Genomic DNA, 121,896 nt, shown 5'->3' on the forward strand with positions numbered 1-121,896 from the left:
GGAACTGAAGGTAGTTGTGAGCTGGTGTTCATCCTCCTGGCCCTTTCTACACTGTTCATTGATTGCAGCTCCACTCATGCTCTCAAAGGAAGCTGTCTTACCTCTGCAGCTCAGATGGAACCAAACTGAGCACTGAGAGGCACAAGTGCAAGCTCTCTCTTTCTGAATATTAATGACAGTGTTAGTTACAGAAATGCGTAGTGAATTTTAGCAACATCACGGCAATGAAAACCATTCCTTCAATAGGCAGTGCAGATCTAGATGGGGGCTGTTGATCTAGTTCTGTGGCTGCAGCTGAAAATGTGACCAAGACAAGTAAATTCAAAGATCAAAGTTCAAAGTAAATTTATTACCTAAGTACGTATATGTCACTATATACAACCCTGAGATAGTTCCTTGCAGGCATTCACAGTAGAACAAAGGAATACAATAGAATCGATGAAAAATTACACACAAAGACTGACAAATACCCTATGTGCAAAAGAAGACAAACTGGGTAGATCCAAGGAAACTCAAGATTCAAGATTGTTTAATGTCATTTCCAGTAGACAGAACTGAATAATTGTTACTCTGCATCCTATGCAACACAAAAAACACAATAACATAAAGAACACAATAACAATAAAAAACATACATATACATAGATTGATTGTATGTCCATAAAGTGATGCAATGTTGATAAGAGTGTGTCCATAAATTGTATGTCCATAAAAGTGTCTGTACAAAAGGTGACTCTGATAGGAAATGATAGAGTAGTGGTGGTTGGGGGTGTGGAAGTGTGGGTTAGTGGGGAGAGGTGTTGATCAGCCTCACTGCTTGGGGAAAGTAACTGGTTTTGAGTCTGGTGTTCCTGGTGTGGATGCTACATAACCTCCTCTCTGATGGGAGTGGAACAAGTAATACAGAAAACATGAGTTGTAGAGTCCTTGAAAACTGGAACAAAATCTCAGTGGCAATGCAGGGAGAAACAGAGTGAAGGACCCTTCACCAGAGTTGGGGGCTGTAAAACAACGAAGTCAGTCCAAGTGTTTCTGTTTCTGCTTCTCCCAACCTTCTTTCAGTAACTTAAGAGAGAAGCAATAACTAATTTCCTTGCACCAGTCCTTAAAAAGAGAAGCATGTTTGCAATGAGGTAACTTGGTATCATATCATCCAGGACGTGCTTCCTTCCCGATGAAGGGTCTCGGCCTGAAGTGTCAACTGTTTATTCATTTCCATAGATGCTGTCTGATCGGCTGAGTTCCTCCAGCATTTTGCGTGTGTTGCTTTGAATCTCCAGCATCTGCAGAATTTCTCATGGCCGCCAGGCTCTCTTCTCACTGCTGCCAACAGGTAGAAGGTACAGGAGCCTCAGGACCCACACCAGCAGGTTCCCGAACAGTTATTACTTCTCAGCTATCTGGCTCTTAAACCAGAGGAGATAACTTCACTCACCCCAACACTAAACTGTTCTTGCAAACTATGGACTCAATTTCAAGGACCCTTCATCTAATGTTCTCAATATTTATTGCTTATTTATTTTTCTTTCTGTACTTGCACAGTTTGTTGTCTTTTGCACTCAGGTTGAACACCCTGGTCAGCGCGGTCATTCATTGATTCTATAATGGTTATTCTTCTTCTATGGATTTATTTAGTATGCCTGCAAGAAAATTATTCTCAGGGTTGTATATGGTGATATATATGTACTTTTCTAATAAATTTACTTTGAATTTTTGTACTTTGAACAGTTGCTTTTCTCTGTTACATCTATAAAGTCGAAGTGGAGTTTATTGTCAGCACAATGACATGTCTGCACAGGTGCAATGAAAATTTGTATTTATTTATTGAGATACAGCGTGGAACCACGCCTCCAGCAGCCCACTGACTTAACCCTGGCTAATCACAGGACTTTTTATCATGACCAATAAACCTACCAACCAGTACGTCTTTGGACTGTGGGAGGACACCAGAGCACCCAAGGGAAACCCAAGCGGTCCCGGGGAGAATGTACAAACTCCTGACAGGCAGTGCTGGGAACTGAACCCAGGTTGTTGGCAACTGTAAAGCTTTGTGCTAACTGCTACGTTACTGTGTCTCTTACCTGCACATATAGTGTCAAATAAGCAGAATGCACAGACAAAACATGATTAAATATAAACAATACACCATTTTTACAAGAAGTCACATTTAGAAGAAAAAAGAGTGTTGATATTAGTGCAAAGATGTCTGGTTATAGTGTTACTAAACCCTAGTGAATATGGAGTTGATTCAGGATCAGATTGGCTGGAGGGAAATAGCTGCTGTTAGACCATAAGACATAGGAGCAGAATTAGGCCATTCAACCTATCAAGTCTGTTCCACCATTCCATCATGGCTGATCCCGGATCTCATCCAACCCCATACACCTGCCTTCTTGCCATACCCTTTGATGCACTGACCGATCAGGAAGCGATCAACTTCCACCTTATTTATACCCACGGACTTGGCCTCCACCGCAGCCTGTGGCAGAGCATTCCACAGAGTCACTACGCTCTGGTTAAAAAATTTCCCACTTACCTCCATTCTAAAGGGTTGCCCCTCAACTTTGAGGCTGTGCCCTCTAGTTCTGGATACCCCCACCATAGGAGACATCCTCTCCACAATCTACCCTATCTGTTCTGATGTTTGAGGAGGAGCTTCGACATGGGAAATATCACAATTTCCCAGAATCGTAAAGTAAAGCAGGGAAACAGGCCCTTTGGCCCATCTAGTCCATGCCAAACCATTTAAACTGCCTACTCCCATCGACCTGCACCAGGACCATAGCCCTCCATAGGGACCATAGCCCTCCATACCCCTACCGTCCATGTACCTATTCAAACTTCACTTAAATGTTGAAATTGAGCTTGTGTGCACCACCCGTGTTGGCACCTCATTCCACACTCCTACCACCCTCCGAATGAAGAAGTTTCCCCTCATCTTCTCTAAACATTTCCCCTTTCAACAATCACTGGAGACTCTCCCTAACCGTGCCTGACTCAGCCACTCCTGAACTGCATGAAATTGCCCTGAGAGCTAGTGAGACTGTCTGATGCAGGGACTAGACGTGAAATGTCAACTTCCCCTCTGCCTCCTCAGAAGCTGCCTGACCCACTGAGTTCCTGTAGCAGCTTGTGTGGTTTTTTTACACCGGATTTCAGCAACTGTGTTCTCCTGTGTCTCTCACCGGTTATGGCTTTGGAAGCACAGGAATTCCAAACACTCCCAACCCATGGACTCCACAGGAGGAAGGTTTGCATTCCTGTGGCTTTTAGCTTCCTCCTTTTTAGGGCATCTCACAGTGCCTGACATGTACGCAACAGTAATGTGACAACGATCCAAGAATTCATTCATTTACTGACATTGACAGCATAGAGGTTTCAGCCTGGACATTCACTTGGCGACCAACCTCACTTCAAAGCTGTGCCATGAATTATTAAATCTTCAGCCCAAAGGCATCACGTGCATCAGAGAGAAGAGAGGGGTTGGGCAGTTGATGTTACCAGGGCGAAGCAGGATGAAGTCCAGGGGGTAAGTAGTGGCTAGGGGACTTACTGTGGTGAGGGTAAATTTAGTTGTGGAAACATAATGATCTGGGAAATCCAAACAATAGCCACTTCCTGGACAATGTTCCTCAGTCTAAGAGGATCTCGATACAGATGTGACTGCAGAGAGCACACTTCCTGAACTTCACGCCTGAAGTTCTCCTGAAGTCACACAACTGAAACAGCCCAACACAGGTCACAGCTGAGTTCTCAGCTCCACAGTTCCCTTCCTTGGCTGATAGAAAATCTCCTGTCATCCTCAATGTCTATGTCCTGCACTGCCCATCACCCCCATCTCCTCCACTCATCAGCTCTCTTCACACCCTCTTCCCACCTCTTTACATCTCTTCCCCATCCTACTCTCCATCTCCTTTCATTCACTGATCCATTCCTCGCCTCTCCCTCCTTTCAGTGCCCATTCCACACTCCCTTCTATCCCTCATCCCCTCCCACACACCCAACATCTCACTCCATCCTCTCATTCCAAACTCTCCCCCTCCCTGTCCACACCCTCCCCTCCATCCTCTGTCCGCTCTTCCCCTCCATCCTCCCTGTCCACACCCTCCCCTCCATCCTCCCTGTCCACTCTCTGACCACAGCCTCCCCTGTACCCTCACCTCCATCCTCCCTGTCCACACCTTCCCCTCCATCCTCCATCCACACCCTCCCCTCCATCCTCCCTGTCCACATCCTCCCCTCCATTCTCCCTGTCCACACCCTCCCCTGTACCCTCACCTCCATCCTCCCTGTCCACACCCTCCCCTCCATCCTCCCTGTCCTCACCATTCTCTGTCCACACCCTCCCCTGTACCCTCACCTCTATCCTCCCTGTCCACACCCTCCCCTGTACCCTCACCTCCATCCGCCCTGTCCACACCCTCCCCTCCATTCTCTCTGTCCACACCCTCCCCTCCATTCTCTGTCCACACCCTCCCCTGTACCCTCACCTCTATCCTCCCTGTCCACATCTTCCCCTCCATCCTCCATCCACACCCTCCCCTCCATTCTCCCTTTCCACACCCTCCCCTCTATTCTCCCTGTCCACACCTTCCACTCTCTGTCCACACCCTCCCCTCTACCCTCACCTCCATTCTCCCTTTCCACACCCTCCCCTCTATTCTCCCTGTCCACACCTTCCACTCTCTGTCCACATCTTCCACTCTCTGTCTACACCCTCCCCTGTACCCTCACCTCCATCCTCCCTGTCCACACCCTCCCCTCCATTCTCCCTTTCCACACCCTCCCCTCTATTCTCCCTGTCCACACCTTCCACTCTCTGTCCACACCTTCCACTCCCTGTCCACACCCTTCCCTCTATTCTCCCTTTCCACACCCTCCCCTCTATTCTCCCTTTCCACACCCTCCCCTCTATTCTCTCTGTCCACACCCTCCCCTGTACCCTCACCTCCATCCGCCCTGTCCACACCCTCCCCTCCATTCTCCCTTTCCACACCCTCCCCTCTATTCTCCCTGTCCACACCTTCCACTCTCTGTCCACACCTTCCACTCCCTGTCCACACCCTTCCCTCTATTCTCCCTTTCCACACCCTCCCCTCTATTCTCCCTTTCCACACCCTCCCCTCTATTCTCTCTGTCCACACCCTCCCCTGTACCCTCACCTCCATCCGCCCTGTCCACACCCTCCCCTCCATTCTCCCTTTCCACACCCTCCCCTCTATTCTCCCTGTCCACACTTTCCACTCTCTGTCCACACCCTCCCCTCTACACTCACCTCCATCCTCCCTGTCCACATCTTCCACTCTCTGTCTACACCCTCCCCTCTACCCTCACCTCCATCCTCCCTGTCCACACCTTCCACTCTCTGTCCACACCCTCCCCTCTACACTCACCTCCATCCTCTTTCCTGCCCAACCCCTCAATTCTCCACTTCCCTTCTCTCACCCCACACACCCTCACCTTCACCTTGATGCTACACCCTCCTTCTCACACCCCCTCCCTGCCCTCCCCACAGTCCTGCCTTGTTGCCCTCGCACAGTGCCTCTGATCCACACCTCTGGCCCTCGAGAATCCTGGCATCTCCCTCTGCCCCTTGAGAATCCTGGTGCCTCCCTCTGTAAGCTCGCCCTGATGCCAGTCCCCAGGTCAATGCCTGGCTCACACATGGCTGTCTAGTCTTGTAGATCTGGCAATATCATTGTGTCTGCTGTGGGTGCGTTAACCTGTTGTACATGACCTTCAAACTTGTCCTGCTACCTTCAATGGAATGCAGCTGTGAATTTACCCTGTCAGCTTACTGCACTTACCACTTATCCCTCACACTTGGTCAGCTTCAAGTGGCACTTTACCACACACTCAGCTCTGAACAGTTTATCAAATACGTTGTCATCTGAATGCCTTAACCACCACTCAGTTATCCACGTGTGAATGATGTATCAGCGTTCTCTCTGTGTGGTTGGTGGGCCGCACAAAATTTTTCATCCCCTCACAGTCCTACTTACTTCTTACCTGGTGTAAATTTTCCTCAAAAGTCAAGAAACTATAGGAGTTTGATATGTGAACTAAGAACAGAAAACATTGAAAACACTCAGCAAGTCAGTCAGTATCTGTGGAAAGAGAACGAACAGCTTTTCAGTTTGGTGACCCTTCATCAGAAACACAAGAGATTCTGCAGGTGCTGGAAATCCAGAGTAATACACACACACACACACACACACACACACACACACACACACACACACACACACACACACACACACACACACACACACACACACACACACACACACACACACACACACACACACACACACACACACACACACACACACACACACACACACACACACAAAATGAGGAAGGAACTACAAAAAAGATTAAAATAAGGTTGAAAGAGTACCGAGAAAATTTACAAGGATGTTGCCGGGCCTGGAGAACCTGAGTTATAAGGAAAGATGGAATAGGTTAGGACTTTATTTCTTGGAACGTAGAAGATTGAGAGGAGATTTGATAGAGGTATACAAAATGATGCGGGTTACAGATAGGATAAATGCAAACAGGCTTTTTCCGCTGAAGTTGGATGGAACAACAACCAGAGGCCATGGTTAAGGGTGAAAGGTTAAAAAGTCTAATGGGAACATGAGGGGAACTTCTTTACTCGAGGCTGGTGAGAATGTGAAACAAGCTGCCAGCACATGTGGTGCATATGAGCTTGATTTTAACACTTAAGTGAAGTTTAGATAGGTACAAGGATAGTAGGGGTGTGGAGGGCTATGGTCCCGTTGCAGGTTGATGGGAATTTAAATGGTTTGGCATGGACTAGATTCTCAAAGGGCCTGTTTCTGTGCTATACTTTTCTATGACTCTGACTAAGTCAGCAGGTCAGGCAGCATCTATGGAGGGGAATAATCAGTCAATGTTTTGGGTTGAGACCCTTTCATCAAGACACATGAAGGGTGCTGAAGAAAGGTCTCGGCCCGAAATGTTGACTATTTATTCCCCTCCATAGACACTGCTTGACCTGCTGAATTCCTCCAGCATGTTGTGTGTGTTACTCCTTCTCAGAAGCTGCCCTACCCGCTGAGTCTCCTCTGCATGTCTTTTTTCCAATATTTTATAATGTTTTAGATCTTTAACTTGTTCTAACCCTCATTTCGCCTGACTATGTTGTCCAAACACACCTGCAGTAGACAAACAGGCAGGACATGAAATCCCCTCCTTCCGCAGAATTTGCATCCCATCAGAACACCGAGGGTTTTCTAACATTAACGCATCAGAGGAAATTCCACACCAAACCTGACGAAGTGATGTTAGCTGGGGCAGATAAAATGAAGACTTGGTTAAAGAGTGAGGTGTGTCAGGGAACAAAACCAGGCAGACCAGTTTTCTATCATAGAGGACCTACTGAGGCATAGACAGGAAGAAACAGGTCCTTCAGAATAACTTGTTCCTCTAAGTTAGTCCCACTTACCCATGTTTGGTCCATATCTCAGGGACCAGCCTCCCTCTATGGTCTCTGTACACTTCTCACTGGTTCAGTAAAGCACTCAAAGTCTTCACCCACCCCAGACACTCTGTCTTCTCTCTCCCACTGGACAGAAGATACAAAAGCCTGAAAGCACGTCCCATCAGGCTCAAGGACAGCTTCTACCTCACTTATCAGACTACTGAATGGACCTCTTGTATGACAAGATGGACTTGACCTCACAATCTACCTCGTTATGATCTTGCACTTCATCGTTTCCCTGCACTGCAGATTTTCTGTAGCTTTAGTATTGTACTTTTGTATTTGGTAAATTTTGTACTTTATTCTGCATTCTGTTCTTGTTTTACCTTGTACTTTCTCGATGCACTGTGTAAGGATTTGATCTGTATGAACAGGAAAGATGTAAATAATGTTGAAAGAGTACAGAGAAAATTTACAGGGATGTTACTGGGTCTGGAGGACCTGAGTTATAAGGAAAGATTGAATAGGTTAGGGCTTTATTCCTTGGAACATACAAGATTGAGAGGAAGATTGATAGAAGTATACAAATTTATGAGGGGTATAGATAGGTAAATGCAAGCAGGCTTTTTTCACTGAGGTTGGGTGGGACTACAACCAGAAGTTGTGGGTTAATGGTGAAAGACAAGAAGTTTAAGGGGAATGTAAGGGGAAACTTTCAGTGGGTGGTGAGCTGCCAGCACCAGTAGTGGATGCAAGCTCAATTTCCATGTTTAAGATAAATGTGGATAGGTGCATGAATGGTAGGGGTATGAAAGGCTATGGTCCCAGTGCAGGTCGATGGAAGTAGGCATTTAAATGGTTCAGCATGGACTAGATAGGCCAAAGGGCCTGTTTCTGTGCTGTACTTTTCCATGACTCCTTAACAGTATACAAGACAAGCTTTTCGTTGTATCCTGGTACATGTGACAATAATAAACCAATGTCAGTAAATCTTGCCTACTGGGATCAACTTTACTGAAAATGTTTCTTTAACACAGGACATTGCAACAGAGTACAGAACTTTCAGCCCACAATGTTGTGCCGAGCTTTTAACCTACTCCAAGATAAATCTAACCCTTCCCTCCCACATAGCCCTCCATTTTACAACGCACTCATAGATGTACAGAAAATCAAAACCCTGCAAATGATGGAGATCGAAACTATAAAAAGACATTGGAGGAAATATTCAGCTGTCAGCTGGAATAATGTGGGGACAAAGAGGGTTAATGTTTCAACAGCTCATTCTGGCCTTTCCCAGCTTTGCAGGCAGCAGAGCTTCCTGGAAGCTCTCTTTGTTTTCCCCTACCTGCAGCTGTCCGGGACACATCTCTCTACAGCTGGCTTACAACGCTGGTATAAATTACTTCGAGAAAATGTGTGAAATTGAAGTCGCTCAGAACCACAGAGAACGTGCCCTTCCTGTATGTTCACCACCACTGACAGAGCCTGGTGTTTGCTGGCTGGTTCCGGTGTTTCGCCTATGGTCTTCCACACCCTACAGCACTGAACTCGCACAGAGTAGCTCTCATGTCCAGTCCAGCCAAGGCAACTGACACACATTGCCTCCTTATCTCAGCCCATCAGCATTAGCTTTAAAAACATTGAACCAACCTGCCTGCTTTCAGAGAAGTGTCTGTAGACTTTTAACCGGCAAGAAACATCTCTCTCTCTCTCTCTCTCACACACACACACACACACACACACACACACACACACACACACACACACACACACACACACACACACACACACACACACACACACACACACACACACACACACACACACACACACACACACACACACACACACACACACACACACACACACACACTCCTTGACTTCCCCTTGCTGGAGACTGTTGTGGCTTCACCTGCCAGAATTGTGGGATCTCATTGAAAAGCCTAAATAAAACGGACGTGGAGAGGATGTTTCCAATAACGGGGGAGTCCAGGACAAGAGGGTGCAATCCTATGGAAGGACGTCCCTTTAGAAAAGAGACGAGGAGGAATTTCATTAGCTAGAAGGTGGTTAATCTGTAGAATTCGTTGCTACAGATGGCTGTGGGTATTTTTAAAGCAGAGGTTGACAGGTTCTTGATTAGACAGGGTGTCAAAGTTTACGGGGAGAAAGCAGAAGATGGGGTTGAGAGGGAAAATAAATCTGCCATGACGGAATGGCAGAGCAGAAATGATGGGCAGAATGGCCTAATTCAGCTCTTAGCTCCTATGGTCACATGCCGTGGTTATCCTCTCCACTAACCATCTGCTTCCTGGGGGATCTGTACAGCTGTTTACTTACAGGTAGGAGTACCTAGTCCAGAAACCCTTCCTCTTCTGGGATCTCCTGGTCATCCTCATTGGACCTGTCCTAGTGTCTCCTGGTGGAGTTGTCAGGAATTTCTTTGCAAGGACCAGGCATGGTGGATGCTACACCTCCAGCTGGTTGGTAGACATCAGGTTGCATGTGGAGTGCTAACTGAGTTACCCACACAGGATCTTTGACCATTTAACACCGACTCTGCAGCTGTTGCTGTGGGGCCTGATTGAAGGCGATAACAAAAGTCACAGGATCGGTCACCATGGTGGTGCTGTGGACATCCACCTGATGTCTTATCAGGATTACGACTTAAATAGGTTCTGGTGTCCAACTGGAAGATGGCAGCATGTGGTCTTTTGCACGCAGTGTTCCTACGATAAGATGATGTCTGAAGAATTTCGCTGAGACACCTTTCAGGGACAAATCACTGACACAGGAGATTCTGTAGATGCTGGAAATCCAGAGCATTGCACACAAAATGCTGGAGGAATCAACAGGTCAGGCAGCATCTATGGTGATGAATAAACAGTCGACATTTTGGGCTGAGACCCTTCTTCAGGACTGGAAATGAAGGAGGAAGATGCCAGAACAAGAAGGTGGGGCAGGTTGGGCAGGAGTACAAACTGGAAGGTGATAGGTGAAGCCAAGTGCGTGAGGGAGGGGGATGAAGCAAGAAGGTGGGAGGTGATTGGTGGAAAAGGTAAAGGACTGGAAACAAAGGAATCTTTGCCACAAAGTAATAGACAATAGACAATAGGTGCAGAAGTAGACCATTCGGCCCTTCGAGCCTGCACCGCCATTTTGAGATCATGGCTGATCAATTACTATCAATACCCGGTTCCTGCCTTGTCCCCATATCCCTTGATTCCCCTATCCATAAGATACCTATCTAGCTCCTTCTTGAAAGCATCCAGAAAATTGGCCTCCACTACCTTCCGAGGCAGTGCATTCCAGACCCCCACAACTCTCTGGGAGAAGTTTTTCCTTAACTCTGTCCTAAATGACCTACCCCTTATTCTCAAACCATGCCCTCTGGTACTGGACTCTCCCAGCATCTGGAACATATTTCCTGCCTCTATCTTGTCCAATCCCTTAATAATCTTATATGTTTCAATCAGATCCCCTCTCAATCTCCTTAATTCCAGCGTGTACAAGCCCAGTCTCTCTAACCTCTCTGCGTAAGACAGTCCAGACATCCCAGGAATTAACCTCGTGAATCTACGCTGCACTTCCTCTATAGCCAGGATGTCCTTCCTTAACCTTGGAGACCAAAACTGTACACAATACTCCAGGTATGGTCTCACCAGGGCTCTGTACAAATGCAAGAGGATTTCCTTGCTCTTGTACTCAATTCCCTTTGTAATAAAGGCCAACATTCCATTAGCCTTCTTCACTGCCTGCTGCACTTGCTCATTCACCTTCAGTGACTGATGAACAAGGACTCCGAGATCTCTTTGTATTACTCCCTTACCCAACTCTATACCGTTCAGATAATAATCTGCCTTCCTGTTCTTACTCCCAAAGTGGATAACCTCACACTTATTCACATTAAACGCCATCTGCCAAGTATCTGCCCACTCACCCAGCCTATCCAAGTCACCCTGAATTTTCCTAACATCCTCATCACATGTCACACTGCCACCCAGCTTAGTATCATCAGCAAATTTGCTGATGTTATTTTCTATGCCTTCATCCAAATCGTTAACGTAAATGGTAAACAGCTGTGGTCCCAATACTGAGCCCTGTGGCACCCCACTAGTCACCACCTGCCATTCCGAGAAACACCCATTCACCGCTACCCTTTGCTTTCTATCTGCCAACCAGTTTTCTATCCATGTCAATGCCTTCCCCCCGATGCCCTGAGCTTTGATTTTACCCACCAATCTTCTATGTGGGACCTTATCAAATGCCTTCTGAAAATCGAGGTACACTACATCCACTGGATCTCCCCCGTCTAACTTCCTGGTTACATCCTTGAAAAACTCCAACAGATTAGTCAAGCATGATTTACCCTTGGTAAATCCATGCTGGCTCGGCCCAATCCTATCACTGCTATCTAGATATGCCATTATTTCATCCTTAATAATGGACTCTAGCATCTTTCCCACCACCAATGTCAGGCTGACAGGTCGATAGTTCTCTGTTTTCTCCCTCCCTCCTTTCTTAAAAAGTGGGATAACATTAGCCATTCTCCAATCCTCAGGGACTGATCCTGAATCTAAGAAACATTGGAAAATGATTACCAATGCATCCGCAATTTCCAGGGCCACCTCCTTTAGTACCCTAGGGTGCAGACCATCTGGACCTGGGGATTTGTCAGCCTTCAGTCCCATCAGTCTTCTCATCACCGTTTCCTTCCGAATGTCAATCTGTTTCATTTCCTCTGTTACCCTATGTCCTTGGCCCATCCATACATCTGGGAGACTGCTTGTGTCTTCCTTAGTGAAAACAGATCTAAAGTACTCATTAAATTCTTCTGCCATTTCTCTGTTTCCCATAACAATTTCACCCAATTCATTCTTCAAGGGCCCAACGTTGTCCTTAACTATCTTCTTTCTCTTCACATACCTAAAAAAGCTTTTGCTATCTTCCTTTATATTCCTGGCTAGCTTGCGTTCGTACCTCATTTTTTCTCCCCGTATTGTCTTTTTAGTTAAGTTCTGTTGTTCCTTAAACACTTCCCAATCATCTGTCCTCCCACTCACCTTAGCTCTGTCATATTTCCTTTTTTTTTAATGCTATGCAATCTGACTTCCTTTGTCAACCACTGTGGCCCCTTTCCCCCCTTTGAATCCTTCCTTCTCTGGGGGATGAACTGATTTTGCACCTTGTGCATTATTCCCAAGAATACCTGCCATTGCTGTTCCACTGTCTTTTCTGCTAGGCTATCTGTCCAGTCAACTTTGGCCAGATCCTCCCTCATGGCTCCATAGTTTCCCCTGTTCATCTGCAACACTGACACCTCCGAGCTGCCCTTATCCTTCTCAAATTGCAGATAAAAGCTTATCATATTGTGATCACTACTTCCTAATGGCTCCTTTACTGCTAGGTCGCTTATCAAATCCTGTTCATTACATAACACTAAATCCAGAATAGTCTTGTCCCTGGTCGGCTCTCGTACAAGCTGTTCCAAGAATGCATCCCATAGGCACTCTACAAACTCCCTATCCCGTGGTCCAGCACCAACCTGATTCTCCCAGTTCACCTGCATGTTGAAATCCCCCATAACTACTGCGACATTACCTTTGCCACATGCCACTGTTAACTCCCTATTCAACTTGCACCCAATATCCATGCTACTGTTTGGTGGCCTGTAGACAACACCCATTTGGGTCCTTTTGCCCTTACTGTTCCTCAGTTCTATCCACACAGACTCTACTTCTCCTGACCCTATGTCCCCCCTTGCAAAGGACTGAATCTCATTCCTCACCAACAGGGCCACCCCACCCCCTCTGCCCACATTTCTGTCCCTACGTTAGCACGTATACCCTTGTACATTCATTTCCCAGGTCTGATCTCCCTGCAGCCATGTCTCCGTTATCCCAACAACATCATAGTTACCCATTTGCACCTGGGCTTCAAGCTCATCCGCCTTATTTCTGAGACTTTGTGCACTCAGATATAGAATTTTTAACCCATTTCTCCTCTCTCTGTTTGAATCGCTGCCTATTGTGCTTAACCCAGCTCCCCGAACTGCCATTGGGCTATACGCCCCTAGAATTTTGTTGTCCTTCCTAAATTTACTTATTCTTTCAACACATTTAACTCCATGTTCCGTCAGACCATCCTTCTATTCATGAGTCCTCCTTATCACTTGTTCCGCCCCACCTTCCTCTACTACACACTTAATATTCCGGAACCGTGTAGTCCCCACCTGTCCTTTATTCTTCCTCCCGCTATCCTCTCTCACATTCTGGATCCCTGCCCCCTGCAAATTTAGTTTAAACCCCCCCCAAGAAGCACTAACAAACTTCCCTACAAGAATGTTAGTACCGCTCCAGTTCAGGTGTAAACCGTCCCTTCAGAACAGATCCACCTTCCCTGGAACAAAGCCCAATTATCTACAAACCTGAAGCCCTCCCTCCTGCACCATCCTCTCAGCCACGTATTAATCTGTATAATCCTCCTGTTCCTTGCCTCACTCGCACGTGGCACAGGTAGCAATCCTGAGATTGTTACCCTGGAGGTCCTGCTCTTCAGCTTCACACCTAACTCCCTGAACTCCCTACGCAGGACCCCCTCACTCATCCTACCCACGTCATTGGTCCCTACATGGACCACAACATCTGGATTCTTGCCCTCCCTCTCGAGAATAACCTGCACCCGATCTGTGATGTCTCGGACCCCGGCACCAGGGAAGCAACATACCATCCGAGACTCCCGATCTTCCCCACAAAATCTCCTATCCACCCCCCTGACTATAGAATCCCCTATCAATACCGCTCTCTTCTCTTCCCTCCTCCCCTTCCTAGTCAAGGGTCCAACCTCAGTGCCAGAGACAGGACCACTGCAGCTTGTTCCTGGTAGATCATCCCCACCAACAGTATCCAAAACGGTATACTTATTTTTGATGGGAACGGCCACAGGGGTGCTCTTCTCTCTCTGTCTGTTCCCCCTGCCTCTCTTGACTGTCACCCATTTGCCTACCTCCTGTCTTTTCGGTGTGACTACCTCCCGATAACTCTTATCTATCTCTGCCTCTGCCTCCCGAATGATCCGTAGTTCATCCAGCTCCTGCTCCAATTCCCTAACTCGGTCTGATAGGAGCTGCAGCTGGATGCACCTATTGCAGGTGTGGTCATCAGGAACAACTGTGTTGACCCTGACCTCCCACATACTGCATACAGAGCACACCACTGCTCTAACCATCTCCCCCATTACCTGATCCCAGATTAGTCAGAATAAATGAAAAGCAGTCTACTTGCCGAAGTCCTCTTGCGCCGAAGCCCGCTGAGCCAAAGCCCAGCACTCTGCTCCTGTGCACTCCGCTGCCCGCACCGACACTGCCCGCTCCTGAAAGTGGGACGCTTTTTAAAGCCCGCGCTCGCCGCTGACGTCACCCACGCTTGCGCAGCTTTACCTTCCTCCTCAGGTACTCTCCAGGTAGATCCGAGGGTCTCGGCCTACCTACAACGGCTGATCCTCCAATCTCCAGTCGTATGTCGATCACGAGCACTCCTTACTCCCGCTCCGCTGCCCGCACCGACGCCACATTTCTGCCACACCAGGAGGGAGATACAGGAGCCTCAGGACTCACACTACCAGGTTCAGGAACAGTAACTACCCCTCAACCATCAGGAAGGAGGTACAGGAGCCTCCTGCGCATCAAGAGCTTGATGATTGAGGGGTAGTAACTGTTCCTGAACCTGGTAGTTACTGCCCCTCAACCATCAAGCTCTTGAACTAAAGGGGAAAATTTCACTCAATTTCACTTGCCCCATCATTGAAATGTTTCCACAACCTATGTATTCAATTTCAAAGACTCTTCATCTCATGTTCTTGATATTTATTGGTTATTTCTTATTTATGAGAGGTGACCTTATAGATGTGTACAAGATGATGAGAGGCATTGATCATGTGGATAGTCAAAGGCTTTTTCCCAGGGCTGAAATGGTTGCCACAAGAGGACACAGGCTTAAGGTGCTTGGAAGTACAGAGGAGATGTCAGGGTAAGCTTTTTACTCAGAGAGTAGTGAGTGCGTGGAATGGGCTGCCGGCAACGGTGGTGGAGGCGGATACGATAGGGTCTTTTAAGAGACTTTTGGATAGGTACGTGGAGCTCAGTAAAATAGAAGGCTATAGGTAAACCTAGTAATTTCTAAGGTAGGGACATGTTTGGCACAACTTTGTGGGCCGAAGGGCCTGTATTGTGCTGTAGATTTTCTATGTTTCTATTGTTATTATTATTATTATTTTTGTATTTGTACAGTTTGTTGTCTTCTGCACTCTGGCTGAATGCCCAAGATGGTGTTTCATAGATTCTATTATAGTTACGATTCTATTATGAATATGTTGAGTATGCCCACAAGAAAATGAACAAAATGAATTTCAGGGCTGTATATGGTGATGTATATGTACTTTGATAATAAATTTACTTTGAACTTTGATAGGAGGGGAGAGGGGAGAAAGGTATCAGGGAGAGTGATAGGCAGGTGAGGAGGAGGGAAGAGGTAGGAGGCAGCCAGAGTGAGGAAGCCGCCCAGCTGGTCTCACCGATCCCCTCTGCTCACCTTCTTCCCCCTTCCTTTCTATTCCCGATGGAGGGTCTCGGCCTGAAACGTCGACCGTTCATTCATTTCCATAGATGTTGCCTGACTTGCTGCTGAGTTCCTCCAGCACGTTGTGTGCGTGTTACCTTTGAGATACCATTCCCTTCTCCTGACCAATGTCACCTGCCGAGTTATGTGCAAGCATCTCCTCCCTGTTGTCCAGGAAATTCAAACCCCCTCCCTCTGGGATTGTTCAGGGAGGAGGTGGAGTTCCTCAGCTCCCAGTGTCAAAGTGTTCACACTGATGTGAAGACTAATTAATCAGTCTCAGATATGATATCACTCACTTATAGCTCATGAACTTTGTTGTTGTGCAACAGCACTACAGCATAATATATAAAGTACAAAAATGAACTTGAGGGTCGACCATGGACGTTGCGTTTTAGCTGTCCGGATACACAAGCCTAAGCAGTACAATATGGAGAGCAAGTCTTTGCCCATGTAGCAAGCTCGCCTTCTCCATGAATCTGATGAATCCAAAGGAATGGCAGAGACCGATAAGAGTTTGGCACCAGCGGCATTACAGGAGATGCCAGTCAGTGTTGAACTCAATGTAGGACTGCTTATGAGGACTCAGGCTCCAGATTTTCTCCCTCAGTGTTTACGCACAAAGGCTTCCCCATGAGTGGGCATGGCCACAAGGCAGCGGAGGTTTGAGATCAGAGTTTTCTAGACGGCCAACCATGGCTGATAAGCCCCATCTGCCCGAAGTGACTGGTTTTAACGGGCCAGTAACACACCTTTGTCCCTTCTCCTGTCAGTTGAAATGCTTCCTCTGGGCTTGATAGCTTAGCCACATCTGAAGGTCTGGAACTGGATTTGGTTGTCAGAAGATCTTTGGTGGCACACGCTATTGGGAGCATGTAATAGGTAGTGGGAGCTTATCCCCACTACCAGCCCCGGCTATGACAACTTTAAGGAACTAAAAATGAATAAATTGTGCAAAAACAAGGATTATTGAGGTAGCGTTCCTGAGTTCACGACCATTCAGAAATCTGATGGTGGAAAGGAAGAAGCTGTTCCTGAATCACTGACTGTGTGTCTTCAGGCTCCTGTACCTCCTCCCTGATGGTAGTAATGAAAAGAGGGGTCTTCAGGCTCCTGTACCTCCTCCCTGATGGTAGTAATGAAAAGAGGGGTTTTCAGGCTCCTGTACCTCCTCCCTGATGGTAGTAATGAGAAGAGGGGTTTTCAGGCTCCTGTACCTCCTCCCTGATGGTAGTAATGAGAAAAGGGGTCTTCAGGCTCCTGTACCACCTCCCTGATGGTAGTAATGAGGAGGGGTCTTCAGGCTCCTGTACCTACTCCCTGATGGTAGTAATGAGAAAAGGGGTCTTCAGGCTCCTGTACCACCTCCCTGATGGTAGTAATGAAAAGAGGGGTCTTCAGGCTCCTGTACCTCCTCCCTGATGGTAGTAATGAAAAGAGGGGTTTTCAGGCTCCTGTACCTCCTCCCTGATGGTAGTAATGAGAAGAGGGGTTTTCAGGCTCCTGTTCCTCCTCCCTGATGGTAGTAATGAGAAAAGGGGTCTTCAGGCTCCTGTACCACCTCCCTGATGGTAGTAATGAGGAGGGGTCTTCAGGCTCCTGTACCTCCTCCCTGATGGTAGTAATGAGAAGAGGGGTCTTCAGGCTCCTGTACCTCCTCCCTGATGGTAGTGATGAGAAGAGGGGTCTTCAGGCTCCTGTACCTCCTCCCTGATGGTAGTAATGAGAAGAGGGGTCTTCAGGCTCTTGTACCTCCTCCCTGATGGTAGTAATGAAAAGAGGGGTTTTCAGGCTCCTGTACCTCCTCCCTGATGGTAGTAATGAGAAGAGGGGTCTTCAGGCTCTTGTACCTCCTCCCTGATGGTAGTAATGAGAAGAGGGGTCTTCAGGCTCCTGTACCTCCTCCCTGATGGTAGTAATGAGAAGAGGGGTCTTCAGGCTCCTGTTCCTCCTCCCTGATGGTAGTAATGAGAAAAGGGGTCTTCAGGCTCCTGTACCACCTCCCTGATGGTAGTAATGAGGAGGGGTCTTCAGGCTCCTGTACCTCCTCCCTGATGGTATTAATGAGAAAAGGGGTCTTCAGGCTCCTGTACCTCCTCCCTGATGGTAGTGATGAGAAGAGGGGTCTTCAGGCTCCTGTACCTCCTCCCTGATGGTAGTAATGAGAAGAGGGGTCTTCAGGCTCCTGTACCTCCTCCCTGATGGTAGTAATGAGAAGAGGGGTCTTCAGGCTCCTGTTCTTCCTCCCTGATGGTAGTAATGAGAAAAGGGGTCTTCAGGCTCCTGTACCACCTCCCTGATGGTAGTAATGAGGAGGGGTCTTCAGGCTCCTGTACCTCCTCCCTGATGGTATTAATGAGAAGAGGGGTCTTCAGGCTCCTGTACCTCCTCCCTGATGGTAGTGATGAGAAGAGGGGTCTTCAGGCTCTTGTACCTCCTCCCTGATGGTAGTAATGAGAAGAGGGGTCTTCAGGCTCCTGTACCTCCTCCCTGATGGTAGTAATGAGAAGAGGGGTCTTCAGGCTCCTGTACCTCCTCCCTGATGGTAGTAATGAGAAGAGGGCATGCCTCGGATAGTAATGGATGCTGCCTTTCTGAGACATTGCCAGCCGCTGTTAGGAATCTTTGATTCACTCTGCCCCGCACGTAACCCAGGGGTTTAGTTCTATTGCTTTCTCTCCTCCCAATAGCTTTTCTCTTCCTCTTCTCCCCCTCACCAGGATAATACGTGTCCAACATGCCGACGCTCACAGCCGCTGATTTATGGTTTTCTCAGAAAAATACATGAATTGTGGAAGTCAGTCCCCCATTGCAGAGAGAGAGAGAGAGCTGGAATGTGAATTGTTCAGCCATAAACCGGTGACCCCATGCATTGTGAAGTTACACTGCATTCTTTCAGCATTGATTTGCTGAAGGCGGCTGTGATTCAGTGGCTCGGCATCCACTGCCCTCTCGGTCCCTGACATTACTGACACAATCTGGTGGGGGTGGGGGGGGAGGGGGCACAACCCTTCTCAGCTGCTTTGACACTCACGTGTGTACGTCTACATGAGGTCACTGGCTAATGCTCAGCAGCAGGGGCCAGGCAAGGATTTCCCTTTCCTTCCCAAAAAAAGGATGCGCAATGATTTTGTACCTTCCACATCCTCAGGACATCCTTAACATCCTCATCAGGAGACTAGTCAGTGTGGATCAGCGATAATGTCTTCTCCTCGCTGACAATCAAAACTAGGATGTGTGCTTAGCCCACTGCTCTACTCTCTCTGCACCCATGACTGTGTGGCTACGCACAGCTCAGGCTCCATACAGTCATAGGAAAGCACAGCACAGAAGCAGCCCCCCGGCCCATCTAGTCTGTGATGAAACCATTTAAACTGCCTACTCCCATTGACCTGCACCGGGACCACAGCCCTCCATACTCCTACCAGAATCAGAATCAGGATTAATGTCACCAGCACATGTCGTGGCATTTGTTAACTTTGTGGCAGCAGCACAATGAAATACCGGTACATGATAAATATGGGAGAAAAGCTGAATTATAGAAAATATGTGTGTGTGTGTGTGTGTGTGTATTAAATAGTTAAATTAGAATAAGCCTTGCAAAAACGGAAATTTTAAAAAAGTAGTGAGGTAATGTTCATGGGTTCAATGTTGGATGACAGAGGGGAAGAAACTGTTACTGAATCACTGAGTGTGTGTCTTCAGGCTTCTGTACGTCCTCCTTGATGTTAACAATGAGAAGAGGGCATGTCCATCTGCGGACCTATCCAAATTCCTCTTAAACTTTGAAAGTGAGCTCGCATGCACCACTGGTGCTGGCAGCTCGTTCCACACTCTCACCACCCTCTGAGTGAAGAAGTTTCCCCTCATGTTCCCCTTAAACTTTTCACCTTTCACCCTTAACCCATGACCTCTGGTTGCAGTCCCATCCAACCTCAGTGGAAAAAGCCTGCTTCCATTTACCCTATCTATACCTCTCATAATTTTGTATACCGCGATCAAATCTCCCCTCCATCTATAAATTTGCAGATGACATAACTGTTGGCAGGATCCCAGCTGGTGCTGATGAGACATACAGGAGCAAGATAGGTCAGCTGATTGAGTCACAACAGCCTCACAACATCAATGTGAGCAAGTCCAAGGAACTTATTCAGGAAGAGGAAGTTGGGAGAGCACACACCAGTCCTCACAGAGAGGTTAGCAGTGGAAAAGGTGAACAGCGTCAAGTTCCTGCACAGCAGCATCTATCCTGATGCAATTATGAAGAAGTCACATCAGCAGCTCTAGCTTGTTAGAAGTTTGGGAGATTTGGTATGTCTTGCAAGATTCTGTACGGCCATTGGGGAGGAGGTAGCAGAGTCTGAAAACCCACACTCGATTCAGGAATGACTATTTCTCCGACATCATTAGATTTCCCAATGGTCCATGAACCCATGAGCACTACCTTATTATTCCTGTTTCTTACACTATTTGTTCATTTTTGTAATTTATGGTAATCAATACGTATTGCTGTGTACTGCTGCCACAAAACAACAGATTTTATGTCACATTACAGTGAGAATAAACCTGTTTCTGATCCATCCTGTTAGACTACGCAGTAGTACTGGCAGTGCGATCACTCAGGTCGAGTATAACGTTCTCCTCAGGGGTTATTCCCTCAATGGAGAATGTCTGTGTGTGACTTTGTTGAACTTGGGGAGGCTGATGCATGGATAGTCACCACACAGTCCTGGACAGATGGAATGCAAGGTGACTGGGGACTCTTCACTGCTGCAGCCTTCTTCCACCTTCACTGCCGTTGTGTTGGAATCATCTTCCAGCAGCTCCACCGCTGAGGTCTCGACTGGATTGTTCCTTGTCTGGAACCTGCCCCTTGGGTTACCCTACCAGGAGCTAAGCTCAAGACAGCATCGCGCTTGGGATCTCAAGAACTCACAAGCCTCTCCAACCCAACGAGGTGACGATCCTCAGAGAAGAGGAGGTGTGCAGGAATTGCAACATTCTGGTCACTGTCCAACTGAAGACAGACAGACAGACATACTTTATTGATTCCGAGGGAAACTGGGTTTTGTTACAGTCGCACCAACCAAGAATAGTGTAGAAATATAGCAATAAAAAACCATAAATAATTAAATAATAATCAGTAAATTATGCCAAGTGGAAATAAGTCCAGGACCAGCCTATTGGCTCAGGGTGTCTGACACTCCGAGGGAGGAGTTGTAAAGTTTGATGGCCACAGGCAGGAATGACTTCCTATGACGCTCAGTATTACATCTCGGTGGAATGAGTCTCTGGCTGAATGTACTCCTGTGCCTAACCAGTACATTATGGAGTGGATGGGAGACATTGTCCAAGATGGCATGCAACTTGGACAGCATCCTCTTTTCAGACACCACCGTCAGAGAGTCCAGTTCCACCCCCACAACATCACTGGTCTTACGAATGAGTTTGTTGATTCTGTTGGTGTCTGCTAACCTCAGCCTGCTGCCCCAGCACACAACAGCAAACATGATAGCACTGGCCACCACAGACTCGTAGAACATCCTCAACATTGTCCGGCAGATGTTAAAGGACCTCAGTCTCCTCAGGAAGTAGAGATGGCTCTGACCCTTCTTGTAGACAGCCTCAGTGTTCTTTGACCAGTCCTGTTTATTGTCAATTCGTATCCCCAGGTATTTGTAATCCTCCACCATGTCCACACTGACCCCTTGGATGGAAACAGGGGTCACCGGTGCCTTAGCCCTCCTCAGGTCCACCACCAGCTCCTTAATCTTTTTCACATTAAGCTGCAGATGATTCTGCTCGCACCATGTGACAAAGTTTCCCACCGTAGTCCTGTACTCAGCCTAATCTCCCTTGCTGATGCATCCAACTATGGCCGAGTCATCAGAAAACTTCTGAAGATGGCAAGACTCTGGCTTACTCGGGTAAGCCCAAGGTGTAGACGGGTAAGAGAAAGGGAGACAGGACAGTCCCCTGTGGAGCTCCAGTGCTGCTGACCACTGTCTGACACACAGTGTTGCAAGCACTGGAAGTGCAGTTTCAGTTAGCCACAGAAAGCTTCAGCAATGATGGTAGTTGATGCATTCAGTCACAGAGAGCCAGGTCTATCTAGTCCACAGCAGCCTTTTACAGTGACATCTCAATCCATCTGGGGACTGGGGACTGCTTTGACATGTTTCTCTGGTGATACCCAGTGAATATTTATTGACGGCAAACAAAACAAGAAAAACTACTAAATACCTAACTAATAGCACTTTATTAATAACGACCACTGCTAACAATGCATGCAGAGGTGAGGCGAGTGGAGACGAGGCATGGTTGAGGCAAATGAAAACGGAGGCAAGGCATGGTTGAGGCAAATGAAAACGGAGGCAAGGCATGGTTGAGGCAAATGAAAACGGAGGCATGGCATGCAGTAGCGAGGCGAGCAGAGACGAGGTATGGTTGAGGCAAGTGGAAACAGAGGCATCCCCGAGAGTGAGGGAAGACCCATTGTTAGATCAATTTAAGTGCTGGGCTGAATTTGCAAGATCAGGTACGGGGCAAATCGTGGCGGTGGGGTCTGGGCCCCAGAGCATTTCAAGAGTGAGGAACAACTCAATAAACTGCATATGATACTCCAAATTAGGCTTCACCAATGCCATATACAACTTCAACATAACATCCCATCTCCTGTACTCAGTACTTTGATTTATAAAGGCCGATGTACCAAAAGCTTTCTTTATTCCGTTTCCAGCATCTACAAAATTTCATGTTTTTTTGTTCTCTGGAGTAACGTAAGATGAGAGGGAGACCTGAGAGAGGTTTATAAAATGTTGAGATTCACAGATAGAGTGAACAGCCAGTATTACATTTCCACGTGATATAGCGAGGAAGGTACTTCCATGAGATATCTCGAGCCATGCCACCAGCAACTCACTGATTTAACCCCAGCAATGACTAACTAACCTGCTAACTGGTACGTACATCTTTAGACTGTGGGAGGAAACCGGAGCACGCGGGTAAAACCCATGCATTCCACAGGGAGGACAAACGGAGACTCCTTACAGACCGCACTGAAATTGAATTCCAGAACCCCCCGAGCTGCAATTCCACTACGACACTATTGCACCTTAGGTTACGTAGCTGTTAGCGGGAGGCTATTTACTTAGTTTCTATGTAGGAATATCAAATACTAAAGAGTGTAACTTTAAGGTGAGAGGGGTATACTTTAACGGAGACACTGGGAGTAAATATTTTACACAGTGAGTGGAGGGAGCCTGGAATGGTCCCTCCATTCCCTACATATTCATGTACCTAATTCAAAGCCTCTTGAGTTCCATTATCAAATCTACCTGCACCACCTCCCAGGCTGGAAATGGCTAATACAAGGGGCATCATTTTAAGGTGATTGTATAGAGGGGTTGTCTGAGGTAGGCTTTCTACACAGAGTGGTGGGTGTGTGGAACGCGTTGCTGGGGGTGGTGGGAAAGGAAGATACATTAGAGGCATTTAGCAGGTTGTTAGATAGGCACATGGATGATAGAAAAATGCAGGGTTCTGTGGGAGGGACAGATGAGAATGGTCTCGGAGTAGATTAAAAGGTTGGCACAATGTCATGGGCTGAAGGGCCTGTATTGTTCTATGTTTATTGCCTCAAAATTCTGGCTCCTCATTGGACTGGGTTCAAGTGTAGGAAATATATTTAGATGGCACACATCTAAACAGCAGAAATAGTTGGCATTTTGTCAATACTTGGCTGTTGTTACAATTGCAAGAATGTTAGAAATTTGATAACAGAAGATCCATAGCGAATGAATGAAGTGAATCCCTGCTACGCAGATCCTTCAGATGAACCAAACTTGCCATAAACAGAATGGCTATTTAACCCTTTCCAACCTAGCAGTGAAATCACTGGACGAAAACAGAAAGGGAAAAGAGAAGGGTGTGGCAGGAACAGGAGATTCTTCAACCCAGATCAAGGGAAGGGAGAACAGGGAAAAGGAAAGACGCAGGGGTATAGAGAATCAATATCCCTTGGAACTTCACTCTGTTACCCATCTGCACTGCTCAAATCTCAGTCCCTTCCCTCCTCTAGGTCTCCATGATCTAACCACTCAGACTGAATAACAACAGAACACTGGTGAGTGAAATCTGCACAGGGGACACAGCTGTGATGGGACCAAAACTTCCATATCAGATTTATTATGCGGCTGGGAATTATAAATCTGGGAAAGCATATCCGGAAAAGTGCAGATGCTAGATTTCAGCCAGCTGAATCCAGCTGTCCCTCTGAGTAATCTGACCTCACCCAGCCAACAAGATCTGGATGATATCTCAACCCGATTACATGCAGGTTCACCAAGGTGCTCAAACACAAGAGATTTTGCAGTTATTGGAAATCCAGAGCAACACACACAAAATGCTGGAGAAAGTCAAAACATCAGGCTGCATCTCTGGAGTTGACATTTCAGGCTGAGACCCTCCAAAGTTAAAAATAAATTTATTATCAAACGGCATATAAGTCACCATATACAACCCCAAGATTCTTTTTCTTAGGGTAGTATATTCAAAAGATTCGAAGGCTCATTTATACTCAAAGTATACAACTCTGAAATTCTTCTTCTCCAGATAGCCACGAAACCAAGGAAAAAAGAGGACAGCAACATGATCATCAACCCCCGAACCCTCCTGCCCACATGGAAAACAACAAGAACATTGACCCCCAAACCCTCCTGCCCACATGGAACACAACAAGAACACTGACCCCCAAACCCTCCTGCCCACATGGAACACAACAAGAACACTGACCCCCAAACCCTCCTGCCCACATGGAACACAACAAGAACACTGACCCCCAAACCCTCCTGCCCACACGGAACACAACAAGAACACTGACCCCCAAACTATCCTGCCCACACGGAACACAACAAGAACATTGACCCCCAAACCATCCTGCCCACATGGAACACGACAAGAACATTGACCCCCAAACTATCCTGCCCACACGGAACACAACAAGAACATTGACCCCCAAACCCTCCTGCCCACATGGAACACAACAAGAACACTGACCCCCAAACCCTCCTGCCCACACAGAACACAACAAGAACATTGACCCCCAAACCATCCTGCCCACATGGAACACAACAAGAACACTGACCCCCAAACCCTCCTGCCCACACAGAACACAACAAGAACACTGACCTCCAAACCCTCCTGCCCACACGGAACACAACAAGAACACTGACCCCCAAACTACCCTGCCCACACAGAACACAACAAGAACATTGACCCCCAAACCATCCTGCCCACATGGAACACAACAAGAACACTGACCCCCAAACCCTCCTGCCCACACAGAACACAACAAGAACACTGACCTCCAAACCCTCCTGCCCACATGGAACACAACAAGAACACTGACCCCCAAACCCTCCTGCCCACATGGAACACAACAAGAACACTGACCCCCAAACCCTCCTGCCCACACGGAACACAACAAGAACACTGACCCCCAAACTACCCTGCCCACACAGAACACAACAAGAACACTGACCCCCAAACCCTCCTGCCCACACGGAACAGAACAAGAACACTGACCCCCAAACCCTCCTGCCCACACGGAACACAACAAGAACATTGACCCCCAAACCCTCCTGCCCACACGGAACACAACAAGAACACTGACCCCCAAACCCTCCTGCCCACACGGAACACAACAAGAACACTGACCCCCAAACCCTCCTGCCCACATGGAACACAACAAGAACACTGACCCCCAAACTACCCTGCCCACACAGAACACAACAAGAACACTGACCCCCAAACCCTCCTGCCCACACAGAACACAACAAGAACATTGACCCCCAAACCCTCCTGCCCACACGGAACACAACAAGAACTCTGACCCCCAAACTATCCTGCCCACACAGAACACAACAAGAACACTGACCCCCAAACCCTCCTGCCCACATGGAACACAACAAGAACACTGACCCCCAAACTACCCTGCCCACACAGAACACAACAAGAACACTGACCCCCAAACCCTCCTGCCCACACAGAACACAACAAGAACATTGACCCCCAAACCCTCCTGCCCACATGGAACACAACAAGAACACTGACCCCCAAACTACCCTGCCCACACAGAACACAACAAGAACACTGACCCCCAAACCCTCCTGCCCACACAGAACACAACAAGAACATTGACCCCCAAACCCTCCTGCCCACACGGAACACAACAAGAACTCTGACCCCCAAACTATCCTGCCCACACGGAACACAACAAGAACACTGACCTCCAAACCCTCCTGCCCACATGGAACACAACAAGAACACTGACCCCCAAACCCTCCTGCCCACATGGAACACAACAAGAACACTGACCCCCAAACCCTCCTGCCCACATGGAACACAACAAGAACACTGACCCCCAAACTACCCTGCCCACACAGAACACAACAAGAACACTGACCCCCAAACCCTCCTGCCCACACAGAACACAACAAGAACATTGACCCCCAAACCCTCCTGCCCACACGGAACACAACAAGAACACTGACCCCCAAACCCTCCTGCCCACATGGAACACAACAAGAACACTGACCCCCAAACCCTCCTGCCCACATGGAACACAACAAGAACATTGACCCCCAAACCCTCCTGCCCACATGGAACACAACAAGAACATTGACCCCCAAACCCTCCTGCCCACACAGAACACAACAAGAACATTGACCCCCAAACTATCCTGCCCACACGGAACACAACAAGAACACTGAGCCCCAAACCCTCCTGCCCACATGGAACACAACAAGAACACTGACCCCCAAACCCTCCTGCCCACACGGAACACAACAAGAACACTGACCCCCAAACCCTCCTGCCCACATGGAACACAACAAGAACATTGACCCCCAAACCCTCCTGCCCACACAGAACACAACAAGAACACTGACCCCCAAACCTTCCTGCCCACACAGAACACAAGAACACTGACCCCCAAACCCTCCTGCCCACACAGAACACAACAAGAACACTGACCCCCAAACCCTCCTGCCCACATGGAACACAACAAGAACACTGACCCCCAAACCCTCCTGCCCACACGGAACACAACAAGAACACTGACCCCCAAACTATCCTGCCCACATGGAACACAACAAGAACACTGACCCCCAAACTATCCTGCCCACACGGAACACAACAAGAACACTGACCCCCAAACTATCCTGCCCACACGGAACACAACAAGAACACTGACCCCCAAACTATCCTGCCCACACAGAACACAACAAGAACACTGACCCCCAAACCCTCCTGCCCACACGGAACACAACAAGAACATTGACCCCCAAACCTTCCTGCCCACACAGAACACAATGAGAACACTGACCCCCAAACCCTCTAGCCCACACAGAACCCAACAAGAACATTGACCCCCAAACCCTCCTGCCTACACGGAACACAACAAGAACACTGACCCCCAAACCCTCCTGCCCACACAGAACACAACAAGAACACTGACCCCCAAACCCTCCTGCCTACACGGAACACAACAAGAACACTGACCCCCAAACCCTCCTGCCTACACGGAACACAACAAGAACATTGACCCCCAAACCCTCTGCCCCACATGAAACAGAACAAGAACATCGGCCCCCAAATACCCCTCCCCCCACAAAAAAATGAACAAAAATGCACCAAGAACGTTGACACCCCCAACCCCTCCCCCACACAAAAATAAGAAAGAATGGGTGAAAACACAGAATATAAAAAAAGTACAAGACTGAAAAAAAGTCCATAGACCATAGTCCAAATCCAGATCCATAAATGCAGAAAAAACTCGGGATCAAACTCCAGGCACAACAGCACAGGCCACACCGTACAATGATATCTACGACCCTGACTTAAGCAGGGCCAGTCAGTGCAGAAGCCTGAAATGTCACAGGTTATTCCCCTCCATAGATCAGAGTTCAAAAGTTCGAAGTAAAATTTATTATCGAAGTACATATACATCACCATATACAACCCTGAGATTCTTTTTGTTCATTTTCTTGTGGGCATACTCAATGAATCCATAATAGGATAATAACCATAATAGAATCAATGAAAGACCACACCAACTTGGGTGTTCAACCAATGTGTAAAAGACAACACATGTGCAAATACAAAAAAGGGAAATATTAACAAATAAATAAATAATATTAAGAACATGAGTTGGAGGGTCCTTGAAAGTGAGTCCATTGGTTGTGGGGACATTTCACTGATGGGACAAGTGAAGTTGAGTGAAGTTATCACCTTTGGTTCAAGAGTCTGATGGTTGAGGGGTAGTAACTGTTCCTGAACCTGGTGGTGTGGGTCCTGAGTCTTCAGTACATTCTTCCTATTGGCAACAGTGAGGACAAAGCATGTCCTGGGTGGTGGGGTCCCTGATGGTGGATGCTGCTTTCCTGTGATGTGCTCAATGGTGGGGAGGGCTTTACCCATGATGGACTGAGTCATATCCATTACTTTTTGTAGGATTTCCAGTTCAAGAGCATTGGTGATTCCATACCAGGCTGTGATGCAACTTGTCAATATACTCTCCTCCACATCTATAGAAGTTCACCAGAGTTTTAGATGTTATGCCAAACCTTCACAAATTTGTAAGGAAGTAGGAGATACTGCTGTGCTTTCTTCATAATTGCATTTAACTGCTAGGCCCAGGACAGGTCCTCTGGAGTAATAACACCAGAGAATTTAAAGTTGCTGACCCTCTCCTTTCTGATCCTCCAATGAGGACTGGCTCATGGACCTCTTGTTTCAATAGACAATAGACAGTAGGTGCAGGAGTAGGCCATTCAGCCCTTCTAGCCAGCACCGCCATTCACTGTGATCATGGCTGATCATACACAATCAGTACCCCGTTCCTGCCCTCTCCCCATAACCCTTGACCCCGCTATCTATAAGAGTTCTATCTAACTCTCTCTTGAATGCATCCAGAGACTTGGCCTCCACTGCCCTCTGGGGCAGAGCATTCCACATATCCATCACTCTCTGGGTGAAAAAGTTTTTCTGCATCTCTGTTCTAAATGGCTTACCCTTTATTCTTAAACTGTGGCCTCTAGTTCTGGACTCACCCATCAGCGGGAACATGCTTCCTGCCTCCAGTGTGTCCAATCCCTTAATAATCTTATATGTTTCAATCAGATCCCCTCTCATCCTTCTAAATTCCAGTGTATACAAGCCAATCTTTCAACGCTCCAATCTTTCAACATATGACAGTCACGCCATTCTGGGAATTAACCTTGTGAACCTACGCTGCACTCTCTCAATAGCAAGAATGTCCTTCCTCAAATTTGGAGACCAAAACTGCACACAATACTCCAGGTGGGGTCTCACCAGGGCCCTGTACAGTTGCAGAAGGACCTCTTTACTCCTATACTCAATTCCTCTTGTTATAAAAGCCAGCATGCCATTAGCTTTCTTCACTGCCTGCTGTACCTGCATGCTTGCTTTCATTGACTGATGTACAAGAACACCTAGATCTCGTTGTACTTCCCCTTTTCCTAACTTGACTCCATTTAGATAGTAATCTGCCTTCCTGTTCTTGCCACCAAAGTGGATAACCTCACATTTATCCACATTAAACTGCATCTGCTATACATTTGCCCACTCACCCAACCTGTCCAAGTCACCCTGCATTCTCATAACATCCTCCTGACATTTCACACTGCCACCCAGCTTTGTGTCATCAGCAAATTTGCTAATGTTACTTTTAATCCCTTCATCTAAATCATTAATGTATATTGTAAACAGCTGCAGTCCCAGCACCGAACCTTGCGGTACCCCACTGGTCACAGCCTGCCCTTCCGAAAGGGACCCGTTAATCACTACTCTTTGTTTCCTGTCAGCCAGCCAATTTTCAATCCATGTCAGTACTCTGCCCCCAATACCATGTGCCCTAATTTTGCCCACTAATCTCCTATGTGGGACTTTATCAAAAGCTTTCTGGAAGTCCAGGTACACTACATCCACTGGCTCTCCCTTGTCCATTTTCATAGTTACATCCTCAAAAAACTCCAGATTAGTCAAGCATGATTTTCCCTTCATAAATCCATGCTGACTTGGACTGATCCTTCTACTGCTATCCAAATGTGTCGTAATTTCCTCTTTTATAATTGACTCCAGCATCTTTCCCACCACTGACGTCAGGCTAACCGGTCTATAATTCCGTTTTCTCTCTTCCTCCTTTCTTGAAAAGTGGGACAACATTAGCCACCCTCCAATCAGCAGGAACTGTTCCTGAATCTATAGAACATTGGAAAATGATTACCAATGCATCCATGATTTCTAGAGCCACCTCTTTAAGTACCCTGGGATGCAGACCATCAGGTCCCGGGGACTTATCAGCCTTCAGAAGACAATAATCAGCTCCTTGGTCTTGCTGACATTGAGTGAGAGGTTGTTATCGTGGCACCACTGAGCTAGATTTTCAATCTCCTTCTGAAATGCTGCCTGACCTGCCGAGTTCCTCTAGCATTTTGTATATGTTGCCAAGGTGTGAATATAGGAGACAGTCCGGTTCTGCTCCTGGTCACTCAGGTTCCATGCATGAACCTTGAGATCAGGAGCATCTCCTCTACCTTCTGGTGAGAACTTCAGAGAGATGATCTCAGATATACAGCAGCTTGTACTGAATTACTGTCACGATTTTAAGAATACACCACCTTTTGAACCAAGGATGCGAAATGCTATATATTCCCAATATTCAACCTGGGTGGGTGAGGAGAAAAGAATTTGCTGAACCAAAGATGTTGCTGGAGGAGAAACCTAAAGGGAAGGTGGTGTTTCAACAACTACCCAACCCACGCCCAACTGCCTCCAGTCATGTCCTGAATCAGTCCCTCTGAGCATGCTCCACAGGGAAGTAATGCCTAGCGCCAGGGAGGGGTGCCACTGAGGAGCAAGCTGAATCAGGAGAAAGAAGATGAGAACAGAGAGGATGTGTGGGCTGCCCCCAGCACAGCTTCATGTTGTACTGGCTGTTAACACAAATGATGCATTTCACTGTATGTTTTGTGAATCATGTGAACATAAATGAATGTAAATCTGAAATATTTACCAGCACAACATCCATCACAACACAGACACTAAACCCTGGAGGAACTCAGCAGGTCAGGCAGTGTCTATGGAAATGAATAAACTGTCAACATTTTGGGCTGAGATGCTTCTTCCAGGACTGGGAAGGAGGGGGAAGACGCCAGAATAAAAAGGTGGAAGGAGGGTAGCTGGAAGCTGACAGGTGGGTAGGAAAGGTAAAGGGCTGGAAAGGAAGAATTCTCATAGGAGAGGAGACTGGACCATAGGAGGAAGGGAAGGAGAAGAGCCGGGGGAGTTGAGAAGAGGTAAAAGGTCAGAGTGGGGAATAGAGGAAGGGAGGGGGGAATTCTTTTCCTATTTATTCATCAGTACAAGGCCAGACTTCACCAGCCACAATGTTAGAAAGAGATTGGTCCATATCCACACTGTTTCCATAGGGAATTGTCTTTCAATACAAGACTGGCTGTGGCTTGTTGTTATTTCTTATTTCATTAAATGATTGAATCAAATAACAAATATTCACTGGCCTCAGCCAGAGACCCCAAGAGTGAGTGAGTGAGTGTGTGTGTGTGTGTGTGTGTGTGTGTGTCTAAGACCATACAGTTCCCCCAACAACTATACCCTTCCAGTAGTCCGATTGCCCAGACTTCTGAAAACAAACAATTTACCTTAGCCTGGAGTCTGCTGAACGACTAATTAGAAAGGAATTCATGGCCGTGTGTGCAAGGAGAGGAACCCTCCTGTCAGACCAGAATGGCTGAACATACATACGTATTTACATTTTTCTGATGTTTGATTGATTGATTGAGATATAGCCTTCCAGCCCTTTGAGATACACCGCCCAGAAATTCCCCGATTTAACCCGAGCCTAATCATGAGACAATTTACAATGAACATTTAACCTACCGACCGGTATGTCTTTGGACTGTAGGAGGAAATCGGAGCACCCAGAGAAAACCCACGCAGTCACGGGGGAGGGAGGTGGGGAATTTAAATTCCAACAGGCAGCAGCGGGAAATTCCCTGGGTCACCTGTACTGTAAAGCATTGTGTTAACCACTACATTACAGTGCTGACTATTTATTCTGAGACTGTCCCCGCCAGGAATCTGCCCAGCCTGAGGAAATGGACGCAGGCATTAAAGTACAACCATCTTGTGTCTCGCCAAGCTCAGCTCACCCTTCCTAACTCAGTGAGTGTCAGCCAGTCCAACTCAACCTCCCCAAGGGTAGCCTGACACTGCTACAGCTTGAGGTATAGGAGTTCAGAGTTCAATTCCTATGTCGTCTATGAGGAGTTCCTATGCTCTCCCTGTGAAGAGCCTGGATTTCCTCTGGATGATCAGGTTTCCTCACACAGTCCAAAGACGAAAATGGTCAGTAGGTTAATTGGTCATTGTAAATTGTCCTATTGGGTTAAATCGGTGGGTTGATGGGCAGCGTGGCTCGGTGGGCCGGAAGGGCCTGTTCTATGCTGTATTTCTAAATAAATAAAAATAATGTAAAGCAGATGTCAGTCCAGTGAATCTACACTGTTCAGACTCCACAGCGGGTGGGTATACAGAATTATGGGGTAAATGAAAGCAGGCTTTTTCCCCTGAGGTTGGATGAGACTAGAGCTAGAGGTCATAGGTTAAAGGTGAAAGGGGAGCATGAGGGGAGCTTCATCACCCAGAGGGTGGTGGATGCAGGTGCAAATGCCACATTAATGAGGGGTTTGAATAACTATGGATGGGACGGATATGGAGAGCTAACGTCCAGGTGTGGGTCAAAGGGACTAGCCAGAATAACAGTTCAGCACAGACTAGATGGGCCAAAGGGCCTTTTTCTGTGCCGCAATGCTCTATGACCAGAGCTATGGCATGTGCCCCAGATGTGGTCTCATTCAGCTCCGTACAATCTCAATCGGATTCCTTCCTTACTGGTTGTCGGACGTCGCACTGATCCAGTAGCACCACATGATCGCTTCCCTACATTCCTGGAAGCATTTTAATCATTTTTGTAAAGCTGAACTTTGAAAACATACAGCAAGTTATTGTTTCAGAAAATATTTACAACTTCAAAGCTGAACAGGCCAAGGCCGGTGATAAATGTAACTGGGCCAGTAATGCTCAGGCCCCAAAAAAATGTTTTACACAATTAAAAGGAGGAGTTAGAGTTAGGATGGAGTTGAAGTCCATAGCAGTGAAGGGTTAGGGTGACACTTGCACAAAGAGGCGTTTGTGATCCTGGAGCTCAGTTACCCCAGCCCCAGAATATCACTGCAAGAGTTGCAGAAGCCAGCTTTGCACCATTTTCTCCGAGCTCACCTACACCCCGGGAAGAACAAGAAATACATTTGGTTTACAAAGCATGTCGCAGGTTCAGAGAGGCTCTGGTGATGACTGGAGCACTGTGAGCAGAAACCACTATTCAAAGAGCTCGTTGGGCTGGTGGGAATTCAGAAACAAGGAGGCCCCCATCATGGTGGGACTTGGAAGACGTGAGGAGGAATTCCTTTGGCCAGAGAGTGTGCATCTGTGTAACTCATTGCCACAGGCAGCTGTGGAGGCCAAGTCATTAGGTATATTTAAAGCGGAAGGTGATGGGATTTTGATTAGTCAGGGTGCCAAAGGTTACAGGGAGAAGACAGGAAAATGGGGTTGAGAGGGATAATAAATCAGCCATGATGGAGTGGTGGGGCAGACCAATAAGCTAAATGACCTAATTCTGCATTAATCTCTTATATTTTTATAGAAAACAAAGAAGAGAATAGCTGCATGATAGCCTTGAGGTTAGCACAACGCTTCACAGTACCTGCGACGCAGGTTCAATTCCCACAGCTGCCTGCAAGGAGGTTGTACCTTCTCCCCGTGACCCTGTGGGTTTCCTCCAGGTGCTCTGGTTTCCTCCCACAGTCCAGAGACGTGCCAGTTGGTAGATCAAGTTGTCATTGTAAATTGTCTTGTGAGTAGGCTAGGATTGTCTGGGGATTGCTGGGAGGTGTGACTCAAAGGGTTGGAGGGCTCTATTCACACAGACACGGATGTATGAGAAATAATCAACAAACAAAGAATTAAACAAATATATAGAGGATAGACACACACACACACACACTATATATGAGAGAGAGAGAGAGAGAGAGAGACTTTTCTTCTTCTTTGGTTGTCCATCGGAATCTGATGCTGACGTCCTTTAACGGTGAGATCTTTGATGACTATACAGTCGTATCCTGGACCCACAAGCTCTATTGCAGGTGGGACATGTATATGTGGTAGTGGTGGTGGTAGTGATGGCAACCATGGCTGCATTTCTCCTGGCTCTCTTCTGCTGTCTTCTGGTTGTTCTTTCCATCTCCAGAATACGAACCCCGTCCCTACACAGCTGTCGCCAAGTGTTACGGTCAGCAGCAACATCCTCCAGGTCCTCGGGTCTGATCTTGCACTTCCTTAAAGCATTCTTCATCTGATCCTTATAGCGCGTCTTCAGCCCTCCAGCTGCGCATTGACCATGATGTAGCTGGCCGTATAACACTCTGCGGGGTAGCCGACATGGGAGCATCCTTATCATGTGCCCCAGCCACTGCAGCCGACGCTGGGTGATCATGGCCGCAATACTTCTGCAGTTAGTCTCTAAAATATTTCAGTGTGAGGCACCTGCTCGTGTCAGGTAATTCCCAGGATGCGCTGGAGGCAGCTTATGTGGAAGCGCTCCAAGGATTTGATGTGACGGCTGTAGGTTACCCAAGCTTCACAGCTATAAAGGAGGGTGGTGACACAGACCGCTTGGTATACAACGGCCTTTGTGGAGGGACGAAGGCTCCTGTTCTGAAAGACTCTATACCGAAGTCTCCCAAAGGCAGCTGATGCCTGTTTAATGCGGCTCTGGATGTCGTTGTCAATGCCGCTATCCTCAGAGAGAATGCTCCCCAGATATTTGAAAGATGGCACTACTGACAGCTTTTCATCACCAACAGTGAAGGCAGGTAGGGTGGGTGGGACAGTGGTACTCCACTGGCAAACCACTTCTGTCTTGATGGTATTGACGGTCAGCCCCATCCTGCTGTACGCTCTCACTGCCACAGCAAGGACAGTCTGAAGATCCTCCGGAGTATGGGCCACAAGACACAGTCGTCTGCATACTGCAGCTCCAGGACCCGTTCTCTACGGAGTTTGGTGGTTGCGTGGAGCCTCCTGATGTCAAAGAGGTTGCCATCTAATCTGGCGTCCTCTGCCACACTGCTGCGATCCTCAGTCTCGTTGTGGAGGAGCTTGGTAACACACAAGAGGAAGATGTTAAAGAGCACTGGTGCTAGCACACACCCCTGCCTCACCCCTGTGCGTACAAGGAAGGGCTCGGACTCTTGTCCTCCTATGGTCACTCGAGCAGTCATCACATCGTGGAACTGGCAAATCACGTTAACGAATTTATTGGGACAGCCAAACCTGAGGAGGACATCCCATAAGAGCTCTCTTTGCACAGTGTTGAATGCTTTGGGTAAATAGCCCCACTGCCTTGTGGTAAGTCTGTTGAGACAAGGCTAAGGGAGCACACCCTGACAGAAAAGCAATACGCTGGCAGCGTGCAATAGGCGGACCTTAACAGACCCAGGAGCCGGCAGCCTCTTGCAGCCAAGATGTGGGACCAGTTGTCCTGGGATCACCCTTGCCACCGGGATTTACCTCATCATGGTGAAGATAGTGCTACTGGGGAAGGCGCACCCCCTGTGGCACTTTACTATCTTCCTTGCACAGGTCTCCACCTCTGACCATGGTGAGATACACACACACACACACACACACACACACACACACACACACACACACACACACACACACACACACACACACACACACACACACACACACACACACACACACACACACACACTTGTCCACTTTGCAATTTATTTTTACATTGAGATCATTGGGGACCCATGTCACCCCAACCACAAACTGTTCAAGCTGCTACCACATGGTAAACGGTACCACAGCATAAAAGCCAGAACCTACAGGCTCCAGGGACAGCTTCTTCCACCAGTCCATCAGACTGATTAACACATGCTGATCTGAGTGTATTTCTGTTACATTGAGTGCTCTATTTATTATAAATGACTATGATTGCACGAGAGAGAGAGAGAGAGAGAGAGAGAGAGAGAGAGAGAGAGAGAGAGAGAGAGAGAGAGAGGAGAGAGAGAGGGATGAGAGAGGGAGAGAGAGAGAGGGAGAGAGAGAGAGGGGGAGGGGAGAGAGAGAGAGAGGGAGAGAGAGAGAGGGAGGGAGAGAGAGAGGGAGAGAGAGGGAGAGAGAGAGGGAGGGAGAGAGAGAGGGAGGGAGAGAGAGAGGGAGAGAGAGAGAGGGAGGGAGAGAGGGAGAGAGAGAGAGGGAGAGAGAGAGAGAGGGAGAGAGAGAGAGACAGAGAGAGAGAGAGAGAGAGAGAGAGAGAGAGAGAGAGAGAGAGACAGAGAGAGAGAGAGAGAGAGAGAGAGAGAGAGAGAGAGAGAGAGAGAATGAGAACCCAGATGGAGGGGCCTTCCCTCGGGAGCAGTGAGCAAGAGTCTGTCGTGTGCTGACACCTTCCTCTGGCAACAGTGAGGGAGAGGCTGAACACTCACTCGCCTTCTGCACTCACCTTGACATATCGGGACAAGACCCTCCATCAGAATGCTGGACCTGGACTTGATATGGACTGATGACGAATCCTGATGAAGGGTCTCGGCCTGAAACATCGACTGTATATTCCTCTCCATAAATGCCACCTGACCTGCTGAGTTCCTGCAATATATCACTTGCCTTGCATACTGTTCATACAGATCAATTCATTACTGTTCCATTACAGGCATAGCCCTCCCTGCCGTCAGGAACATCTTTAAAGGGCAATGCCTCAAGAAGGTAGAGAAGTATCTCCACTCCACCACCCAATCGTCACATGTACCAAGATGAAAGACTTGTGTCGCATACTGTTTATGCAGGTCAAATCATTCCACAGCCAGAACAAGGTAAAACAATAACAATGCAGAATAAAGTGTAAAAGCTACCGAAAATACGCAGTGCAAGTAAGCAATAAAGTGCAAGATCACATTCCTTGGTGTGAACACCACTGATAGTCTGTCCTGGTTCAACCTCGCTGACCAAGAAAACTCACCAAATCCTCTGCTTCTTCAGGAAGCTAAAGAAACTCAGCATGTCCCTGTCCACTCTTTCCAATTTTTATTGATGTACCATAGAAAGCATTCCGACCGGATGTATCTTCTCCACGGTGCCCCAGGTTCCTGTCAAATATGACCTGTCCAGTTAATTGTCCACCAATCCCAAACACTGACGCCCCACCCACACTCCCCTCCTTCGCTGTCACATCTTCAGTTACTTACTGTGCATATGAATGCACCTCTACTTCCTTTGGGGTCTGCAAAGATTCGGCATGACATCTAAAACTTTGACAAACTTCTACAGACATGTAGTGGAGTGTATATTGGCTGTGCAAAATGGCCTGGTATGGAAACATCAATACCCTCGAACAGAAATTTCTGCAAAAAGTAGTGGATTCAACCCAGTCCATCACAGGTAAAGCCCTCCCGACTATTGAGCACATCTACATGAAACACTGTTGTAGGAAAGCAACACCACCCAGACCATGCTGTCTTCTTGCTGCTGCCATCAGGTAGAAGGTACAGGTGTCTCAGGACTCATACTGCCAGGTTCAAGAACAGTTACTACCCCTCAACCATCAGGCTCTTTTTTAAAAATAAATTTTATTTAATTGCGTTTTTAAGTAATTACAAGTGTGGAAAAAAATGTATATATCCCTTCCCCCCTCCCCTTAACCCCTCCCCCCTAACTTCCCTATATAAAAAAAAGAGAAAGTAAGAAAGAAAAGAAAGAGAGAGTGCCTGGTTGTTGGAAGATCTCCACATGCTCCATGGAGTTCTTAATAACTTTAGTATATATATTTCTTTCTTTCCCCAAGTAACCAATTGTTTCATCTTCAGAGCACCTATATATTTAGTCCTGTCTTTTGTAAATAAGGGCACCAAATTTTCAAAAATATTTCATATTTATCTCTTAAATTATAAGTAATTTTCTCTAATGGAATACAGCCATAGATTTCTTTCTTCCAACAATCTGTACTTAAATATGTATCCGATTTCCAAGTAACTGCAATAGCCTTTTTGGCTACTGCCAGTGCAATTTTTATGAATTCTTTCTGATATTTATTTAGTTTGAGTTTCGGTTTTATCCCTTCAATATCACCTAGTAAAAGTAATATTGGATTATGAGGAAGTTGTATTCCCGTATTGGATTATGAGGAAGTTGTATTCCCGTAACCATCAGGCTCTTGAACAAAAGGGGATAACTTCACTCACTTGCCCCATCATTGAGATGTTCCCATAACCAATGATCTCACTTTAAGGAGTCTTTATCTCATTATTTCTTGTTCTCGTTATTTATTGCTATTTATTTATATTTGCATTTGCACAGTTTGTTGTCTTCTGCACTCTGGTTGATCTTTCATTGACCCTGTTATAGTTACTATCCCATAGATTTGCTGAGATTGACAACAAGAAAATGAACATCATGTTTCGATATGGTGACATACTGTGTATGACAATAAATGACTATGAACTTTTTTTGAACGCTGAGAAGCCATGCTTCCCAGGTGGACTTTATGACCCTGCAATGGGATAGGGAAAGCTTGGGTGAGTGGGTGAAACTTGGCAGATGGAGTTTGAGTGGAGAATGTGTGAGGGTGAGGTCATGCATTCAGTGAGGGGTGGGGAACCAGTAATATTATCTACAAGGAGAAGCTGTAGATAAGAGGGGTCAAAGAGCTCTTGTGCATGAATCATAATCAGTTAGCAGACAGGGGCAGCAGGTAACTAAAACAGTAAATTTGTTTATTATTGTCCCAAGTATCGCAATATAGTGAAAAATTTCCCTTGCATACAGGACTTTTCATTACACAGTGCATTGAGGCACTACAAGGTAAAGCGACAACACAATGCAGAATAAAGTGTGACAGTTACAGAGAAAGTGCAGTGCAGCAGACAATAAGGTGAAAATTCATTATGAGGTAGACAGTAAGATCAGGAGTTCACCTTATTGTACTGGGGGACCATTCAATTGTCTGATTACAGCAAGGTAGAAGCTGCTGGCACATGCTTTCAGACTTCTGTTTCTTCTGCCCGATGGGATGGTGTGGGAGACGAGAGAACAACTTGCGTGAGTGCGGTCCTGGATTATGTTTACTGAGGCAGCAATATGTGTAGGCAGAGTCCACAGAAGGGAGGCTGGCTTCTGTGATGTGCTGAGCTCCGTCCACACCTCTCTGTGGTTTCTTGTGGTCACACGCAGAGCCGTCACCATACCAAACAGTGATGCATCCAGACAGAATGCGTTCTATGGTGCATCAATTAAAAACTGATAAGTCAATGGAGACATGCTGAATTTATTTAGCTTCCTGAAGAAGGAAATAGCGACGCTGGTGACCTTTCCTGGCTATGAAATCTATGTGGTTGGATCTTGACAGGCTACTGATGATGTTCCCTCTTAGAAACTTGAAGTTCACAGCCTTCTGGTTGTATTGGTGTTGCCATGCCAAGCTGTTATACATCCAGAAACGATCCCTTCTAGGGTGTTTTGGTAAAAATTGGTGAAGGTCAAAGGGGACAGAGGTGAAATTTCCTTAGCCTCCTGGAGAGTAAAGGTCCTTTCTTGGCTACAACATCAAGGAGGTTGGACCAGGAAAGCCTATTGATGATGTTCACTTCTAGGTCCTTGAATATCCCAAATCATCTTGACCTCAGCAATGTTGACGCCCCTCTTCCTGAAGCCAATGATAAGGACCTTTGTGAAGTTTGATAGAGAAAGACAGAGTATTGTTTCTTTTGCATCTTTTACCATCTGAAGATGCCCAAAGGGCTTCCCAGTCACTGAAAAAGGACCTGAAATGTAATCACGTCAATGTAGAAAATGTGCATGGTGGTCTACAAGCAGCAATACCATCATACCCAGATCCACCTTACAGTGATACCAGCTGAAGGGGAAACTCGAAATTGCAGACTTGCGGCTGAACTCACCCACTTTGCTCTAAGAGATGGTTTCCATGACATCTCCTACAGAGCCCCATTCCCTCGTGTATTTCTGGCCTTAGGGCTGGAGTTGGTCTGGTGGGGAGAAATTTGGGGATATTTAAAGCAGAGGTTGATAGGTACTTAATTCGTAAGGGTGTCAAAGGTTACAGTGAGAACTCAGGAGAATGGGGTTGAGAGGGAAAATAAATCAACCATGATGGAATGGCAGAGCAGACTCGATGGGCTCAATGGCTAAACTGTTATCCTATGTCCTATGGTCTACACCCAAACAACGGAAAATCTGTTGATGCTGGAAAGCCTCAGATTCACCCAGACTAGACCACAAGTCCCTGTCTTCAATACATTCATTCATCATTTCACATTCAGCCCAGATATTCTTTTCACTGGGGATTGTCCTCACTGACTTTTAACATGTCCCCAGACTGAGCGTGTGTTTGTCCATGTGGAAGAAATAGTTGGGCACAGTCAGCAATCTGGAAGCTGCAGAGTGAAAACACAGGGAAATTCTCAGAACTAAATAGAAGACAGTCTTTTCTGAAGCGCCCTGGTACATTGTTATAGACATTGGCCCAAACATAGCACTGTAGCCTGGCATAGAGCATAGGAACCAGAATGGGCAGAATGAGGAATGGAAGACCACAATCTGTGCAGATTGGTGACAATATCTCTTCCTCGCTGACAATCAACACTGGTGCACCTGGTGCACTTCGCCCACTGCTCTACTCTCTGTATACCCATGACTGTGTGGCTAGGCATAGCTCAAATACAATCTATAAATTTGCTGATGATACAACCATTGTTGGTGTTATCTTAGATGGAGAAGAGATGGCATACAGGAGCGAGATATACCAACTAGTGGAGTGGTGTCACAGCAACAATCTTGCACTCAACGTCAGTAACTCAAAAGAGCTGATTGTGAACTTCAGGAAGCGTAAGACGAAGGAACACATACCAATCCTCAAAGCGGGATTAGAAGTGGAGAGAGTGAGCAGCTTCAAGTTCCTGGGTGCCAAGATCGTTGAGGACCTAACCTGGTCCCAACATATCGATGCAGCTATAAAGAAGGCAAGACAATGGTTATACTTCATTAGTTTGAAGAGATTTGGCATGCCAACAAATACACTCAAAAATTTCTATAGTTGTACCATGGAGAGCATTCTGACAGGGTGCATCACTGTCTGGTATGGAGGGACCACTGCACAGGACAAAAGAAGCTGCAGAAGGTTGTAAATCTAGTCAGCTCCATCTTGAGCACTAGCCTACAAAGTACCCAGAACATCTTTAGGGAGCGCTGTCTCAGAAAGGCAGCGTCCATTATTAAAGACTTCCAGCTCCCAGGGCATGTCCTTTTCTCACTGTTACCATCAGGTAGGAGGTACAGAAGCCTGAAGGCACACACTCAGCAATTCAGGAACAGCTTCTTCCCCTCTGCCATCCGATTTCTAAATGGACATTGAACCTGTGAACACTACCTCAGTTTTTTAATATACAATTATTTCTGCTTTGCACGATTTTTAATCTATTCAATATACGTATACTGTAATTGAATTATTTATTTATTATTATTTTCTCTTTTTCTAGATTATGTATTGATTGAACTGCTGCTGTTAAGTTAACAAATTTCGACACATGCCGATGATAATAAACCTGATTCTGATTCTGATTCTGAATCAGGTTGAATATCATGGGCCTATGTCGTGAAATGTGCCGTATAGCGGCACCAGTACAGTGTAATACATATAATTTTAAAAACTACAAAACAATAAATAAATACATTTATTAGTGCAAAAACAGAGAAAATAGAAAAATAGTGAGGTGATTTCAGCGCCTATTCTGCAACCTGATGGTGGAGGGGAAGAAGCTATTCCTAAAATATTGAATGTAAGCTTAAATTTGTAAATCAGTAAATTTAGTCACATTCTACCAGTTGCTCGTCCCAGCATCTTGAAGCCATGCTATTGCTAGTGTCGTTTCTAAACATTCACCATGACACTGTGAGTGGCGATCGCATTGGAGACAAGACGAAAGCAGACTCAGCGAATGCCATGACAGAGGAGCTGCCCCCGTCGGGCCCCCTTCGCCAGGGGCGCTACCCCTCCCTGGCAGAAAGACGGGTATAAATCAGCAGAACTCAAAGAGTTCATTCTGTGTGATAATTACTTTCACCAGTATCAAAATGGAAGAAAGAGAAAAGATATCCGTTTCAGGTTTTCTATTTTAGGGAATGCTGCATCACTTAAGGATATAGACGTGAACACGTTAAACATAATCAGTGTCGAGCCTACTCCGCTTTTCCTTGTTTGGATCTGATCTGGAGCGTGTTTCTATGGTAATCATCGCATCGAATAAAGCAGGGACTGCTCTTGCAAAATATCGAACTCGTATCATTATCGTGGATCTCGACTCTTCACAAAAGGGGTCACTTGAGGCTTAAAATGGGGCTGTGGTTTCGAGATAAGCACAATGCAGTTGTTCCGAGCGACACCCAAATCCTGACCCCAGGAGAACGCAAAGTAGAAATCAGCGAGCGGGGAATGTCTTTCAACCCTGTGAAGCATTTCAGTTACCATGGAAACAGCAGGCGCAAATACCAGAAAAGCAAGAGAAGTAGGGTGTTACATCCACAAAATCTCTTCCCGGACTCCATGTTGTGGCTGACTTTTATAAGAAACAAGACCATGCCTTGTTTTGAATGACAATTATTATAGGGAAGCATTTTTATTCAGAACTAGCGGTAACATCCTGCGCGCTACTCCATAGAATCAGGGACGTGTAATCGAGGTGGTATGAATCTCCGGTACATGGGATACATTTCTGTCTTTGCTTTGATTCTGCGCACACCATGACACTGTGGCAATCAAGTCAATGATAAGCATTTAGAGATCAGATGAACAAAATATCAGAAATCTGATCGCCCTCGATGGGCTTGTTTCAGCTATCGACTTTGTTGCCAAACAAAAAGTGAGGATATTTAACAACTAAACCTAAGCCTGTTCTCACCCGATATATTTTGCATGTGACCCTTTCAGATAACGATCAGTAAATTCCTCACCTATGCCTGTAGGCAATTAGGAATTTGTTTTAGGAAACGACATAGCGTCATTTCAAAACGCAACTGCCTCTTTGATACGGCACAGACATGCCCAGATTTCTAGGCAATCTTTGCACTTATTCCAGGAAAATAATGCTGTGAAAATTTACCCCAACTCATGTATGCCCTCGTGTCGAATTATAAATCTTGTTTAGCCGACACTCGAGCCTTTATCCAGCAGGATGCAACTTGTTCCTTGCATTATTTCAAATCATTCTATCAAATAGTCCCAAACAATACCCTCCTGATGGAAAAGGATAACGTTTCAGGTCGTGATAATGAGGGGCCTTTACTTGTGTATTAAACCAGTGGGTTTGGCATGTCGGCAAAAGCCCAGCAGGAAACCAGAATGGAGGCGGTGTTCGTCTCTCCGTCCGCCACACGAGGGTCTGTCCCTAGTCTCCTCTACGCCACGATGAGGGCCAGTTCAGAGGCTCTTTACCTCTCCACCTCTCCCCTCCCAGCTTCTTACTTCACTCCCCCTCCCCTACCCAGGCGCCTCCCTCCTCACCCGCTCTCACCCCTCACTTCCACATCCACAAAGTGCTGGAGGAACTCAGCAGGCCAGGCAGCATCCACAGAAAAGAGTACAGTGGAGTTTCCTCCGGGACACTTCATCAGGACTGGAGAAACAGATGGGGAGACAGAGAAAGAAGTTGGGATGGGGGGGGTGGGGGACACAAGGTGAAAGTGGGAGGGGGAGGGGTGAAGTAAGGAGCTGGGAGGTTGATTGGTGAAAGAGATACAGGGCTGGAGAAGGGGGAGTCTGACAGGAGAGAACAGAAGGCCATAGAAGAAAGAGAAGGGGGAAGAGCACCAGAGGGAGGTGATGGGCAGGAATGGAGAAAAGGTGAGAGAGAGAAATGGGAACGAGGAATGGTGAAAGAGGGAGGGTGGGAGCATTACCAGAACTTCCAGAAATTGATGTTCATGCCGTCAGGTTGGAGGCTACCCAGAAGGAATATAAAACATTGGCCCTCCAACCTGAGTGTGGCCTCATCATGACAGTAGAGGAGGCCTTGGACTGGCATGTTGGAATGGGAATGGGAAGTGGAATTAAAATGCATGGCCACTGGGAGATCCTGTTTTTTCTGGCGGACAGAGTGTAGGTGCTCGGCGAAGCAGTCTCCCAAGTTGCATTGGGTCTCACTGATACACAAGAGATCACACTGGGAGCACTAGATATAATAGATGACCCCAACACACTCACAGGTGAAGTGTTGCCTCACCTGGAAAGACTGTTCGGGGCCCTGAATGGTAGTGAGGGAGGAGGTGTAGGGGCAGGTGTACCACTTGTTCCACTTGCAGAGATAAGTACCAGGAAAGAGATCAGTGGGGAAGGACGAATGGACAAGGGAGTCATACTGGGAGCGATCCCTGCGGAAAGCTCCTGGGGGAGAGGGAAAGAGGTGCTTGGTAATGGGGAAACCGCTGGAGATGGCAGAAGTTCCGGAGAATTATGTGCTGGATGCGGTGGCTGGTGGGGTGGTAGGTGAGGACAAGAGGAACCCTGTCCCTAGTAGGGTGGCGGGAGGATGGGGTGAGGTAGACGTGCGCGAAGTGGAAGAGATGTGATTGAGGTGGAGGTGGATGTGATTGAGGTGATTGTGATTGAGGTTGATGGTGGAGGAAGGGAAGCCCCTTTCTTTGAAGGAGGAGAACATTTGCTTTGTTCTGGAAGGAAATGCCACATCCTGAGAGCAGATGCGGCAGAGATGGAGGAATTGAGAGAAGGGGATGACGTTTTTACAAGTAACAGGGTCAGGATTACTGCGGAGCGAGTGGAGAGTAGTGTGTTTGGAAAGAGTGAGATTGGAATTGGAGAGAGAGGTGGTGAAGTCGAGATGGTTGATGGTTCATTGGCAGTTAGCAATGAAAAGATCCAGAGCAGGCAGAAGACCAGACTGGGGTGTCCAGGAAGTAGAGGAGGATTGAAGACCGGAGAAGGGGTCAACGGTGCGGGGTGGTGAGTCCTCGCCAAAGAAGAATGCCTGGAGATGGAGGCGGCCGAAGAAGAACTCAGTGTCACGGTGGGCACAGAACTCACTGAGGTGAGGGAACAGGGGACAAAGGTGAGGCCGTTACTGAGGACAGAGCATTCTGCCTCAGAGAGGGGAAGGTCGGAAGGGAGGGTGAAGACCCGGCACTGATGAGAGCTAGGATTGGAGGGGAGAAGGGGATTGGGAGTGTTGAAGGGGCTTGGTAGTATAACTTCCTGGCTTGTACTTCTTCCTCTCTCCCTACCTTCTTATTCTGGCCTTCCTTTCCAGTCCTGATGAAGGGTCTTGACCCGAAATGTTGAATATTTATTCCCCTCTGTGGATACTGCCTGACATGCTGAGTTCCTCCAGGATTTTGTGTGTGAGTTACTCAACACTACCTTGTTTTTTTGCACTATTTACTCATTTTTGTAATTTATAATAATTTTTATATCTTGCACTGTGCTGCTGTCACAGAACACCAAGTTTCATGTTATGTGTCAGTGGTAATGAATCTGATTTATTATCACGGACGCAGGAAACTTAATGAAGGCAAGGTGGTGGACGTTGTCTACGTGGACTTTAGCAAGGCCTTCATAAATCAATGTATTGAGTACAGGAGTTGGGATGTTATGTTGAAGTTGTATAAAACTTTGGTGAGACCTAGTTTGGAGTATTGTGTGCAGTTTTGGTTACCTACCTACAGGAAAGATGTAAATAAGGTTGAAAGACTACAGAGAAAATTTACAAGAATATTGCTGAGAATTGACCTGAATTATTGGGAAAGGTTGAATAGGTTAGGACTTAGAGTCTAGGAGAATGAGAATCAGAATCAAGTGTAATGTCACTGGCGTTTGTTATGAAATTTGTTGTCTTTATGGCAGCAGTGAAATGCAATACATGATAAATATAGAAAAAACTAAATTATAGTATATACAGTATGTACATTAAATAGTTAAATTAAGTAAGTAGCGCAAAAACAATTAAAAAAAAAGTAGTGAGGTAGTGTTCATGGGTTCAATGTCCATTCAGAAATCGGATGGCAGAGGGGAGAAGCTGTTTCTGAATTGTTGAGTGTGCCTTCAGGCTTCTACTTCCTTCCTGACGGTAACAATGAGAAGAGGGCTTGTTCTGGGTAGTGGAGGTCTTTAATGATTTGTGCTGCCTTCCTGAGGCACCGCTCCTTGAAAATGAGGATACTATGGAGGCTGGTACCCATGATGGAGCTGGATAAGTTAACAACTTTCTGCAACTTACTTTGATCTTGCTCCCCCCACCCCCCACCATACCCGTCATAATGTTCTGCCCAATGAAGCAATGGAGGCTACCTCAGTAAATATATTTAAGACAAGGTTGGTTAGATTTTTGCACGGTGGGGGAATTAAGGGTTATGGGGAAAAGGCAGGTAGGTGGAGATGAGTCCATGGCCAGATCAGCCATGATCTTATTGAATAGTGGAGCAGACTCGAAAGGCCAGATGGCCGACTCCTGCTCCTATTTCTTATATTCCACAGTACATCTGTAGAGGTTTTCAAATGCTTTAAGTGACAATCTAAATCTCCTCAAACTCCTAATGAAATATAGCTGCTGTCTTGCCTTCTTTATAGCTGCATCATGTTAGGAACTCAGAGATATTGACATGCAAGAACTTGAAATTGCTCACTCTCCACTTCTGATCCCTCTATGAGGATTGGTTTGCGTTCCCTTGTCTTACCCTTTCTGAATGATGGGAGATTTGTTAGAAGTATACAAAATTATGAGGAGTATAGATAGGGTAAATGCAAGCAGGCTTTTTCTATTGAGGCTGGGTGGGACTACAACTGGAGGTCATGGGTTAAGGGTGAAAGGTGAAATGTTTAAGGGGAACATTAGTGGGAACTTCACCCAGAGGGTGGTGAGATTGTAGAGCGAATTGCCTGTGGAAGTGGAATTGGTGGATGTGGGTTCGATTGAAAGATTTAAGAGAAGTTTGGATAGGTACATGGATGGGAGGGGTATGGACAGCTATGGTCCAGGGGCAGGTCAATTGGGCTAGGCAGATTAATAGTTTGTCATGGATTTAGATGGACTGAAGGGCCTGTTTCTGTGCTGTAGTGTTCTATGACTCTATGATCTGAATCAGAACCGGGTTTAATATCATTGGCATATGTTGTGAAATCAGTTGTTATGCAGTATCCGTACATAGCAATACATAATAATTTAAAAACTATAAATTATGATAAGTATAAAAAGGAAAATTATATTAAATAAGTGGTGCAAAAAGAAAAGAAAAATACTGAGGTAGTGTTCTTGGGTTCAATGTCCATTCAGATATTGGATGGAGCGGGGAAGACTCCAACCTTGTATCGTTGTCTTCAGGCTCCTGTACCTCCTCCCTGATGGTAGTAATGAGAAGAGGGGTCTTCAGGCTCCTGTACCTCCTCCCTGATGGTAGTGATGAGAAGAGGGGTCTTTAGGCTCCTGTACCTCCTCCCTGATGGTAGTGATGAGAAGAGGGGTCTTCAGGCTCCTGTACCTCCTCCCTGATGGTAGGGATGAGAAGAGGAGTCTTCAGACTCCTGTACCTCCTCCCTGATGGTAGTAATGAGAAGAGGGGTGTTCAGGCTCTTGTACCTCCTCCCTGATGGTAGTAATGAGAAGAGGGGTCTTCAGGCTCCTGTACCTCCTCCCTGATGGTAGTAATGAGAAGAGGGGTCTTCAGGCTCCTGTACCTCCTCCCTGATGGTAGTAATGAGAAGAGGGGTCTTCAGGCTCCTGTACCTCCTCCCTGATGGTAGTAATGAGAAGAGGGGTCTCAGGCTCCTGTACCTCCTCCCTGATGGTAGTAATGAGAAGAGGGGTCTTCAGGCTCCTGTACCTCCTCCCTGATGGTAGTAATGAGAAGAGGGCATGCCCTGGGTGATGGTGTCCTTAATGATGGATGCTACCTTATTGAGGCATTGCTCCTTGAAGATGTCCTTGATGTTTGGGAGGCTAGTTCCCACGATGGAGCTGACTAAGTTACAATTTTTACAGCTTTTTCCAATCCTGTGCAGTGGTCCCTCCGTACCAGACAGTCGTGCAACCAGTCCGAATATTTATAGAATAACTGCACAAGAAGAATTTCCAGACTTGCAAAACATGATCTGCTGGAGGAACTCAGCAGGTTAGGCAGCTTCTGTCAACGTTTTGGATTGAGACCTTTCAACAGGGCTGACAGTAGAGAGGGGAGATAGCTGGTATAGAGAGGTGAGGAGGAGGAGGGTGACAGGTGACAGGTGGAACCAGGTGAGGAGGTTCATGATAAGCAGGTAGAACCAGGTGGAGGTGGGAGCAGAGGGTGAATGTTGATATCAAGACAACAAGAGGGCTCTGTTTTATATCTGAATATTTAGAAACCTAGAGTGGTGGGGTGGAGATACGTCTCTACCAAAGGAGATGTTAGGGTGAGGTGTAGCACCTGCTTAGCCCCTGATCAGGGTCACGTGAAGCCATGGAAGCAGGTGGTGGATGGTTGTATGAGCAGTTGGTGCAGATCACAAGTCCTGGTTCTGTGACCACTGACGCCAGGCAGACAATCTCTGAAGAGTATTGATAATGGCTGGGGTCACCCATCTGGTGAAGACTCTGCCCAGAGGAAGGCAATAGCAAATCACTTCTGTAGAAAAATTTGCAAAGAATACTCATGGTCATGGAATGACCATGATTGCGCACGTCATATGACACGACACAAAATAAACAAATGAATGATATTAATTTAGAAATCTACAGACTGTTATTATCTGAGTTAACACTGCAAACTCCCCACTCATCCATAACCGGTCGGGAGATGTAGAGATGGACTCCATGATTTCTTCATGTGGTTCTTTCCAAATTTAACATGCAAATGAATAATCAGAAATGGACTCAACATAAACAGAGCTGTTCAGTATAGATGGTACGGTGTCCTCCTCAAACCTCCCTCCCTCCCTCCCTCACGTGAGGCTGGTCAGCTGCTCTGGCTACAGGAATTGCTGATTTATTAATGTACTGAGGTACAGTGGAAGTTCGTCTTGCCCGCTGTCCATACAGATCATTTCATTACACAGTGCAAGGAGGCAGAACCAGGTAAGATGATAACAGAGTGCAGAATGAAGGGTAGGTTACTGAGAAAGGGTGCCATGGTAGGTAGCGGTTAGTGTGATGTTTTACAGCTCCGTGCGTCGGAGTTCAGAGTTCAATTCTGGCGACCTTCGTAAGAAAATTCAAACATGACTGTGTGGGTTTCCTCTGGATGCTCTGGTTTTCTCCCACAGTTCAGAGATGTACTAGTTGGTAGGTTAATTGGACATTGTAAATTGCCCTGGGATTAGGCTCGGGTCAAATGAGGGATTGCTGGGCGGCATCGTTCAGGGGTCTGGAAGGGTCTGTTCCACGCTTTATCTCAATGCGTATAAAATAAAGAGCGGTTCAGGTAGACAGTAAGGTGCAAGTTTAAAACCAGATGAGCCCATCTCATCGTACTAGGGAATAATTCAGGTCTGATAAGAGTCGGGTAGAAGCTGTCCTTGAGCCCGGGGGAAAGTGCTTTCAGACTTTTGTATCTTCTGCCCGATAGGAAGAAGAGAGATTGTCCAGGGTGGTTGGGGTCCTTGATTGTGTTTCCTCCTTTGCCAGAGAGGGCTTACAATGTAGCAGCAATTAGTGGACAGCTAGAGGATCGGGAAGATCTTATAAACCAACAGAAGACAACTATACAAGCAATAACGAGAGAAGAGATGAAATATGAAGCTAGCTAATGACATAAAAGAGGACATGAAAAGTTTTTTCAGATATCTAAAGAGTAAAAGGAAGGCAAGAGTGGATAACAGACTGCTGGAAAGGTAGTCATGCAGGACAAAAAAATGACTGATGAACTCAATAAGTATTTTCTGTCAGTCTTCACTGTGGAAGACACTAGCAGCATGCCAGAAATTTGAAAGTGTCAGGGGGCAGAAGTGAGTGTAGTTGCTATTACTAAGGAGAAAGTGCTTGGGAATCTGAAAACTCTGAGGGTAGATTAGTCACCTGGACTGGATGGACTACACCCCAGGGTTCTGAAGGAGATAGCTCAAGAGATTGTTGAAGCATTCAAGTTCAAGTTTATTGTCATCTGTCTGTACTTATAAACAACCAAAGAAAACAACATTCCTCTGGACCACAGAGCACCCACAAAACATATATCACACACAGCAAAGTATTACCATAAATAAGTTAGTGGAATATAATTCAAAAATGAACGTAGTGCAGAGCACAGATAAACAGTAAGCAGCTCGCTGTCTCAGTGACGAGGCCTCGGTGGTGGCAGGATAGTCATTGGTCTCACAGCCTGAGGGAAGAAGTTGTTACCCAGTCTGGCACTCCTAGTCCTGATGCTCCTGTACCTCCTTCCTGATGGTAGTGGGTCAAAGAGATTGTGGGATGGGTGGTAGGGATCCTTTAACAATACTTTGGGCCCTTCATCTACAATGGTCCCAGCAAATGTCACAAAAAGGGGGGAAGGGAGATTCCAATAATCCTCTTGGCAGTTTTTACTGTAATGATATTTCAAGAACCACTAGATTTTGGAATGATTCTGGAGGACTGGAATATTGCAAATGTTACTCCACTCTTTAAGAAAGGAGGGAGGCAAAAGACAGGATGATTTTTGCCTGATAAATCTGTGGAATTCTTTGAGGAAATAACAAGCAGGATAGACAAAGGAGAGTCAGTGGATGTTATTTACTTGGATATTCAGAAGGCCTCTGACAACGTGTCACAGATAAGACTGCTAAATGAGATAAGAGCCCATGGTATTACAGGAAGATACTAGCATGGATGGAAGATTGGCTGACTTGTAGGAGGCAAAGAATGGGAATAAAGGAAGCCCTCTCTGATTGGCTGCTGATGACTAGTGATGTGCCGCAGGTATCGGTGTTGAGACTACTTCGTTTTATGTTGTATGTCAATGATTTGAATGTCAGAATTGATGGCTTTGTGGACTATATCAAGATAGGTGGTGGGGCAGGTAGTGTTGAGAAAACAGTCTGTAAAAGGACTTAAACAGATTGGGAGAATGGGCAAAGAAATGGCAGATGGAATGTAGTGTAGGGAAGTGTCTGGTCATGCACTTTGGTAGAAGGAATAAAAAGCATAGACTATTTCCTAGATGGGATGAAAATTCAGATACTCGTCAGAATTAGGTTTAATATCACTGGCATATGTCATGAAATTTGTTAATTTAATGCAGCAGTACAATGCAATACATGATAATATAGAAATAAATAAATAACTGAATTACAGTAAGTAAATAAATGCATATTACATAGTTAAATTAAAATAGTGCAAAACAGAAATAATAAAAAAAGTGAGGTAGTGTTCATGGGTTCATTGTCCTTCTAGAAATCGGATGGCAGATGTTTCTGAGTCGCTGAATGTGTTTCTTCCGGCTTCTGTACCTCCTTCCTGATGATAACAGTGAGAAGAGGGCATGTTTTGGGTGATGGGGGTCCTTAATAATGGTCACCACCTTTAAGAGGCACTGCTCCTTGAAGATGTCTTGGATACTATGGGGGCTAGTACCCATGATGGAGCTGACTAATTTTACATCTTTCTGTAGCTTCTTTCAACCCTGTGCAGTAGCACCCTCCATACCAGACAGTGATGCAGCCTGTCAGAAGCTCTCCACAGTACATCTGTAGATGTTTTTGTGTGTTTTAGGTGACAAAGCAGATCTCCTCAAACTCTTAATGAAATATAGCCACTGTTTTGTCTTCTTTATAGCTGCATTGATATGTTGAGACCAGGTTACATCCTCAAAGATCTTGACACACAGGAACTTGAAATAGTTCAGTCACTCCACTTCTGATCCCTCTATGAGGATTGGTTTGTGTTCCCTTATCTTTCCTGAAGTCCACAATCAGCTGTTTGGTCTTACTGACATTGAGTGCAAGGTTGTTGCTGCAATATCAGTCAACTATCTCACTCCAGTACACCCTCTCTTCTCCATCTGAGATTCTGCCGACAATGGTTGTATCAAGAACACACATTTGAGCTATGCCTAACCACACCTTCATGGGTATAGAGAAAGCAGAGCAGTGGGCTAAGTACACATCCCTGAGGTGTTGATCGCCAGCAAGTAGGAGATATTACTTTCAATCTGCACATATTGTGGTCTTCCAGTTAGGATGTCGAGGATCCGATTGTAGAGGGTGGCACAGAGGCCCAGGTTCTGTAACTTATCAATCAGGATTGTGAGAATGATGGTGTTAAATGCTGAGCTATAGTCAACAAACAGTATCCTAACTGTTTGTATTGTCCAGGCAATCTAAGGTTATATGAAGAGCCATTGAGATTCCATTTGCCTTAGACTTATTGTGGCAACATGCAAATTGCCATGGGTCCAAGTCCTTGATGAGGCAGGAGTTGATTCTAGCCATGACCAATCTCTCAAAGCATTACATCACTAGGTTTGAGTGCCACTGGATGATATTCGTTAAGGCAGCTCACACAGCTCTTCTTAGGCACTGGAATAATCGTTGCCCTTTTGAAGTAGGTGGGAACTTCTGATTGCAGCAATGCGAGATTGAAAATATCTTTGAATACACCCGCCAGTTGGAGGATGCCGTAAAGGTTAATCTGCAGTGGTAAGAAAAGTAAATGCAATGTTGGCATTCAGTTCGAGAGGACTAGAATATAAAAGCAAGGTTGTCATGTCGAGGCTTTATAAGGCATTGGTCAGACCACACTTGGAGTATTGTGAGCAGCTTTTATCTGCTTATCTAGGAAAAGATGTCCTGGCATTCTGAGAAAGTCCAGAGGAGGTTCACAGGAATAAAAGGGTTAATGTATGAGTAGCATTTGATGGTTCTGGACCTGTACTCACTGGAGTTTAGAAAAATGAGAGGGTTACCTCATTGAAACCTATCGAATATTAAAAGGCTTTCAGAGAGCATGTTGGATAGGATGTCACCTATAGTGGGGGAGCCTAGGACCAGAGAGCATAGCCTCAGAACAGAGGAACGTACATTTAAAATGGAGATAGGAAGGAATTTCTTCAGCTGGGGTGGAATTTCTTACTGCCTCAGATGGCTGTGGAGGCCAGGTCATTGGGTATATTTAAATAGGTTCCTGATTAGTCAGGATGTCAAAGGTTATGTGGAGGAGGCAGGAGAGGGATGATAAATCAGTCACGATGTAATGACGGAGAAGACTCAATGGGACAAATGGCCTATTTCTGCTCCTGTGTTATTACTGGGGAGAAACATGGACAGAATCCATAGGAGGCTGGTTTCCAAGATGGGCTAGCACGTGTTTGCAACTCTCTGCATTTTCTTGGTGTTGCAGGAAGAACTTGATCAGATTGGGAAGTGGACTGAGGAATGACAAATGGATTTCAGTACAGACACAGTGAGCTGATGCATTCTGGAAAGTTAAACCAGCATATACAGAGACTGTATAGGAACAGAGAGCTCCAATACTACGTTGAAAGTGGCATCAGAGCTGGACAGGTGCAGGCCAGCCCTCAGGAGTCAGGGCACGGAGCATTGGAGTTGGGACATTATGTTGCAGTAGTAAAAGTCATTAGAGAGGCCACAATTGGATTATTGTACACAGCTATGACGGGAAAGGGCGCAGTTAAACTGGAAAGACGGCAGAGAAGATTTACCAGGATTGGAGGGCCTGAGGTATCGGGAGAGGTTGGACGGGAAGAGTAGTTGTTCGCAGAATAACCCGACAGAATGCCGGGTTGTTCAGAAAAAGCCCAGTCTGATTCACTGGGCATTTCTGATGTGAAAATCCCCCTACACTAACCGCAGAGTTACTGGCCAAACCGAAAGCACCATGCCCCCACCCTCCCTCCGCGCTCAGTTCTCAATTCCCTTGGGAATTCCCCCTCCCTCTTTTCCTACCCTCCTCTCCCTACCCCCTTTCTCGCAACCCCCTCATCCCCCCCACGCCCGAGCCCATCACTGTCTCAGCCGGGACACCACGCCTTCTCCTGGGTCGCTGGGTGCAGAGGACGGGGTTCGGACACGGTGGCTGGGCTCTGGGATCGGACAATGCGTTCCCCTGCCCACGGTTTTAGGCTGTTCATCGGTCAATCCCAGCCTAACCCCAGATGTGGTGAGAGGTTGGGTTGAATGTTGTATCCGTAACCCGGGTTTATGAGTCTGTAACCCGGTGGATTGAACCCGCCTGAACAAGGGGTCCGGCCCATTGTTCGCCGCTGGTCCCGCCCCCACGGTGCCGATTGGCCGCGTTCGCTCCGCCCGCTGCCACTTATGAGGCGGACGTGCGGGCGCGGCTAGAGCTTAGTGCGGTGCGGAGCTGCCGAGGCAAGGTGCGGCCGCTCGCTCAGCCCGCTGTTCAGTGTCCGGAGCCCGGCCAGCCGCCACCATGGGAAGCACACTCGCTAAACCCAAAGCCCAGGAGCCTGGCAAGTCCAGCGGACAGGTATGTACCCCGTTAACAGCCTGCAAACCCTGCGCTCCAACCCGGCGGGGGAACGGGACCGCTATTCGCCCGCAACCCCAGCTTTACTCCCACAGGGTCCCAGCTCCGTCCGCCGAAGGTGGAGAGAGGGGGCAATACATTGTGAGTTAAACCCACGATGTCGGACGGTTTGTAGGGTTTCGGTAATACAAGCCCCTGAAGATGCGATGTGAGCGGGTTTTGGGGAGCTTGGTCCCTGCTCCCTTGTTGTCTGGGATGGAACTGATTTGCTTCCACCCCACCCCCGTACCATCCCTCGTCTCGGCTTCGGGTCTCTGGGGTCGCTTTGTGCGACTGGCCGTGGTTTTTGCGGAATCGCGACCGTGTGCTCAAACAATGCACTCCCCACCACCCATCCCACTGCCGGATTTTACACCGGTTAACCAATTCGATGACCCATCGTTCAGTCCCCTACACCCCTGCCCGCCCTCATCTCCCCCCCCCCCCCAAAGCTCCCTGCTGCGGGACCCGCTTCTGCCCGATTTTTTTTTACTTTTGTTCTGCCGGAGAGCCGCTCATTCGAAGCGCGAGAGCGCCGCCTGGCCGCAGAGAGCGGGGCCGCCCCCACCCCTCCTCGGGTTTCGGGGGCTCCATACCCACACCTTGGGCAGCCACCGCAAATTCTTGCCTCCCCTCCAGCGCGCTTTACCGGGATTTGGGGGGAGGTATAGGGAACCGCATCCCCAAACCCTCCGATTTGCCGCCCCTTGGGCTTTTGCAGGCGGCCGCCTGCTGCACCTGTTGCCCGGGCTGTGCGGGCGGGGAGCGGGCGGGCGGTGGGGTGGTGGGGAGCTGCGCTCCGCTAATGTGCTGCCGCATGCCGTTGCAGGAGAACGGGCACGTTAAAACGAACGGGGATGTATCTCCGACGAAGGCGGATGGCGAGGTAGCCTCGGCTACTCCCGGAGAAAGCAGTGCCGCCGCCGAGCCGGTGAACGAAGCGGCTGAGGGTTCGGGCGATGCCATCGAGCCGGCGCCCCCCGCCGAAGGGGAGGCCGCCAAGTCGGAGCACACGGAAACTCCCAAGAAGAAGAAGAAAAAGACGCTGTCGTTCAAGTCGTTTAAACTGGGTAAAATGACCTTTAAGAAAACAAAGAAAGGCGAGGCAACTGAGGGCAGCCCGAGCGAGGAAAAGACTGACGCCAAACCGGCAGAGGATGCTAACGCGGCGGCCAGCGGGGAGGTGAAGGAGCAGGTCGCCGGCGAAGTTCAGGACGAGGGGCAAGCGAGCCAGGACACCAAAACTAACAGCGAGGCTCCGAGTACAGAGGCGGCCCCGGCCAAGGAGGAACAGACCGAGAGGTCAGGGGAAGGCGACAAGCAGGAGGCAACGGAGGAGACCACGAAAGCGGCAGCGGCGGAGAGCGAGGCGGCCAGTAGCTCCACGGCTGAGCAAAAGGAAGAGTGAAGCAGAATTGTTTACAAACTGTGATCTGCCACGTTGTCCACTCCCTAAACCAATTGCCCCTTAATGCTGTGGGCTACCCCGCCACCCACACCTCCTGTTGATAGATCTGTTCGTATTGTCTCAGTATTACTTTATGTTTTGCCTTTTCCAACACTGGCTTGTCTAACACGCATCTTCCTGGGAACAGCTTGGGTGCAATAAATATCCCCTTTTCCCTCCGTTTTTGGGATTTTAGTATCACATCTAATGAAGAAAGTGAGGAGGAGTTGCGTCTATTCCTTCCACTCTACACGTGGCATCGTCCTGTGATCTGTGAACTCTGGCATCTAACTGGACCTGCATTTGACTGACGCCCTACAATGTGCCCTCCTGCCAGGTCATTCCTCCCCGTTACTGATTTCAGACATTTCGTGCTTTTTTTTTAGGGGGGAAAACCTGCAGTTTTTTTGATTGAAGCTCCTAGTTTGTAGTTTTAAGTCTGGACTACAACACTATCAGAAATTAAGCATTCAGTGTACCTGTTGGTTTTTATTCTGAGGGGAGGAGGTGCAAAAACTTTAAATGTGATGGTTTTTTTTTTGCTGTTTCGTCCTGTAAATAAAACTTTGGCCAAATTGATTTGCAATTTTTTATTGCTAACTTTTAAGGTGGTTTGACTATTGTAACATTTTAAAAGGGAAAATAAACTTTGCCTGTGGACTGTTGTCAAGTGTATTTCTGCCCTGGAGCTCAGTCTGCCCCAGGTTGCACTTGCAGAAATCTTACAGGAAATGTATGAACATCATGTAGTCAATTTTTACTGAATTTTTGTTAAATAGATTTCCTCTGTTTCATTGTCTCTTTCAACAGTGTAGTAATTGTACAGTTTTAGTCTTATTATCAATAAACTAGATGGAAATTATTGACAATGATTGGATTCTCTTCATAGCTGAAAGGGCACTTGCTAAACTGTGTTTAGTGAACATTTGGTGGCACGGATCAGTAAGCCCTGTAGCATTCCGTTGTGCTGCTGGTGGTTTGATGGGTTCTCATACGAATGGAATATGCTTCCAGGAATGAAGAGCTTCCAGATGATGACCTGGAGCTGTGCAGATAGTCTCTCGTACTTTTGCTACATTTCCTTGTGGCAAAATTGCTGGATAAAGCCTTGGGAAGTATGCTGGTAACCACAGAGAGAGGACGCATTCCATCAGCAATTACACATCGACCTGCCTGTGATGTAATTCCCAGACCAAGAACTGAACCAAAGGCTCCTCTGCATTGGGAATGAGTTGTATAGAACCTTGGAGATAATTCTTCCCTCATCAGCTTGGTGACATCCTAGTGTCTGAGATTGATTCTGACCTCCTCTGAAGAGGGGCACCCTTTTTTTTCTTGTCCAGAGAAGTGAATTTAAAGAGTGAAAGATTCCTACACCATGCCTATTTCATCTCCGGCTGATGCAATGTCAGCAAGTACTCGATTCACTTTGGAGTGACTGCTTTCTGGTCACTAGTCAAGTAGAGGTGGCAAGGGGCCATTTCAGGATGGATGTGGACAGTGTTGATGTCTGCCAGAGGACTGCAGTAGATCAAGTGATGTGACACATGCTGGATGCGCTTGGTCCTTTCTGCCACAGTGTCCTGCAACTAATGACCATTGGATTGGCTAGTTACAACTGGCAAGGTGGAAGAAATGTTTAATGGATGTTGGTGTTTAAAGTGAATTTGTTTTCAAAGTACATATACTACCTAGAGATGAATTTTCTTGTGGGCATTTACAGGAAAATAAATACGATGGAATCTATGAAAACCATACATAAAGGCAAACAATTGTAAGAAAAACAAAATTTTTTTAAAAATTACTGAGAACCTGAGTGGTGGAGTTTGGAGGCTGTGGAATCAATTCCGGGTTAAGGTAAGTGAGGTACCCAGGAGCCTGATGGCTTGGTCAGTAAAACAGCTTCCCCACGGAAATGGCTTTGATACTGTAGGTGTCAGCTGTTCGATGGCCCTTGATGTAATTCAGTAAGTGGACATGGGGTGGGGAGGAGAGAATAAGCTGAGGGTCAGTGGACATTTCACCCAGCGTGGCTGGGTTTAGGACCCTCGCCCTCCAATACTGAGCTGCCCAAGTATACCACCTAAGTATTTTCTCCGGAGCCACTGACTCCTGTTTTTAATTCCGAGAATTAAATCCCAATTGACAAGAACAATGTCCATTACCGTCAACGTTAACGCCACACAGCATCTGCAGACCCCGTTTCGCCCTGCACTGGGACGGATTCCAGCTGGTTAGTAGTGAGACCGGGGCCCCCTCAGATCGCTGGAGCCTCCTGCGTTGGAACAGTGGAAAACTGCCTTTCACATGGGATTTGTTTGAACAGCAAAATATAGCTGAATTGCAGTGGGGGTGGAGGGAGGAACACGGGGTAATCCGTTCACAGCAAGACCCCTACAGGTGATGTCCAGTGATGGTGATTGACGAGAACGGCCCAAGTGGCCAGGGAATATTCCAATAGGGACAGGTTCTCCGTACTCGCTCATTACTGCCCCTCCCTCAGTCACACATGGAAGTGTAATCTGACCCAGCTGCTCCCCTCTGCAAGCTGTCATGTCCCCCTGGGCATCTTTTCCAGGTTTTGTAAATGCATTCCGAGCTAACAGCTGGGGAAATTGCTGCATCTCACCCAGCCACTGTCTGAGCCTGTCGCGCCGTCTGGGGCTGCCACAGACTCGGGGAAGGACACCACCGACTTGCCTGGAGTGAAGGAGGGGAAGGATAAATAACTGCGTCCACGCAAAAAAAAAGTTCCCCACAAATTAAACGATTCGGCCGTGAACAGATTTTCAATGACTGGTGATGAGTTTTTCCCCCTGGAGGCAGAGCCTGACGTACTGAGGGGAGGTGGGGGTTCCACCTCGAGTCGCAGATCCTTGGAATATTTTGGCAATTGGATGAGAGTTTCCACAGAATCGTTATTTACACTTACCTGAGGAAGTCGATTTTTCACCTGTGTACTGACAGCCTGGTACGTCATCACAAGTCACCTTTTCACTGAGGTGTTGATCCGTATAAAATACACTTTTGGAAGGAAGAGGAGTCACAAACTCCAAACTCACCGCCCACCAACCGGTTGTGTTTACCGACAACTGCCCTTCACAACGCAGCTCCTTGGCGCTGAGTGTCTTCGCTGCCAGGTAATTCAGATCCTTAATCAGTTCCTAGAATTGGTTTCTTTTTGTCACACGCACCGAGATACAGTCTTGCACACTGTTCATGTAGATCAGATAATTCGCCGTGTATTGAGGTGGAACAAGGTAAAAGAATGCGGAATAAAGTGTAACAGCTACAGAGAGTGTGCGATACAGGTAAACGATAAGGTGCGTGGTCATAACGAGGTAGAGGCAGAATAGATTGTAAACTAAATACTGTCACATTAGCGACATAACAAAGAACGTTAGCTCGCTCACTTCTCGCCTTCTATAGACACTTCGTGTTAATGTTTCCGCCAAACTATTTAACCTGCATTTAATTGTTTCATTCTGGGACAATGGACAGTTTGGGAAGCAAATCTAATATTAAACACGAGAATATCTGCAGATACAGGATATCCAAAGAAACAGACTCAAAATTCTGGAGGAATTCTAATAGAGGTCTGCAGCGCCCTCACGCGTTCAGAAGCAGCACTTCAACGTCATTTTCGGGAGGGAACGTGAGTTGCAGACACTAACCGCACGACCTTTATTGTACATCTCACACAAGTATTGTCTAATAAAATTATTTTTGCAGTGTGCTTGGGCATTGAGTTTAGGCAGCTGAGTACGAATGTTAAAAAAACTTATATATAAAAAGTTTAAGAAGGAAATCGGGAGAGCAAAGAGGGGACTAGATGGATTTGGAATGCAAGGTTAAAGATAATTCCAAGAGGTTATATTAACAGTAAAAGGGAGAGCTGCCTATATGTGGATCCACAGGAGAAGGCTGCAATTTTCAATGTCTGTTTCTTGGTGGTGTGTAGAAGTTAAACGAGGGTAGGAAGTAGTGAGGTCTTGGAACGAGGTGGGACTCCAGCTGCAGCAAGACAGATCACAGACAACTCCACCCAGTGCTTAGGATGGCTCAGCACATCATTAGGACTCAACTACCATACCTGGGGACAATCTACAACTCTCAATCGCTGCATCACTAAAGACCCATCCCATCCCAGACACTGTTCAATCTCCTGCCATCTGGTAGGAGATACAGAAACATCTTGGCCAAGACAGTAAGACTGAAAAACAGCTTCTTCCTGAGGACTGTTGTGTAGCTGAATAATGCTACACCCCGGCTTACCAATGGCCTTTGAGTGGTATTGACTATCGAAGACACTTGTATGGAAAAATGAGATTTAAAAAAAAATTGCTGCATGTGCCAGATGCATTGTAAATATCTGCTTTATTCCAGACTAGGATAGCACTACAATCTCATCTCAAGCATTCTGATGGATAAGGTCCACTATCACTTGAATAGTCAGCATGGTTTTGTGGGTTGGAGATATGTCTGACGAATATCTTGGGAGTTTTTTTTTGAAAAGTAACTAAGAGGGTAGATGAAGGTAGAGTAGTAGATGTTGTCTATATAGACTTTATTAAGGTCCTGCATAGCACACTCATTTGGAAGATTGTCACATGGGATTCAGCGGGGAGCAGTGAGGTGAATTAAGAACTGGCTCAATAATTGGAAGCAGATGGTGATTGCTGAAGGTTGATTCTCCAACTGGAGGCCTGTTTCTTAGTGGGGTGCCCCACGGGTCAGTATTTGGACCTCTCTTATTCATTATTTATGTAGATCATTTAGATGAGAATGTAAATGGAGCAATTAGTAAGTTTGCGGATGATGCTAGTGAAGGAGGTACACAAAATGCTGGAGGAACTCAGCAGGTCAGGCAGCATCTATGGAGAGGAATGAGCCCATTGACATTTTGGGCTGAGTCCCTTCATCAGGACTGGAAAGGAAGGGGAAAGAAGGCCCCTGTCCTGCTGAGTTCCTAATTTTTTGCATTACTCTTGATTTCCAAAATCTCTTATGTTTACACTTCATTAGGAGTTTGAGAACATTTGGTATGTCACAAAAGACTGTGGCAAAGTTTTACAGATGTACAGTGGACATTTATTATTGAGGCTCCAATGGATAGAATTGCAAGAGGCTGCAGAGGGTTTCAGATTCAGCCAGCTCCATTGCATGCACAACCCTCTCACCATCAATAGCAGTGAGTGGTCCATTCATCAGCTGTCAGCCTCTGGTGATGATCTTTGCATCATCAATGAGGACGGGAGAGGTTCTCGGGGATTGGAGGGTTGCAGATGCTGTTCCCTTATTGAAGAAAGGGAATAGAGATAGCTCAGGAAATTATAGACCAGTGAGTCTTACTTCAGTGGTTGGCAAGTTGATGGAGAAGATCCTGAGAGGCAGGATTTAAATAGTCAGCATGGCTTTGTCAAAAGCAGGTCATGCCTCATGAGCCTGATTGAATTTTTTTGAGGATGTGTCTAAACACATCAATGAAGGTAGAGCAGTAGATGTAGTGTATACGGATTTCAGCAAGGTATTTGATAAGGTACCCCATGCAAGACATTGAGAAAGTAAGGATCCAAGGGGACATTGCTTTGTGGACCCAGAACCGGCTTTCACACAGAATGCAAAGAGTTGTTGTAGATGGGTCATATTCTGCATGGAGATTGGTAACCAGTTGTGTGCCTCGGATCTGTTCTGGGACCCCTACTCTTCAGGATCTTTATAAATGACCTGGATGAGGAAGTGGAGGGATGGGTTAGTAAATTTGCTGATGACACAAAGGTTGGGAGGTTGTGGATAGTGTGGAGGGCTGTCAGAGGTTACAGCGGGACATTGATAGGATGCAAAACTGGGCTGAGAAGTGGCAGATGGAGTTCAACCCAGATAAGTGTGAGGCGGTTCTTTTTGGTAGGTCAAATATGATGGCAGAATGTAGTATTAAAAGTAAGACTCTTGGCAGTGTGGGGGATCAGAGGGATCTTGGTGTCCGAGTCCATAGGACACTCAAAGCTGCTATGCAGGTTGACTCTGGTTAAGAAGGCATATGGTGCATTGGCCTTCACCAATCATGGGATTGAATTTAGGAGCCGGGAGGTAATGTTACAGCTATATAGGACCCTGGTCAGTCTGTGAGTACTGTGCTCAATTCTGGTCACCTCACTACAGGAAGGATGTGGAAGCCATAGAAAGGGTACAGAGGAGATTTACAAGGATGTTGCCTGGATTGGGGAGTATGCCTTATGAGAATAGGTTGAGTGAATAGACAATAGGTGCAGAAGTAGACCATTCGGCCCTTCGAGCCTGCACCGCCATTCTGAGATCATGACTGATCATCTACAATCAATACCCGGTTCCTGCCTTGTCCCCATATCCTTTGATTCCCTTATCCATAAAATACCTATCTAGCTCCTTCTTGAAAGCATCCAGAGAATTGGCCTCCACTGCCTTCTGAGGCAGTGCATTCCACACCCCCACAACTCTCTGGGAGAAGAAGTTTTTCCTTAACTCTGTCCTAAATGACCTACCCCTTATCCTTAAACCATGCCCTCTGGTACTGGTCTCTCCTAGCATCTGGAACATATTTCCTGCCTCTATCTTGTCCAATCCCTTTATAATCTTATATGTTGCAATCAGATCCCCTCTCAATCTCCATAATTCCAGCATGTACAAGCCCAGTCTCTCTAACCTCTCTGCGTAAGACAGTCCAGACATCCCAGGAATTAACCTCGTGAATCTACGCTGCACTTCCTCTACAGCCAGGATGTCCTTCCTTAACCCTGGAGACCAAAACTGTACACAATACTCCAGGTGAGGTCTCACCAGGGCCCTGTACAAATGCAAAAGGATTTCCTTGCTTTTGTAATCAATTCCCTTTGTAATAAAGGCCAACATTCCATTAGCCTTCTTCACTGCCTGCTACACTTGCTCATTCACCTTCAGTGACTGATGAACAAGGACTCCTAGACCTCTTTGTATTCCTCCCTTACCCAACTCTACACCATTCAGATAATAATCTGCCTTCCTGTTCTTACTCCCAAAGTGGATAACCTCACACTTACTCACATTAAATGTCATCTGCCAAGTATCTGCCCACTCACCCAGCCTATCCAAGTCACCCTGAATTTTCCTAACATCCTCATCACATGTCACACTGCCACCTAGCTTAGTATCATCTTGCTGATGTTGTTCTCAATGCCTTCATCTAAATCGTTGATGTAAATTGTAAACAGCTGTGGTTCCAATACCGAGCCCTGTGGCACCCCACTAGTTACCACCTGCCATTCTGAGAAACACCCATTCACCGCTACCCTTTGCTTTCTATCTGCCAACCAGTTTTCTATCCATGTCAATATCTTCCCCCCAATGCCATGAGCTCTGATTTTACCCACCAATCTTCTATGTGGGACCTTATCAAATGCCTTCTGAAAATCGAGGTACACTACATCCACTGGATCTCCCTTGTCTAACTTCCTGGTTACATCCTCGAAAAACTCCAATAGATTAGTCAAGCATGATTTGCCCTTGGTAAATCCATGCTGGCTTGGTCCAATCCTATCACTGCTATCTAGATATGAACTCAGCCTTTTCTCCTTGGAGCGACGGAGGATGAAAGGTGACCTGATAGAGGTGTACAAGATAATAAGAGGCATTGATTGTGTTGGTAGTCAGAGGCTTTTTCCCAGGGCTGAAATAGATAGCACGAGAGGGCATAGATTTAAGGTGCTTGGAAGTAGCTACAGAGGAGATGTCGGGTAAGTTTTTTTTACCCAGAGTGGTGAGTGCGTGGAATGGGCTGCTGGCAACGGTGGTGGAGGTGGAAAGATAGGGTCTTTGTGGGCCAAAGGGCCTGTATTGTGCTGTAGGTTTTCCACGTTCTATGTTCTGACATTAAAAGGCTTGTTCATCGCCAGAGTAGCTGGAAAAATGACTGCTGACTCCACCAACCCTAGCACCAAATTGCTATCAGGGAGACACTGCAGGACTGTTACCACTAGGACTCCACACCTTCTCAACAAAACTCACTCAGGTGTGATACCCTGACCGCCCTTGCACAGCATCCGTGAACTGACCTTTCCTGTTCTCCGTGTTCTGTTGGTAATTATTGAGTCTGTTCATACATTCACATTTCATTTTGATTATTGACATTTGCACACATGGCCATTCTGCTGATTGATCGTGGCTGTTTGCACTATTGTCTTGTAAATTGTTGGTTTGCTGTTGTGTTGCCTGTTGTGGTATTGTCCTGTGTTTTATACTTTGCGCCAAACCACAATCAATTCTGGTATGTTTCACATACTGGTAATAAAGTGATTCTTTCGGCCTGAAACATCGACTGCATATATCCTCCCCATTGGAACAGGACAACAGAATTTCCATGGTCCTCTCCTTCCACCCAACCAAGCCAACAATATCAATATCCTTCATCAGCTCCAACATGATCCCACTATCTGGGGCACTCCCATCTCCCCCAGCCCCACTCCAACATCTCAGATGAAGCAGAGGTTCATTTGCACTTTTTCCACTCCGAGGATATGACTGGGTGGGCTCTACACTGATTAATCCCTTTGTAGGGCTGATTATTGTTGACTGTCACTTTAATTCTCCACTTGCGGCTAGTGAGATCCTACCATCTGAAAATCTCTGGAATAAATACTGAATTCCCCACCCTGTTCTCTCATATTTGGCCTCATTTCTTTAAAATGCCTTGCCAACAATCAGTATCCATGTTCCTTATCCCCGGACCTGTCCTAACTCATTTGCAATGCAATCTTCTGTTTTACGTGATAGCTCTGAGACTGTATGATGAGGGCCATTCTTACCCTTGGCCTAGACTCTATGAATCAACCTATAGCTGGGGAAGTGATGTCCCCTCCTGTTAGATTGTTTGTGGTAACTTATTTTTTATTCTTTTTACTTCTCTTCTAATATTTGTATCTGTGCACTTGTAATGCTACTGTGACACTGTAGTTTCCTTTGGGATGAATAAAGTATCTATCTATAAAATATAGTCTGCTCTGCCATTTCATCATGGCCGATCCATTTCCCCTCTCAGCCCCAATCTCCTGCCTTCTCCCTGTATTCCACCATGAATAATTAAGAATCTAACAACCTCTGCCTTAAAAATACTCAACAACTTGGACTCCACAGCCTCCTGTGACAACAAATTCCACAGATTCTCCACTCTGGCTAAAGAAATTCCCTTTCATCTCTTTTTAAATGGATGCCCCTCTGTTCTGAGGCTGTGTCCTCTTCTGCTCTCAGACCACCACCACAGGAAACAACATCTCCACATCCACTCTATCAAGACCATTCAACATTCAATAGATTTCAATGAGGTCCCCTCCGTCTGAATTCCAGTGAGTACAGGCCCAGAGCCATCAAACACTCCTCCTATGGCAAACCTTTCAATCCCAGAATCGACTTTATAAAGATTAGTTGTATTTGTCACATATTGTAACGTGTAGGGTTAATTTACTTGCCATTGAAAGTTGCTTCCGCAGTGCTGGTCACTGACTGACCCTTTTGAGGGATGCAGCCCCTCTTTCCCATTGGCTGCCTTGTGCGCCATGGCACGTGTCCAGTTCCAGGAACCTCAGGGGTGTAATAACAGCACATGCGAGAGCCTCACTGGCTTTCTATTTGTCTCCAGGTCACAACCAGATATAGGAGGGCCCACTCTTGCAGATTTACAAAGTTTCTGTTGAATGTTTAGTTTTGTATTTGTGTAAATTGGGGAGACCTGTTGAGTTTGAAGTGTTACTGATTGTTTAGTGTTGTAGCTTTTGCAACAGAGTGGAATAGATAACTACTTATCTGGTTGAATGTTCTACTGTCTGTAAATAAATGGTTAATATGCATATTTGTAATCAGTGTCTTCTATCTCACCATAGCTGTGAAACTGCTTCCCTGTAACACATACAGAGAGGCACAGATAGAGTAATACCAACACAGCCCAAAGATGTTCTGAGGGCAGCCTGCAAGTGTCACTATGCTTCTGGGTCCAACACAGCACGCCCACAATATACTAACCCTAACCCATCTGTGGGGGAAACTGGAGTACCTGGAGAGATCTACACAGTCAAGGGGAAATATACCGACTCCTTACAGACAGCTGAGGGAGTTGGACCCCGACCTTCCAATTGCTGGCACTGTAACAGTGTTATGCTAACTACTACGCTACCACGCTGTCACGTCTCAAGCCTCTCCTCGGCTCTGTTTTCACACTGTACATGGTCCACATTCCCACAGTTGTCAGGAGGGGTTCCTGACCTGGAATATTGACTGGCTTCTCCCTCTCCAAGAGTTTATCTGGCAGAGTTCTTCCAGTATTTTTTTTTACTTTTTGGAACATCTGTGTAACCATTTGGTCACCCCATTACAGGAAGGATGTTTATGGTGCAGAAGAGGTTTACCAGGATGCTGCCTGGTTTAGAGGCTGGACGAACTTGGGTTAAAACAAGTTCTAGAGTGTCAGGTCGGATTGGAGGGGAGATCAGATTGAGATTTATAAAATTATGAGAGGCATAGATAGAGTAAACGGAGTTTCTTTTTCCCAGGTTAGTAATGAGATTCATTGAAGATGAAAGGGGGGGGGTAGGTTCAAAGGGCTAAGTTTTTTACTCAGTGAGTGGTGGATGCCTGGAATGGTGGTCGAAGCAAGTACATTGGTGGTGTTGGAGATGAATAGATAGGCACATGGACAGATATGGACATGGTGTAGGTAGGATGGATTAGTTTTTGATTTGCTTTTTAGCTGGTTTGGCACAACATTGCGGGCTGAATGGCGTTCCTGTGCTCTACTGTTCTATGTACAAACAAAAATAAAACAAATGGGAGTGGTCTATTCAAATTAAATTTAATTATCAGGTCTGAGACAAGTTAGACAAAGCACAGTAGTGTAGCAGTTAGTAAAAACATTACTACAGGGCCAGCAACCCCACTGCTGTCTGTAAGCAGTTTGTATATAGAAAAATACAGCACAGGAACAGGCCCTTTGTTGTGCTGAACCAGTTAAAAAGCTAATCAAATATCCCAAAAACTAGTCCCTCCTACCTACACAATGTCCATATCCCTCCAATTAATGTTCCTATTGAAACATCTCTTAAAAACCTCCAACTTATTTGCCAAGTATCAAGTATCAAGTATCCACTACTCTTATTGAGTAATAAAACTTACCCTTCACATCCCCTTTGAACCTCTCACCTACCCCGGGGAAGAAAAATTCTCCCTGTCTATGCCTCTCATAACCTTATAAAGCTCTATCACATCTCCCCTCAGCCTCCGGCACTCCAGAGCAAACAACCCAAGTTTATCCAGCCTCTTGTGATAGCACGTGCCCTCTAAACCAGGCAGCATCCCGATAAGCCTCTCCTGCACCCTTTCCAAAGCCTCAACATCCTTCCTATAGTGGGGCAACCAGATACTCCAGATGTGGTACATTCTCCCTGTGATGGCATGGGATTCCTCCCACATTCCAACCATGTACGTTAATTGGTCACCTTAATGCGGCCTGTGCTCATTGGGCTGAAATAGATTCCATGCCCTATCTCTAAGTAAACATACATAATTGTTCTTAATTTCACAGCAACTAAACTGGTGACCCGTGCTCTAGCACTCTCCTTGAACCGAGTTAGAGTGTGCTGGAGGGGCTGGTTACACAGAGGAGGATATCAGAGCTCACTGGTACACTTTGCTGTTACAACACGACCACAAAAGAATTGGAAGGGAGAAGTAACTGCTTACAATCTTTGAATTGGAAGAGAAGTAATAAAACAGAGGTAGTTTGCACACTGCCTGCACCCAGAAAGCAGACGGGACTTTCAGCTCTGTGTAGACATAAAGAACGATTCAATGACACATTAAACCGAGGTCTACATCAGACTAGACACTGTTATGGATAATTGCACATCCCAGTCTTCCTGCAGATGTTGGTCCAGTCCCAATGCCTCCACCTCCTTCACATCTGTCAGGTGTATTACTATCACCTTCTCTAAAATGTTTTTAAAATTATCTTTTTGTAACAAGTCCACTGAAACGTGGTGAAATGCATCGTTTGCTCCAACGACCAACAGTCCGGGGATGTGCTGGGGGCAGCCCACAAGTACTGCTACGCTTCCAACACCAACAATTTACTGACCCTAACACACAACTCTTTGGAAGGTGGGTGAAAACCGGAGCAACCGGAGGGAATCCAACTTGTTTTTGGCAGAGGCTGCACTAAAGTGTGATGATTGGATTGCTGTGGGCTTGCTCTTGCTGACATCAATCTACAGAACATGACCGAGGGACTTGGGTAGATTATGGTTTTTGTGACTGATGGTTATTGAGCAACTGATAGCATATCACGTGTCCTGGTTATGCAACCACCAGTGCCAGGTAGACAATCTCTATTGATCATGGCTAGGGTCACCTGTCTTTTAAAGGCAGTGGCAAACCACTTCTGTAGAAAAATTTGCCAAGAAAAATCATGGTCATGGAAAGAGAAAAGCATGAGAATAGCAGAAATTAACAAATTTCACGACACATGCCAGTGATATTAAACCTGTTTCTGTAGGGAGAATTGCCCACAGGCAAAAGATTAAAGACAGATGGAAGACAATGTTCACCCATGTCATACGACACAGCACAATGATGTTTACTGCTTTGTAATTAAATGTGCCTTGTACTGTGTGTGACTGTTGTTTCTGTGTTTTGCACCTTGTCCCTAGTGTAAAACTGTTTCATTTGGCTGTATTCATGTATGGATGAATGACAATTAAACTCGAACTAGACAGTGGCAGGAAGAGTTTTGCTATCTGCTATATTACCCTATTTCCCTAACTCTTGTGTTTACCTACTCAGCCCTGGGAACTGCCATGGAGTTTGGCGCAAGAGTAGCAGACAATTATTTACTTATTGAGATACAATGTGGATCAGGTCCTTGGGGCTACACAACCCAGTGACCCTGACCTAACCCTAGCCTAATCACTTTACAATGAACAATTAAGATGCAGAAAATGGACACTGTACTAAAATACACCTTTTGTGTTTGTGATTCTTTGTTGCCATTTCTGTGTGGTGGAGGGGGAGGGGGTTTGATGTTTTCCTTTGAAAGGGCTGGTTCCGTGGTTTTCTTTGTTTCATGGCTGTCTCTGGGGAAGGAGAATCTCAGGGTTTGTATACTGCATACATACTTTGATAACAAATGTACTTTGAATCTTACTAACTGGTAGGTCCTTGGACCGTGGGAGGAAACCTACACATTCCACAGGGTACAGACTATTTACAGAGGACTCTGACCCTCTGAGCTGTGGTAGCATCACCCGAACTGCTACATGGTATTACAGCTGCCCCTTAAAGTAGAGATCCGCTTCTGGAGAACAAGACAAGTCACAGTTTGACTGAATATTTTAATTAAGTTTTGGTCAAAAAAAGTCATGAAATAAACTTAATTCACAAGCAGCAAGATAAAAAACACACGCATCTGACCCATGTTTCAGTCGGGCAATAAGATGCTATAAAGATTTTTAAAAGTGGAAAACATTTCCTTAAGGAGTCTAAGTATACAAGTCAACTGATTTTACCAGTTTATAATATATAAAAAAAATTAATAGAATAGCCATCTCACACATGTGATTACTACTTATAACATGAGGATTACATGATTCTCAATCTTTTCAGAAATACAAATGGTTCATTACGGGTAGTAAAAATGGAGGCCGAGTTGTCATCAACAAATTTACAGGTTTGAATGAAGACTGCTTAGCAAAAATGTGCCCAGGCAAAGGAGTCAGAAAATGCTATTTGTTTACACTGAAAAATACAGGAAAGGGTTAACAATTCCTTAGTCAACTTCACTTAACAATTTAACTTTTTGTTTGGATCACAGATTAAACAACTTCCAAGGTCAAAACTGTGTTTACAAATAAATTACATGGTCCATTGTACGTTGTAAAAAAATAAGCATTTCTAGGGTCATCTAATAATGCTATGCTACAGTAACCATGCTGCAAGGGAAGTGAAGCCAATACGTTTCCATCTTGATTTATGCATTGCTTGGTTTTGTCTCTTCCACCTTAACTCTAGAGGGAAAAGCACATCCAAAGTTGGTGAATTACACAAGATTCTGCTAAAATAAGTTTCATTCACACTGCTGTGGTCCAAGTTAGTTCCAGACTACTGGGAGGAAAAGCGTGCAGACACCGTGGCTCTCCATTAATTATCTCCCCCCTCAATACCACCCAGGGCAACACAAGTGCAGAGGTCATTGCTGTTGCCCCTCTTGCCCAAGTTCCCAAGAATTACATCTTAATGCTAACATCACAGCCTGCCCCTTGTGACGAACAATCTAGAAATTGGTTCCCAGCACAGTTACCTGCACAATTACAAATCCAACAGGAGAACAAATAATCACCACATAAATCTATTGAAACAGCAAGTGTGAACTAGAATTACTCTTATGCAGGGGTTCCCAACGGTATTGCTCCATGGTATAAAAAAAGATTGGGAATCCCTGGTTTAATGCTTTAGACAAACTATGGTTAATTTAGGATGTACATACTGTTTGCAATTCTTTACAGTTCAAGAGTGTAGATGGTATTTAAACTCAATGTAATGCTGGAATAATTCTACAGTTAACTGTGTCCCACCAATCCAACTGGTCCAGGCTATTCAGATCTATCAGTGCATGCAAGTTCTGCAGCTGTAATCTACACACAAGGCAACAATACAAGAAACTCAGCAGGTCAGGCAGCACCTACGGAAAGGAATAAACAGTCTAAAGACCAAGAGCATATGAAGTGTCACAGATGTAGGTTTGAAGAGATTGAACCGGGGGGATAAAACAGAGTCAAGATATTTAGACACAAGTTCATTAGGGCAGGAACAATGGGTCCACCTGGAAAGGCAGGTTTATGGATCTTGGGTAGGAAGTATAAACAGGAGGAGCAGTGTAAGGGAACTATGAGGTTGGTGGCAGTGGATGGGAGATTCCCAGAGTTAATGTCAGTGATAGTGGGGGAAGATAGTGGGTCAGTCCATCAGACTACTACACCACCCCCCCTTATCTACGGGTTTGATGGTGAGGTTATGATCAGTGTGTTGAGAGTGGAGAGCAGCACCCATTATAAAGGAGTGAGGTTTGAATTGAATCAAATAAGTCGACATGGTTGATGTCTCATTGGCAGCTAGCAATAAAAAGATCCAGAAAGCCTAGACCTGGTGCTACCACTACCACATACAGATGAAGGGACTGAATGCAAGGGATGGACACATTCTAAGGAGAGAGACAGGCTATGGAACAGATCATGATGAGCAACATAGGTAATTATTATAATATTCTAGATGGGCAATGGCAAAGCATTAACAGGCACAGCAGATCCAAACAGCAAGGCAAAATGATGTACACATTAAGAGTCTATCAATACACAAAGAACTGAACAGTCCCACATAAAGCAAACACCAGGCAGGCCATCACTCAGAAAAATGAAGGAGACACACAAAAATAACAAAATAATTCATAAGGCAGTCAGAAAGGAAGACAGCAGAACAAAATAAGCCAGCGAAGGAACAAGGACAAGTTTGACATATCTTTATTTCCGCCCTGTAAGAGTTTTGAATAACTTATACATGAATAGAACACCATACCCTTTTGTTTCTAACTTTTCCGCAACACCATCTTTGGCTTTTTCTTCCTCTTTCCCATCTGGAAAATCAGATACCAATGTTGTTATTTAATCTGAATTACCAAATGTTTTTGTTCAGTCACAGATACACAAGACTCAGCTCAAATAATCAGGCCTGGAAATTGACACTACATTTTCAGAGTAACAATTGCTCACTTTGCCACTGGATCGATGAGTGACCCGTTGTAATTCTGACTGAGGGGTAAGGGATGATCACACAAAAAATTCTTCCTGGGTCTACCTCAAGTGAAGACCTCAATATTTGGCTCACTATTTTGGCATAACATTTAATATTTTTATATCCATTTTTATGATTTATAGTACATTTTATGTATTGCACTGTAATGCTGCTGTAGAACAGACCTCATGATGTGTCAGTGACAATAAACCTGTTTCTGACTGAAAAATAAGTACACCGTTAGTATTATTAACTATTCCATCACCAACCTGATTTTTTCTCTTCTTCCTTTTCTTCTTCTACTTTGGCACGCTTTAGCTTCTTGTAATTTGCAGCGTTACGCCGACCTCCCTCCCCTTCATCTTCAGAATCAGAGAACTCTTCATCACATGCTATTCTCTTATCAGAAGCACGGACTGTTGGGAAAGAAAACCACGGAATGGAAATGTAAACATAATTGCTTTATTATGCAAATGCTATTGAGCATGGTGTAGTTAATACTGTTAAGATTGTGAGTAGGGTTTCCCAATCTGGGGTCCATGGACCCCTTGCTAAATAGTATTGGTCCATGGTGTAAAAAGGTTGGGAACCCCTGGTTCAGACCATCAGTAGATTTTACTGGTCCAATGAACTGCAAGCTAGCAGAGGGAAGAAGCATCTTACACCTCTCCTTTGGTAGATATGCTTTCCAACCCACCATCCACGTTCCTTTAGCTGGATGAATAGCCCCATTACCCTGATTCCAGCTCTTCCCTCTTTAGTTTCTAGGGTTAGGCAGGGATCTTCAGTAAACAGTGTTTGTATTTTCCAGTTGCATTTCCTGGACTGATGCTTGCACTCAGTTTTCAGAAAAGACTTGATTATTTTTCTTTACAAGGGAACACAATAAAATCCAGAGAAGTTGGTCTGGCACCCAATTTCTGGATCTTGCCTCACTTAATCGGCATGTTGTATCCAACAAGATGAACAAAACAAACCACCTATTGAATCAACGACATTGCAATTAAATTTGTACCTCCAAATGAGGATAAATAAAACTTCTCATATTTCCAGTCTTTATCCATAGATTGTAAAAGCATTCAGATTTTCTGCTGAACAATGGTTCACACTGGGTTGCACTATCCCCTGTTAAAATGGAGTATAGGTTTGTTATTTTCCTTGCAGTTCAAATTTCTTCGGGGCAGGGTGGAGGCACGTCTCTACCAAAGGAGGTGCAAGGGACTCCTTCCCTTCATTAGCCTGCAGGTCACCCTTGGGCAAGGTGTAGCACCTGCTTAGCATTCCGATCAGGGTCACGTGAAGCCATGGGAGATGGTGGATGGTTGTATGAGCAGCTGGGGCATTATCACAAGTCCTGGTTATTAACCACTGACAGTAGTCAGACAATCTCTGAAGAGTATTGGTAATAGCTGGGGTCATCCGTCTTATAAAGACACTGCCCAGAAAGCAACAGCAAACCACTTCTGTACAAAAAGTTGCCAAGAACAATCATGATCATGGAAAGACCATGATCACTCACGTCATATGACACAGCACATAATAATAATGATGTTTCACTTTTCTATGCTTGCATTTTTATATAGTTTAGGATAATTGTTATTACTGGAATTTTATTATCTCTAGTCTGAGTACAAATCAACCACAATTGATTTTTCCACTGCTTTCTTAGTGTGTCTTTCTTGGTCATTCCTTGCTACTTTAACACTTAATAAAACAAGTTATTAGGCCTTTTCCAAAGAGCCTTTGGACTGCAAGAGCATCAGGATCAGGACTCAACAATCCCTTAAACATGGACAGAGGTCATAAGACCATAAAATAGAGGAACAGAATTAGGCCATTTGGCCCACTGAATCTGCTCCACCATTTAATCATGGCTGATGCAATTTTCCTCTCAGCCTCAATCTCTTGCCGTCTCCCTGTATCCCTTCATGCCCTGACCAATCAAGAATCTATTAACCTCTGCCTTAAATATACATAGACCTGTCCACCACAGCTGCCTGTGGCAACTAGTTCACAGATTCAACACTCACTGGCCAAAGAAATTCTTCATCTCTGTTCCAAGATGTCCCCCTATTCTGAGGCTGTGTCCCCTGGTCTTAGACTCTCCCACCATAGGAAGCATCTTCTCCACATCCACTCAATCGCCATTCGATAGGTTTCAATGAGGTCACCCCTCATTTTTCCTAATTCTAGTGAATACAGGTCAGAGCCATCAGACGCCCTTCATGACAAGCCGTTCAATCCTGGAATCATTTTCGTGAACCTTCTTTCAACCCTCTTCAGTTTCAGCACATTCTTTTTAAGATAAGGGAGCAAAAACTGTTCTCAATACTCCAAGTGAGGTCTCGCCAGTGCTTTATGAATTGTCAACATTACATCTTTGCTTTTATATTTTAGTTCTCTTTAAACGAACACTAGCATTGCATTTGCCTACCTTACCACGGATTCAACCTACAAATTAACCTTTAGGGAATCCTGCACAAGGACTCCCAAGTTCCTTTGCACCTCAGTTTTTTGCATTTTCTCTCCATTTAGAAAACAGTCAACCCTTTTATTTCTTCTACCAAAGTGCATGATCATACACTTCCTGACACACTTTGACTTCTTTGCCCATTCTCCCAATCTGATTAAGTCCTTCTGTAGCCTCTTAATTCCTCAAAACTATCTGCCCCTCCACCTAACTTCATATCATTTGCTAACTTTGCAACAAAGTAATCAATTCCATCATCCAAATCATTGACATATAACATATCATCAGTACCCACACAGACCCCTATGGAACACCATTAGTCACCGGTAGCCAACCAGATCACTTGCACCCAAGGGTTCTTTTATCTTGAGCTCTCTAATCAATTCCGGTTCATTGTACCAAATCCAGAATAGCTGATCCCCTAGTGAGCTCAAATACAAGCTGCTCTAAAAACCCATCTCATAGGCATTCTAGAAATTCTTCCTCTTGGAAACCAGCACCAATCTTATTTCAATCTACCTGCATATTGAAATCCCCCATGACGATTGTAACTTTCCCCCTTGGGCATGCATTTTCTATATCCTGTTGTAACTTGTAGACCACATCCTTACTACTGTTTGGGAGTCTATATACAACTTCCATCAGGGTCTTTTTACTCTTGCAGTTCCTTAGCTCCATTCCTTAGGTCACCTCAGGAACAGGATCCCACACCCCACTGATCATGGACACAGGTCACCTCAGGATCCAACACCCCCTTGAACATGGAAGCAGGTCACCTCAGGATCCAAAACTCCCTTGAGCACGGACACAGGTTACATCAGGAACAGGATCCAACACCCCCTTGAACATGGACACAGGTCACCTCAGGATCCAACACCCCCTTGAACATGGACACAGGTCACCTCAGGATCCAACACCCCCTTGAACATGGACGCAGGTCACCTCAGGATCCAACACCCCCTTGAACATGGACACAGGTTACATCAGGAACAGGATCCAACACCCCCTTGAACATGGACACAGGTCACCTCAGGATCCAACACCCCCTTGAACATGGACGCAGGTCACCTCAGGATCCAACACCCCCTTCAGCATGGACGCAGGTCACCTCAGGAACAGAATCCCATACCCCACTGATCATGGACACAGGTCACCTCAGGATCCCACACCCCACTGATCATGGACACAGGTCACCTCAGGATCCAACACTCCCTTGAGCACGGACACAGGTTACATCAGGAACAGGATCCAACACCCCCTTGAACATGGACACAGATCACCTCAGGATCCAACACCCCCTTGAACATGGACACAGGTCACCTCAGGATCCAACACCCCCTTGAGCGTGGACACAGGTTACATCAGGCAACCTAAGCTTCAGCCACGGTCAATCTGCCATAATGTTGGGTACTGTCAGCATAAATAATACTGAAATATGCTATTTCCAATAAAAATTGTAAAGTAACAAACACAACTCACTAGAAATACGTTTGTCTGCATCTTCCTCCTCTTCATCTGCACTATCCTCTGGAACAGCATCCTCAGGGATAGACTGCATCTGAACACCCGGTGCGTGGGGCAGCATACGCAGGTTTTCAAACAAGCGCTGCCTATAGATTTACAACCAATAATTATAATTCCATTAGACACAATGCCGATTGTTTATCTTAAAAAAGGATGCAAATAGTTCTAGAATTTAGATGTACACATTAGAGAAACTATCTGACCAAATGTTCCCAGCCTTAAAATTACATGGGTTTGCATGCATTTGCTGTTTTAATTCTCTCACCATTAATGGAGAATGATCAAAGAGCTCAAAGATACCTCTAAACCACAAGCCACACAGAAAAATAGCTTGACTCTCAGAGAAGAGTAGAAGAAAGCAGTTTTGAGCAATGTTTCAACATGCACATATAATGGCATTGCAGGGGTATCCGAGGAGAAAAGTTCACCTTGTTGAGTTCAGATAACATGAATCTATCCAATGAAGCTCAGCTCTCAAACCATTGTCACCCCACAGATCTGCACTGCTCTGAAATCTCAGCCCCATGGACAATACCTACTAGACTGCACAGTCTCAGGTTTGTAAATGGCCTGTGCTCTTTGGGTACTGTCCAAACCCCAAACTTCAAAAGCTTTCTAAACCAGTGTCCTTGCACTGATAATCATCTCCACTCCAAGACTACTCTAGGGCAGGTCGAAATTTACCCCGATTACTTGGAATTCCATTACCCTTTGTGTATTCCTATGGACAAGACACCAAACTCAAACTTATCAACTGTGGTAGTTCTTCTGTGGCTGCTTCACATTTTTCCTGGAATATGGGTGATAGGTGTGTAGTATCCAAAGAGACACTTAGCACGCATTACTTTTGTACTTCATTTTTTGCCTATTATGCCTATTGAACCACATTATCCACCAACCCTGCTATCATCAAGGAAGCACTCCAAGATTGCCTTCTGTTCCTCCACATTTCCCAAAATTTTTTCCTTGGTACTTTACAACCTGAGACACAGATTGCAATTACCAAACTGGATTCTCTAAGACAGTCCAGTGCTATCACTGCACATAGGGATAGAGGCATTTTGCAGAACATATCACAAATGAACAGCTGAAATTTATGTATTTAGCAATACAGCATGGAGTAAGCCCTTCCATGGCTTCGAGCTATGCTGCCGCAGCATACAACAAACCCAATTAAGCCTAACCTAATCATGGGACAATTTACAATGACCAATTAACCTATCCTGTGGGTCTCTGGACTGCAGGAGCAAACCCAGGTATTCCACAGGGAGGACGTAGAGGTTCCTTACACAACAGTGCTGGAACTGGACCCTGGAACACCTTGCACTGTAAAAGCGCTGCACTAAACACCACACTACCGTGACACCCATGGTAGAGAATACTCCACTGCTGAGCAAATTAACACATCCCATGACAACACAGCTCATACCATTGATGAATAAAACTACATACTTTATTTTCTCCAGATATTCATTGGTGTTCTGGTTTGTCATGTTGGAAGGACTGATGTGTAACTTGAAGTCAGGTCCAAAATATTCAAAGTAATCATTGTATGGCAGTTCTGAAATACAAACCATCACATGTTTAGTTCTCTGCCTGTCAAGGATAGCATTTTCCAGCACATAATGCATAAAGCTGTACCTTTTTCTATTTTAAAAATCAGAATGTGCTCTCAAAATTCATTGCGTACAGTTTTTGAGAAAATAAACTGTGCCACTGAACAAACTGACCAGCCAATACCTTATTCCTGTCAGCTGGTGAATGAGAACATACTACTGAGGCAGCTTACAGACCTCCCCTTCACACTGTCAATGAAGAGATGTGACACTGCATTGCTCCAGATTCCAGCGTCGGCAACCCACTGGAAGAACTCAGCAGGTAAAGCAGCACTGGTGGGAGGAAAGGAACTGTCAACATTTTGTAGTGAAATTTTAACAATTTGGTCCTCCTCTGACGGCATTCCAGCTGAGTTCTTCCTGCAGATTGTGTGTTGCACCATCTCATCCAATTTCAAAATGTTTTGTAATACCAGAATTTATTAATTACTGTTTTAGGAATTCACTGAATAGAATGCTTCCTAAGAGGTAGCCATTCCCCGCAAGAACAAACTAGTCTGTCCGATCCCTTGCCCAGTCACAACACTGCATTTCCTTTCAGAAAGGTATCCAGCTTCTTTGCAAATAGATTCACTCTCACCCCAACATTGGTATTGCACTCCAGACCCTTACCATCCACTCTGTTGAAAAGAACTTGCTCATATCAGTCTCTGTTATTTTGACAACTGCATTCTTTCTCTGGCCCTCCTGGTACTTCACCACTGGCATTAGCTTCTAATTACTCTCTCCATTTGTTTCCGCCACTCAATTCAACACAAGCCCAGCCCATCCAATCTTTTCTCACAGGACCACCGGCCAATGCCAAGTATTACTCAAGCAAAATCTCTCTGAACTGTTTCTAATGCACTAACATCCTTCCTTAAGGAGAATAATGTTGCACTCAAGACTCAAGTCTCACTCAGGGGACCCCAACCTTTTTATGCCATGGCACAATACCATTAAGCATGGGGCCCATGGACCCTCACCAAAGGCTCGAATTACAACTTCCCCAACCTTTATATTCAAACTCTCCCATAAATAGCTTTTAACATTTTCCCTGTGACTGATATAAAGTTCTAATTCTACAGATTTTTAAAATAAGAGTTAAATTTGCTGCTTTGCAATCTAATATCTTTCCCAAAGTATGATGCCCAAAGCGAAACAATACTCCAGTTGTTACTGAACCAGTCTTAATAATTATACATCATGATTTCTCTGCTTTTATGCTATCTATTTAAAAGGCAAATTATCCAATGTTTTATCAATGGCCCTGCCCCTTTCAACAATGCACTGATGCCCAAATCCCTTTTAGAAGAGTGCCCTCTACCTAGCCTTTTCTTAACTTCCCACTGTACTTCCCTAACAACAAGGAAGTTCACTCTTAAATCTTTAACAACCAAATAACCATAAGATATGGGAGCAGAGGCCATTCAGCCCAACAAAACTGCTCCACCATTTTCATCATGGCTGACCAATTTCCCTCTCAACCCCATCCTCCTGCCTTCTCCTTTAATCTTTCACACCATAACTAATCATGAACCTGTCGACCTCTGCCTTCAATGTACCCAGTGACCTGGCCTCCACATCTGCCTGTGGCAACAAATTCCACTGATCCACCACCCGCTGGCTAAAGAAATTACTCACTTCTGTCCTAAATGTATGTCCCCTATTTTGAGGCTGTGTCCTCCGGTCAAATACCAGGAACTACCTGGATGAAGACACATCTGTGTTGCCATATATATCTTAAGGTCTGATTTTTAAAAAAATAATTCAATTTTAGAGACTGTTTAAAAAGTCTGCAGCAACTACAGTTGACCCTGAGGCTTGAAATGAAAGCTTAATTGGAGGTGAATCTATGGCACGTACAAAAACCTTGTTGGCAAGGGTATGCAGCGCCCCTTGATTCTTTATACCCCATCCATAAGATACGCCACAGCTCTGTGGTCTGCCCTGCCTGCAAGTGCCTCTTAGATGTTGTGACACTATCCTGTTCAGTCACTTTAAAATTCCTGGATGTTACAGTGTCAGAGGATCTGTCCTGGACCCAGTACATAAGTGCCATTGTGAAGAAAGCACGGCAGTACCTCTACTTCCTTTGGAGCCTGCAGAGATTCATCATTATATCTAAAATTTTGACAAACTTCTATAGATGTGTGGCAGAGAGTGTACTGACTGGCTGCAACATGGCCTGGTACAAAAGCATCAATGCCTTTGAACAGAACAAGTGGGTTCAGCCCAGTACATCAAAGGTAAAGCCCTCCCAGCCATTGAACACATCTACATGAAACACTGTTGCAGGATAGCAACATCCAACATTAGAGATCCCCACCACCCAGGACATGTTCTCTTTTCACTGCTGCCATCAAGTAGAAGGCCTCAGGACTCACACTATCAGGTTAAAGAACAGTTACTACCCCTCAACCATCACGCTCTTGAATAAAAGGGGATAGCTACACTCAACTTCACTTTCCCCATCTCTGAAATGTTCCTACAACCATGATCTCACTTTAAAGACCACCTCATTATCTCATGCTCTCATTATTTATTGCTATTTATTTATATTTGCATTTGCAGTTTGTTGTTTTCTGCACTCTGGTTGATCTTACATTGATCCTGTTATTGTTACTATTCTCCAAACTTGTGTATGCCCACAGGAAAATTAATCTCAGAGTTGTGTACAGTGACATATATGTACTTCAATAATAAAATTTACTTTTAACCACCCCTACTGCACATCAGTTGTTCTATATAAAAATATTACCATTCAAACTCATCCTATCTCCTTAAACCAACATACTTGTTTTGGATACCATAACCATGGGAAGACTTATTATCTACTTATTAAGACTTATTATGTTTTTCTTATAATTTTATACTCTTATCAGATCATCTCTCAGCTTCCTTCAGATCAGGGAAAACAAGTGCAGCTTATCCGATCAGTCCTGTAACCAAAGTCCTCCAGTCCATGATACATCCCGGTCAATCTCATCAATATCTCTGCCGCGCGAACAATCTGTAACATCCATTAATTGGTTAACACATCAGTGACCATACCGACCTAGTCACATCCACTTGCTCAGATCATTCTTGACAATAAAAGTCAGTAGAAGGGAATATGGAGTTTGAGTGCCACAGACACTCATCTTGCAATTTGCCCCACGTCAACTAGCTTACCATTGGGAATCTCAGAATCTAAAGCTACAGAGGTCTCATATGTCCAGCACCGAGCCACGTTGCGAATTGTATATCCACCACCTCCCAGCATTAATAAAGGCAAATTGAAGGTCTTGACAAATTCAACACACTTGGCATGCCCTGTTGAAAACAAACATAATTAGCATTGCTACAAAATCGAGTTCTTAGTAGCTTCAGAGAATTACAATGCATGCGAGAATCATTGACAGTCCCCAGGTTCAAACTGATCGTTGTGATAGCACGTGTATAAACATTATAAACTTTGGGCAATTACTTAAATGCTGGAAAAGGAAATTATTTGCGGGAGAAAACTTTGTGTGAATTTCCAGTAATACTGAAATTGCTTCCACGATCACATGAAATTCTGTAGATGTTGCATGTGTGTTGTGTTACAAATGAGGAGCAACTCTGATGGGCAGAAGGGTGCAAAGTCTTTTTGAAAATCGCTATTATTTCGGGTCTGATACCCAGGAAATGAGAGAGATAAACAGCTCATGTCAGTAATGAGAGAGAGACAACGCAGGGATACACAAAGGTTGGAATGTCTCCTATTGACAAAGAGAGAGATTACTGCTATTGTCTCTTGAAGAAGGAATTGTATATTGAGTACTGTTCTATTCATTGAAACCCCTCAGGGGGCAGCCAGAGTGGTCTGGTTGAGGGATTGCATCATCCCAACCTGATTGACATCTGAGACCCTGTGAGTGGAGATAAAAGTAGGGTCTGGGGAACACCCCTCAGACGCACCAGGAGAGACGCTACGAGACCGGTGGGGGCTTGTGTGTGTGTCCACCCTTGGCTGGGTGACCAGTCCTCCACGGAACAGTCTAGCTAAAGGACGGAGAGGTCATACGTGAATGTCCACAACAGCAACGCATCGACGGATCAAGATCGTAAAAGGAAAGTCGGCAAGTTACTCTCTCTCTCCCCAACAATTGCAACACAGTGATCAGCAACTACCGCAGCCTGCATGAACTGAACTGAACTTTATATTTCCATCGGACAATTCATTATCCCCTAGACAACGATACAGCTTATTTCTTACTGATTATTATTATACCCGCACTTTTAGGTTTAGTATTGATGACGTATATTATCTGTATATTTGCATTGATATTATTTTTGTGTATTTTTACTAATAAATACTGTTAAAAATAGTATCATCAGACTGCAATGGATACTCCTATCTTTGCTGGTAAGATACCCAGTTACAGGGTTCGTAACAGTTGCATTCATGAATGCTGCCTTTTCTGGTTGCCCAATGGTCCGTTCCTCTGGAGATTAGAAGGCTGCAGCATTGTTAACTTCAAAGGGAGCAGTATTTCAGATGTGGTTAAACTATTACCCTGAAGCCTTCTGAATGGGGTGACATGGTAGCATGGTGCTTAGCACAATGCTTTACAGTACCAGCAACCCCGTTGCTGCCTGTAAGGAGCTTGTATGTTCTTCCTGTGACAGCGTGGGTTTCCTTCGGATGCTCCGGTTTCCTCCACCAGTCCAAAGACATTCCAGTTGGTAGGTTAATTGGTATTTGTAAATTGCCCGTGATTAGGCTAGGGTTAAATTGGGGGATTGCTGGGCAGCATGGCTCAAAAGGCCAGAAAGGTCTACTCTACTCTGTATGTCAAGAAATAAATAAAGATTACAGGAAAGGATGCATAGTTGAGTTATTGCAGCCCCAGTTCATTGCACTCGCATTGAGAATAAATTTTAAGATCAGCAGCAAGTAAAACAATTTTTACTGCAAAAACCACTCTGGGAATGCAATGCAACAACCGTTATAAAAGAATCAAATACAGCCCAATTTAATGTGCTGCCTTTGAAGGGCAAACTATGGGACAGCAGGGCACTGGCAATATTGTGCAAACACGTCCAACACCTCACAGTCTATGAAGAGCAATGGTGGGAATAAGACATAACCTGTAGGAGCCATGTAACTGCTCGACTTGCATTGCATTCTGTGTTGTGTGTTTATTATGTTTACAAGTGTTGGGGGCACGGTAAAAGCAAAGAGGATATTCGTGCTTTGTTCTGGGCAGTTTGCAAGCTGGCGCCTTTTGCTGAGCACCCAATTACGCTAGCTTATACCTGGGTATGGTTAAGTTTCATTGCTTCAAAATCGTAGACTTGCTAATAAAGGGATTTGACTTTTGGATGCAATCATTTGTTGGAGAAGAGGATGCATCACGCAGGTATAACAAATCTGTAGTGTCACCAGCATAGCAATTGTTTCAGTTTGGCCGCCTCACAACTTGAGGAGATAATGGTCCAGGCTCAGATCAAGTACATGGGGAGAAAGGGTGCAAAATAAAACAAGTAACTCTCATAACCACATTCCTGATCTTGTACCCACAGCAAATTAATCAAGCATCACTCCAGCCCATGCATTCATATAAACATTAAAAATTGATTACAGTACCTTTAATAGTAAGGTTAAAGCAACCCAGCCTATCTCCAGACAAAGAATCAGCACCACATTGCAAAGCGATGGCACTGGGCTGGTACATTTCCATCACCTTACATATAATCTAGCAACAAAGAGAAATTCTTTTACAACAGTGAAATTCTACATGCACAAAGAAATGTTTCACAAATAGCAGAAAACCAGAAGATATTCAAAACTTCATTCCCATACTTTAGACAAGCCCACACATATCCTTCTGGAACGCACAACAGCTTTGGAAAACTGCACTTGTAATTTCACAATTACCAAAGAAAATACTCACAGGTTTGAAAATAGCTTCATAGGATTCATCGTCGATTCCATCTCTCAGTGGGAAATTTACAGCATAATACTTGCCTTTGCCCGCACCGATGTCCTGCCCAGAAAATATCAAATAAGCTTCATGCAGTCAATACAGAAACATTTTCTACAGATGTGCTATTCGACAGTGTAAAATACTTAAAATTGTACTTTTTTGATCCAATCTAAAATGTGTGTAATATGACCAAATAGAAGATTAAGTCTCCTGGTTTTATAAGAGCCCAGATTAAGTAATATGTGTAAATACACATTACTTAATCTAGGCTCCTGTAAGACCAGAATTCTAGTTTTCCATAAAGATATTTTTAATTGCATATTTTATCTGTTAGCTTCAACCCCATTATTTACCAGCCATCTTCTCATGTTTTTCTTCACACTTAAGTGCCCTAGGAGTTATCATTTCAGAAGACCTACCCTCTGAAATTACAAAGAACGCACAGCAGCACCTCTACTTCCTTAGTTTATGAAGATTTGGCATATTATTTAAAACTGACAAATTTCTAACAGGTGTTGTGGAGAACGTCAACTAACTGCCTCACAGCCTAGTACAAAAACACCTTAAATGGAAAATCCTACAAATAGTAGTGGATTATAGCCCAGTCCATTACGGGTAAGGTCCTTCCAACCATTGAGCACATCTACATGAAACACTGTCACAGGACAGCAGCATCCATCATCAGGAACCCCACCACTCATAACATGCTCTCTTCTCACTGCTGCCATCAGGAAGGTAGAATGGGAGTCTAAGGACTCACACCATCAGGTTCAGGAACAGTTACTATCCCTCAACTATTAGGCTCTTGAAGCAAAGGGGATAACTTCACTTGGCCCTTCATTGAAATGTTCCCACAACCTATTGATTCACCTTCCAGGACTCTTCATCTCATATTATTGATATTTATCGCTTATTTATTATTTTTTCATTTTGTATTTGCACAGTTTGTTGTCTTCTGCTCTCTGGTTGAACACCCAAATTGGGTGGTCTTTCACTGATTTTGTTATAGTTACTATTCTATAGATTTGCCGAGCATGCCAAAATGAATCTCAGGGGTGTATAAGGTGACATATGTACTTTGATGATAAAATTTGCTTTGAACATTAAATTGCATCTATCAAGTTCTTGTCTACTGAACTAACCTACTTGAAATTTCCCAAAAGCTTTGGCATTCCCTTTGCTAAATACCAGCCTCATTATTTCTGGCAATCTATACACTCCATATATACCTCGTACTGATCCATGTCAAAGACACTTCACCATTCCTTCAAAGATCTCCATTAATCTCAAATCATGGATCCTAACAATTGATATTAGGACACTTGACCTTTGTTACTGAATATTTGAAAAAAGTACCATACACACTCGCAAATTTGTTCAGATGTACCATGGAGAGCATTCTAACTGGTTGCATCAACATCTGTAATGGCAGGGGTTTGGGGTGGTGGCACAACACAGAAGATGCAGAGAGTTGTAAACTTAGCCTGCTGCAACATGTACACTAGCATCCAAAGCATTCAGGAGATCTTCAAGGAGCGATTCCTCAAAAAGGCAGCATCCATCATTAAGAACCCTCATCACCCAGGACATGCCCTCTTCTCATGGCTACCATCAGGGAGGTGGTACAGGAGTCTGAAGGCAACCACATTCAATGTTTCAGGAACAGTTTCTTCCCCTCTGTCATTCAATTTCTGAATGGACATTGAACCTATGAACACTACCTCACTACTTTTTTTATTTCTATTTTTGTACTACTTATTTAATTTAACTATTTTATACATATGCTTCCTGTAATTCACATTTTTCTATTAGGTTTGCATTGTACTACTATCACAAACACAACAAATTTCATGACATATGCCGGTGATATTAAACTTGATTCTGATACCAAACCTAACTAATCCTATCTATCAACACATGACGTATCACTCACAGACACTAGAAACTTGAAATAAAAATCTAAATAAATGGTGGGAATAGGTCAGGCAGCATCTGTGGAGACAGACACATAGCTAAAGATACAAAATGCCATCGCCCAAAGTATCCATTCTTCCCTTCTATTCCCACCATTCCAACTTCCGTCCATGAAACAGCTGGATGTTGACATTACAAGTAGCAAGCTGTTGCAAATAATTTGTTATCACACATAATGAGGTTCATTAATTTGTTTTACATCATCCAGTTATGCCTTCTATTTTGTTTGTATCCAAGCCCCCCTTTCGTTCCTCTACTATGCTTTCAACATTCCCTACAAGCTCAAGGCCACTTCCAATTTTTTGCAAGTGCTTTTCTGTGACCTCACTTATCCTGTGACGATGATAAAAAGATAGTTTTCTCATTCACCTCAAGGTTTTTCATGGCAAAAAAGCAAATAATTGGCTTCCCTGACCTAATGTTGTAGTATCAGGATCAGATTTAATATCACTGGCATGTTGTGAAATTTGTTAACTTTATGGCAACAGTATAATGAAATGCATGATAAATAGAGGGAAAAACTGAGTTTTTTTAATAACTAAGTTAAAATAAGTATTGCAATATAAGAGAAATATAGTGAGGTAGTGCTCATGCATTCAATGTCCATTCAGAGATCAGACGCCATAGGGCATGTCCTGGGTGGTGGGGGTCATTAATGATGGACACCTCCTTCCTAAGGCACCTCTCCTTGAAGATGTCTTGGATACTGTGGAGGCCGGTACCCATCATAGAGCTGACATTAGCCGGAGAGGGAATGTAAATCACTGCCAAAATGATCGCTGAAATCTCCTGCGGCACTGAGACACTTAATTCCAGGTATTCCAGTCCAGGTCGGGTGAGCAATACTGGGATGTCACTGACACTTTAATAGCTTGGATTTCCTGAAAGCCTGGCATATAAATGCACATTATGAAATAAACTTACCCTGAGATCTCCTGTACCAGGGAAATATTCACCATATTTATGGAATGAAACAGTCATTACTCTATCGGTTGTATAAAAAGCTTCTTCAACACCATCACCATGGTGAATGTCAATATCGATGTACAGTACTCGCTGATGATACCTTGAAAAGCAGAAGATAATATTAAACTGAAGTGGTTTGAATAAAAAACTTTGCTCCTTAAAAACCGGTCTGGTGTCATGAAGGCCCACTTGTACCGTGCACACGTAAAGCAGAGGGACCGATTCCTATTTTGTGCTAATTCTGGGCTCAGGGTTTCATTTCTGATTGTAACAGAAAGTGGGAGCAGATGCAACAAGAGGACAAACGGCAGAGAAAAGCTTTTGGACTTAACACAACACATGATGTAACAGAGTTCCAATTATACTTACTTTAGTAATTCAAGAATAGCCAGGACAATGTCATTCACATAACAGAAGCCTGATGCTTCGGATTTCTTCGCATGATGAAGTCCACCAGCCCAATTGACAGCAATATCAGTTTGCTGCTTGTTCAGTTTAACAGCTCCAGCTGAAGAAATTCACAATACCCAGAGTATATTAACATATACACCTTACCAATGACAATTATAACAGTAGTTCATGCATTAGATAGGATAACACACGAATTTCAAGATTTAAGAGAAGTTTGGTAGTAGTATGGCGGGCTATGGTCAGGGTGCAGGTTGATGGGAAAGGCAGTTTAAATGGTACGACATGGACTAGATGGGCTGAAGAGCCTGTTTGTGCTGTACTTTTCTATGATTCTATGATGAGGGCATATATATTGATGACATATTGTTACATTACAATGCACTTGAAACCAGTATAGACACAAGGTAGAGCAATAGTTAGTCCAAAATAATCAAAAGTTGCTCCAGATTTTTAGGGTTTTCCAATTAATCGCAGTGGAAATGAAAACTGAATTGGCCAGAGTTCCCTTTACTAATTGACAGGAACACACAAGTTAGAAAAGCGCTTAATTGGAGTAAGGGGAATTATGAGGCTATCAGGCAGGAACTTGGAAGCTTAAATTGGGAACAGATGTTCTCAGGAAAAGATACCAAAGAAATGTGGCAAATGTTCAGGGGATATTTGTGTGGAGTTCTGCATAGGTACGTTCCAATGAGACAGGGAAGTTATAGTAGGGTACAGGAACCATGGTGTACAAAGGCTGTAGTAAATCTAGTCAAGAAGAAAAGCTTACGAAAGGTTCAGAGAGCAGGTAATGTCAGAGATCTAGAAGATTATCTGGCGATGATCTTTGCATTATCAATGGGGACGGGAGAAGTTCTGGAGGTTTGGAGGGTTGCGGATGTTGTTCCCTTATTCAATAAAGGGAGTAGAGACAACCCAGGAAATTATAGACCAGTGAATCTTACTTCAGTTGATGGAGAAAATCCTGAAAGGCAGGATTTATGAACATTTGGAGAGGTATAATATGATTAGGAGCAGTCAGCATGGCTTTGTCAAGGGCAGGTCGTGCCTTATGAGCCTGATTGAATTTTTTGAGGATGTGACTAAACACATTGATGAAGGAAGACAGGTTGAGAGAACTCCGCCTTTTTTCCTTGGAGCGACAGAGGACAGGTGACCTGCTAGATGTGTATAAGATGATGGGAGGCGTTGATTGTGTGGATAGTCAGAGGCTTTTTCCCAGGGCTGAAATGGCTGCCACAAGAGGGTACAGGTTTAAGGTGCTTGGGAGTAGGTACAGAGGAGATGTCAGGGGTAAGTTTTTTTTATGCAGAGTGGTAAGCGTGTGGAATGGGCTGCCAGCAACAGTGGTGGAGGCGGATATTATAGGGTCTTTTAAGAGACTTTTGGATAGGTGGATGGAGCTTAGAAAAATAGAGGGCTATGGGTAAGCCTAGTTATTTCTAAGGTAGGGACATGTCCGGCACAACTTCATGGGCCGAAGGGCCTGTATTGTGCTGTATGTTTTCTATGTTTCTAATTGCTGGGGTGGGGGGGTTGTGAAAAGAAGTCAGAAAGGAGCTTTGATTTACAGAACAGGACACTGGCAAGCACTTAATACATTTACCTAAAGAACTGGTACAGGAAACTGAGAAAAGCATTAGCTTCCCTACTCAACTCAACAGAATCTATATTTAGTCTCAATTTATAGTGATAACAATATAATGGTTAATTAACAGGAAGACGGAAATAGGTCTGCAATAAATGCAAGTTTATTGCAGAAGAACAGTTGGGAAGCAGCGGTGTTAGAAGTTTTCTGAACAACACCTCATAATAAAGATAAAAGTGTCAAAATATTGAAAGTGTGACGGTACTGAGGTGGTTGTTGAATAGGCTGGATAAAGTGAACTGAGGGGTTACCAGTCAGAATGGGAACATCTTGTCTGGTTTTTATGCTTGGTTGTACAAACATTTCCACCTGTAGAAGGATGAAAACTTGAGATCCATAAATACAAAACAGTCAGAGGAAATACTTCTTTTTGTTAACTAGAGTGGCTAGAATACAGAAGCTGCTATTCACTCTATGGAGAAGCCAAGGATAATTGAACAGCTGGATCTGAGTGGAAAATTGCACAAGTATCAGAGAGGAAGAAATGAATACGGCAAAGGACTGAGATGAAAGATCTATATGGACGTGCTTAGCTATACTGTACACTTATACAGTATCACTTACCAACTGAACCTCCAGTCGACAGCTGGCAGAACTCAAACAGCCCGTCAAATACTGGGCAATCCTCACCCACGTTGACTAACAGAAAAACACACTTTAGAATAGTTTCACAACAGGAAAACATTCAGATTTATAGCAACATCAAGCGCTAAACATGACTGGACGAAATACCTAGAGACATTCCCATTGGTTACTATTCTATCGGCTTGGCCGTTGCTTTGTTTATCCTGCCAAAACTGGTCAACAGTTTACTATAACTAACTCAGGTATACAAGCTGATTTGATCCACAACCTGGAGAAAAATCAAATATTTCCCATCTTCATTGCCAGTTAAATTCCATTATAACCATATCAATTTCTAAGTGAAGGTAAGATTGTGAACTGCCTGTTGAACAAATCACTCTCAAGGCACAACACAAAGGCCTGGAAACAAACGCTAAGATTCAGCACTCTCAAAGAGGGAAAATGGCTAACACAGATGTTTTTGTGCAACCCTTTAGCAATCTTGGCATTTGTATTAATGTTCATTACAAACCTCATTGGGTAACTTCAAAGAACACTAAGATGACCACTCTTTCACTGCAAATAAAATGCAACTGTGCATAAAAAACGACTGAGGGGAAAAAAAGCGTATTTTTACAACGATGTTACCTTCTAAAATTCGAGAAGCCTTGAATTTTGTTGCTATGTGAATAATGAAGATTTTAATTCAATCTTATATGCAAATAAATTGACAAAACTGTTAGTTACTGTTCTGTGGACTTGCTGAGGATGCCCGCAGGAAAATAAATCTCAGGGTTGTATATGGTGGCATATGTACTTTAATAAATTTACTTGGAACTTTAAAGTGATATATAAAAGTTGATCTGATGCAGGATAAGATCAGTAATTACTTCATATCAGATAGAATGCAATATAGAAAAGGTACTAAAGGTGACATGGCTTGAAACTGCTGAGTTTTGTTTTTGAGCTCCCAGTATGAGAGATTAAAAAATACTGTATTTTTTCACCAGTAAATGGAAAGATGATAATTACAATGTTTCCTTACACCACTTCAATGTAAAAGTCCTAAAGCTGAACGAGACAAAGAAATACCAACGTACATCTTTGCATCTGCTTGCTGTACTCAGACATGTTGTCTGGACGAATGGACCTCAGGAACTTAATGTAGTCGTCACTGTGGTACTTTGTCATCTCTTCAGCTGATGCTTTGTGTGGGCGCTTGGGAAGAATAGAAATGGAAAGCTTTATAATTCAATTACAATTTAAACCTATTGGATTGATAGGAATGCAACAGTTAAAATATGGAGGGCTTTATTGGTCATATTTAAAGCATGAGAAATCAGTATGTAGACTAGTGCAAAGCAACGCATTTGGACAGGCAAAAACTGGCAAAGGAATTCATAACGAACAGGAAAAGTGTACAGGAATATAGACACCCCTTAATCTACTGTGAAGCTGCTGGGATGGGGCTTCCGTCATCAACACCTTAAGCTACTGGGATACTGCCTCAGTCATCAACCCCTTAATCTACTGGGATGCTGCTGGAATGGGACCTGAGTCATCAACCCCTTAAGCTACTGGGATGGGACCTCAGTCATCAACACCTTAAGCTACTGGGATGGGACCTCAGTCATCAACACCTTAAGCTACTGGGATGGGACCTCAGTCATCAACACCTTAAGCTACTGGGATGGGACCTCAGTCATCAACACCTTAAGCTACTGGGATGGGACCTCAGTCATCAACACCTTAAGCTACTGGGATGGGACCTCAGTCATCAACACCTTAAGCTGCTGGGATGGGACCTCAGTCATGAACACCTTAAGCTGCTGGGATGGGACCTCAGTCATGAACACCTTAAGCTACTGGGATGGGACCTCAGTCATCAACACCTTAAGCTACTGGGATGGGACCTCAGTCATCAACACCTTAAGCTACTGGGATGGGACCTCAGTCATCAACACCTTAAGCTACTGGGATGGGACCTCAGTCATGAACACCTTAAGCTGCTGGGATGGGACCTCAGTCATCAACACCTTAAGCTACTGGGATGGGACCTCAGTCATGAACACCTTAAGCTACTGGGATGGGACCTCAGTCATCAACACCTTAAGCTACTGGGATGGGACCTCAGTCATCAACACCTTAAGCTACTGGGATGGGACCTCAGTCATCAACACCTTAAGCTACTGGGATGGGACCTCAGTCATCAACCCCTTAAACTACTGGGATGGGGCTTCGGTCATCTACCCCTTCAGATGCTGGGATGGGGTTTCTTTGGTCACTGACTAAGCTGATGGGATGGGACTGCTTTGGTCACTGATCCCTTAAGCTACTGGGATGTGCATCCTAGATTTTTATATAAATTTTGTTCTGTTTTTTTTGGTCTTTTGTATTAGTGTGTCAGTAGAAAAAAGCAAATTTTAGATTTCCAAGCATTCATTTTCCAAAATATTACGTTAGAAGCATTTTTCTATTTCATTAAAGTATCAATAGACCACTTTACAAATGAAGACTTGATTAGTTTGTAGATGTATAACCCAGTGCATGATTAAACAAGGATAATAGGATGTTAATGATCAATGGCATAATTTAATGAATGAACTAAACTGATTTACTGAACAGAAACGAGAGAAGAATGAATCAAGTTGGGCGAAGGAAACTCAAACTAAAAGGTGAGGTTAACCTGCAAACCATTAACGCTTACACCACAGCAAGAGTAAGCACAGAACAAGACACAAGGTAGTCAGCCTGCACCAGCAGTGTTTCTTCCAAGCTGTAAATTAACGGCAGGCAGGAGCTTCAAGATGTACCACCGAAGTTTTTCTGAAGAAGCACAAAGAAAAGGGCAAGGCTGAAGACCAGAAATGCAGTGGTCAGCCATGGAAATAGTGCAGCAGATGAGATGTATCAAACTGAAGTCTCCATGAAATCAGAAGTCTAGCATTGCCATCAGCTCTGAACTCAGAAAGAAACCACTAGAATCCAAGTACAGCCCTCTACAGTCCAGAAGTCTTGTCCAAAGTGCTCTCTATGGAAGAGTCACTTCCAAAAAGCCATTGCTTTGAAGTGGAAGCAAAGCCAACAGACTCACCTATACACCGAAACACAAGGACTGGGTCTAATGCTCAGCACTGACGAGTCAAAATGTGAAATTTTTGGCTCAAACAGGAGGTGGTTTGTCTGTAGAACAGCTGGAAAGCGCTACATGGATGAGTATCTGCACCCAACAGTGAAGCATGGCAGAGGTTCCCTGCAGGTTTGGGGCTGTATTTCTACAAACGGAGTTGGTAATCTGGTCAGAATTAATGGAACACTCAAAAGCTGAGAAGTACAAGTAGATTCTCATCTGTCTTGCAATACCATTAGGGAGGCATCTGATCAGTCCCAAATTCATTCTGCAGCAGGATAATGACCAACCACACGGCCAAGGCGATAAAGAATTATCTTCGGAAAAAGGAATCCTGCAGTGGATGGTAAGGCCTCCACGGAGGCCTGATATCAACATCAGTGAGGCTACCTGATACTACCTGGAGAGACAGAAGCAAGACAGCCAACGTCTGCAGACTAACTGTAGAATGTTCTCCAAAATGCTTGGAACAACCTACTAGCCGATTGCATGACAGAACTGATGCAGTTTTAAAGGCAAAGGATGGTCACACCAAATATTGATTTGATTTAGTTTTTTTTTACACTTTACCATGCTTCATAGTAAATTTTTTGATATTTAGAAATTATTCACTTTATTATTTTTAAAAGCATCTTTGCTTTAGTTTTTTTTTTTACACGTGCTGAAGATGTTTGCACAGTACACTACGATAACTAAGCAGGTATATAGGAGCCCAGAGTGAGATGCGGAATGGGAAGATATACCATATACAGTTCTACTTTGCAAAACAAATAAGCATATGGAAGTGCAAGAAATCAAAGTTGAGGAGAGGTTGACTCATCTTCATTTCAATAGAGCAAACTGTGGGAAAATCTAACTGAGGCATACAGAAATGAGACATCTTGTGTATCTGGATAGGACCAAATCCCTTTGCAGAGAAGTCTAACATGTCAATCTAATTATGCAAGAAAAAGAACTTGAGGAAAATACCGGAGATCAGAAACTGAGTGTTCAAACAACTACAGAGCTATAGACCAAGAGCTGTGAAATAGAGTCAATCCTACACATATCCTTTGTTAATCACCAACGACCTGCTGGGCTGCACTGTCTCCAAGATTCTTAATTTCTGTATGCTCCAACACCCACACAATTCCAACTTCACTCAGAAAAATATTGAGTTACTTCTATTTATGAATAATAGTCCCTTCAGTACATTTGAAAAGTCATTTTCAAGAACTTCCAAAAGAAAGCCCATCTTAAATTTCCTAAGGTCCTATACAATTTCCAAAAGCCTATGGAGTTCTTGGACAAACTCATTTGTATCCATTTCAAACCGCCATCAAGAATCCAAAGGCCAAAAAGGTTTGCGTTAGTCACCTCACTGTGCCTTCAGAGCTGTAGGTCCAAATCAGGACTAACTGGAACCTGAGGGTGACATTGCACCAAATGGTTGCAAATGTGCATTTGGAAGGTAGGAGTGGAATCACGCCATTGGGTCTGATCCAGCATTCTATCATGGCTGATTCACAATTCCTCTCAACCCCATTCTATCTTCTAAATGGGAAAATTCAAAAATCAGAGGCACCAAGGAACTTGAAAATCTTCATGCAGGATTCCCTAAAGGTTAACTTACAGTTTGAGTCAGTGGCAAGGAAGGCAAGTGAAATGCAACATTCACTTCGAGAGGATTAAAATATAAGAGCAAGGATGTAATGCTGAGGCTTTATAATGCACTGGTCCAAACGCACACGGAGAATTATGAGCAGTTCTGAGCTGCTTTGCTAACAGCAGCATTGGAGCCCAGAAAAGATTCATGAGCGCAAACACGAGGAAATCTGCAGATGCTGGGAATTCAAGCAACACACTCAAAATGCTGGTGGAACACAGCAGGACAGGCAGCATCTATAGGAAGAACAGTCGACGTATTGGGCCGAAATTCCTCGGTCCCTCCCCCTCCTGTCTTCTATCCTTTTGGATCTTCCCCTCCCCCTTTCAAATCTCTCACTATCTCTTCTTTCAGTTAGTCCTGACGAAGGGTCTCGGTCCGAAACGTCGACTATACTTCTTCCTATAGATGCTGCCTGGCCTGCTGCGTTCCACTAGCATTTTGTGTGTGTTGCTAGAGATTCATGAGAACGTTTTTGGGAATCAAAGGTTTAGCACATATTTGATGGCTCTGGGCCTGTACTAGCTGGAGTTTAGAAGAATGGAGGTGGGGGGAACTCATTGAAACTTATCCCAATATTGAGAGGCCTAGATAGAGTGGATGTGGGGAATCAGGACCCAAAGGCACAGCCTCAAAATGGAGGGATCTCCATTTAGAACGGATGCGGAGGAATTCCTTTCATCAGAGGGTAGTGAATCTTTAGAAATCATTGCCACAGACAGCTGTGGAGGCTAAGTCATTGGGTATATTTAAAGTGGCAGATGATAGGTTCTTGATTAGAAAAGCGTCAAAGGTTACAGGGAGAAGACAGGAGAAAGGTTGAGAGGAATAGTGATTCAGCCATGATGGAATGGCGGAGCAAACTCAATGGACCGAATGGCCAAATTCTGCTCCTATGCCTTATGACCTTATTCTCTCTCCTGCCTTCTCCCCACAACCCTTGACGCCTTAAATATACCCAATGACTTGGCCTCCACACTGCCAGTGGCTATGATGAGTGCTTCTGAAGAAGCTACTTTTCTACAATGTGCCCTTAAGACATACTATTGATGGAGGGAAAGGGTGAATATACTCGATGCATTGTGGGAGAGGGGTTCCGGGCTCTGCCCGATTGGGTCTTTGTATAGTTTGTTCAGGCTGTAGGCATTGGCATGATCAACAATGCTAATGTTAATGAAGATATAGAGAAGCTTGTTCTGCTGTTTCTCATCGTCCATCACTGTGTAGTATAGCTGGTCTTAGCCAATGTTGTGTAGCTCTGTCTGTTTCATTAGCCTAGTTATAAATTAAACTATTTTCCACCCAGTCAATTATTGACATTGTTTATACTTTAAAACACGCAATAAACATTTAATTAGGTTAACCTGATGTGTCAATAGCTTTTGGGTGAAACTGGATATCTAATAACAGTATTGCAATCACTGCTGCTTTTCATGTGAAATAACAGCTTTGTTCCCCAATAACTTTCAACGTTTCTCTCACACAGCTTCTGGATTTGTGATGTGTCATTAGCTCTCCACATTTGCATTGATAGTCAGCTTCACAGCAGGGATAACAGGCCCCTTGATTGAACTTGTCCCATACTGATCAAGTTACCAGACTCATGGAGACCCATTTACCTGTACTCTAAATAGAGGTTCACAACCCCTTGATTAATGGCATTATTCCATGGCATAAAAAAAATGTTGGGAACACCTGCTCTAACCCATTCCTACCCACCCAAGTACCCAATTGCGGTAATTGTGTCCACCTCTACCACTCCACTGAGGAAGAGGACAGTATCCTTTAATGTGATGATCCTTCAGGCAGATATAAAAAAAATTCAAACAACTTCCAAAAGCAAGTGACATTATTTAGTCACCGATCAAGACTACAACACATTACCTGGACACTCATCTCATTTCTGTTTTGGGACTAGATGCACAAATTGCTACTTTTACTTCACTCTTCCAACAGTGTGGAAGACACTACCCAACTGTTCACTATTCAATGCCCCCCCCCCCCCCCCAAATGATTTGGAATCACTATCTAAACTTTATCACGTTAAAAAGCATAAGGGAAGATGTACCAATCTTGAAAAATCAGCATCTGCACGAGAGAGTGGTCTGTATCACATTTTCATAGGTGATGACAATCAAAGGAGAAAACTGCACACAGATATTTACCTCAGAAAGCTCATAATTAGAGCAAAGCACGTTCCAGACCAGTTGATTAGGACCAGCTTAATGGGTCAGTTAATCTTTGTACCTCACTGTACACTGCTGTAGTGCATATTCTATACTTAAATCTTCCTTGAAAGTTAGATTTGATTATTTAACCATGGCATAGAAAAACATTACCAACTATACAGCTGATGTCTAATTGTCAGAGGTATAACATCCACACAGATCAGCATTGCTCCCTCTGAATGCTTAGCAGAACTCTGGACTCATAAGCAGTGACCTCTTTTCAGGAAAACTGTCAGAAAACAGCAGCTTTAGTGGCTAATGTTAACGTTCCATTTACACACATGGTACAATATGGTTAATCAGTAGTTTAGAAAGTGCTACTCTGTTAATTAATCTTACTTGTTGCAACTGGCATTTCTTAAATAGTTATACCAAAAATAAATGTGATTAGTTTAGAAGACTGACATTTACTCAACCTTCAAATAATCAATTGGACTTAAATCTTAATAACACTAACAGCGTGATGTTTTGAGAAATAAATATAACTATACATACACACATACACATAAACAAAAAAGAAACTTTTTGACTGGGATTTCAAGAAAATGACATCATAGGTACTTCTTGAAAGGCATGTCAGACACATCAGTTTAAGGCAGATTCTAATTTATTTTTACATGGACATATTGCTCAATTTTAAGCTTTCATAACTGAGCTCTCACTGTTGCCTGGCACCTGATAAAGACTGCATTCAGGCAGAATGAATATACCCACTCTAAATTACTTGTGCAGGATCCATGATTACACCAGATAAAATACAGAACAAAGCTACACAGCCACAAAAAAAAAACAAATTTTAATTAACTGTACTCACATAGATTTCCATTTTTCTGTATAAGCCATAATTCAGCAACAGGTTATGGGTCATTCGAATTCTATGTGGTTTCATTGGGTGACCCTGTCCATAATAATAATTTCCAACATCACCTGCAAGCGAAGAGTATTAGTCAAGTCACTTTTTATTGTCATTTCAACCATAACTGCTGGAACAGTACACAGTAAAAACGATACAATGTTTATCAAGACCACGGTGCTACATGAAACAAGGTCAATGCAGATTACTGATGACATCTGAGAGATAGTTACAATATCTTAAATTACCTAATTCTTGTGAAGGTTGAAAAAGCATATTAGTGCGATGCAAATCATAAACACAAGAAAGTCTGCAGATGCTGGAATTCCAAAGCAACACAAACAAAATGCTGGAGGAACTCAGCAGGTCAGGCTGAGACTCTTCTTCAATGACAAAGGTAAGAGAGATGTGCTCCCGCACATAGATTACAAGGAAAAATATAAAACTGGACCACAAAAGTAGCAACTTGAGGACTAAACAGGAAAATAGAAATTGCAGTTGAAGAGCTAAAATATAAACAGAAAAGGCTGAAAATACTCACAAGGTCAGGCCACAATGATTATTTCAGGTCAAAGAGCCTTTGTCCAGCATTTTCTGTTTATAGTTTGCAATTTCAGTTTTGCTTTCTGTGTTAAATATCATGGAATACAGAGACAGAAAGATTTTCCACAGGAACATGTGGCCAAAGGAATGAAGGAGAGATGGCTTTAAACAACCATTTATTGGTTGGGGGGGGGGGGGGGGGCAGCAGGCGGACAGCTATACCAACATAGCCCTCCAAATTTCTACCGTCCATATACCTGTCCAAACTTAAATCGAGCTTGCATGCACCACTTGCAGTGTCAGCTCCTTTAATACTCTAATGAAGTTACCCTTCATGCTACTCTTTCATTTTATTTTTCAATCATTTTTATTGATTTTCAAATAAAGAATATACAAATACAAATTGAAAGAGGTTTAACAAGTAGATAATATAAGACATATAAACAGCAATATTAAAGACAAAAAGCATATAATATCAAACTCAAATAGGTAATATATTATGCTGTTATATATATATATATACAATGGTCAGAGAGAAATTACAACTCCTCATAGCAATCATAAAAAAAATTGGAAATTTTTTGATAGAGAAAGAAAAACCCAACTAAACTAAAACAAAAGAGAAAGAAAAAAAAAAGAAAAAGAAAGATTGGGCAGTCCAAATGAGGATAAACTTAAAAAAGACAGAGAGAAAAAACACATCCTTCCAGTCATCTCCGAACCTTCATGGACAAGGATATTCTCCAAAGAGAATAAAGAAAAATAAATAAAGATAAATTAAATCATGTGAAAATATTGAATAAAGGGTCGCCAGACTTGTTCAAAAATCAAAAGATGTATCAAATGTCCGGCTTCTAATTTTCTCCAAGCTTAAACATGACATGATGGAGGACAGCCAATAGAAAACAGTGGGTGAGTTAGATTCTTTCCAGTGTAGCAAAATAGCTCTCCTAGCCAGTAAAGTTGAAAAAGCTATCACATGTTGGGCGGAGGCAGACACTTTGCTTGCTTCCTCTGGGAAAATCCCAAAAGTTGCTGTAAGTGGATTAGGTTGAACATCCATATCTATAACTTTAGATGATATTCCAAACACATCCCTCCAAAAATTATTTAAACACACATGACCAAAACATATGGGTTAGAGTAGCTACTTCTGCATTACATCTATCACAAATAGGGCATATATTAGGAAAAATATGCGCCAATTTATCTTTGGACATATGGGCCCTATGTACTGTCTTAAACTGAATTAAAATATGGCGTGCGCAGATAGATGAATTATTAACTAAATAATAAATTTTACTCCATTGGTTATCTGAGAGTGAATGTTGAAGTTCTACTTCCCAGGAGTGTTGAACCCTATCATTAGGCGATGTGCGAGCATTCATTAACTGTTTATAAATGATAGCTATTAATCGTTTTTGAAAAGGTTTAAACTGAAAAATAACATAAGCCAATTTGAAGAGCAGATCAAGGGGTAATTTGGTAAAAAATCACATAAGAAATTCCTAACCTGTAAATACCTGAAAAAATGTGTATTGGAGATATCATATTTATCCATTAACTGTGAAAAAGACATTAAACAGTCTTGTAAAAACAAATCTAGAAAAGCTTTTATTCCCTTAATTTTCCATGTTAGAAAAGCCTTATCCAAAGTTGATGGTTTAAAAAAGAAATTAGAATAAATATTGCTAGAAAGTAAAAAATCATTTAATTCATAAAATCTACGAAATTGAAACCAAATTTATAAAGTATGTTTAACAATAGGGTTAAGAGCTTGTTTACCTATTCTGGAGAGCAAAAAAGGAAGAGGAGCTCCTAATAAAGCTAACGAAAATCCCACTACTGAATTTTCCTCCAGCTGTAACCATGAAGGGCGATTTTGATCGTCTATATCATAAATCCAAAAAGTAATATAGCGAATATTAATTGCCCAATAATAAAATCTAAAGTTTGGTAAAGCCAGTCCTCCATCTTTTTTTGATTTTTGCAATAAAACTTTATTCACTCTAGAGCTTTTATTATTCCAAACATAAGACAAAATCAGAGAGTCTATTTTATCAAAGAATGTTTTTGGAACAAAAGAGGGAACTGCTTGAAATATATATTAAAATTTCAGTAGAATAACCATTTTTATAGCATTTATTCGACCTATCAATGACATCGACATAGGTGACCATTTGGAAAGCGCCTGTTGAGTATATTCAACTAAAGAAATTATACCTATATAGGTCTTTAAAATTTTTTGTGATTTTGATACCAAGGTAAGTAAAATGGTTTTTGGCAATATTAAAAGGTATCTGATCATAATAATCAAAATAATTATTAATAGGAAAAATTCACTTTTATGTAAATTAAGTTTATATCCAGAAAAAGTACCAAATTCCATATAGATAACATAGAAGGAATAGATTTCTTAGGATTTGAAATGTAAACTAATAAATCATCCGTGTATAATGAAACTTTATGTAATTTATCCCCTCTCCTAATACCCTGCACAGAATTAGAATCCCAAAGAGCAATAGCAAGTGGTTCTAAAGCCAAATTAAATAATAAAGGGCTAAGGGGACAGCCCTGACGGGTACCTATATAATCTAAAATAAGGAGACTTTTGGTTATTAGTGAAAACTGCAGCTACCGGGGCATGATAAATCAATTTAATCCAGGAGATAAATCCTGGACCAAAATTAAACCTCTTCAAAACCTGAAAGAGATAAGGCCACTCCACCCTATCAAAGGCTTTCTCTGCATCCAAAGATACAATACATTCAGATTCTTTGATTGAGGGAGAATAAATGATATTTAATAATCTTCAAATATTAAAATGTGAGTACCTATTTTTAATAAATCCTGTTTGATCGTTTGAGATAACATTAGGCAAGATACTCTCAAGCCTATTTGCTAGAATCCTAGAGAGGATTTTAAAATCTACATTCAGTAAAGAAATAGTTCTATAGGATACACATTCCAGTGGGTCTTTCCCTTTTTTTGGAATCAATGAAATTAGTGCTTCATAAAAAGTTTTAGGAAGGTTCCCAGAAGATGTAGAATCAGTGAACGTTTGATGAAGATGTGGTATAAGCGTTTCGTGAAAGGTCTTATAAAACTCTACCGTATAACCATCAGGTCCCGGAGCTTTGCCTAACTGCATAGAGGATATAGCCTTGGCTATCTCCTCTTGTTTAATAGGTGCATCTAACATATCAACATCTTGAATCAAAATTTGAGGTATGTTTAACCTTTGCAAAAATCTATTCATAGTAATATTACTATCAGAGAATTCAGATTTATGAAGATTAAAATAAAAGTCCATAAATATCTTATTAATTTCTTAAGGATCTAAAGTTTCTGTTCTATCTGGTCGGCGAATTTTTAAAATCTGTCTTCTGACCATCCCAGCCTTTAATTGACCCGCTAAAAGTTTAGCAGATTTTTCCCCATGTATATAAAATAAACTTTTAGATTTAAAAAGTTGCTGTTCAATGGGAAAGGTCAGAAGTAAATCATACTGTGATTGAAGCTCGACCCTTTCTTTATATAGGTCTTCAGTAGGTTTAACTGAATACGCTTTATCTGTTTAATTTTATTAATAAGCACGGACAATTCCGCTTTAGTTTTCTTTCTCAAGGCTGCTGAATATAAGATTATCTGTCCCCTAAGAAAAGATTTCAAGGTGTCCCATATAACCAGATTTGACATTCCTTCAGTTGTATTAAATTCAAAAAATATAGAAATTTGCTCCTTAATAAAATTAACAAAAGCTGGATCCTGTAACAAAACGGGGTTCAATCTCCATTGAGATTTTCCAAAAATCTATCCGGGAGCTTAAGGGTTAACTTTAAAGGCGCGTGATCTGAGAGCGTGATGATGTCATACGCACATTCAACAACGGAGTTTAACAGACATGTATCTAAAAAAAAGTAATCAATTCGGGAATATTTGTGATGGACGTGTGGAAAAAAAAGGAGAAATCTTTATCATTGGGGTGTTTATATCTCCAAATATCGACAAGGCCATATTCTAATAAAAAAGAGTTAATACAAGCTGCCGCTTTATTAGGAAGCGACGGATTGGTTGATGACCTGTCAATCGCCGGATTTAAGCAACAGTTAAAGTCACCACCCATGATTAGCTTATATTCATTGAGATTCGATAACTCTGAAAAAAGTTTCTTAAAAAAATCAGAATTATCTACATTAGGTGCGTATACACACACCAGAGCTACCTTTTGCTCGCATAATAAACCAGTAACAATTAAATATCTTCCAATCAAATCAGTAGTAGTATTCAGGTGTACAAAAGGGGTTTTGGGACTAAGAAATATAAAACGCCTCCGACAGTGAGTGAAAAAGTGGCCCTTTCCAAAAGCGAAAAAATCTATCCCTATCCTGTTTTCGTATATGATTTTCTTGCGCAAAAATAATATCAGCATTAAGTGTTTTTAATTTCTTAAAATTCTTTTTACGCTTAATGGGATGATTGACACCGTTCCAATTCCAAGATATTATATTAATTTTATTAACATCTATGTTTAAAATTGAGTTTAATATTATATAAAAGAAATGTTACGCAAGTACAGATTAAAGCAAAAGGCGCGGGTACAACCAGAGTGACTCATTTACGAAAGAGAAATCCATCAAAAGAACTGCCCAATCAAAAAAAAACCCTACTCTAATAGACCCCTCCCCCTGCCCAATAGATAGAAAGGAAGGAACCAATAGGCTGGTCCCATGCTAACTAATCCTTTGACCCTGTTCTCCAACTTGCAGCTCCATATATAAAAAAAAGCAAAAATCCCACGGAAAATAGCCATAATAAAAGGCACAAACAGAATTCAACTACTATAATGTTGTGTCTAACATTAATAAAAACATAATCAACAACGGCCATCTTAGAATCAGCTAAAGTAGCTTAAACACATTCAAAAGAAAGAATAAATCCGAGCAAATGTTACAAAGAATATTCTTCCTCTCGAAAAATAAAAATAAATGAATATATGTATATAACGGACCTAAAACTATAAGTATTGAAACAAATAAAAAAATAAAAAGATTAATATACAACAGGTCCTACACGGACCACTAAAGTACAATACTATAAAGGTTCCCTACAAAACAGTTATATATGTATTAATTATTAATAAGGTAAAAAAAATTAATTCGACCACGTCCCATACCAGAGAGTGAAAAGGTATAACATGTACTTAACTCAAAAGCTCCATAAACAACTCATACAGCAAATACTTCAAAAGTAGCTATTGAATAATCAATGTAACTTTAATATTTTATTCAGTAGGCTTAACTTTAAAGTTTTTAATATACTCCCATCCCTCCTGAGAGTAGATTCTCAATGGTTGAGATTTTTCAGGAAAAATTATCAGCTTTGCTGGAAAGCGAAGGGAGGGATTTAAATCTAATTTATACATTTCACTCATAACTTCTCGATATTTCTTTCTTTCGGCAAAGATTTCGGGGGGGATAATCTTCAACTATACGAATGTGTGTTGAATTAAAGAGTAATTTCCGTTTTTTTCTGGTTTCTCGAGAATAGCTTCTTTAGTCGTATAATAATGCAAAGAAAGTACAACTGCTCAAGGATGCAATTTGGCTGAACGCTGAGAGAATGGAATTCTGTGAGTTCTGTCGATTAAGGGGCTAGCTTCGAGAGTCCCATTGAAAAGTGAATACAGCATATCTGAAAAGAATTTTAACAGATCGCCAGCGTCAGTATTTTCAGGCAGTCCCAGAATACGCAGATTCCTCCGACGCCCTCTACTATCTAAATCAACCATTCTTTTCTTCATTTTAGATAGTTCCGAGGTAATTTCATTGATTTTCTTTTCCATTGAAGATATCTTCATTCCTTGATCTTTAATAGTTTGCTTGAATAAATCATGCTCACTTTCGATTCGGGTTGTAGTCTGCTGAAGTGTTTGAAGTTGAGAATCCAAGTTTTCCAGCGAGTCTTGAATCGTAGAAATAGCTTTTTTGAGCTTCCCGTTTGAACTGGTCAGCTTATCAATTTTAATATTAGCGATCCAAATTCCAACTTCATATCTTGTATTGAAGAAAATATTCCCGCTAGTATAACAGGTTCCTCTGTTTTCTTGGTTTGTTCCGTTTGCTCCATTTCGGGGAAAGTCTTGCCGCTTCTTAATTCAATACCAGAACGACTTTTTTCGGCCGTTGTAATTAAGTCGTAAAATCCTTCAGTAGAAGTAGTAAGTCATTAGAACTAAAAGGGATCTGTTGGTGGGATATAAAATATATTAAAAGAGAGAGAGCCGCTAGAAACGCGGCCTACTCCATATGCTGCAAAGATGGAGAATCCATGCTTCTCTTAAACGTTTCACCTTTCATCCTTAACCCATGACCTAGTCCTACCCAACCTCAGTGGAAAAAACCTGTTTGCATTTACCCTACCTATACCCCTCATAACTTGGTATACCTCTATCAAATCTTCCCTCAATCTTCTACATTCTAAAGAATACAGTCCTAACCTATACAATCTTTCCTTTAATTCAAGTCCTCCAGTCTCAGCAACATTCAAGTTTCCTCTGTACTTCTTCAACCTTATTTATACCTTTCCTGTAGGTAGATGTCCAAAACTGCACACAATATTCCAAATTAGGCCTTACCAATGTTTTATTTAACTTCAACATAATATCCATCTCCTGTACTCAATCAATACTTTGATTTTTGAAGGCCAATGTGCCAAAAGCTTTCCTCTACTTTTTTTAAATCTGTGATGCCACTTTCGATGATACCTGGACCTGTATTCCCAGATCCCTTTGCTGTACTGCACTCTTCAGTGTCCTACTGTTCACCATGTAAGAGCTACCCTGGTTGGCTCTGCCAAAGTACAACACTTCAGACTTGTCTGCATTAAATTCCTTCCACCTGCCATTTTCAGCATATTTTTCCAGCTGCTCCAGATCCTGCTGTAAGCTTTGAGTGTTCTTGGCTCTCCACTACAACCCAAATCATGGTGTCATGCTCTCTTCTCACTGCTGCCGTCAGAAAGGTGGTACGGGACCCTCAAGACTCACACTGTCAGGTTCAAAACAGTTACTACCTCCCAACTGTGAGCACTTGAACCAAAGGGGTAACCACTCACTTGCCCCATCGCTGAAGAGTTCCCACAACCAATGGACTCACTTTCAAACCAGGGCTTCAATACTTCTCGAAAACCAAAGTTCCCTAAATTTCTTAAGCTTGCCTTTTATTCTGATGGGCACATACAAGCTTTGTACTTTTAAAATTTCACTTTTGGAGGCTTCCCACTGACCACTACAACAACTCTTCTCTTGCTCTGCACTCCTAATGTTTGAAGCCTCAGACTTTTAGACTTTCCAGGACTTTGATAAAGAACTCCTTGAAACTGGTTTTCTAATCTTCCAAGCTTGAGAACATCTAAAGACCCAGATCAGAAATCATATTCAAGTCGCAGAGTTTGAACAAAATGCACATAAATTGTGCAGGTGTCGGTGTCATCCGCTCTCCTGATGGTATCACAGCAATACGTTCCCATGGTTCCTAGTGGCCATCTCAAACTGAGGCAATGAGGAATGGACTACAATTCTGGGTCTGAGGTTACGTACAGACCAGATTAAAGAACGATCTCCTTCCCCTCAGAACAAGGAAACTGATATGAATTTCAGCAATACAGCCCCTTTTAAAAAAAAAACAGATTTAAAAAAAAATATTGAATAATTGGAATTTTTATTCCACTGCTGCCAAAGATAGGATTGAAACTCTGATCTCTGGGTCAATAAATCACAGCATCTAGCTGTATGCCTAGTAAATTAATTAGTACTCTACTTCAAAACTGTCACTACATTTACACAGACGAGTAAAAATGGCAATTTTCCAGTCAATCCATCGACACATCTGCAAAGCTACACCACTATACAGTTGAGGAGATGGTCACATGTAATTCAGCTGACTCCTTTTATACACATTCTTTCGTCAGGGTCAATGGATGGCAGTCAGCAGTAATCCCAGCTGAATCCTATTTCAGGGAACTGAGTCCCTATCGGCTCTATCTGGCGCACATGAGAACATTTAACTATTGTCATTTGATCAAGTTATTGATAAGGTTTTGCAGTAACTTGTGGTGTGTGTTCATTTACCCGAAAGCATCAAAGTGATGGCAAAGGCTTAGAGGCAGCTGCACTTCACCCAAATCTGCAGAAACATTATATACTCTTGCCGAGAAAATGAAGAACCTATTCAAACTCCCTGTTAAACGCATCAGTAAGTAACATGGGCTGAACTTATAAATCACCAGAGCAGCTAGCATAGTTTACTGAACAGTTTGGGACACAGCACACCATCACATCAGATTAAAGATCTCAATCATAAGAAATAAAAACACTGCAAACCTACAAATCAACAAAAGATCATAAATGGGCAGTTTAAACTTCTTAATCACTTAATTTCTCTTTACTTCACAATTTTTGCCAACTCCAAACTAATATTTCTTTTTGCATTTTGAGGGGATTGCTCCCTTTGTCGATCCGCTCTTCCACACACCAACCATCTCCTGTATAGACACAGGAAATGCAACACCTGCCATTTCATCTTCTCCCCTTTCACCATCCAAGTATTCAGACACTTTCCAGGTGAAGAGCAATTCACATGCCCTTCTTCCAAGCTATATTCAGCTTTGACATTGATAGATAGATAGATACTTTATTCATCCCCATGAGGAAATTCAACATTTTTTTCCAATGTCCCATACACTTATTGTAGCAAAACTAATTACATACAATACTTAACTCAGTAAAAATATGATATGCATCTAAAATCACCCTCTCAAAAAGCATTAATAATAGCTTTTAAAAAGTTCTTAAGTAGTTTACTTAAATACATTGAGTCCTAACCCCGGCACTTTAATAGTTCAGTGGAAAATTTGCAATCTGCATCTGGTTTGTCCCGTATAGAGACGCCCATTTTGTGAACGCTGGGCTTCCAGGCACCTGCCACTTTAATTCTCCATTACAATCAGATCGATCCTGCCTGCAACACTCAGGATCAAAACCCACTCCCTGTATGAGAAGCAGCCATTTCTGATCAAAAACCAGTAATTATGGCTCAGTTTTGCTCTTTTCCCAGTTCTGACAAGAGGCCCTGGACCTGAAACAGCACTCATTTCCTTCCAAGATGCTGCCTGATCTGCTGAGACTGCAATACCTTTTTCATTTCCACTTCACTTATTCCAATACAATACTAGATCAAATATCCCTCATTCACAAACTCTAAACAGATCACATTTTCCTGCCTACATTCATGAGGAAATTAGCAATTTTCTACCAGGAAATGAAGCCTAACTACAGAGAAAAGGAAGTCTGCTGTTTTCCCATGTGGTTCAAACTACTCAACACACTCCAAACAGTACTTCACATTAGGGTTATTAGTGGCACTTTCCCCCATCTACCACCTTCTTAATCTTGTATCTTCTCCTTCCTTTCCAGACTTGATATGAAACATTGACTGGTTCTTCCTCTTCATAGATACTGCCTGACCTGCTGAGTTTCAGCAGCATTTTGTGTGTGTTGCTCTGGTATTTCCAGCATCTGCAGAACTACTTGTACTCAGAATAAGCACCATATTTAATTAGCTTCACGCTGAGTTTATTCTCTTGTTCAACTCCTTCTACATTCTCAGCAACTGAAACTAACTTGTTTCCCTTTCCCAGTTCAGACAGGATCATTAACTCTTGCTCTTTCCACAGATGCCCCAGGACCTGTGAATGACTACAGTATTTTTCATTTAATTTTAAAAACCTCAGCTTCTGTGGTTTTATTTTTTGTTTAGAATTTATATTTGCTTATCATCAATATGGACAGTCGAAAAATCTTTCTGAAGCCACATAATTTCAAGCAAATCACCTTTACCTCCAAGAAAATTGGTAATTTACTTACTGAATTACTGAGACAGCAGTTATAAAGAATTCCTAGCCACCATCCTGCCAAAACAGGTTCTAAACAGAGCAACTGCAAGCCCTTGGAGATAACTAACCTTGTCTCCCCAAGCCAGCAATGCTCATTATGACCAGACACTGTCCTACAGCCCAACGTTTATACCAGCTGCCTACACAGTACAAAAATATCCATTCCCATCAAGCCCTTCACAGCTCTCACCCTAGAGACTTAGATGCAAAACTGAAAAGCTAATATCTACAAGACCTTCTTTAAATAAAGAGAGATTGTCCTTCTGCTGCCTTATTAGACAGTTCTCAGCCCTCAGTGTCCTCTGAATGAAGACTACTCCCCAGAACACTATAGCAGGTACAGGATGTGCTAAACTTCTAGTCCTCCATTTTTCTATTACGCACATGTCAGGGTCTCTTAAATGTCCCTAATGTATCTGACTCTTACCACAAGACACAGGAGTAGAATTAGGCCATTCCATCATGGCTGGTTTATTATCCCCGTCAATCCCGTTCTCCTACCTTCTCCCTATAATCATTGATGCTCTTATTAATCAAGCTATCAACTTCTGCTTTAAATGTGCTGCACGATTTGGCTCCAGAACTGCCTGAGGCAATGATTTCCACAGACTCATCACACTCTGGCTAAAGAAATTCTTCCCCATCTCTGTTCTAAAGAGCCATCCTTCTATTCCGAGGCTGTGCCTTGGACTCCACCAGTATGGCATACATCCCCTTCACATCCACTCTATGCAAGTCTTTCAATATTCGATGTTTCAATGAGAACCCTCCCACCCCCATTCTTCTAAACTCCGGCAAGTACCAGCCCAGAGCCATCAATCACTCTTCACATGTTAACCCTTTCATTCTCAGAATCATTCCTGTGAATCTTTTCTGGACCCTCTCCAATGTCAGCACATTCTTTCTTAAATCTGAGGCCTCCATTGGTCAGGGTCAAGCTAGGGCAGTACAATATGGAGAGCAAAATATTGCCCATGCAGCTGATGAATCTAATGGAACAGCAGAGACCGATACAACTTGGCAGTGTCGCAGGAGTTACCAGTCAATCCTGAACTCAACATAGGACTGCCTTAGGGACTCCAGCTCCAGATTTTTCCCTTGGGGTAAATTCCCAAAGCCTTCCCCCTGAGTGGGTATAGCTGCAGAGCAGTGATGGTTTGAGATCAGTTTTCTTTCTCCCAGATAAGCTGTTAAGCACAGCTGACAAGACCCATCTGTCTAAGCAACTGGTTTAGAGGTACTAGTACCCTTCTGTCAGTAGAAATGGTTTGACCGAGCTTTGTAGTTAAGCTATATGTGAAGGCCCAGAGCTGGACATGGCTGTCAGAGGCTGTTTGAGATGCATGTTATTTGGAGCACTTAATAGATAGTGGGAGCTTGTCCCCATTACCAACCCCAGCTACAACGACCTTAATGAACCAAAGCTGGCTCCTTTCTTTGATAAGGGGCCCAAAACCACTCACATTATTTCAAATGTGGTCTGACCAAAGCTTTTGTTCCATTTGTTTCTGCTCTATCTGACTAACTGGTTGGGTGTATAATAGAGTCAAAGCACAGACACAGGCCTTTCGGCCCAACTGCTCCGTGCTGAACACAGCATACCCCCGCTAGTCCCCATTGCCAGGCACACACCAGCCCTTCCTGAACAACGGAACAACATCAGGCACCCTCCCGTCCTCTGGAACCTCACCAGGGGCAAATAGTGAAGCACACATTTCAACAAGGTCCCCTGCAATTTAATTGCTCGTGCATCACTTACCCCTCAGCTCTTCGATTTAAATAACTTAAGCTTCAACTGTTACCAAATACTTCATTGACCTTAACAAGGGAGCTGAGATAGCAAAGGTTTTGTAACGGCTCCTCCACGGAGTCAGCAGCACAAAGTTTCTTGGAGTGCACGCTGTGGATGATCTCACTGGGTCCCTCAACATGCTGTTTAGCCAAGAAAGCCGGCACAGCAGCACACCCACTTCCTCAGGAGACACGAGGTGGGTGAGGCTCCCTGTCCCCTTTCTACCAAAGCACCATCGAGAGTGTCCTGACCAGCTGATTCACCGTCTGTATGGGAATTGACCACGTGTCCCTGCAATGGACTGCAAGAACTGCTGAATCATTGGGATCTCTCTCCTCTCCCACCCCTTCCCAGGACATACACCAGAAGTGCTACGTTTGCAGATCCCTCCGCATTGTCAAGTACTCCTCCCGAGGGTCACACAATCCCTTTGGCCTCCTATCCTACCATTAAGCAGAAGGTAACCTTGTATAAGAACAAGGCTGGGTAACAGCTACTTCCACCAATCACAGCACCAGGCTGTCAGACTCTTGAACATCCTGCGACATTATGATAACACTAATGAAAATACTACTGTGGGTGGCAGGGTAGAGATACATCCCTACCAAAGAGGGCTCAAGGCGCTCCTTCCTTCCACTACCCTGCTGCAAGTCGGGGATGGGGGTGTGGGTGAGGGGGAGAGGGTCGGGGATGGGGGTTGCTTGGGGGGAGAGGGTCGGGGATGGGGGTTGCTTGGGGGGAGAGGGTCGGGGATGGGGAAGGTGGGGGGAGAGGTTCGGGGATGGGGAAGGTGGGGGGAGAGGTTCGGGGATGGGGAAGGTGGGGGGAGAGGGTCGGGGATGGGGAAGGTGGGCGGAGAGGGTCGGGGATGGGGAAGGTGGGCGGAGAGGGTCGGGGATGGGGAAGGTGGGCGGAGAGGGTCGGGGATGGGGAAGGTGGGCGGAGAGGGTCGGGGATGGGGAAGGTGGGCGGAGAGGGTCGGGGATGGGGGTTGCTTGGGGGGAGAGGTTCGGGGATGGGGAAGGTGGGGGGAGAGGGTCGGGGATGGGGAAGGTGGGGGGAGAGGGTCGGGGATGGGGAAGGTTGGGGGAGGGTCGGGGATGGGGGTTGGGGGAGAGGGTCGGGGATGGGGAAGGTGGGCGGAGAGGGTCGGGGATGGGGGTTGCTTGAGGGGAGAGGTTCGGGGATGGGGAAGGTGGGGGGGAGAGGGTCGGGGATGGGGAAGGTGGGGGGAGAGGGTCGGGGATGGGGAAGGTGGGCGGAGAGGGTCGGGGATGGGGAAGGTGGGGGGAGAGGTTCGGGGATGGGGAAGGTGGGGGGAGAGGGTCGGGGATGGGGAAGGTGAGCGGAGAGGGTCGGGGATGGGGAAGGTGGGCGGAGAGGGTCGGGGATGGGGAAGGTGGGCGGAGAGGGTCGGGGATGGGGAAGGTGGGCGGAGAGGGTCGGGGATGGGGAAGGTGGGCGGAGAGGGTCGGGGATGGGGAAGGTGGGCGGAGAGGGTCGGGGATGGGGGTTGCTTGGGGGGAGAGGTTCGGGGATGGGGAAGGTGGGGGGAGAGGGTCGGGGATGGGGAAGGTGGGGGGAGAGGGTCGGGGATGGGGAAGGTGGGGGGAGAGGGTCGGGGATGGGGAAGGTGGGGGGAGAGGGTCGGGGATGGGGAAGGTGGGGGGAGAGGGTCGGGGATGGGGAAGGTGGGGGGAGAGGTTCGGGGATGGGGAAGGTGGGCGGAGAGGGTCGGGGATGGGGAAGGTGGGCGGAGAGGGTCGGGGATGGGGGTTGCTTGGGGGGAGAGGTTCGGGGATGGGGAAGGTGGGGGGAGAGGGTCGGGGATGGGGAAGGTGGGGGGAGAGGGTCGGGGATGGGGAAGGTTGGGGGAGGGTCGGGGATGGGGGTTGGGGGAGAGGGTCGGGGATGGGGAAGGTGGGCGGAGAGGGTCGGGGATGGGGGTTGCTTGGGGGGAGAGGTTCGGGGATGGGGAAGGTGGGGGGGAGAGGGTCGGGGATGGGGAAGGTGGGGGGAGAGGGTCGGGGATGGGGAAGGTGGGGGGAGAGGTTCGGGGATGGGGAAGGTGGGGGGAGAGGGTCGGGGATGGGGAAGGTGGGGGGAGAGGGTCGGGGATGGGGAAGGTGGGGGGAGAGGGTCGGGGATGGGGAAGGTGGGGGGAGAGGGTCGGGGATGGGGAAGGTGGGGGGAGAGGTTCGGGGATGGGGAAGGTGGGCGGAGAGGGTCGGGGATGGGGAAGGTGGGCGGAGAGGGTCGGGGATGGGGGTTGCTTGGGGGGAGAGGTTCGGGGATGGGGAAGGTGGGGGGAGAGGGTCGGGGATGGGGAAGGTGGGGGGAGAGGGTCGGGGATGGGGAAGGTGGGCGGAGAGGGTCGGGGATGGGGAAGGTGGGGGGAGAGGTTCGGGGATGGGGAAGGTGGGGGGAGAGGTTCGGGGATGGGGAAGGTGGGGGGAGAGGTTCGGGGATGGGGAAGGTGGGGGAGAGGGTCGGGGATGGGGAAGGTGGGCGGAGAGGGTCGGGGATGGGGAAGGTGGGCGGAGAGGGTCGGGGATGGGGAAGGTGGGCGGAGAGGGTCGGGGATGGGGAAGGTGGGCGGAGAGGGTCGGGGATGGGGAAGGTGGGCGGAGAGGGTCGGGGATGGGGAAGGTGGGCGGAGAGGGTCGGGGATGGGGGTTGCTTGGGGGGAGAGGTTCGGGGATGGGGAAGGTGGGGGGAGAGGGTCGGGGATGGGGAAGGTGGGGGGAGAGGGTCGGGGATGGGGAAGGTGGGGGGAGAGGGTCGGGGATGGGGAAGGTGGGGGGAGAGGGTCGGGGATGGGGAAGGTGGGGGGAGAGGTTCGGGGATGGGGAAGGTGGGGGGAGAGGGTCGGGGATGGGGAAGGTGGGCGGAGAGGGTCGGGGATGGGGGTTGCTTGGGGGGAGAGGTTCGGGGATGGGGAAGGTGGGGGGAGAGGGTCGGGGATGGGGAAGGTGGGGGGAGAGGGTCGGGGATGGGGAAGGTGGGGGGAGAGGTTCGGGGATGGGGAAGGTGGGGGGAGAGGTTCGGGGATGGGGAAGGTGGGCGGAGAGGGTCGGGGATGGGGAAGGTGGGCGGAGAGGGTCGGGGATGGGGGTTGCTTGGGGGGAGAGGTTCGGGGATGGGGAAGGTGGGGGGAGAGGGTCGGGGATGGGGAAGGTGGGCGGAGAGGGTCGGGGATGGGGAAGGTGGGGGGAGAGGTTCGGGGATGGGGAAGGTGGGGGGAGAGGTTCGGGGATGGGGAAGGTGGGGGGAGAGGGTCGGGGATGGGGAAGGTGGGCGGAGAGGGTCGGGGGATGGGGAAGGTGGGCGGAGAGGGTCGGGGATGGGGAAGGTGGGCGGAGAGGGTCGGGGATGGGGAAGGTGGGCGGAGAGGGTCGGGATGGGGGTTGCTTGGGGGGAGAGGTTCGGGAATGGGGAAGGTGGGGGGGAGAGGGTCGGGGATGGGGAAGGTGGGGGGAGAGGGTCGGGGATGGGGAAGGTGGGCGGAGAGGGTCGGGGATGGGGAAGGTGGGGGGAGAGGTTCGGGGATGGGGAAGGTGGGGGGAGAGGGTCGGGGATGGGGAAGGTGGGGGGGAGAGGGTCGGGGATGGGGAAGGTGGGGGGAGAGGGTCGGGGATGGGGAAGGTGGGGGGAGAGGTTCGGGGATGGGAAGGTGGGCGGAGAGGGTCGGGGATGGGGGAAGGTGGGGGGAGAGGTTCGGGGATGGGGAAGGTGGGGGGAGAGGGTCGGGGATGGGGAAGGTGGGCGGAGAGAGGGTCGGGGATGGGGAAGGTGGGCGGAGAGGGTCGGGGATGGGGAAGGTGGGCGGAGAGGGTCGGGGATGGGGAAGGTGGGCGGAGAGGGTCGGGGATGGGGAAGGTGGGCGGAGAGGGTCGGGGATGGGGAAGGTGGGCGGAGAGGGTCGGGGATGGGGAAGGTGGGCGGAGAGGGTCGGGGATGGGGGTTGCTTGGGGGAGAGGTTCGGGGATGGGAAGGTGGGGGGGAGAGGGTCGGGGATGGGGAAGGTGGGGGGAGAGGGTCGGGGATGGGGAAGGTGGGGGGAGAGGGTCGGGGATGGGGAAGGTGGGGGGAGAGGTTCGGGGATGGGGAAGGTGGGCGGAGAGGGTCGGGGATGGGGAAGGTGGGCGGAGAGGGTCGGGGATGGGGGTTGCTTGGGGGGAGAGGTTCGGGGATGGGGAAGGTGGGGGGGAGAGGGTCGGGGATGGGGAAGGTGGGGGGGAGAGGGTCGGGGATGGGGGAAGGTTGGGGGAGGGTCGGGGATGGGGGTTGGGGGGAGAGGGTCGGGGATGGGGAAGGTGGGCGGAGAGGGTCGGGGATGGGGGTTGCTTGGGGGGAGAGGTTCGGGGATGGGGAAGGTGGGGGGGGGAGAGGGTCGGGGATGGGGAAGGTGGGGGGAGAGGGTCGGGGATGGGGAAGGTGGGGGAGAGGTTCGGGGATGGGGAGGTGGGGGGAGAGGTTCGGGGATGGGGAAGGTGGGGGGAGAGGGTCGGGATGGGGAAGGTGGGGGGAGAGGGTCGGGGATGGGGAAGGTGGGGGGAGAGGGTCGGGGATGGGAAGGTGGGGGGAGAGGTTCGGGGATGGGGAAGGTGGGCGGAGAGGGTCGGGGATGGGAAGGTGGGCGGAGAGGGTCGGGGATGGGGGTTGCTTGGGGGGAGAGGTTCGGGGATGGGGAAGGTGGGGGGAGAGGGTCGGGGATGGGGAAGGTGGGGGGAGAGGGTCGGGGATGGGGAAGGTTGGGGGAGGGTCGGGGATGGGGGTTGGGGGAGAGGGTCGGGGATGGGGAAGGTGGGCGGAGAGGGTCGGGGATGGGGGTTGCTTGGGGGGAGAGGTTCGGGGATGGGGAAGGTGGGGGGGGAGAGGGTCGGGGATGGGGAAGGTGGGGGGAGAGGGTCGGGGATGGGGAAGGTGGGCGGAGAGGGTCGGGGATGGGGAAGGTGGGGGGAGAGGTTCGGGGATGGGGAAGGTGGGGGGAGAGGTTCGGGGATGGGGAAGGTGGGGGGAGAGGGTCGGGGATGGGGAAGGTGGGCGGAGAGGGTCGGGGATGGGGAAGGTGGGCGGAGAGGGTCGGGGATGGGGAAGGTGGGCGGAGAGGGTCGGGGATGGGGAAGGTGGGCGGAGAGGGTCGGGGATGGGGAAGGTGGGCGGAGAGGGTCGGGGATGGGGAAGGTGGGCGGAGAGGGTCGGGGATGGGGGTTGCTTGGGGGGAGAGGTTCGGGGATGGGGAAGGTGGGGGGAGAGGGTCGGGGATGGGGAAGGTGGGGGGAGAGGTTCGGGGATGGGGAAGGTGGGGGGAGAGGGTCGGGGATGGGGAAGGTGGGGGGAGAGGGTCGGGGATGGGGAAGGTGGGGGGAGAGGTTCGGGGATGGGGAAGGTGGGGGGAGAGGTTCGGGGATGGGGAAGGTGGGGGGAGAGGGTCGGGGATGGGGAAGGTGGGCGGAGAGGGTCGGGGATGGGGAAGGTGGGCGGAGAGGTTCGGGGATGGGGAAGGTGGGGGGAGAGGGTCGGGGATGGGGAAGGTGGGGGGAGAGGGTCGGGGATGGGGAAGGTGGGCGGAGAGGTTCGGGGATGGGGAAGGTGGGGGGAGAGGTTCGGGGATGGGGAAGGTGGGGGGAGAGGTTCGGGGATGGGGAAGGTGGGGGGAGAGGGTCGGGGATGGGGAAGGTGGGGGGAGAGGTTCGGGGATGGGGAAGGTGGGGGGAGAGGGTCGGGGATGGGGAAGGTGGGCGGAGAGGGTCGGGGATGGGGAAGGTGGGCGGAGAGGGTCGGGGATGGGGAAGGTGGGCGGAGAGGGTCGGGGATGGGGAAGGTGGGCGGAGAGGGTCGGGGATGGGGAAGGTGGGCGGAGAGGGTCGGGGATGGGGTTGCTTGGGGGGAGAGGTTCGGGGATGGGGAAGGTGGGGGGAGAGGGTCGGGGATGGGGAAGGTGGGGGGAGAGGGTCGGGGATGGGGAAGGTGGGGGGAGAGGGTCGGGGATGGGGAAGGTTGGGGGAGGGTCGGGGATGGGGGTTGGGGGAGAGGGTCGGGGATGGGGAAGGTGGGGGGAGAGGGTCGGGGATGGGGAAGGTGGGCGGAGAGGGTCGGGGATGGGGGTTGCTTGGGGGGAGAGGTTCGGGGATGGGGAAGGTGGGCGGAGAGGGTCGGGGATGGGGGTTGCTTGGGGGGAGAGGGTCGGGGATGGGGAAGGTGGGGGGAGAGGGTCGGGGATGGGGAAGGTGGGCGGAGAGGGTCGGGGATGGGGAAGGTGGGCGGAGAGGGTCGGGGATGGGGAAGGTGGGCGGAGAGGGTCGGGGATGGGGAAGGTGGGCGGAGAGGGTCGGGGATGGGGGTTGCTTGGGGGGAGAGGTTCGGGGATGGGGAAGGTGGGGGGAGAGGGTCGGGGATGGGGAAGGTGGGGGGAGAGGGTCGGGGATGGGGAAGGTTGGGGGAGGGTCGGGGATGGGGGTTGGGGGAGAGGGTCGGGGATGGGGAAGGTGGGCGGAGAGGGTCGGGGATGGGGGTTGCTTGGGGGGAGAGGTTCGGGGATGGGGAAGGTGGGGGGGAGAGGGTCGGGGATGGGGAAGGTGGGCGGAGAGGGTCGGGGATGGGGAAGGTGGGCGGAGAGGGTCGGGGATGGGGGTTGCTTGGGGGGAGAGGTTCGGGGATGGGGAAGGTGGGGGGAGAGGGTCGGGGATGGGGAAGGTGGGCGGAGAGGGTCGGGGATGGGGAAGGTGGGCGGAGAGGGTCGGGGATGGGGGTTGCTTGGGGGGAGAGGTTCGGGGATGGGGAAGGTGGGGGGAGAGGGTCGGGGATGGGGAAGGTGGGCGGAGAGGGTCGGGGATGGGGGTTGCTTGGGGGGAGAGGTTCGGGGATGGGGAAGGTGGGGGGAGAGGGTCGGGGATGGGGAAGGTGGGGGGAGAGGGTCGGGGATGGGGAAGGTGGGGGGAGAGGGTCGGGGATGGGGAAGGTGGGGGGAGAGGGTCGGGGATGGGGAAGGTTGGGGGAGGGTCGGGGATGGGGGTTGGGGGAGAGGGTCGGGGATGGGGAAGGTGGGGGGAGAGGGTCGGGGATGGGGAAGGTGGGCGGAGAGGGTCGGGGATGGGGAAGGTGGGCGGAGAGGGTCGGGGATGGGGGTTGCTTGGGGGGAGAGGTTCGGGGATGGGGAAGGTGGGGGGAGAGGGTCGGGGATGGGGAAGGTGGGCGGAGAGGGTCGGGGATGGGGAAGGTGGGCGGAGAGGGTCGGGGATGGGGGTTGCTTGGGGGGAGAGGTTCGGGGATGGGGAAGGTGGGGGGAGAGGGTCGGGGATGGGGAAGGTGGGCGGAGAGGGTCGGGGATGGGGGTTGCTTGGGGGGAGAGGTTCGGGGATGGGGAAGGTGGGGGGAGAGGGTCGGGGATGGGGAAGGTGGGGGGAGAGGGTCGGGGATGGGGAAGGTGGGGGGAGAGGGTCGGGGATGGGGAAGGTTGGGGGAGGGTCGGGGATGGGGGTTGGGGGAGAGGGTCGGGGATGGGGAAGGTGGGCGGAGAGGGTCGGGGATGGGGGTTGCTTGGGGGGAGAGGTTCGGGGATGGGGAAGGTGGGGGGGAGAGGGTCGGGGATGGGGAAGGTGGGGGGAGAGGGTCGGGATGGGGGTTGCTTGGGGGGAGAGGGTCGGGGATGGGGGTTGCTTGGGGGGAGAGGGTCGGGGATGGGGAAGGTGGGGGGAGAGGGTCGGGATGGGGGTTGCTTGGGGGGAGAGGGTCGGGGATGGGGAAGGTGGGGGGAGAGGGTCGGGGATGGGGAAGGTGGGGGGAGAGGGTCGGGGATGGGGAAGGTGGGGGGAGAGGGTCGGGGATGGGGGTTGCTTGGGGGGAGAGGGTCGGGGATGGGGAAGGTGGGGGAGAGGGTCGGGGATGGGGGTTGCTTGGGGGGAGAGGGTCGGGGATGGGGAAGGTGGGGGGAGAGGGTCGGGGATGGGGAAGGTGGGGGGAGAGGGTCGGGGATGGGGAAGGTGGGGGGAGAGGTTCGGGGATGGGGAAGGTGGGGGGAGAGGGTCGGGGATGGGGGTTGCTTGGGGGGAGAGGTTCGGGGATGGGGAAGGTGGGGGGGAGAGGGTTGGGGATGGGGAAGGTGGGGGGAGAGGTTCGGGGATGGGGAAGGTGGGCGGAGAGGGTCGGGGATGGGGGTTGCTTGGGGGGAGAGGGTCGGGGATGGGGAAGGTGGGGGGGAGAGGGTCGGGGATGGGTAAGGTGGGGGGGAGAGGGTCGGGGATGGGGAAGGTGGGCGGAGAGGGTCGGGGATGGGGGTTGCTTGGGGGGAGAGGGTCGGGGATGGGGGTTGCTTGGGGGGAGAGGGTCGGGGATGGGTAAGGTGGGGGGGAGAGGTTCGGGGATGGGTAAGGTGGGGGGGAGAGGTTCGGGGATGGGGAAGGTGGGGGGAGAGGGTCGGGGATGGGGAAGGTGGGCGGAGAGGGTCGGGGATGGGGAAGGTGGGCGGAGAGGGTCGGGGATGGGGAAGGTGGGCGGAGAGGGTCGGGGATGGGGAAGGTGGGGGGAGAGGGTCGGGGATGGGTAAGGTGGGGGGGAGAGGTTCGGGGATGGGGAAGGTGGGGGAGAGGGTCGGGGATGGGGAAGGTGGGGGGAGAGGGTCGGGGATGGGGAAGGTGGGGGGAGAGGGTCGGGGATGGGGAAGGTGGGGGGAGAGGTTCGGGGATGGGGAAGGTGGGGGGAGAGGGTCGGGGATGGGTAAGGTGGGGGGGAGAGGTTCGGGGATGGGGAAGGTGGGCGGAGAGGGTCGGGGATGGGGGTTGCTTGGGGGGAGAGGGTCGGGGATGGGTAAGGTGGGGGGGAGAGGTTCGGGGATGGGGAAGGTGGGGGGAGAGGGTCGGGGATGGGGAAGGTGAGGGGAGAGGGTCGGGGATGGGGGTTGCTTGGGGGGAGAGGGTCGGGGATGGGGGTTGCTTGGGGGGAGAGGTTCGGGGATGGGGAAGGTGGGGGGAGAGGGTCGGGGATGGGGAAGGTGGGGGGAGAGGGTCGGGGATGGGGAAGGTTGGGGGAGGGTCGGGGATGGGGGTTGGGGGAGAGGGTCGGGGATGGGGAAGGTGGGCGGAGAGGGTCGGGGATGGGGGTTGCTTGGGGGGAGAGGTTCGGGGATGGGGAAGGTGGGGGGGAGAGGGTCGGGGATGGGGAAGGTGGGGGGAGAGGGTCGGGATGGGGGTTGCTTGGGGGGAGAGGGTCGGGGATGGGGGTTGCTTGGGGGGAGAGGGTCGGGATGGGGAAGGTGGGGGGAGAGGGTCGGGATGGGGGTTGCTTGGGGGGAGAGGGTCGGGGATGGGGAAGGTGGGGGGAGAGGTTCGGGGATGGGGAAGGTGGGTGGAGAGGGTCGGGGATGGGGGTTGCTTGGGGGGAGAGGGTCGGGGATGGGGAAGGTGGGGGAGAGGGTCGGGGATGGGGGTTGCTTGGGGGGAGAGGGTCGGGGATGGGGGTTGCTTGGGGGGAGAGGGTCGGGGATGGGGGTTGCTTGGGGGGAGAGGGTCGGGGATGGGGAAGGTGGGGGGAGAGGGTCGGGGATGGGGAAGGTGGGGGGAGAGGTTCGGGGATGGGGAAGGTGGGGGGAGAGGTTCGGGGATGGGGAAGGTGGGGGGGAGAGGGTTGGGGATGGGGAAGGTGGGGGGAGAGGTTCGGGGATGGGGAAGGTGGGCGGAGAGGGTCGGGGATGGGGGTTGCTTGGGGGGAGAGGGTCGGGGATGGGGAAGGTGGGGGGGAGAGGGTCGGGGATGGGGGTTGCTTGGGGGGAGAGGATCGGGGATGGGGGTTGCTTGGGGGGAGAGGGTCGGGGATGGGGAAGGTGGGGGGAGAGGGTCGGTGATGGGGAAGGTGGGGGGAGAGGGTCGGTGATGGGGAAGGTGGGGGGAGAGGGTCGGGGATGGGGAAGGTGGGGGGAGAGGGTCGGGGATGGGGAAGGTGGGGGGAGAGGGTCGGGGATGGGGAAGGTGGGCGGAGAGGGTCGGGGATGGGGGTTGCTTGGGGGGAGAGGGTCGGGGATGGGGAAGGTGGGGGGAGAGGGTCGGGGATGGGGAAGGTGGGGGGAGAGGGTCGGGGATGGGTAAGGTGGGGGGGAGAGGGTCGGGGATGGGGAAGGTGGGCGGAGAGGGTCGGGGATGGGGGTTGCTTGGGGGGAGAGGGTCGGGGATGGGGGTTGCTTGGGTGGAGAGGGTCGGGGATGGGTAAGGTGGGGGGGAGAGGTTCGGGGATGGGGAAGGTGGGGGGAGAGGGTCGGGGATGGGGAAGGTGGGGGGAGAGGGTCGGGGATGGGGGTTGGGGGAGAGGGTCGGGGATGGGGGTTGCTTGGGGGGAGAGGGTCGGGGATGGGGAAGGTGGGGGGAGAGGGTCGGGGATGGGGAAGGTGGGCGGAGAGGGTCGGGGATGGGGAAGGTGGGCGGAGAGGGTCGGGGATGGGGAAGGTGGGCGGAGAGGGTCGGGGATGGGGAAGGTGGGCGGAGAGGGTCGGGGATGGGGAAGGTGGGCGGAGAGGGTCGGGGATGGGGAAGGTGGGGGGAGAGGGTCGGGGATGGGTAAGGTGGGGGGGAGAGGTTCGGGGATGGGGAAGGTGGGGGGAGAGGGTCGGGGATGGGGAAGGTGGGGGGAGAGGGTCGGGGATGGGGAAGGTGGGGGGAGAGGTTCGGGGATGGGGAAGGTGGGGGGAGAGGGTCGGGGATGGGTAAGGTGGGGGGGAGAGGTTCGGGGATGGGGAAGGTGGGCGGAGAGGGTCGGGGATGGGGGTTGCTTGGGGGGAGAGGGTCGGGGATGGGGGTTGCTTGGGGGGAGAGGGTCGGGGATGGGTAAGGTGGGGGGGAGAGGTTCGGGGATGGGGAAGGTGGGGGGAGAGGGTCGGGGATGGGGGTTGCTTGGGGGGAGAGGGTCGGGGATGGGGAAGGTGGGGGGAGAGGGTCGGGGATGGGGGTTGCTTGGGGGGAGAGGGTCGGGGATGGGTAAGGTGGGGGGGAGAGGTTCGGAGATGGGGAAGGTGGGGGGGAGAGGGTCGGGGATGGGGAAGGTGGGGGAAGAGGGTCGGGGATGGGGAAGGTGGGCGGAGAGGGTCGGGGATGGGGGTTGCTTGGGGGGAGAGGGTCGGGGATGGGGGTTGCTTGGGGGGAGAGGGTCGGGGATGGGGAAGGTGGGGGGGAGAGGTTCGGGGATGGGGGGAGAGGGTCGGGGATGGGGGTTGCTTGGGGGGAGAGGGTCGGGGATGGGGAAGGTACAGGAGGTGGGGGGACGGAGAGGTACAGTGGATGGGAGAGCGGAAAGAGGAGGATTGAATGGGGTACGGAGAGGGGCAAGGGGCGTTGGGAAGTGTAAAATGGGAAGGGTACGGAGGGTTGGAGGAGGTGAATGGAAGCGATGCGGATAGGAGGGGAACCCCGATTGTTCGGGGGCGCCTGCTGATACCGGCCCCTGGGGCTTTCGGGCCTAATCTCATTTTTCCCCCTCCGCGGCCTGTATTGCCCCACCGCGGCAGCGAGACAAAGCGCGGGTGCTCGCTGTGACTGCAGGAGGCCCTGCCGCCCGGCCTCACCGTCATAGTAGTAGCAGACCTTCTTCTTGCTGCCCGCCTGCGTGAACGCCATCTTAGCGCCGTCCGCCTCCTCCCGCCGGGTCTCGCTGCTCGGCGGCCGAACCCCCCCTCCCCCGGCGCTCCTCCCCGTCCACAACCAACCTCACTGACACGCGCGTCACCCTGACCGACGGAAAGTCAGCCAATGGCTGCGCGGCCTCTCCGCGGGATGGCCTGCACAACTCTATGACGTCAGACGAAGGTAACAAATGGTGAGTAAGGGGGCGGAGCTGCGTGGTTAGCAAGTTTGGTTGATGAAGCACAGCCCCCCCCCCCCACCCCCTGGGGGTTCGGCTGGGGGGAGAGGACAGAATAATGCGGGGTTTCGGCGATTGGGCGAGGAGTGGGTTAATAGGGGGCAGGATCAATGGGGTGGTGCTGGAGGGTGTATGGGTGGTGTTGGCTGGCGATGTCGGAAAGACATGGTGGCCTCAGGTGTTGCAGGAAAGAGGTGGGTAGGTTTCATTGGCGATGGAGACGGTGGGGTTGGGTGTGCTGGTCTTGTGGGGGGGGGGGGGTGGTGAGGTTGACTGGTGATGGAGCAGGGAGATGGTGCTGAGACTTTTTGGAGGTTGAGAGGAATGGGTGATGGAGGAGGAAGATGGTGTTGAGCCCCTGAGGAGGAGTGATGGGGTGTTGGGGGTGAGAGCAATGGGTGAGGTGAGTGGTTATGGAGGAGGGAGACAGTGTTGAGGCCCTGACAGGGAGTGATGTGGTTTTGGGAGTCAGAGAAATGGGTGAGGTTGATTGGTGATGGAGGAGGGAGATGCCGTTGAGGCCCTGATGAGAGGTAGTGAGGTGTTGGGCATTGAATGAAGGATGTGAGAGATGGGTGCTGGATGAAAGAGACAGTAGGATTGGGTGTTGGGACTGAGGGGGAGTGATGAGGTGTTGGGGGGAGGAGAGACCATATGGGGTATTGAAAGAGAGCTGGTGATGGGAAGATTGAGACCCTCACCCCTGTGGTGGGGTGGGGTAATGATGAGGGATGGTGAGGACGAGGAGGGTTTTAGTGTTTGGGGTGTT

General features: G+C 46.6%; 2 protein-coding genes across 2 annotated transcripts; one reads left to right on the forward strand and one right to left on the reverse strand.

The window, feature by feature from the left end:
- The first annotated feature begins 54,547 nt into the window (after positions 1 to 54,547).
- On the forward strand, positions 54,548 to 57,054 carry marcksl1b (MARCKS-like 1b). Its single transcript, XM_073028266.1, has 2 exons — positions 54,548 to 54,706; positions 55,575 to 57,054. Exons 1-2 carry the CDS (start codon positions 54,650 to 54,652, stop codon positions 56,151 to 56,153), a joined length of 636 nt encoding a protein of 211 aa, XP_072884367.1. The 5' UTR covers positions 54,548 to 54,649; the 3' UTR covers positions 56,154 to 57,054.
- A 12,509-nt stretch (positions 57,055 to 69,563) lies between these two features.
- Positions 69,564 to 120,981, reverse strand: hdac1 (histone deacetylase 1). Its single transcript, XM_073028267.1, has 14 exons — positions 120,832 to 120,981; positions 96,956 to 97,068; positions 90,239 to 90,356; positions 89,139 to 89,213; positions 86,882 to 87,020; positions 86,471 to 86,612; positions 83,540 to 83,632; positions 83,233 to 83,341; positions 80,793 to 80,933; positions 77,476 to 77,584; positions 75,979 to 76,109; positions 72,299 to 72,445; positions 71,814 to 71,871; positions 69,564 to 70,249 (listed from the first exon to the last, which is right to left on the reverse strand). The coding sequence occupies exons 1-14, from the start codon at positions 120,881 to 120,883 to the stop codon at positions 70,213 to 70,215; spliced, it is 1,464 nt and encodes a 487-aa protein (XP_072884368.1). The 5' UTR covers positions 120,884 to 120,981; the 3' UTR covers positions 69,564 to 70,212.
- Positions 120,982 to 121,896: the final 915 nt, after the last annotated feature.

This window comes from Hemitrygon akajei, chromosome 24 (genome assembly GCF_048418815.1).
Source record: "Hemitrygon akajei chromosome 24, sHemAka1.3, whole genome shotgun sequence".
Taxonomy (NCBI): Eukaryota; Metazoa; Chordata; class Chondrichthyes; order Myliobatiformes; family Dasyatidae; genus Hemitrygon; species Hemitrygon akajei.

Excerpts from the sequence above, each read along its gene's own strand:
- marcksl1b (XM_073028266.1), top strand. The coding sequence starts at position 54,650 with ATGGGAAGCACACTCGCTAAACCCAAAGCCCAGGAGCCTGGCAAGTCC. Across the intron at positions 54,707-55,574 it reads CTGGCAAGTCCAGCGGACAG|GAGAACGGGCACGTTAAAAC; the intron begins GTATGTACCCCG and ends ATGCCGTTGCAG.
- hdac1 (XM_073028267.1), bottom strand. The coding sequence starts at position 120,883 with ATGGCGTTCACGCAGGCGGGCAGCAAGAAGAAGGTCTGCTACTACTAT. Across the intron at positions 80,934-83,232 it reads CTTTAACCTTACTATTAAAG|GGCATGCCAAGTGTGTTGAA; the intron begins GTACTGTAATCA and ends TGTTTTCAACAG. Across the intron at positions 77,585-80,792 it reads AGATTCTGAGATTCCCAATG|AACTGCCATACAATGATTAC; the intron begins GTAAGCTAGTTG and ends TTTGTATTTCAG.